The 144179-nt window shown below is 37.8% G+C and overlaps 5 protein-coding genes and 1 non-coding gene across 6 annotated transcripts; 4 read left to right on the top strand and 2 right to left on the bottom strand.

The window, feature by feature from the left end:
* Positions 1 to 32080: 32080 nt before the first annotated feature.
* Positions 32081 to 32162, top strand: Trnas-gcu (transfer RNA serine (anticodon GCU)). Its single transcript has one exon. It is a non-coding gene; the product is annotated as a tRNA-Ser (tRNA).
* An 851-nt stretch (positions 32163 to 33013) lies between these two features.
* Positions 33014 to 41325, top strand: LOC134647225 (uncharacterized). The gene is made up of 13 exons (XM_063501463.1): positions 33014 to 33106; positions 34632 to 34864; positions 35444 to 35621; positions 36493 to 36647; positions 36737 to 37035; positions 37176 to 37432; positions 37660 to 37858; positions 38266 to 38541; positions 38615 to 38809; positions 39151 to 39303; positions 39533 to 39761; positions 40359 to 40549; positions 40957 to 41325. The coding sequence occupies exons 2-13, from the start codon at positions 34638 to 34640 to the stop codon at positions 41097 to 41099; spliced, it is 2502 nt and encodes an 833-aa protein (XP_063357533.1). The 5' UTR covers positions 33014 to 33106; positions 34632 to 34637; the 3' UTR covers positions 41100 to 41325.
* An 857-nt stretch (positions 41326 to 42182) lies between these two features.
* On the top strand, positions 42183 to 50963 carry LOC134647521 (uncharacterized). Its single transcript, XM_063501872.1, has 12 exons — positions 42183 to 42580; positions 42982 to 43150; positions 43566 to 43717; positions 44304 to 44533; positions 45012 to 45262; positions 45711 to 45915; positions 46001 to 46255; positions 46396 to 46590; positions 46794 to 46943; positions 47155 to 47374; positions 50098 to 50276; positions 50824 to 50963. Exons 1-12 carry the CDS (start codon positions 42345 to 42347, stop codon positions 50961 to 50963), a joined length of 2382 nt encoding a protein of 793 aa, XP_063357942.1. The 5' UTR covers positions 42183 to 42344.
* A 2004-nt stretch (positions 50964 to 52967) lies between these two features.
* Positions 52968 to 59929, bottom strand: LOC134647234 (facilitated trehalose transporter Tret1-2 homolog). Its single transcript, XM_063501500.1, has 3 exons — positions 59625 to 59929; positions 55324 to 55443; positions 52968 to 54510 (listed from the first exon to the last, which is right to left on the bottom strand). Exons 1-3 carry the CDS (start codon positions 59706 to 59708, stop codon positions 53242 to 53244), a joined length of 1473 nt encoding a protein of 490 aa, XP_063357570.1. The 5' UTR covers positions 59709 to 59929; the 3' UTR covers positions 52968 to 53241.
* A 2506-nt stretch (positions 59930 to 62435) lies between these two features.
* Positions 62436 to 136231, top strand: LOC134647248 (RING-box protein 2). Its single transcript, XM_063501520.1, has 2 exons — positions 62436 to 62669; positions 135964 to 136231. Exons 1-2 carry the CDS (start codon positions 62507 to 62509, stop codon positions 136143 to 136145), a joined length of 345 nt encoding a protein of 114 aa, XP_063357590.1. The 5' UTR covers positions 62436 to 62506; the 3' UTR covers positions 136146 to 136231.
* LOC134647232 (facilitated trehalose transporter Tret1-like) lies at positions 67841 to 83287 on the bottom strand. The gene is made up of 4 exons (XM_063501495.1): positions 82749 to 83287; positions 70866 to 71330; positions 69962 to 70075; positions 67841 to 69487 (listed from the first exon to the last, which is right to left on the bottom strand). The coding sequence occupies exons 1-4, from the start codon at positions 82821 to 82823 to the stop codon at positions 68228 to 68230; spliced, it is 1914 nt and encodes a 637-aa protein (XP_063357565.1). The 5' UTR covers positions 82824 to 83287; the 3' UTR covers positions 67841 to 68227.
* Positions 136232 to 144179: the final 7948 nt, after the last annotated feature.

Genomic DNA, 144179 nt, shown 5'->3' with positions numbered 1-144179 from the left:
CGGCAGGTTAGCCAATACCATCGCTCTGCGCACAATATCATTAATCGCATGATGTCGAGGAAACCTGCCAGCACACCGCGCACAACTCAATCCATGGTGCCCGTTTGTCTCCACCATCACCCCACAGACGCACACATGAGGCTCGCACACAGTACACCCGAGCCTTAAAGCAGCACCAATCCTTAGGGAATCGTTATCTAACAACGTCCCCAAGTGCGAAGACGGCAAGGCGTGCAGCCAGGCCCCAGACTCAGGTGCAACCACCGCTTTTAACCGAGCCAGCTCTACCCCCGCCGCGCCTCCCAGCAACCGCTCGTACATCTGACGGCATAAAACGTCATCCCAAGACCTCTGAGCCCCAAGGTCGTCCGGCCGCGCGTCGTCAGAACAGCGAACAGACCACTCATCCAAAGCAGCACCCAGAAAAGGCATGTGAACATCACCCTCACTGATGGATAAAATGCGCGCCACCAGACCCCGCGACGCGTGCGAGGAAGCAAGAAATGCTACAAGCCCCACGTCCTGCATGCGACGTACTCCCAAACCACCATGTCGAATGGGAAGAGCAGCCTGACACCACTGAGATCCCTCAAACCTGACATTAAGGATGGACTCTAAACCGCCTTGGAGTACCTGATCGAACTGCAACACAACCTGCATATGCATCCACGTCGGCGCCGTTCTCAAAGTGTATGTCACGCGTGGAATCGACAAACAGTTACGCAACAACACCAGAGACACATGCGCCGTCAAATGCTGCAAGTGTTTCACAGATTCCGAAAGCGCCACGGTCTTCTCCTGGACCACCTGACTAACCCCTTCCGGAAAAATTGGCGCCCCAAGAAGCAACAGCGATGACCTCTCCACCACCCTCAAGCCGGGCAAAGCCGCTTCAAAATCTGCTATTGACCCCCCCCTATCCGGGCCGCAAAGAAACAATTCGCACTTCTCAGCATTTATTTGTAAACCAACGGCCGACAAAGCCTCCACAAGCTTCCTCACATCATCCAACACAACATCCGGCGCTCCACCTAACGTTCCATCATCCAAATACCAGACGTTTAAAGGAGAGGCTAATGATCTTATAACACCCTGTACGGCCAGGCAAAAAAGAAGAGGCCCCAACGGGTCCCCCTGCTGAGCACCCACCCGCGACGCAATCGGATTAGTGCCATAGAAGAGATTACTCGGTGAGGAATAACATTGATGAAGGAAGGGATATAACGAAGGTACACGATCCTTAACCTCTCTCAAAATTACATCCCTCTCAACAGTATTGAAAGCGTTTCTAATATCCACTTTCAGAAGCACAGTAGAAACATTTTCCTGAGCCATAGCAAAAGATCGCACCGCATGAATGGCCGCCTCACACCCCAAAGGCGTACCAAAGCCAACCTGAAACGGCTGAAGATATTTCGCCATTTCTTCCTTGACTGCACGACAAGCAAGCTTTGAAACAAGGCGTCGCAACGTGTTCCCAACAGCAATAGGCCTAATCCCACCATCCCTCTTCGCTAGAGCACACAACGATGCCCCATACAGATATGGACAAGCTTGGGGATTAACCATACCACGCAAAAGGAAGTTGCAGAGCCTTGTAAGAGATTCTAATAGCTTCCTCCCATTGTCACCTGCTGACAAAGAAGTTAGCTCTTTTAAATGCTGAGGGCGCAAACCATCCAGCCCAGAAGCAGACCCATTATAAAAGGACCCCAAAGCGCCCACAACCTCCTCCTGCGTCACCGTCAGGAATGGACTAGACAGATCAGGGTCAGGGGGGAAATCCAACTGCCTCGAAGGTGATGGGTGCTTTCCGATCAAAGCCTCCAACGTGTCCGCATTAGCCGGCGCGAGGGTGGAATCAGAGAACAGAAGACGGACTGCCCCTCTCAAGTCCCCATCATGCACTTTCGCCTCAATAGTACGGTAAACCGAACTTGTCTTAAGACCAATTTCAGGTGGAAAGTACAGACAACAACTGTCAATATTCTCCTTAACCTTCGAAGTTAAAGACCCGTGATTAGCGCCCTCCGGAACCCTCAAAGCCGTGAAAGAAAAGGTGAGCAGCGCAAACCAATCTTTCAACTCATTATTGCTCAAACAATCTTGAATTATCCCACACAACTTTCCTGCCGCCAGATTCCTCGCCCCCTTCGGAACGTGCCGCAACACCCTAACATTCTTCTTCAGCTCGGCCAACTTTGCAATCTCAACATCGTTCCCCACTCCTAGCCCAAGCTCCTCACCAGCCCCAGGTGCCTGCACACCAATCACACCCTATGCACACGACTAATATGTACATTTAGGCCCCTAGGTACAACGTATTGTTTTGCAGCGCCAGAACAATATGGACACGCCTGAAGATTGGGGTTGCTCATGTTTGCTCAGTAACACACATTGGAAAAAAACCCGCATAAAGTAAAGAAATGTAAAATAAAAAAACACAAAATGCAAAATTAGACGAAACGTCATGGAAAATAAAATAAAATAAAACCAAATGTCAGTAAAATCTGTACAAATTATTAAGTCAATTTATACTGAAAAGTAAAAGATACTATGTAAGTATGTTTTTAATGGAATATATATTTTAATAGGTATCTGTGCTAAGTGTACCAACATGTTAAATGAGCTTGGATACATAAATGTCTTAATGAAGCTCGCAATGTAAGAATGATAACCAATTGCACTAATATATGAGTTATGTACCTATTTAACTTTATTAAGGCAATTTATTTAGTGCCGACCACAAGACGTCTCTGATTGTCGTACTCGTAGTAGGTTTTGTATTGTTTGAGTATTCAATCTCGAAATAATTAAATACAACAGAAAACAATCCAATAAAATATGGATTAAAATCTATAAACTCTCTGCCACTGGCTTGAAAAAAAAAGAGCTTATTTGCGTACACCATATCGGTAATCCTATTGATAGTAGTGTAGTACCGGTAATGTACTAGTTGACTCAGTGCCCGCCACCCATAACTGGGCTCAGCGGAAAATCTGTGGAATACACGTTTGAGTGATTTAGGTATCTGCTATTTAAGGTACGTCTGTTTAAATACACGTTCTTTAATTTTTTGGGTAAGTAGATCTTTAGAGGAGGGTAGCAAAAGCTCTATAACTATATTCACTTTAATGTTTTATTTCAGCGTAGAGAAATAAAGGCGCTCGGCGACCACCTGCCGGCTTTCACGGGCTTTATACCTCTTCTATTTAGCTTCACGTTACATTTTTAAAAGCTTTACTCTAGTATTTTTTGTATATATTTATTTTAATGGAATTTAAAATCGGCGTGACAGGTTCGTGCTTCAGTGGCTTTGTATCACGACATTTCATCTCACGTCATTATTCGGTTTCCCGTTTGCATTCCATGAAGTTAAATAATAGTCACTTTTATTTGTTATTTGCACCTCATTCACTAAAATATATTAGGTATATAGTTTATGTTTTATGTATTTCTGTTTATGTAGTTGTTGTATTTGGGTGTTTTGATGCTACTGTAAGACACGTAATAAGAACGCAAACAAATAAAGGTAACTGTTAAAATAGTTTTTTTCTTTGTCTCAGTCATTAAACGTGGATAGGTACTTATTTAGAAAAGATACTGAATCAAACCCCGACCTTTGCTCTGGATTAAACCAAAACGAATTCAAAGAAAGTTATGATCCAATCAAAAAGTTTGCTAAAACCAACGGCGGTTCTGCAAATTTCTTTTTGCATTGAGTAGCGAGATCGGCCACCGGAGATCAAATATAACGATAGATCACGTGTGGAATTGAATTTTCCGTGTCAGCTATTCCTCACTAGATAGAGATAATATATGTAACTGTATTATTGTGCCTTGTACAATACAATACATTGAATAGTTCAGTTGACTGGAGTGTAGGAGGCGCGACACATTGTTGTTAAAATCGAATTAAGTGTTTGAATAGCGAGAGACATATAATCAATATAATGATGATACACGTCTAAAAATGATTTTACATGTCATTCACTATGTGTTGTACACAGGGTACCTACTTGCTCTGTTTACGAAAACCTGGTAAGGATACTGTATATACCTACTTTATATAAGTTAGACTATGCCAATATGACTTCAATATGAAAAAGCCAGTTAATAATAGTGCTACATAGATATTTTTTCCTGTTTCTGAAGGAATTGAGAGCATGTTTTTTTTAACAAACAGTTTTTTTTTCAATATCTGATTCTTGGTTACATATTATGTGTGCAAAGCGTGTCTATTGTGGTTTAATGGGTAGTTTTTGTATTGCTCTGGACATATTGATTCTGTAGGTGACATTAGGGGGTCAACTGCAGCTGCATTACTGTTGCGGCGTTAATGCGGCGCGGCGGCGTTGTTGCCGCGCCGCAGTAACGTCGCAACAGTAGGTAATGCAACTGTAGTTGACATCCGAATTTCACCTTATACGGCGTCATTTTATAAATTAAATTAAAAAGTTTCTCGCTCGACTATTATACGTTGAAACACATGAAAAGTATATTATCACCGTGTACAAAAACTACACTGGTATCTTCTTCCTCGCGTTATCCCGGCATTTTGCCACGGCTCATGGGAGCCTGGGGTCCGCTTGGCAACTAATCCCAAGAATTGACGTAGGCTCTAGTTTTTAAGAAAGCGACTGCCATCTGACCTTCCGACCCAGAGGGGAAACTAGGCCTTATTGGGATTAGTCCGGTTTCCTCGCGATGTTTTTCTTCACCTAAAAGCGAATGGTAAATATCAAATGATATTTCGTACATAAGTTCCGAAAAACTCATTGGTACGAGCTGGGGTTTGAACCCGCGACCTCCGGATTACAAGTCGCATGCTCTTACCGCTAGGGTTATCCATGTAAATGGGCCTTTACAACCTAATTGTATTAAGTTGCTGGAAAACCCACATTAGTGCATTACCCTTCAAGTAAAGTCGGCATAATATATGCAGTTTATGGCCGGTAACGCACAGGTGAAGCCTCTCACGATATCCAGGCATCGGAGGTTCATTAGGAGTTCCCTCCATGTTAAATATTAATACGTGGCGTGTAAGCTACTAGTCATGTGCCTGTAGTGGGAATATGCCGTGAATCTTTTGAAAATATTGGATAGTTTCATATCCATATATGTATACATATATGGTAAAATATTTTTGTTACACGGTTGTTTATAAAAAACAAGGTTTATATTCCTTATAAATAACTACACCGTATAATAATAGTAAGTTTAGTTTACTTATATGCATATGCTGCTCTCAGGACTGTTTCCAGGTGTAGATATTTCTTGGGATACTCCTGGAAATATTTCCTATATATTGGAATATATTGGGAATCCATACTATAAGTATAAAAATTCTTATCAGCTGTAGTATTTGTGTTTATGGCTGTGTATAGAAGGTATTTATTTCTGCTATTTAAAACTAAACTCTTATGTTTCTTGATATATTCATAGTCCAAAGTCCAATGATGGTAAGAATTAGTCTCTATTATGTTTCAGGTATATCTTCGACCTTTAAAGACGTAGATATTAAAAAATATATGTAATATTTTAAGCTCCAGTCAACTATTTTATTTAAAAAACACACAATGATACACAAATATGAAAATCTGTCTGGGGAATGTTTCTGCGGCACAAGGCGATACGTCACTACTCGCCATCCCCATCGTTACCTTTAGGCCTCGACCACATCAAATATTTACATGAATATGAACCCTATCCTTGGCCCATAAGTTCTAAAATACTTAGGTGTTGCGATGTATTATTCACGCAATTATTGGAAATGTTATTAAATACATATTTATTTACATATAGGATAAGAATTGACATAAGCTAGTGTGTGCAGATGTAGACATGTTAACTTAAAGGACATATATACCTACACGATACTCGTACCAATAAATTAAAGAATACAGAGTGAGCCCGTAATTACGAGTATTATTATTTTATAAAACATGCTAACACTAATTAGATGTGTAGGGTAGGTAGGAGATTTACTCAAACGCCAATGTCAACGATACGTTTATTGACTTATATATAGGTGCATACATTTATCGGGTACATACAAACTGGTTACTTCCTAACTAAATTAAATCGAATAGCAGACGGCAAGGTTGAGCACGCCTACTATCGATGCAAAGAGCCAAGGGACAGTCGGGACCTATCGCCAAGGCACTAGCTAAACTTAGGGAGGACAGGGAGAAGACTGCAAGTGGCTATCGAACTCCCGACCCATAGAAACTAGCCAAAGGACAGAGGTGTACCTATCGCTAAGGCAGTCGCTAGCTGAATGTTCTGATGCTTTTTTTTTTTTTTTTTTTGATCAAGACTTTTTAAGCCGAGCCGCGCAGGGCTCTTATGCTTAATATCGGACATAGTGCGTACGCCCTTAAGGCGCAGCAATTTACAACAACTTAAAAACTAATAGTGACCTATGGCTCGAGTTCCCCGCCATGAGCCCCGTCAGGGGCTCATGGTGAAGAACTCGAACGGGTCACTCTCTTCCCACGCAGGGGAAGATAATTGAGGGGAGACGGCAGCAGCCGCTCCAGAGGTGGCTATTGATGTTTTTGATGTAGGCGGCAGGCGAGAGCGCCGCACTATTTGCGGGCGGTATAATATTCTAGGTTTTGGGTGTATGCCACCCGGCACTATAGACGATAATGATGATGAGGGTGAGTCTGAGGGACTAAGAAGTGGTGGTGGGGATATGGCGGCTGTGGTGTCGAGAGGTAGAGGGAGCGCGGACTGCGCTTTTTATTCGGTCCGCTCGGTGATCGTCGTGCGCGCTCGGTGCTCCTCGGTGGCTGGCCGGTGTGACGCAGTACTGTGCGAGCGAGAAAGTATTCGAGCCCGCGCGCCGTGAGAATTTGTATTGTTACATTCTCCCCCTCTGGTACGTAACGTCCTGTGAGAGTACCAGGATCAGTATTGTTACAGATGTAAAAAAAATTTAAAAGGTAAAATGCAAAAAATAATAATATTGTTAGCATCTAACAACCACGCTTTGGGCACATTATTCACATATATAATAAAAAAACACTATTTTCAATTTTATAAAACCTCCAACCCGTGGCGAAAATGAAATTCGATGAATTGAGCACTTTTTATTAATATCCAGTGAATAATCTGACGCGGAACACTGACTCAGGCCTGTTTGGTGCTGCACCCTTTGTTCGCTTGTATCCGCTTTGTCTTCAGCGGGTGTCAAACCCCAGCAAGTGCGAGTCATGGGCTCCAAGGTTAACCAGTTTAAGGGTCGGTTGCACCGAACTGTTTGTCATCGTTAAAGGTTTTATTGTATGGAATGTTTCATAGCAAACCGCCGCGGCGCGCCGGGCGACGTTGATCACTCTGTCATTGGCACCAAGTACGTTCTACGATTTCACACATTTGAGTTGCTGTTTTAGATTATTACTACATAGTATAAAACAAAGTCGCTTCCCGCTGTCTGTCTGTCTGTCTGTATGTATGCATAGATCTTTAAAACTACGCAACGGATTTTGATGCGGTTTTTTAATAGATATAGTGATTCAAGAGGAAGGTTAATTTGTTAACCCGTGCGAAGCCGGGGCGGGTCGCTAGTAGTCTATAATATGACTTCTAAGACAGATTACATTAAAAAAATCGAATTGGGTCAAATATTAGTCATATTTAATCTAGTCCCTCAAATTAGATTAGGGCGTCTTTATTGTAGGACTCCATTAGAAACAAACAAACATCATCAGTCTTGAGCCCTTTCGAATCTCACTCCAAAAGTCTTGAAAAAGGCTTCGACACATGTCCTAGAAGTTCGGCTTAGGAATATTGCCATTTAAACGCAGTCTTGCAAAACTGGCTGGCTGGAAAAAAGTTTTTCTAATTAAGACTGATAGGAATCTTCTCTCAGACATCTGGAGGCAGGTCAGTTAATACTGGATGGCAGAAATACTCCACCTACCCGTGTTCGCGCCACCAAGGAGAGCGCGCGGCCAGCTCGACCAAGAGGACTAAATTAAATTACTATTACACTAGGGCACTAAATTAGTTTTCAGACCTTTGTCGGTCTGTGTATTTTCAGGGCATTGTACCTACCTACCTCTGAGAGCAACAAAGTAAGTCCTAACATTCAAATTCTGACGTCCGATATTACATTTTATATCTTGTATCGTATCGTATATTAGGTATAATATATCGTTATCTGAATATCCAAAACGCAAGCCTTCTTGAGTTTACTTAAGGCTTAGTCAATTTGTGTAAGAATGTCCTATAATATTAAGAATGAGTTGAGTATAACAACCGTCTAATTTTTAAAACGATCCTCCATTTGCCCTCACGCTGTCGCATCGATCGGTCGACTGTGATTCGGTAAGTATTAAAGGAACTACTGATGATGATATGATATATGTTAGATCTTATTTTAAATGAGTTGGTTTTTCTTAATTTAGATTTTTTTTTCTATGTAAAAGTCTTAAAAAAATATCTAAAATTATTTATAAGGTTTCATGAATAAAACAGTTACATGTATCTACATCTAACCAAATTTTATAATCTAATCGAAACTCAGTAAAATCTTATAATAATCTAGACTAAATATTTATAAAATTTAACGCTGTAATGGGGCCTAAAATAGTATAAATTATTCTGTAATTTAAAACGCCATCTGTTTAATGAATAAAAGTTAGTCCGATTGCAAAATGGCGCTTCCTCTGATGAGATTTATTTTCAATTAGAGCCGCCGGGTCGATCACAGCGCCTCTAATGACATGATTTACATCCTGCCTTATTTACCCTCGCGCCGCGTATCCCTAATGGTTGGCGAGTCGAGACGTCGGCTGAACTACTGTTACATGAGCCTGAGATCTTTAAGGTTACGTTATTTATATATTTTTATGTATTTATAAGGTTCCTCATCACTCACTCACTCATTATTCCGGGGCCTACTAACCATTCCGAAGATCACTGGCATTTGAAGTTTGAAATGAAGAGTGTCTGTAATCGTAATAATTTAACGTTCGTTAAAATAAGTCGTGGACTTAATACCTAAAGGCATTCTCACCAGTCAACCATCAGCCCTAATAGAAATAGTAACTACATAGATAGTAACTACATACATAGTAGGAGCAGGCATTAAACGAAGCAAAGACAGAATATAATGAAAACCTTACTATGCTGAGTTACGTTTATCTTATCAGCACTGTGATTAGATTTGGTTCAGACCTTAAACTATAGTCTATCCTGATCTTCGACTTGCTCGTTACTGTCAGCCGTTAGAATACCCCCCTGCCACTGGTAAACGCAGCGGAAATTGCCGTAAATAAAATATACGTATCAGTATAGTTTGGCAGGTTACGCACCGGTGCCATTTAATTACTATCGGAGGCGTTACAGGCTCGGCCTGCGTTTGGCACAGGCACGTTTGTTTGGTAACTCAGGTTCACGCCGATTCTGTTTTAAAAATTTGATAATGGTATAATCTTATTTTGATACAACCTTAACAGTGAGCAGTGAGCGCTTAACGCTGTTTGATGCTGATGTAATGCAATCAGGAATCGTCTGATTAGGCATCTCGCTTGCACTTATTGGTGTACGTGAGATGCCTGTTTGACACTACTCAACATCGTATCAAAATAAGATGAAAACCATATCAAATTGTAAAAATATAATTGGCCTCCGTTTGTGTCCTATCGGTGTCCGCTTTGTGCAATCGTTTTGCTTACTGGTCACTGTATCCCTGTGCGCGTATTGTGTTTTGTAATCTGGTGTACTTAGAAGCTTGGCTGTCGTTTAAAACAAGGTGTTCGGTTTGGCATTAGTGAGATTTCCTTAGCTCAGCTTAGGGCTGGTTGAACAGAGTTATCAGGCTGGTAGCTGATCGGGCCGCCAACGGTAAATAAAACACTGAAAACCTTCCCTGTACAGTTTACTATATACACAGACACGGAAAAACACAATTTTTTTTTAAAAGCTATATTTACATATAAAAAATGTACATTAGTTGCTAATTGACAAGTTGAGAACACTAAACGAGAAAAAATCTATACGTATAAACAAAAGACGTGCGCTGGCAGCGGCATCCATATACCGGCCAGACTGCCAGCACGCTCGCAGCACAAAGGTTGATAGTTCCGTCACCTACAAGGCTATTGATTGATTATGGCTTGAGGTCTTGCGACGGATGGTTTTGTAAATAATGTAATTGTTTCAATTCAAAAACTATAGGGACATTCCGCGAGAATATCACTCACGATATGCTTTTGCATTCTATGGCAGCTACGTAAATCAAGTGCGTAAAACTCGAGAGTATACTGCCAATTTGTTAGATATGTCATGAAATATTATTGCTTTCTCGGCATTCGATGTCCGCCATACTTGCTTGTTTGAACTTTCTCGGGTAGCATAAAATAAAACCAATAAGTTTTGATAAATAGCGATAAAGGCTTGCGAATTGCGTGGCCTGCCGTTCATCGTACCTTATAATCTGTCTTAGTTAATAGATCATTTGGGTTTTTTTCTGTAAGTACAGAATAAGTTATAAGTTCAATGAAGAATCGACGTTATTTAAGTACATCAAGAGTATTTAGGCCGGTCGTTTCTTTGCACATGTGACAAGTTACCACCATCGATTATTTTGCGTCGACCATCTAACTTGGTTATAAACATTATCGAAGCGTTCGTCTTTGAAAGTGAAATTGATGAAATATGTATTAGTTTATTCTGTGTGAAGGATCAACAACATGTTCCGTCAATTTACGGGGTGCAGATATGAGGGCAATATTTCTGCGCTATCTGGCCCTGTGTAACGGACGCATACCGAGTGTAGGCTGGCGTTTGTCACAAGAAATCATCACTAAGGTTTTAATTTAAATACTCGTAATTAACATTAACAGCCAGGGCTACGAGTATAACCGCGAAAATCGAAGTTCGCAAATTACGGGCATCTTTCTCTATCACTCTAATTACGCCTTCATTGGAGTATAAAAGAGAGAGATTCCCTGCGAATTTCGGTTTTCACGGTATGACCCCGGATTATTATTGTTACAAGACGAGATTGACGTTCGTTTTAACACCACAAAAACAACTAGGTAGGGAATTATAAACCTCGATTACAAAATCTCGCTTACCTCCCTCGTTGCAGAATGTACTACTATATTCTTTGACTTATTTTTACAGTATTTATACCTACAAGTTTAAATGAAAACGCCTTTCATATATCTATAAAAAGCTCATATATCTATAGATATGTATTATTATTAATTCATCTGTCTCAATAGTGGTTGTTCTTGGCGCAGTCGGTAGGATATGATATGACTGGTATGATGATAGAGGCAGACCAAGCTAACTTGGCAGCGATATTGATAGCACAGACTGTGCAAGTGTTATTTTAAACGTCATAATTTAATAAAAGCTTGACGTTTAAAATAAAACTTGCACAGTATGTGCTATCAAAATCGCTGCCAACTTAATGGCTCCTCTACACGATGGGCCAGCGCCGGCCACTCCAAGGGACGCAGCCATACGGCAGAATGAGATAGCAATATCACTTGCTCCCTCTAACGCATAAATGCGTCCCTTGGAGTGGCCGGCGCTGGCCCATCGTGTAGAGGAGCCATAACTTGATCTGACTGTATCTGTCTGTGACTGTGTCTTGATCTGATTGTACTTGTTGGTACTGTATCTTTACTTTACCTATTGTACTGAAAAATATATCAAGTTGATTTAACATTGATTACATTTTGACGTTGAGATTCATAAAAAATACGAGTATCCTTCTTTGATATTGTTCGAGCCGATATGAAGTATATTTAGTTTATTGTACAAATTTCCTAAAATATGTCGCTGTTCCTTACGAAAACTGAGTAACACTAGTTTATCATAGATCCTATAAAAGAAACTGTAAATATGTGAATAAAATGTTTTGGTAACGTAGCAACTTGTTTCAACAGATATCACACATATTCTGGTTGATAGTAAGCGAACGTTTGCCTATACTCTGTAGGTGATGCGAATAATAGCCCTGCCGGAGGGCTGAGATTGCATTATTACGGAGATTTTATTATGAGTAAACATTCCTAGGAGGAGAGCACTCTTCTATCTATTTTATGCTCGTTTTAGTGCAGTCTGTTGTTCTGATAGTTCAGAAAATCAAGTACTTAGTACCACTTAACTTAATAGAATCTTTTATTGCCAGTTATTCGCTAGGTGCACGACTGGTGCTGCCCTCATTTTGGCGGACTTTCTACGTTAAATCTTATGGAGTAAAATTAGTTCAAGCGGCTGCCGCTAGTACTAATGGCGGACATTCCATAAGATTACCTGTGTTTGTGACGATCAGCGCCACTTCCCCCTCCACCGACTTCGCACCTTGCCAATATAAGTCTACTAATAAAGGCTACCTTTCAAATGTGTAAGTAATTAGCCATGACGCCTATATACCTACATATGTCCCTAAACACGTGATGGTAAAATAAAATCAGATTCTCTGATCAAGTAAATAACAACTGGGTATAATGCTAACCAAGGATCAATACCGTTCAGTTGGTTGCCGAATTTTGACGGCTTGTTGTGGTGGATAAGGTGAAGTCAAAGTAGAAGATTATACCTTGTCATTTGAGTGACCAAGTAGTTGCAATCACTGGAGTTTTCATTTCAACTACGTAACTGAACAAAGTCAGAGCAGAAATTACAAAATTACAAAAACTTTTAAGAACATCACCTTAAGTAATAAAATAACTGCCTCAACTGATTATTTTGTAAAAAAGTCTGGTCAAACATATTTATTAAACAATGATGACAAAGTTTCTGGAACACAAGATATTTTCTCATTTCGTATGTATGCAGTTAAAATGAATGGAATGAATAAAACATGCATATTGCATTTTAATACTGTTTTCTCACTATTTTTTGCATTTCAATGTGTCTGCAGCGATTTGGTGATTTGGTACATATATTCATCATAGTGACAAGACCTAAATATTTGACATTGCATAATCTGATAATCCTGATTTCGTTTCAAAAGAATGTTAACTCCAAAAAAACTGTAGCATCTAGGGCTACTCACTAAAAAATCTCACGGAATTTATCGACATTATGCAGATCCAGGTATGGACCTACTCCAGATATTGCCGGCAGCACTTGAATTTTTCATGAGTTTTCAAAGGCCGGAGGCTACCTCTAGTCGCGCCATAGATTGTCAAGCCTGAGGCTGCGGTAAAGAGCGGAGAAAAAATTGTACTTACAACTATGATTCTCTCGTATCATGCCTTCAATTTGTTTTTAAAGATTGAACCTTACTATTATTACGATAAAGTTCTCATTTTAACTAAAAGTTTTTACGACACTCGGATTTGTAAAAGATTTCCACCGAATTGTCTCTGTTTTATGACTATTTTCACCGTTCTCACCCCTCGGGGGGTGCGTAGACGTTCTCGTACTAGGAAATGTTTACGCGCCTGCGAATGTTAACCGTTATATTTATATCTGTGTACAATATACGAGGTCGATGAACGGGGAATGCCGGCTTTCACGTAATATTAATATTGTGATATTCCAATGTGTTCACGTCAGTCGTCAAAAGTGTTATATTAATGAAATTATGTTTGGTTGGCTAAGCAGGATACTGTAATATTGTTTAGTGATTATAAAACGTGACTTTTTTGATGACGCGCATTTATGAAGTGCCTAATTAACAGACCGGCTGGCGCAACCTCTACTATGCCCTAAAGTGCATTCTGAGCTGTGCTCTAAACGGGCCGAACCGAAGGATATGTTGTGTTATGTACAAAATGTACTCTGACGTTGTATGTAGGTACAACATTTTTCTGCCTAATTATGTACCTGATCTTGGTATCGTTGACGTAATATAACTGCACTGATCTATTGAATGTAATTGCTAACGTTGTCTTATGACAATTAAATTGTACCTACAAGTAGGTAGTGGTACTATAAGTTGATAATGTAAGTTGACCTTGACCTAACATCAAGTGCTCAAGGGAACACAAAACATATATTTTCCTAAATCCACGATATTATCTGGGTCGGTTAGCCCCTGATATTATTCCGGGTACTGAAGTTTTATCCGATTATTGAGGTTGAAGATTACTAGGAATTTATAGAAGAGGTTTGTAAAGTTATACTGAATAATAAAGTTTATTTTAAACCGAATGAAAAAAACCCTTTTTTCCCTGCATAATTTTCCATTGCAGCTGTTTAACTAAAATCAACTTTAACGTCCGTAGATAATATTGTTACTTTTGGACACATAGCAGGCATTTATTCGTAATAACAAAACTATGAGTCGTGAGAGTTAAGAAACAGGGTTAAATCAACATACGTTCTACGGTGATGAAGCTAGGTGATTTGGCGACACGTAACGTAACGTTGGCGAAAAGCAATGCTTGTGAGACACTAATTTGGTTGGTGGTGTGCAAATGTGGCGCGGTCGCTCAGGCGCGGATCCAGCCCTCAAAAAAGGTTGTGGTCACAGGAACCCAAAAATCTTCAAGTACGAGTCAGAGTAAGGTGTCGAACTCGCTCATGAACAATCATGACTCTTGAACGACCATCCCGATCTCAATAGACCTTGATGACGTCACAAGTCTTTTAGGGGGGGTACCTAATGATTCTCCGAACAATTTTTCGCAGAATATCGATTCACAGACTATGTTTCACCGAACATCTAACTTTTAGACGACATTTTCTAGTTTTGGTTCACATACCGTTCAATTCGCTTTTGTGTTAATTAGCAGAACAATTAATTATTGTAAGAATTTCATTTGGCAGAGTAATCTTCTCGTTTAAGGAACTTTTAGTCGTGATTTTTAGACTTCCGTAGCCAAATGGCAAAAAACGGAACCCCATATAGATTCGTCATGTCTGTCTGTCTGTCTGTCCGTCCGTTTGTCACAGCCACTTTTCTCCGAAACTATAAGAACTATACTGTTGAAACTTGGTAAGTAGATGTATTCTGTGAATCGCATTAAGATGGTTCACACAAAAATAGAAAAAAAAAACAATAAATTTTTGGGGTTCCCCATACTTAGAACTGAAACTCAATTTTTTTTTTCTTCAAACCCATACGTTTGGGGTATCTATGGATAGGTCTTCAAAAATGATATTGAGGTTTCTAATATCATTTTTTTCTAAACTGAATAGTTTGCGCGAGAGACACTTCCAAAGTGGTAAAATGTGTCCCCCCCCCCCCCTGTAACTTCTAAAATAAGAGAATGATAAAACTAAACAAAATATATGATGTACATTACTATGCAAACTTCCACCGAAAATTGGTTTGAACGAGATCTAGTAAGTAGTTTTTTTTAATACGTCATAAATCGCCTAAATACGGAACCCTTCATGGGCGAGTCCGACTCGCACTTGACCGCTTTTTTTTTACCGTTTCTTGCGTAATGGTACAGCCCTTCGTGCGCGAGTGCGACTCGCACTTGGCCGGTTTTTTTAAAGATTTCGTTAAGTAGATAGTCTAGTCGACGAGTTCAGGGTGGTGGAAAGTAGAGATACTGCTGCTAGAGATACGTGTGATGCCTCATTGAATTCAGAATAATGTCTAGAAATTTCTAACAGTAGTACATGCATTGACATGTTTAAAATACACCATACCTACACCATTATTTTTTTCCATATTTTTAAATGAATATTTAATACCTTTATAACATTTTACCTTTTCACGCCAATTAGTTTATGAGATATGTACTGGCCAAAAACGAAATACCATACCTATGTATTTTTTAATGTTAATAATTATAACTTTAGCAATTTTTGATGTGCGCTTCGAATAAACACGTATTTTTGGGTGCAGTATGTCAATTTTTCATCATTTTGAGCACAAGCTACAAAGACTATAGACTACTAAAAGTACCCACTAAAGTTACAGGTAAGTAAATTAGTGATTTAGCAATTGCGTTACTTACAACATTATATGATCTGTGCTTACAACATTGATTCATTGATGCATAGATAACACTTTTTATACATAGATACTTAAATATAAAAATAAATGCAACGCTAACTACGCGGAAAAACAACTCGTAAATACACCTGTAAATTAAAAGCTGGCATTATTAATTTAGGAAATTGTACTAATATTTGTGAATGTTTAAGATTTTTAAGACCCCATAAGCTAAAAATAATTGCCCCTGTTAGTAAATAATCTTTATGCTTGCAAATAATTAGAGAATTCCTAATTCACAGGTACCAGACTACCAGTTGATCACACTACCTTCTGTGTTTCAACACTTTCAACCAATGGTTACTCGGGTAATCGTGACAGTTAGGTACCAAACGATCAGTCTAGTAAAGTTAATTCGCATATCAATAGGTTAATTCGCAATGAAATTCTGCGAAAGGTTCCTCTGCCAAAGCGTCTGTGAAAAATCGGCTAGTCAGGGAATCGATAGGACATACTATTTAGGGTTGTGGATGCCCACAACCCTAAATAGTATGTCCTATCGATTGCGCCCACCGTGCCCACAACGGTGGATCCGCGCCTGCGGTCGCTCCTCGGAGCAGCTGGGGGCATTCGCAAAGCTTAAAATATTACAAGTAAGACGAGCAATCTTCTCAACATAATCATAAGTGTAACTTTATCGAAGTTAATAGCAATCTTTAAAGGGACCCACTGAGCCCCACTGATTAACAGTCTGCCGGACGATGTCGGCCTGTCAGTTAGAACAAAAAGTTGACAGTTCCGAGTTCCGAACAATGATTTATAACTCAAGATAGGTCATAGGCGTTCCAAAATTGAAGCCCTTAACTTGTGACAAATTGGACAAGTTGCCTTTAGTCGCAGCTGGACAAGCGAGAAATGTGCACGTGCTAACGAGCTCCCGCACACCGAAAGAGAAAGAGATGACCTTATGTTTAACAACGAGTGTGACAAAGATGGATGGAATGAGAAAATTAATCAAAAATGACAGATTTCTTCGTAGGCACAGAAATAAAATATGGAAGTATTTTTTGTGCTCCTCAAGTATGAGTATAACCTATCTATGGTTATATAATATCATTGGTTCCGAACAACTGACAGGCCGATATCGTCCGGCGGACTGGTAATCAGTGGGCCCCTAAGTCAAATGATTTTGGAGGCCGTGGATGCATTCGAAAAGTCTACTTACTCAATATTTTTTTGGGTTGACCGTGTGTTATTTCAATTGCTTAAGAGTCACAAGGACCTAGCCGCCGCTATACAATCGAAGTTACGATCTCATTTTAAAACATGATACTAAAATAACATAAAAATTAACATGAACATTCAAGTAAGTAACACAAATAGTAATAAAAGGAAATTAGAGCGATTAGAAATTTTATATAGAGGTAACAATGTTTTACAACGAAACCTAGTACCATCTGTTACGTAAATGTTCATGCCAAGTTCTATGCAATTTAAAAAAGCTTCTCATTTATATAATCTTTGGTTCGGGGAAGCCTTCACGAGCACGTGCTCGGTAAGCGATTGCAATAAGAAATCCAGGTCGCCAGTCGCCAGTCGCCGGTCGCCGGTCGCCGGTCGCCGGGTCGTCGCTCCGGACTCGGAGCAATGTCGAACGAGGTGATCGAATTCTAGCAGGTCGCTTACCTTTCATCTTAATTCTGTCTGGATCATTTGCCTGAGCATTTGAAACATTGTCAGAGAAGTTTACAGTATAAGTATTAGATAATATTAAGATATGGCGACATGACTAACCATTTCTTTTTCAACTAGCGGGGCAGGGTGGGTTTGCAGAGGTAAACCTTAACTAATTATACCCCTTTAAACCTTCCTCAAGAATCACTCTATTGATAGGTGAAAACCATGTGAAAATCTGTTCAGTAGTTTATGAGTATATCGCGTAGGTACATACAGTATATTTATATCAGGAAGTTTTGCAGCTAACTTTACTGGGGATGATGAAGATACTATCGGCTTCTTTGTAAGATGAAAATTTTATATGGGATGATGAGTTTCGTGAAATAAGTATTATAATATGTTTATACTTTTAAGGTGACATTCGGAAGGGAACTGCCGCTACATTACTGTTGCGGCATTTTTGGTTTGGCGCTGACGTAGACGCTGTAGGTATATACCTAAGAGTAAATTTCCTTGATAAAATGAGTGACGTCCATTGCCGCATTACTGCCGTGATTAGAACCTTCAATCCGCCACCCATCCGCCACCCAAATTAATTATTTAGCCGTTAAGGGATTGGTTACACGAACATTACACCTTTGTAGTTACAAGCGGTTACGTCTACGCTTTTCAAGAAGGTCGACTGGCCGTATATTTGCTACCAACGTGGTAAAAAAGGCAAGGATGCCAAAAAAGCATCTTTATTTTGTGCACTTCCAGAGGGTGAATAGTTGAGGAGCGTAGCAGCCATTCTACTCACCGTGTAGGTATTCTGTATCGCTTAATTATGTACCTATTCTGATTTATCTTATTGCGGGCATTCAAATGGGGTTGTTAGCTTACAAAATGTATGCTAACAAGCAAGCAAGCTTAACTTAGTTTACTAATGCTTACAAACGTCCGCAATCAGACAAGAAGGATGTGCATCGTGTAATAGAATGTGTTAGTTAGATAAATGCGCCAGTCACTTGTTTTTTTTTTTTACATTTTACAATTATCTTTTACATTATTGTGAAGGGGCCTTCCGGAAAAGTTTTGTCCTCTTGGGTAAGAATGTGACGCTATTTTTTTACATTTACGATAAAGCTAAGAAACCGATATTAGTCATGATAACTTTTGATAACTTAGCTTTATTTTTGATTCTATAAAGATAGCTGTATTTTATGTAATATAGTTGCAAAAGTAGCTGCCGTACACGTATCGTTCCTGACAAAGTACCTTTTTGTGGAATAAACATAAAAGTCTCACCTGAAATTATTTATTTTAGAGTTTCTATTTATTCAAATACTTTGTGATTACTGCAGCGAAGAGTGAAGAAAATATGTATACGTAGGTATGTTATTTAAGTAGGTACCTACATATTATTTTCTTCAGTATTCAGTCAGTACCTAGTTGAAACAAATCTTTAACCCAATACCTACAGTAAGTACTTGATAATTTTGACAAGAAGTCATAGTACCCTACCCAAGCAAGAAATATCGATTAAACTGCAGTGTTTGCATATGTTTCATGTATGAAAGAGTTCGAACTAGCCTTGACCGTGTTTGAAAGGCCGAAGCATTTCGTGTGAATGGTTGGCAGCGCCCCAGCGCCTTCTGCCATGTCATTCCGAATGTTCGACAAGCGTGGGACAATTGATCGCTCGAATAAACCAGGAGGCACAAGCTTTACTTAAGTTGTAGTATGTTGCTCTCTTGCTTTAAAGTTGTATACTTACTCGTACCTTTTTACATAAACGTATAAAAAAACGTACCTAAACATAAACGAGTATTTTATTTTTCCATTTTTTCCTTTAATGTAAAACGTATAAATAAATTCTTGATATTGATAATTCTGCTTAGATTTACACGACGATTAAATTATAAATGAACGTCGCACACTGTATACCTAAACAATATAAACATTTTATTTTCATAAAAAAATGGCGGATATGGTTAACGGTGGTGCTTCTATATTTTGTTGCTTGCCAAGTAGGTTTGGAGTTAGTTTATATTTCTAGATAAAACTCCCGCTCTAGCTCAAGCTCTATGTCATATCTGGAGTGACAAAAATGAATTTCTTGGATCATAAAGCGCGGTCCCACTCCACCTATTGTAACAGATTTTGAGGTCATATGTTTCACTGGTCCATCCAAGATTGAGCCTCGCCCGTGCTCGTCCAACTGATGAGAACACACGGCCTGTTTTAAACTGAAGAGAATAAAACATTTCAAAGAACTGGAGTAAAGAGTGTTTGGCTAAGCTTGGCTTATATTGGACCGTGTAAGAGAAAAGTCGCCCTACTGCTTATTAACCTTTTAGACGCCGTGTCAAACACAAAAGCTGTCACGCTGACGCTACGTCGCCGAAATTGAACTTTATGCATATGAACGTAGGTCTATGTTGCTATGTGGTCTGTGTCCGATTAATCGGTCTTTGGCGTTGAACCTATGCCTACGGTGCGGATATATCGGTCATTGGCGTCCAAAAGGTTAATGCATTGACTATGAAAGGGAAGTAGGTATGCCACGCCACACAAATGGACAATACTTCAATAAGTAAAAGGCTTCTCGTTCGTTGCGATTTCCATAACTATCTTGGGTGGACTACAAATACGGTACATTTTCTACTTTAACATGCTTTAACTAAGTATTTCGGTTAGTTTGAATTAGGTACTTAAATCCTTGCTAAATTCTTGAGATTGGTAAAATAGTATATATGTATATGTAACAACGCTATGAGGATGTGTGTATGTGTATATGACAAGCTAAAATACCTATGCATAGAATGTGCCATAAGAGGAGTCATATTAATAACAATTTAAAAAGAAAAAAAATACAGTTATACAACTCTCTCACCTTATCGTAAGTAGTTTTTTCACCAATTCGTTAGTCAAACTCTGTCGGTGCTGATATGAATAAGTGTATAGTTATCACGTTTTTATACTTTGTTTAAGTTACAATTTTAGGTATTTTAAAAAAAAACCTCGGTTTTCTTTCGTTAAAAGAACGAAGTAGGTACGTTGGAATTAATATTACCAAGATGGCTGCGTGCCTCACGCGACATTAACTATGCGTGAGTTTCACACAATTCTAACACTGAAACTTTGTATTACAAATAGGCTTTTTTCGTGACAGTAGGCACAGTGCGATAAAAAATCATACTTAGTAATGTTAATAATAGCCATGTACCAAAAAATTTAAAGTATTGTAGTAAGTATTAGTAAGTTTGGTTATTTTATTTGATTTCCTGACTCTCGTTTTTAACTTCTAAAAACTATGTTACGTAAATAGCAATGTTAGATTTTTCACTGTTGTTTAATTAGTTGCCTGCTTAGGAAATGAATTACATTAAAGGAACACATCCTTGAGTAATTAGCCTCGAGCTGGACTAACATTTTACCCAAACCGGTATTTAAATTAGCTCTGAACACGGTCTTCGTCGACATTAAGGAAGATTAATAAGAAACCGGGAAACCAAAACGGCCGCATTACCGGGACGTGGGAATAAATTGCAGCTAATGCACGAAAGATAAAGGAGCTAATGTTTTTCCTTGGATTTAAAGACATTTCATTTCTGAATCCTTCAGTTTAGCTAGAGGTTCTTAAATTTACCTAAACCGTAAAGAATATTTTTTGTTGTTGTCGTTTTGCCTCTACGAGGCATTTCCGCTACATGCCAGGAAACCCGTGTTATTGGCTACGACCAGCGACGTAGCGCTACGACTTTGATTTAAAGACATTTCATTTCTGAATCCTTCAGTTTAGCTAGAGGTTCTTAAATTTAGCTAAACCGTAAAGAATATTTTTTGTTGTTGTCGTTTTGCCTCTACGAGGCATTTCTGCTACATGCCGGGAAACCCGTGTTATTGGCTACGACCAGCGACGTAGCGCTACGACTATTGCTCACGTGGTGTGTTACGTTAAGGATTTTCTTAATTATTGTGTTTATTACTTAAGTACCTACTTAAAATACTACCCAATATTTTTAAAATATTGAATCTCAACAACAACAGCAACAACAACATAAAAATATTCTTGGACTTATTTCGAAAACATGGAAGTATTTTAGAGAGTTCTAGTGCGACTGACTTCACTATATTGCAGATTACAGTTGGTTCATTGATGTAGTTGTGTGTGTCTATCACGGCACCATTGAACTGTTTCCGGCGGCAAATCGCCGCACGGAAATGTGCGGCGGACGCTAACACCGCGCCACCGCGCCACCACGCCCGCCCGCGGCAACCATATACCTACCTGCCATATCTGTCGTTACATCAATGGACTTTTGGGCATATTCCAATCCAAACGGCATAACTAACACCGTAACTAAATATCTTTTGATACACACTTCTATGGCTGATCTCTCCTTCTCATGTCTACTTCTCGAGATCTTTCAAATAAGTCTAAACTCAAAAAATACTTTTCCGTTTTTCCATCAGAGGGTTCTTTTGGCTACTTACCTTCCAACTAAATTACTACATCATCAGGTCAGCATATCATCATTAGGTGCATTGTCATCGGAAATACGAAATTATGCTTCGCAAGAAAATTATTCTCCTCTACGTAAGCAATAATATATACTTCAAGTCTCAAATAACTTTATATTGATACACACATACATACCTAAGGCGATATATTATTTATCAAAATGGCTTAATATTAGGAACTTATAATATAATATCATGGGAACGATATGCAGGAAAACTGGCGAGGAAAGTGCATTGACCTGTTATAATTTCATTAGACAACTACTTGTAAGGCACAAGCTTAACGCTCGAAGCCGATATGTGCTATTTTCATTATAAATATAGCACAAAACATACGTTTTATATTCAATAATTTGTTGTAAGTTTAGTATTTCGTACGCCTTTGGATTTGAATCCGCTACACTTACAAACAATATAATATTACTTACAATAATTAATTAAACAATTAGATTAATTGTGTTTATGTACTGTTACATGTACACAGAATTATAAAGACACGTTTACATTTTTAACCCCACTGTGTGTGATAAGGTAAAATGTACATACATATACACATAAGTACACGAGAAAAAGTAGTCTTATTAATGTGATTATATAAACCTACGTGCAAAGTTAAATTAATGTATCACAATAAACAGTCGAAGTAATGTCATTTTAGTGATCTTGTGTGCAAAGGTTCTACGAGTGCAACACTTCTACCAGTTTCGTAGACGTACCTTAATTAATTGCAGTTCCGTCTGAACTCAATTACTGCTCACGGGCGGCCGCTAGTGTTGAGTAACTGTAACTACTCGTAGTATACGAGCCACCGTCTTTGCCACATTTTTGCTACTACTTTACAATTTTATTGAGCTGATTGAGTTGCGGTGCGCTGATACGTAAACCACAAAATCAATATTTAGCGGTCAATACTAGCGACTAAACTATTTTATACGTGTTTAATTAGATCATTTAAAGTTTTTATTAGCATGCTACGTGCAACTTAACGAAACAATATTATTTCATTACAGCTTCCAAATAAAACCTTTGCCAATAAAAGAACCATTAGACTTTACAATCGAGGTTGCATCATCTACATTTAGCGAATTCATAAACTTGATAGGATTATTAGTAATAATGTTGTTCAATAACCAACGAAATATTTAATCATGTATGCAAATTGTGAAATGTGTGACAAGAAATACTATCACAAGAAAAAAAGCGTACCTATTAGGCTGGACTGGCAACGAATGGCGTTGGCCTCTGGTCTGAGTTTTATAAAACTGACCAACCTCAATAACCACCGAGGCCACTGCCCTTATTAAGGCTTTAAATCAATTACTCAAACTCAGTAAACAAACCCATCACTAGCGGCGGGAAGTCGCGGATTTATTTCCGCATGAACTGCCGAGATCCACCACTCCTCCGCCAATTACTCACTTTGTGCCCGTCTTGCTGCGTTCTTTCACTTTGCCGTTGCTTAGTGTTAACTTGAGATAAAAGTGGAGGAACTTCTTTGTAAACTTGATGTCTGACGGTTGGTAAAAGCGGCAGTGCTGCTTGGAATATTTTACTAATTAATGTTAAGTTTAACAATATTGTTTATAAATGTACTTTTGTAACTATTCAATTACAACGCTAACATCTATTATTATTAAGTAGGTAGATAATATATATCATAATTTATTAGAATTCGATTTTTAAAGACAGTGAGATTTTTATGTTCCTTATTTGATCAAAAGATGGTGAAGAAACAGGTTAAAGTTTAATTCGTTAATGTAGTTATCGTCTAAGGGCGTTTAAAAGGACGTTGAATTTTTTGTACCTAATTGGTACAAACATGTTTTTGAGTGAGGGTCTTGAAACTTGGTAGAAAAACAATGTGCCAGACTAATGTTACGTGTTGTCAAATGATTAAAGTGGGATCACACTAAGTTTTCATGCCAACTACTACATCAATTACTTATAGAACTTATGGATTATGAATGCCAAGTTAGCAGTGTGCAAAATTAGCGCGCTCAGAGTCTAACCGAACTGCTATTATTTGCTGCACAATGTTCATAAAACAACCAATATATCATGTTATATATTGTATTATTAGACAAACAAACTATTTACTTCTCCGTCCACTGAACAGACGATACAGCCCGCAGGCCCATTGAACTGCACTAACTATATGTACACGCTTTATAACGCGTTAAGCACCAACATTAGGAGCAAGTTTCTTCTCACTTAACCCATCTATTCGCAATATCCTGAACCTTTAGAAGTTCGCTACAACGAGAGGTGTTTAATCCTCTGTAAGATGTAATTTATATCTACTTAGTATCTTGGGAAAGACAGCTACCGATGCTTTTGCCATTATACAAAAGCAAGTTTTAATGGAAGCATACAGATATTTAAGATCTAAACCGTGCTTCCCGCTGTGCTTTGTAGATTAAAAGCTAAAATATTGTAGCTTTTACAGGTTCCACCGTACAATATTGTAGCTGGAACGTTCACCGGGGCATTCGCATTGTGTGCCACGGGAACATCGCACAAAGCTTTTCAACGATATTTTGATACCACCATTTGCAAAATGTCAGCGGCCAGATGCCTGGCTCCTACTGTAATATTCCGCCTGGATTGTACAAATAAATTACCTTTTGTTCTGTTTCAAAGTACACCTGGTAAACGAATGCGACGCAAAAATAAAATGCTAGACTCTATTTATGCCTTAATTAATTTGGTGACCGTGGAATGTTTTTATACTGTTTTTAAAGTTGTGCAAGTTTGAATCGAATTATAAAGTGGCATGAAAAATATATTTCGCAAAATCTCCGTTAAAGAGGTGAGGAGGAAAATTCATCTCGTGAAAGAGGATAATCCGGCGAGCAGACTTCGCCGCGAGCCCGTTGCGGGTTACCCGCGTTTGATCAACTCGCTGCAAAATGAAATATTTTCTTCCATGATCAAAATAAAATTATCAGCTGTACAAATGTTTATTTTCCCGTAGGTATGTTTTAAGGTACAATCTGCCTTACATGACACATAAAAAAAAACAATAAATAAAAATAACTTAAAATTACGATTAAACTAAATACAAACTAAAAACTATTCTAAAATAAAACTAAACTAAAACTAACCTAAATCTAAAAAAGGCCCCTGCGGCAAGGTCCCCAAGATGCTGGCTGCGTTACCCCGCTGAACTGCCAGACTGAAGCGTTGAGCGAGGTAACTGCCAGCTCTTGGATCCCCAGTTGCGTCCCTGAGTCTCTTTGAAAGGTCTCCAAAGAGACTCAGAGCGCCAGGACCCCACGGACCCAGGGTCTCGACGCCGAAAGGAATAAACCTGTATTCGGCACCGAGACCGCGATATTTCCCCACCTTTGCATTTTCGGCCGCCTCTGCAGCAGCTGCCGCCCTCACAGAGGTTCCGTGGAGATGTGACGGGGCCAGCGTGTCTACGCAGGTTGCATCCCACACTAGCACCCGTCCCATACTCCACGTAATCAAAGACATCCCGTCAGGTCTCTTGCATGTTTGTTATGTTTTTGTTCAATAAAAAAAATATTATCTGCCTTATGACCAATATGCTCATATCGGGTGTTTTCCTGTCTAATAAATTTATCTGAGTGTATATTAGTTACGTACAAAGGAGAAAGGTGCAACAACGTAAACATATTTTTGAAGTTGACTGTACATACTTTGTTCAGTGTAATTACTAGACGTATGGCTAAGTTTTTAGGTATTCCAATTTTATAATAGGCTACATGACTAATTTTCATTTATGGTATCAATCGATCGGGTTTGTTTTTAGGATCAAATTTCTATATGGGACCTATTGCATTAAAGCAACACATAAGTCAGAAATTATAGTCAAAGTCCGACATTTGCACTTCACTCGCGAAACGCCCCTCACAAAAGGATAAGTGAACGTGACGTCAAGGTCACTATGTAGTATGGACAAAATAAGAAAATTGCGTTTTTTTCCGTGAAATATTGCGTTTATGTATATGTATAGTTGCTTTACAATATTTTTTTGGATAAAATGTCAGGAATCGAATGATACCCCTACTTTTATCGTATTTGGAAGTTTAAAAAAAAACTAAAATTTTGAAACATCAGGTCCTGTATTTTTGTAACATTTCCGTAGGTATTTTATTTTAATATCCATATTATTGTGATAAATTGCTCATTTGCTATCTATTTTACTAGATTTTGTTCTAAAATTCAACATGTGTCCCATCCCCATTGAATAGATACTTATAATTTTATAATTATTATTCATATATAAAAAGGTAATAAATCCTAGGTATCACGTACTTATCAAATCGATTGAAATAGGAGAGCTCAAATCCTGTAAAATCACCGACTTGAACTGAAGACCGGCCAATACCGTCTTTACCTGCAAATCCGGGCATTCGCAAGTTAAGTCCAGGCATTTATATGACTTCCTTTAAACACGGATATTCCTTTAAACACGGCGCGGTTTTAATACCTACTCTAGCTTGCCTAGTAAGAGTAAGAGTAAGTAGGTACTCGTAATACACCTATTTCGAGTGTAGTTTTGCACGTATTAAATACGTGTACGTGTACGGCCCGGTATACGGTAAGTAGCTCTAGTTTTCCCGAGACTTAAATTTCCAGAACTACTTCTTTACCTAAGTATTTGATTATTTGTTTTTAAAACAAATACAAAAATAACAGCTTGCTATAAAAAAATGGAGTTTATTTTTTGCATATGTACTTACCTAGATTTATTTATATACATACATCGGCGTGATTATATTATGTAAGTATTATGAATTTAGTAGTAGATAAGGATATAATTTTATGCATGACGAAAGGATTGTTTAATGGAAGTCAATCGAACGGAGTAAAAAGAAATATCATAATAAGATTGCCTACCACTATTAATATAATGGAACCACTGGTGCTTACGAGGTTTATGTGGGTACATAATTAATGAACATATCATTATTTATGATATGTTCATCGATATATCCCTATCGATAACCGCTTGAAACGAAAAGTGCATCCTGTGTAGTCCCCAAGTAGTGTACATCCTAATGTACATTGGGCGGCACGAGGATACGTAATGCAACGACCGTCAAGCGATTGTAATGACACAGTAGTTATGCCCTTTGAGCCCTATTCCACACGGCAGTGCGGACGGAGTGCTGTAGACGTCGCACAAATCAATGTAATGCCCTGAGCCGAACCGATCTAAATGAGAGCTCCGTCTAGACGGCATTGATGCTGAGCCGGACTTCGGGTTCCTAGGTCTATTTAATTAATCCTATTCAAGAGGAGGTAGAAAAAGCAAAGCCTTGCCTATAAGAAGTTTAGTGAAGGAGCTATGTTTATGAATAATCTATGTAAAACCCCTAATACCCTAATAAATTATAGCCTAGCTAGTTTATAATTAGACCATCCCCAAACGATACGGAAAAAAAATGTATTTCTTCTTTTCTAAACATGCTAGTGCTTAGACTACGATGACTATAATATGCATAAACTTTTTTGACCATATTTAACCGTTATACATATAGGTAGTTAAAAGGTTCAGTATCGTAATAGGACTGACAAATTAGCACCTACATTTGTATGACTTAGTCGTACCGTAACTTTTTTTTACCGACTTTTTTATTGTTAACTCAGATAATTTATATTTATGGTAAACATTTATTTAAAAGTAGGTACCGTACCATTGAACTTTCCAAATAATGTCATAAATTTTATTGGCTATAAAATTTAGCAAGTGTAAGTACATAGTTTTTAAGATAGGTATCTGGCTAGTTGCCACTGTTCAAAAACAGAACTTCAAAAGTATCATAGTTATGAGTGATCAGTAAATAAAATAATGTTTCTACCAATACTAATATCTAGTTTGTAATAGTAATCGATCAACAACTTATTTGAGTTATTTGAAAGTATCTACAAACGTGCCAGGGAGTTCTATTGCTCCCAAACTTTTAATAATCTCGTTAGTACGTAATAATATATTGCATTCGTTGCTAATGTTATTTTGCCAAGTTAGGTAAAGTCGAAGACGCAAGTTAATGTACGAGTACATAATACATAATTGAGACATAATTTGTATGTGATAGAAAAAAACCGTCTTCAAATGTATTAAGTAAATTATTTATTATCCCTTTTTATATTTACTAGCAACTGATAGATATATTGTGCGGATCGATAAGAAAGAAAGAAAGCTGTTCATTAGTTACTTGCATGGGGATGTGATTCACCAACATTATAACTATTTGGCTTGGCACCGACTTCAAACATATCAGTTGCTAGCGCATATAAAAGGAATAATTTTATAAGGATTTAAGCTAGTTTTTAATTTCTTTTAGTAATACACTGTATATATCTTGTTTGTAAATAAATTAGTAATTCGATCTTAAAAAGGAATAATATTTTATTTTCCGTTCTGGTCTTCATCAGCAGTTACACTTCAGCAAATGGCTCTTTCTTGAATGCAAATGCTTGATTTGGTGATGAAGATACAAATGATACAAGATACAAAAATGGCTGTACCTACACATATATACATCTACATATACATATATATAATATATATATAGGTACATATAAATAAATAAAATAAAATTCATTTATTTCGGACCATAAAATCCATAGTCACAGCTAAATTACATTAAAATAAAATTAAAATTTAAAACAAATTATACAAATAAAATATTACAATAAAATCATACAAATAAAATATTATAATAAAAACCTAATATATATTACAATTTACTAAATTTATTATTGAGGCTAACGTGCATGGAGGACCAGTGCTTCAGAAGGCCGCTGTCCCACCTGTTAGCCACGACGTCCAGGAGGCTGTGGCGGCTGCCGCGTACCCTACCAAGCATCGCGGCGCAACGCTTGCGGAGCGTGGCGTGGAAACCGTCCACGCTCGCATCCGCAAACATCCCGGACGCGCTGCAGTATCGCGGCAGCCGCAACAGCACCCTGAACGCATCGTTGTACTGGACCCGCAGAGCATTTAGCGATCGCTGGGTATATCTGGTCCATAGGCTGCAGGTATACAGCGATGTACAGTACGCTCTAAACAGAGTTATTTTTACTTGGGCTGTACATCGATGAAACCTGCGCGCTATCATATTGGCTCTCATCGCTAATGCTCTGCGTTCCCTTTCGATGTCGGCGTCGTCGCGCAGATCTTCGCGGTTACCAAATGCCCTAGGTATTTGAAGGTCGTCACCCTCTTCAGTATCTGACCGTTCAGGTGAATGGGAGGTACATACGTTGGGCATTTGTTTCCCGCTTTAAACACCATGTATTCACTTTTGAGTGCGTTATATTTTAAATTGTGATGGCGAGCGTACGATTCACAAATATCCAAAAGTATTCTCAATCCGCCAACCGATGGGCTCAGCAACACCATATCATCTGCATATATAGACATATATATACTTACCTATACAATAAGGAACTTCATCTTCTGTTTCTTTTATTATTCGTCAGTGGGTATGTAAAGGTTAAGAACTATTAAGTTACATTTCGTGGATCACTCTAATAGAGCACGGATTTCGATTTCTTTACTATAGTATACCTATACAGGTAGGTGGAGAAATTTCACGACCTTGGTGACAATATCTGGGTATTTCCAAGAGTAAAGTCGGAGTGTCTCCTAATGGCCGTTCAGAGTCAGAGCCCGTGTCCTTGTTATGTAAATTCCTAAACACAGTCTCTGCTCTGAGCACCTCCTTGTTGCGCCACCTGTCACCTTTTGATTAAATTTCTGAATGAAACTTTGAGACTGCTTGAACACATTTAGATTAAGATTATTAAAATTATATCGGTTTATTTTTATTTGAGAGGAAAGAACTAGGTTTGAAGATAAAACAAACCAACATCATTGCGTTTGGGTTTGTTAGAAACGGTAAAATAAATCTTCTCTATGAGCTACTTAATAAGTAGATAACTTTATCGTTGATCGGAATGTAAAAGTCTGCGACAAACGCTTAGTATCAAGTGATTTTTTTGTAATATCGTCTTACACTACAAATACCTACAGGGAAAAATCTGAAAACTCTAAATTTGTAATAAGTACTAAATTTTAAAAATGTTACATTTTTAAGGGACCCTCGGTGGGCGAGTCCGACTCGCACCTGGCCGGTTTTTTATAGTAGGTTCATATGTATAACTGATCTATTTCCTGTCGGAAAGCATAAAGGGGAACTTACTGATGAAGACTATCAAATATTGATGTCAAATATTTTTTTTGTACAAAACTGTTACTTTATGTTTAGAATAGGTAGATTAATAATCAGGCACTTATTGAGACGTTATAAGTACGTGCGTGCGTACCTACTTTTAGCGGTCTTAGCGACGTCTATCGTCTCTTAGCGAAATGTGAGGTTATAATGTTAAATAACAATACATCCTTTAATCGGTCCCAAACGCACCGAAAATCGTTACAAATTAGCGTAACAACCATCTAAGAACAAAGTCATGGGGTATTGAATTGTTTGCGTTGTAATTTGGGGCCATTTATGAATGGAGCCGAGACGGATCGACGAACGCGTCGCTAGGCAACGCGTCCCTCGGTCGGGGACGACGTATCTAACTCCAAAAGGTCATAAGTCCAGTACGGTTTGTACGCAAGCACTCCTTTTTTCTTCTGAGTGGTGGGTGACGCCTGATGCCCGGAACTCCCGGAGGTCGAACGTTAAACATGGTTTTGTCTTGAACATGGGTACCTATGGAATGGATACAAAAAAACCAGCCAAGTGCGAGTCTGACTCGGGTTCCAAGGGTTCCGTACATTACACAATTTTTAACGAATTAAGTCCGACTCACGCTTGACTGCACAGTTCTAATAGGTTTTCCTATTATCTATAGGTAAATAACTATTTTGTGTATTTTTTTTCATAATTTTAAACCCAGTAGTTTCGGAGATAAGGGGGGGGGGGGTGGTATATTTTTTGCCTATTTTCTTGAATGACTTCTATATTGTTTATCCTAAAATTAAAATATATATATATATTTGAGATTTTCATAACGAGCTCTTTCATTTGATATGTAACATGATATAGTTTGAAAATCTTTTTTTTTTTAGTTTTCTCATTTAATCCTCCAAAAGTTGCCTCCATGTTTAAAATTTATTTGTTTTTGTTACATGTCCGTCTTTGGGTCACAAACTTACATATTTGTAGGTACCACATTTCAACTTAATTGAGCTCAGTAGTTTCGGACCAGTTTCGGACACAGACACCCAGACGACAGTGACAGACGGACAGCCAGACGCACGACTTGCACGAGTGATCCTATAAGGGTTCCGTTTTTTCCTTTTGAGGTACGGAACCCTAAAAAAGGTATCTTCGGCCGATAGTTTTATAAAGTTTATTCAACGTACTTTATACTATGTAAAATTACCTACTTGCATAAGAAATAGTCTCATAGGACTAATAGGACAGTAATAAAAAAAACACATTAGCTCTCACTCAACACACAATTTGAAAATATGTACATATATTACACAAAACCAACTAACTTCTGTACTTATTAAAAAAAACTAGTGCCTGAAACATATTTAATTTTGATATCAGCGCCACCTATGGGCGAAGTTAATGTTCATCATACATTTGCATACGTAAGGCGCACGTGTACTCAAATCGCCTCAAAGGAAATTACCTAGATGGCGTTATGCGGCGTTTAAGTTTATATAGGAACGTAAAACGTTTACAATAAATTACTTTTATATGATAAATACATGTTTTGTATAAAACAGTAATAATATTATGATATACATAATATAAAACAAAACATCAAAAAAATTCTCCTCACGTACCTTTACAATAGTAACGTTGTAATTTCATAACTTCTCGCTAGATGTCACTAGAAGTTTAATACTCTATTACATGTTTGTCTGAATTTATGGTAAAATAACGTTCTATGTGGTACTATTTTCTAAATTTCTTATGTTTATATCATTATTTAGTGTCCTATTAGCTAATATAAATAATAATATGTTAATAAACAAATAAATGGTAGTGATCCCAAAATTTGCCCGCTTGAACATATGACGAGGTGGCCGAGTGGTTAAGGCGTTGGACTGCTAATCCAATGTGCTCTGCACGCGTGGGTTCGAATCCCATCCTCGTCGGTATTTTTTTGTAATTTCATGTCTTGGGTTTATTGATTTAGAATTTAGATATCCGGCATATTTTCCCTCGTGCGACGTGCGGCAAGATGCCTCGAAATGGTCGCTCTAAATAATGTTTGCTCTTACAATTAGTAGTTATGCCAGGATCGCACGTACCGAGTAGAGTGGTGAGACAGTAAAACGAAGTATGAAATTGTTACTCGGCCGAGTAAAAATTCCATACTTTGTTTTACTGTCTCGCCACTCTACTCGGTACGTGCGATCCTGGCATTAGTTGTTTACTTACTTACAAGGAATTGATTAGCTGTGACATAGGTAAAAAAATCGGTCAAAAGCATGTTGGGCCATGCTCAGTGTAGGGTTCCAGCACTTTGTACGTGTTTTACTAAGAAGAGAAAACCCAGAGCGATTATTTTCGAAAATATTTACTATATCAAAAAATGATTTAAGTATAACCATTTTAAAATAGACTTGAGAAATTTTAATTTTTTTGCTGTGAACATTAAAATTAAAGATGATTCTAGCTTCAGTAGCGTTGACTAATGATTGCTCAGTTCTTCAGTCAGGAATAACTCTATTATATTTTTAGACAGATTCCACGATATTCCATGTAAAGAATCTTCTTCCCTAACGGATTAAGCTAAACTTCATACTTCCACAACAATGTGCGACAAATTTATCTAGACCTGATTTCCATTATCTTATCTTACACTTGATACCCTTTATTTTTACAGTCGACCTAGCACACGGCGCTGGTCGCACCTTGCACTGATAAAGTCATTCTGCCATCGCTTTTGACGTTGGTCACATATTGTATATATTGTTTGTTCATTGATTTTTACTTTTTAATCGTTTTGCACATGGTGATGTGACGTGATCTCGAAAAGTTATATCATTATTTAGTGTGGAGTGATAAATCGAGCTTTGGTTTACTAGAACAACAGGTATCACCTCAACATATACAGCTTACAGTAACAGCTTAAAAATAATTATGCGTTTGTAGTATGTACAATTGTATACATTATATAGGTAGAATAGTATGAGGTACAACCCGTAGAAGTAGTAGGTAAGTCAGGTACCTTAATGAATAACATCAAGTAGCTACCTGCTTTGCAGAATATCGTAACATGACTCATGGGTTTATTATTTTAGTAGGCCATGTAGACGAACCAATACCAATCACTTTGTTTAAAAAACTTTAATTCAATCAATGGATTCAAAGGTAAATAGGACGCGATTAGTATAACGGTTCTAGCCTACAATTGTTATCATAACTGGAGCGAGCAAATATCATAACTTGGGCAATCGTTTGTAATCTCTATTCGAAGCTTGTACGCCTTTTTGTTTCGATATTATTATGTACTTTTGCCAAAATTGTGTACTGCTTTAGTATAACGAGTAAATAAATAAGTATGTCAAAGTATAAAACAATAGGAATACTCTGACAGATAAAACGGAGCCTCAACCACCGAAGGTAGAAATCTAATATGTTCCTGAAAACTATAGGTAGGATTTTACAACACTTATTCATTATTAAAATGATACCCCAGAAGAGATTTTAATAGAAAAATTTACGCTTAAGGCAGGACTTGAACCCGAAACGTCTGCAAACCAGCACCACAATCCACCCCATAAGCATGTATAGGTACATAAGGGAAGGATTGGAAAGATTTGCGAGGTTCTGGTAGGCTTTCGTAGATCAATTGGTTAAGAGCAATGCACGGATTGCAGATGTAGCGGTTTCAAGTCCTGAAGGAGTAAATTTTTCAATTTTTCCTTTAATATTATAATTTGTAGTATCGCTCGCAGATGTATCTGCTTGTTAAAAAAATGGGTTTGCCCCAGAAGATAGTTAATTATTAGTTCAACTATTTATTGCGAAATTAAAAATATTTAAGTCAATCTTATTACTCATAGCATAAAATAAACTCGAATGTCAAAATATAACACTAGGTAACGTTAAAACAATTCAAATGTATAATTAAGTTATACGATGTAACATCCGCGACCGCTCCCTGTTACTGATAACACCTGTAATCGCAGATGCCGAATAGAGTTCGTCATCGATTTTCTTTATCGAAAACCTCATGGGCTCATGACTACTTTTCATTTCCGCGAATTCGGAACAAAAGACAAACATTGTACTCGTAAATGAATTTGCGGATATTAAAACGGATTTTGAACAAAGCAATTCCACTTCGTTTTTGACAGTTTCAGCTCTGCAATTGCTGCAGTTACACGACCGACAAGTTGCGAAATTTGGTGACTATAATATAGCGCGATTCATAAAATTGGTAAAATGCTATGTCAAAAATTGTCCTAAAAACAAGTCGAAATTGCCTTCAATTCAGTTAACTATAAGTATTCAAGAAATAAATGTCAACCCACATTTTTACTAAGGCCTCATTTCATGTTCCTCTTTAGTCGAAACTTTGTAAGTACTTAATAAACATATTTCGATATCCACAGATCAAAATGTGGTGGCTTTTGCTGGCGGCCGTCATCGGCAGCGCCCACGGGCAGCTCACGGCGCAGACCAGCGTGGCTCCAGAACTGCGGGAGTGCTACACCGACCCCACCCTCAACCGGAACAACCTGCCCCCTGCCACGATCAGCGTGCTCGTTGATATCATACAGAAGATAGAAGATCACCCTAACGTCAACATGGACCTCAGGCAGATTGCGACTACATTACTACATACGTGAGTTCTTCATTCCATTTTTCACTTCATCCATCCACCCGATGCAAAAGCGAAAATATCTAGAAGCATCAAAAGTAACTACGAGTACTACTACTTTACTAGCCTTAAAAAAGATAATTATACATGTTTATAAGCTAAACCATTAAAGTTTGGCATATACTTTTTAACGATAACTACGAGTATAGAGACATACTCTTATACATTAGGGCATAACCTCTCCTAATAGTCTTACAAATATTATAGGTGTATAACATGTGTTTGGCGTGTTATTATAGGTACCTATCTGTCAAATCACGGTATTGACAGTATTATGTATGTATGTAACTAGGTATTGGAAGGGTCCTTCAGGAAGGTATATCCAAGAGCAGCAATGAAACACCGAGCTAGCTCAATCGCGTGTATTTCTAAACTGACATACCAAATACCAAAATGTTTAACCACCCTCTAATCGGCGCATGTAAACTTAAGTCTACCCCATATTACATATATAACAGACATAAGGTATGATGTCGATAAAATTGTCTTTAATTGCAATCAACCTTTAGGAAAAATGACTTAACACTTTTATTAAATTTGCAGGTACAGGCAAGACGGTATAGAATATCACCAGCCGGAATCTAACTTGCTCAGTTCCACCAACATATTGCCGTGGGCGGCTACATTCCATTCCTTTTATCGTCATAAGTTACTTTTGACGAAGTTGATTCCTAACAATCTCCAAGTATTTGAAAATACTACCCTCTCGTCACCACTAAAGGTAATTGATACGATGTGTATTGTACATAATCATACATAATATAGGTAATATATGTATTTTTATGTCATAACATACACTGTATGAATTTTTATACATACTTATCCTCCTAAGGCCCAAGGTCCTACCAATAGTACTTCTTCAGTTCGATGAAATCTAAACCATATTCAATAGGGAGTATTACTGCAATGTTTTGCCGCCAGAGTGCAGCACTAGTGACTTAAGTATACCATAGAGTAACTTATACATACTGTACCTTAAACTGATTTTTGACCAGTTTTCACAGACAATCAAATATGACATTGATACATCAAGGCGGTTTGTTTACAAAGGGCCACCCAACCGGGAAACGCGAAATGGAAACTCAGCTATCTGCCTCTTTATGCCTGCGAACACGCAAGAGTGATAGAGAGGTTAGTTAGATAATAAAATCTCGACTCTCTCGTTTGCGGTAGACCCTTAGATTGTGACTTATTGTGGGAGTGGCGCCCCCTACGCAGACTTTCGCGTAATATTCCCTATTGCATTCCCAGTTGCATTTGTTTCGTTTAATTTTCACACAAACAAATATCAACTCTATTCCCTGCATTGTAGGTTCAAATTTCAGTGGCATATGTTGGGTTTTTCATTTGTATTACTGGGCCTTGGAGGTTATGACTTGCTTTCTATTCGTAACATTTCACTACATTCGTTTCTACATTCTGCGTATTCTACATTCGTTTATAACTATTTGTACTTAACATGACCTGTTGACCTGGAGGTCAAGGTGAAGGGATGGATCCCTCTACATTAACTTTTCCACTAAGTACCTATGTATTTAATTAATTAATTCTCACGATTCGATTGTAAAATGCATAACTAAACTTATTTTCAGTGCGCAATTCATGCCATGATCTCCACAACTGTGGATGCAAGACTTCATGGAAATGGAAATTGCAATGAGTTCTCTCAGTACCGTGCCCTCAGGACAGCACGACAGGTTTCCGAAGATTTCGACGCAGACGTCGAAATTATAGACCCTGTCTTACTGTACGTGTACCTAGATATCAACTATTGATGAGTAAATCTGCATTGTGTTTCATAATCTAATTAGGTATGCAACTTTTTTGTTTTTCTAGAAATACTAAGAACAAGATCGGCCAAATGAGACAATACAATCCGAAGAACGATGTTGAGTACAACAATTTTAGCGGCAGCAAATCTGAACGTCAACTACTTGGAGAAAGCTTGTGTCCCATACTGGTTGGTGTAGTTAAGACTACCTGGGGAGAAGTTTCTGCTGGAAACCTAATTGCTGGAATTGCTGCTGGTTCGGAGTCACAACGTGTTGCGACTCAGGAGTTATCAAAGGGTTCAGTGCTTAACTACCCGAATGCCCAACAAACTGTTTCATCTATATATGCGGCAACATTATCAGGTATGTACCTAAATGAGCACAGCACAACCAAGACTGCCGCTTATACAGACACAGTTAACCGTCTGTTAAGTCAGTTAAGCGGTAGAAAAAGCATTCTTGTTTCGACCATGGATTAACAAGCGTTAAATGTATGTTAACAGGGGACTTAGCTGAAGCAGTTTTGATCCAAGGAACCGAGAGAGGAAGTGCCTCAATTTCCATTGGAGCAACGGGTTACTGGAACAGTACGCAGGCGCCTAAATACTACATGCTGCGCTCTCGTCAAAACATCGAAATGACGGACCCTGAAATCCGTGGCGACGTAGACGGTTTTATTTTGGGCCTTAATTTAAATACGCCCCTCGGAACATACAGTTCCTTGAAACTGTCACAATTAATCGACATGTACTACTCAAATGTAAGTAAAATATGTTTCAAATATCCACCTAGCATTAGGTCCTGTATAACTTAACTTTACCCATGATTACGTAATGTTTATGGTGGCGTAAGAGGCATACATATGTAGTTTTGCAAGGGTTAAAAAAAACTATCGTGCTATCTCTTTATAATGCCAACCGATTCCACTTATCAAACCTTATGTTTTTTCATCTAAAACCTATATATAGAAATCTTATCTGTTTACAGAACGGAGTCTTCAATCGTGGCTTTAGAGCATGCAACCGTCGATCACTAATGCAGGAGTACATCACAGCAGCAAACTTAGTACCGGAAGCATACACCTTCGCAGCGGCGTTAGATACACAAATACCTTTGAGAGGAACTATCACCGGAGGATTCGACGACTTGGTCAACAGCGCCGTTACCAACTTCCAGAGTTATGCCTGTTAGTCTCGGAAGTTAATAATTACATTTCATATAATTTACCGTGTAATTCGATTGTTTATTCGTAACGATCGCCTAGAACATAATATTTAACTTTTTCTGCTGTTTAAATTTCTGCTGTTTTTTAATACACGTTACTCTTAAACCGTTCTAAAAGTGTGGTACCTACGTTAATAACCACCAGGGGTTCGCCAGCGATCGTAAAGGGTTCCGCGAAAAGTACCAATAACTAGATTTTCTTAAATACAAATTTGTTGCTTTGTTGTCAGATGGTTTGTGAGATTGAGAAAACCTGTCTTAAGCTATTTTACACGGTTCCTTAAAAGTCCCTTTGACTCCACTCTTCTTTTATACGGGTAGTTTTTTAAGTGCGATGAAGAGAGTAGTAATGTTTTCTTAATTTTACAGCTTCTACCATGAATGACCTGAACTGTGCCAGCACCGATACCGTTGCATCAGGCCATAATTATCGTGTAAAGACAAACCTTTACCTGGTACTGGACGCCGCTTGGCAGTATGAGGTCATCTACCCGGCAGTGTCTTACCTCTTGGACTCCATAGAAGTCGGCAAATTTGGCTCCAGTGTGACACTACTGAATGCCTTTGACGGTCAAGTTGTGATCAACACGACTTGGTCTTTGGCAGACTTCCATTCTGAATACACTCTTGCCAAACACCAATCAAGTATGTATTAACTAATTATTTTGTAACATAGGTAATTGTTAGACCCAATTTTAATTTTGCCACCTTTCCATAGTGTTCACGGGGGTAAACTTGGAGAATACATTCACAAATATCCGTACGTTTATGCAAGAGAAAATGGAAAATGAAACTTTGCACAATTACGTTGGCGGTAACTCGTCGGTGCTTCTGTTCTTGTTGAACACCGGGAACCTGCAGAACAATGACTTAGTTTGGGAACAAGCACGTATTTTGAACGAAACTGTGCCTGGTAAGATTTTTAGAATACCAAACTATGTAAAGTAACTAGTAAATATAATAGTGTAATGTATAATACTCTGGCCCTGAAAAGAGGTAGGTACAAGTCTCACGCAGCTCAGGTGTACCTAAAAGAGCACAACTGTTGCATATAGAATTTACTATTTTTCACATGTACTACCTGAGATTTTCACTAGAGCCCACTTATCGCTTTTATGTTGTTTTCGTACGGCTAGATTTTCTTCTTCCGCTTATGTTACACATGTCCAGATAAGAATAGATCTTGACTATACCTTTAATAATTATTGCAGCAATCCTTATGATCTTTTATGTTCATGTAATTTTAATTTTCAGACTTGAGGATTCTATTTGCAACTTCGACGAATCAATTCGATAACCTGTGGAACTTAGTCCGCGATATGCACCAGGATATCCATACAATTTCCCTGACAACCACTGTTAACCACATTGAAGCTTTTGCTCCTACGCTAAATCGTATTCAACAAGGTAAACGTTTTTGCTTAAAATACTAGCAGGTTTTAACCTTCTTTTAAATATAAATATAAAACTGTTCAGTTATAAAAAATATACAATAGCTATTTGAACACCGTTCCTTCAATAGTTCCCATGATAACTGTATTGGATTTCATTAATATAAAAGATTAATTTTGTTTTAGCATACATTAAGTAGAGAGTAATGATTATGGTTACCTATTACCTACCTATAATGTTTCAGTCGGAAGAAGAATAATCAATCCCCTCTGCGGAGCGAGATTCCCCAACGGCGTGAACTCGGGAAGCAGAAGTTTCGACGATTACGTGGAGCCTGGCTACATCAACTACTACTCCATCCATCCCAACTACTTCTACACCGACGACGAGAACAGGAGGCTTCGTATCGCGCGGACAGGAGCCGGCGTGGGTGCCCTTATTATTTGCCACTCGCGGACTGTTACTCAACCAAGGCAAGTGATTAATTTTTTTTTCTAAACTGTTTAGACGACAACGGTTTCACTCACTTGAATTTTTAGTCGCTATTGGCGACATGTTTCGGCCCCTCGCGAAATTCAAGCGAGTGAAACCGTTGTCGTCTAAATAGTTTAAAATATGTCTCACATTAATAACATCGACAATTTTTTTCTATTGAATTTCGGCACTGGCTGCATATTTTTTTGTAAAAAGGTTGTTGTGTTTTGTACCTTTATTGATAAACAAAAAACGTTCTAATTATATTATATCATTAACTTCTTAACTTTAAACATAACAATAATTCGCAATATATTGCGTCTTAGATTAAACTTTAAAGTGTTCTAAATATCAAAACACAAGTTGTTTTAAATAATACCTAATACTCGTATTATGTTAACCCACATCATTTTTTCAATACGTAGGTACTTACCAAAGATGTCAACTTAAATCGTCAATTGTATCGTAAATGTTGTTCAGTTTGAGGACTAATACAGGCTGTATGTACAGTTTAATTTATTGCTCTTGTTACAGGGCCCACCCGGTATATCATTATACCTATGTGTAATCCATAATATCTATACGTATTATTTCAGACAAAATGGCACAGAATTAGGTCTAGATGAGAACGCAATCACGTGCCAAACCATTGCCAACACCGGCAACGTGGAGATCAGCATGCGCAACCTTTGCGACGACTACTACACCGTCAACTCCTGCCCGTTCCTCTACGTCTCCGTGCAGTCCACCACCACCAGCGTGTCTGCCTTCACTGCCACTTGCACAGGTAACTTGACGCAATTTCATTTGGTGCATTCAAATGTTCCATTACAGTTGTAAAACGCATTTTTTCAGCCCCCGACTCAAATAGATGTTTGACGCCAATGTCTGTCTGGCTGTGTGTGCCTGTCAGTGGCAACGCAGTTCTCCAATCTCCAACTGATGGACCGATATCGATGCGGTTTTTGCTAAAAGCGAGTTTCCATGCGGTGGTTCTTAGCTATGTGTGATAGAAATCGATCCAGCAGTTTGAAGAGTATCAGCTCTTATCCAAAATAATGTAAGGCATTTTTGGCATAACATTAATTTTCTGGCACGTAGCGTAGAGGGTTTTTTTAATAGGTATTTACGATCCCCTCTCTCAATCCCGGTAAAAATAATTTAGCTATTGTTTAAATGTTTTTCATTCCACAGAAGCAGCGTGTAGATTCCCGTACAACGTGAGGTATTCCGTGCAGATCGAAAGCTTCGGCTGCTACAGCAGCTCGACCAGCATCGCCGCAAGCCTCTTAATGGTCATCTCTGCCCTTGTCATCAATTTGTTCAGATCGTCTTAGATTGAACTTACATTTGTATGCGTTTTAGTTCTATTTAATACATTTTGAACTATCTAGATGGTACTAGATTAAGTGAATTTAAATTATATTAGTCATCTTATTACTAAGCTGCCATATTTGATTGCTTTAAGCAACAAGGAATTGCAATTTTCGAACTAGTCGTTTGACTACTAACTCCCATCCCACCTAAGAGTTGTATTTATAACAATACTTACTGATAATGTACATTATGACAATGCCTTTAGCTTTATTTTTAACTGCCTTATATAATACGTACGAATTGTAATAAATAATATAATAAGTTGTTTGTTAGAAAAATAATTTATTATAAGTATATACTTAATAATTAGGATTGTTTATTTCAACAGGGTAGCAAATCGTGTCAATAAAATACATACCTACATAATATGTCAAATACTAAATAACTGATGTAAAATATTACATATGTCATTTAAATCTATGTTTTATACAAAAATAAACTATTTTTAGTAAATTTACTGTTTTTTTTTTACTTAAATTTCATAGAAGGAGGAAGTTATGCTATTTCTTGTGGTAAATATTCAAATCGCCTCAATAATTCTGCAAGTATCTAAACATAATCTGTTGATATACCCTTTTGTTTAATTAATATAATTATATGGGGGGATAACGAGCAGATGAATCACCTGGTGGTAAGCGATTACCGCCGCTCATGGACACCCGCAATATCAGAGGGGTTGTAAGACTTGTAAGCTCTTTCCTAGAAGGTCGTAGGTAAGTAGCGGTCCGGAAATTTAGCTATGCGAGGCAGGAAGTTTCTGGAGAAACGCACAGTTGAGGACTACCAACTATTTACAGTTTGATAAATCGTTTATTTTGAGTAGGTACTCGGTGATAATCTTTTTGCTTACCCTTATTATCTGTGCAATTAAGTAGAGTTAAGTAGATTCTGTGCCTGAAGTGGCCAAATCGCTACGAGTGCATCTGTTCTTCGATATAATACGTTAAATACACACGGGCACACGCTTTACGTGAATTCATTACAATGTAACGTATGATCCAAATATTACGTTGCTAAGGTGGACCTAATAGGGAGTTAAGCGGCTATCTGAATTATCAACCTACTCACCTAGATAAGATTGTTTCACTGGAAAACATACAGTGATAACAATGTCCCTTAGTCACACATGGACAATAGCTACCTACGAAATGAAATAACTACTTCGTAGCTTAATTTTAGTGTTTTAGTATATAAAATTAGACAAAATGAATAAAACAGTGTTAATACTTTTGTTTGGTTGTGTGGTGAAATCACTCGCTCAGACTTCAGGCAAAACGCTATCGCCGTTTTTGAGGGATTGTTATAGTGAACCTAATTTATTGGATAGAAATAACTTACCGCCAATGACATTACCAGTGTTGCTAGACATAATAAGGAAAATTGAAGACCATCCGAATGCTGTTGCCGATATACGGCAAATATCCACTGCCATTGTGCATATGTTAGTGTTTGTACTTGAAACTATGTTGTATTTAGTCTATTACATACAAGAAATAAATTAAGTACCTCTACCTACATAGAATATGCTTCGTTTGAATTTGGCATGTAATTATTTCCGTCGTTCGCCGTAAATATACTTACCTACATTTGATTGACAAGAAGAGTGGCTCAATGTAGCTCAATTTTTTGTGAATAAAGTGATCAAAGTATTATATATACTTTATGATGCATTGAATAAGCCCTTTGAGTTAACAATATGCAACTCAGTTTCACTTTAGACGCTTTCTGTTTACTCTCGTAATACTTCATCGTTGATAAGTACTCTTAAAAGTATTTTGAGAGTTATGAAAATAGAGTTCACATTGTTTTTTTATTAACTAATATATTTATTCATACTTTCAGGTTTAGACAAGATGGAATAGTATATGATCCAACAGCGATAGTGCAGCAGTTCGTAGTACCGTATAGTGCTACTGGATTTCCAATATATAAAAACATGCTGTTGTTAAATAAACTTTTGCCTGGGAACCACTTTAATTTGCCTACAGACTGTCTAACTCCCGAAGAAAAGGTAACATTAATAAATAGGTATTTTTTTACAAAATGGAAAGATGTTAATGTATGTTTGTATGTAGGTATATAGGTACTTTATTGCACATAGAAATAAAAACACGAGAAATAGTAAGTTAAATACAACAGCGGATAATCAAGGCTTGCCAGGCTTGGCCAATTAATTTCAATTGTAATTTTTAATCAGTATATTTATGATAACGTTTACAGTCTTCTTTAATTCAACATGTAATGCTGAAATTAAGTACTACCATTTTAATTAATGCAAATCAATTTATTGCTCTGCGCGATTTTTCTGTGGTAAAATTAGTTTCACGCTTTAATCAAATCTATCGAATTTTGTGCTTATCATTTACGTATTTATTTTATAATTCAAATTAGAAAGGTGTCTTATAAATTTTTTACTGTATTTTCAGTGTGCACTTCATTTCATGGTATCATCAAGCATATTACTGAACGCCAGAGGCGACGAAGAATGGACGTGCAACAGCATATCGCTGCCCGGCAACCGCAGCGGGCGCTTGGCGGCCTACCGAGAAGCTGACGATATCGAGATCATTGATGTGAAGTGAGTGAGTATACAGGATATATGACACACGCTAGACCGGGCCGGGGCCGGGATGCAGCTTCCGGCGCTTCGTTTTCTATGGAAAGCACCACTAGGTAAGTAGGCACCACCGGACTGATCTAGCGTGAGTCATCCTTAACTCTATCGGATCACTGAACTCAAAACACTAGTGATCTAGGTACCTAGTTACCTGCATGGATTTAGCGAGGCTGTTTTGAGGATAGTTACAGACTTATAAAAAACGGAATTTCTGGAATAGGCCTGTAAGCAGTGCTATAAAATCTAATGAATCGTACCTACCGAATTGAGGTACTTTTAGATTCAAATATCTAAGATATTTCTTAGAATGTATTTGACTTCAGAGGAATGACGCTATAAACAGGGAACGTAACTAGTCTGATCCTAACAAATATATTTTTTCATAGTGACAAATTTAATACTTATGCATTTATATGCATACAACACAATCTCTTCTTAGTTATCAAGTACCTAATACTAAACTGTTCTGTGGATAACATTTCTAATAGGCTTATACATAAACGGTTTCACAATAATTGCTTATCAATACTTTTAAAAACCTTTTCAGCGGCATAAAGGACCACATCGGTCGTCAAATTTTAGGAACAACCAATTGCCCCATAGAGACAGGCGTAGTGTCTACCCCGTGGGGTGATGTAGCCATGGGCCCGGTGATAGCGGGGATTTCCGCAGGGCTGGAGGAACAAAACGTGCTGGTGTCCGACCTGGTCACCCTGAAGTCTGGGTTCACTGACACCTCCATTGTCGTTAACAATAGATATGCGGCTACAGTTGCAGGTAAGTTTTGAAGTAATAAATATAAGAATAGAGATTAAGTAACTTAGTATTATCTACCATCAAGTGGCATGGCATATACTCGTACGAAAGGAGAAAGTGCCATGGCCTGCATTGCCAGAGACACAATAATGATATACCTATGGGAATCATACAATACATAGAATTTGATTAAGTTAAGGATGACTCACGTTAGAACGGCCCGGGTCCAGGCCGAGGCATCCGACACTTCGTTTTCTATAGAAAGCATTACGTGATCACCGGTCACAGCTGTCATAGAAAACGAAGTGTCAGTTGCCTCCGCCCGGACCCGAGCCGTTCTAGCGTGATTCCTGAGTCATCCGTTAAAATCATTAAACTACTTTTTTTATTGCTGGTAATTGCAATAATGAAGGCGGAATTTTCTTATGGTATTCATGCTTCAAACGTTTGAGTTTAATTAATTTGGGAAATTTAAATATTTTTTATTCATTTTCTAAAGGAGATATTGCTGAAACTGCAATCAGACAAGGAATGACCCGGAATTCCATAACAGTGGGAGGTACTGGCGGCTGGAACAGTACTTACGCCAACCGGCACTACTTCCACACCCGCACGACAGACCTGGAACTCACTGACGCTGAGATCCGAGGCGGCTTGGATGGACTCGTCCTCAGCGAACTGGGACTGTCTAATGTGAACGCGTTTCCGGAGTTGAGGCTGTCCCAGCTGATAGACATGTATTATACTTCGGTAATGTATATACCTATTGACTGAGCTACTTCTCCTTACATTCTACATTACTTCCATACCCGCACGACAGACCTGGAACTCACTGACGCTGAGATCCGAGGCGGTTTGGATGGACTCGTCCTCAGCGAACTGGGACTGTCTAATGTGAACGCGTTTCCGGAGTTGAGGCTGTCCCGGCTGATAGACATGTATTATACTTCGGTAATGTATATACCTATTGACTGAGCTAGTTCTCCTTACATTCTCTAGTCCATAAGTACCTAGGTACTTAACGTACTTTACACTTATACCAACTAAACACTCGACCGAATGATGCTTTCTCCCATCACTCTAGTTAGTTAAATATCGCAATGTTATCAAGGTTTAGACAATTTAGAAAATACTAAACCAACCTAGTCTACCTACCTATAGAGTACATGAGTAATCGGTAAAATTCGTATATTTTTAGAATGGACTTATGCACGAGCCCCGGTTCCGGGCATGCAATCGCATAGTGCTCATACCAGACATCGCTCCTTCCCCGACCTTGATTGAGCGGAGCCTAGGGCCAGCAATAGCCCTATACCACGCGTCCTCACTCTCAGGGACCACCAACATAAGGGGCATAGAGCAGTTCGTCAACAATACTGTGATTGCTTTCCATTCGTACATACGTAAGCATGCTCTCAAATTTTCTTTGAGCCATAGTTTTAATTTAAAGGCATATTTATATTTATAATCTATTTACTTATTTTCCAGCTCTCAACATGAACAGTGATCCTCTCTGCCCAGTGTCTGTCAGCCAAATAATAAGACCAAAAGTGAACTTAATTTTAATAACATCAGAAATAAACCGCAATTTGATATCTTATATAGTTGACAACATTGAAGTTGGCAAACACGGATCTAGTATTACTCTTCTTCGCCCAGAAACTGGTGAAGTGATTATTGATAAAACGTTTTCGACCGCAAAATTCTACACTGATTTTGCTCTCAGATACAAAGCGCAAATAGGTAAGTAAAAATTATATATATACCTATATTTTTTATATGCCCAGTTCACTTGAAATATTTAATTATATCAGGGAATTGAAATATTTAAATTTGACGACAGCATCCACAATTTACCGATATGTTATGCTAAATAATTCCAGGTACCCTCGATGTAGTAAAATCGTTAAACTCGATACGAGAATTGATGACAATACAAGCAGCGACAGAAATGTCTCTGCAATACTCTGGAGGAAATGCTACAGTAGCTCTCTTTCTCTCCGATACCATACCACTCACGGGTAACGACTGGAATCAAGCCATGAACCATGTTATTTGGCTAAGGCGTTTTGCTCCAGGTAATCATAATCTGAAAACGCCAATTTATTAATAGGTATATAAACCCATTCAATGAGATAGATATTGACAACGCATACTATACCCACTATGGTGCTCCTTAGGTTTTGTGTTTGAGACAGCCGAGTTAAAAGTAAGATTTGACATACAGATATTATAAATAGCTAAATGACAATTATTTGCTCACCTTTTTACCTACTTGCAGACTTGCGATTGGTCTTCGCATCATCGTCATCAGGAAGTGAGACCGTTGCTCCATTACTTCGTTCAAGAAGTGATTTTATACCGGTGACATTGTCCTCAGCCAGAGAATCACCAGAAATTTTATCTAGTTTGCTTGAAAATATTAGAATGAGTAAGTATGTATTTTTTTGGAGGAGCTTTTGATGCTACTTTATGTTTTTCTTAAATTACCTCAGTATTCTATTTTGTTACCTATTTAGTTATAGACCGACTTTAACAATTTTTTATTTAAAATCTTGAAACCCAATGACATTTATAAATCAAAATCAGTTGTCGGTTAAATACGCAGCAGAGTGTCTCTAACAAAAAATTTTAACACTTAGGTCAAAGGAGAATTGTGAACCCTCTATGCAGTACTGATTGGAATGACCGTAACTCTGGAACTATCGGTTTTGAAGACTACGTGGACGCCAACGGAATTAATTTGTACAGAATAATACCAAATTATTTCTTTGTAAACAACCCTCTGAGCTTGTTGAGAATTCAAACCCAAGATTCAACTAGCCTGTCGGTATGTTACTCTAGAACGGACTCTTTTCCAAGGTACGTGTGTAGAAGACACAAGATACTAATATATACCTTAAAATGTGCCATTTCTGGAATTGTTTTCTCTAATTTCTCCGTTTGTGTGGCCAGAACATTCAAGACTTCACGAATAAGAACATTCCAAGGAACAGCACACGAAAATTTCCGGGCATTTCTCAGGAGGGCCATTTTTACGTGTCCGGGGCAAAAAGTTATTGAATTTACTGTTTAATAAATCTGAATTAATTCAGGCATGATCTTCAGCATATATTCTGTCTGGAACACTATCAAACTAATTATTTGTTATTTATATAATACATGAAAAAAATATCCAAATGCGAAAAATGATGTTCGGTGGGCGTGTCCCGCGCCCAGATTTTTTGAAACAAAAAATTATTACTCAAGATGGGGAATTATATCGAAGTTATTATCGGTATTCACGCATAAGGTATTAGTTAACTGATCATATTCTATAAATCAAAATAATGTGTTAGCTCAACACATTGAATAAAACCAAATTTACGATGTGTCCCGGGCTACTGACTGATTTCGGTGTAATTTACAAACCATGTCGGTACACTTACAAAGTTGTAGACCAGGAACTCAGTGGCTCAAACAAAGTATGCTTTAGTTGTGTCTTAACCGTTGAATAAAGTAGAGGTGCAGTCACAGTATACTAAGGTAGTTTTTTAAATGTTTCTCTGTCATTCGGTGGGTTTGGTTCTATGTTTTTTTGAGATCGGTGGTGCAATTTTCTCCCACAGTTTTAGTGTCTTTATCGTTACGCAAGTGATTAAGAAATCCTCGAAAGTACGTAAACCCATCATTATTACATCTCCTCTGTATCATTCATACTATTTCTGTAATTGCTAAAAAGCGATTAATTTTGACATCACTGGTGTTGATTTCCTTGGTTTCAGTGGATTTTTTGACCACCGATATCAAGAAAGTGATCACCGAATTCAAATCCTGCTTTGTAAACTAGTTTGTTGTACTTTATTTTCCAACTTATCACACCTAAAAAGTACAAGATATGTTTTATAAACGTAAAACTATGTACTTAAATTAAATCATAGTATAGGTAAACAAAATCACTAGTTTACAATGAGTAGTTTTTTTTTTCACAAGACGTATGTTGAAAATCGTAGACCCAATGTCTCTTTCTCTCTATCCGCTGTTGTCTTAATTTCTCTTCAAACCAATGGAGTATATTATGTGAATTTGTCCTCTGTATCACTTGTGGCCCTCCTACACCACGATACCTTGAACTTGAGCCAATTTAAATAAATGTAGTTAATTAGATCCCACTTCGTTTAAAATAACTTGTGTAGTTACATACTATGCAAGGTGCACCCACAAAACAAGGGATTAAAAATAAAGTCGCCTTCGAATGTCGAGATCGCTTCAAAGGCACTGAACGTAGGTAGGTACTGATCAATATTTCTAAAGCATAGCCATGAACACAAATTCAACATAGCCAATGTTTTAACAATCCTCAATGTCTGATGTATTTATGTCTAAATATCGGAGTTACAATTTAGCTCAAGTGTTTGACGGTGCAGGAGATCATAATGAATAGGTGATTAGATCTTTAAGCATTAGTCAACAACTTTAAATAGTTTTAAATTGAGGGAATACACGCTTTAAAACTCTGTCATTCAAAAATACTACATATTTTTAAGTCTAGCAAAATACTTGTTTTCCGTATTGTTTACATTGTTTTATAAGTGCATTAAACATTTTTGAGCATTGAACACCACTCAAAAGTATCTTGTTTATCGGGTGTAGGTAACATAAGTTTCTTTTTGATGAGTGTGCCGTTGGATTGTGTGAAACAAACATTTTCTTTTTCATGGCACTTAAGTATGTGCGAATTTGTGGTCGACATGTCTAAAACTCGTTTCGGGACCATACGTACTTCGCCCTATTGTATGAGGATAGTCAATTAGTGTGGGATATCTTCTAGAGATGTTGTTTCATAAGCTGCAACTTGGTTATTTTAAAATCTCGAGTAAACAAAGGTACTATCTATTAAATTTATGTAAGCTATGCGATATCATTAGCCTCGCTACATTTTTTTTATACCACATAGGTGGCAAACAAGCATACGGGCCGCCTGATGGTAAGCAGTCACCGTAGCCTATGGACGCCTGCAACTCCAGAGGTGTTACATGCGCGTTGCCGACCTTTTTTTAAAAACCTGTACACTCCTTTTTTGAAGAACCCCATACATCACTTATCGTCAAATAATAATGAAAAATATGAATAGATTATAATATAATTTAGATATAATATTGAAGTGTGATTTCTGTGTAAGCGTTCTTGAATTCGGTGAGGCAAATTGATTTCAGTGCCTGCACATGATTTCGGTGTTTTTTAAATCTCAAATATCAAAAAAACTATAAGGTTCTAATGGAGGCCTCCACTACCAATATTTTTTATATTAAGGCTAGATTTTAGGAAATGAAGTCGTGTATCAAATAAGTAAAAAATAAAATTCGGCACCGAAGTCAGGCACCGAACGTCATCTCTGAGAATCGCCCTTCCAAATTAATTTTTGGTCAATTTCAATCTTTCGTCAGTCTTGAGCAATGGTAATGTTTTAAATCAGTTTGTGGAATTTAATCGCGCGAATTTAGTATTTTATGTCACCACACGTGGAGCATTATAAGTTACATCTTACTATAAAAGTATCTACTGAGATAACGATTGTATTTATTATAATTCTTTTTTTTATATAGGCGTAACCAGACCACTGGTTCCGTGCCTGGGGACGTGACATGTCAATCGGCTACTAGTGCCAGCGCAGTGGAAATAATCCTGGCAGAAGCATGCTATCAAGCCACCTCAGTGGAAAGTTGTCCACCGTTCTATTTAACAGTTGCGTCTGCGACAGTACCTCTGACACCTCAGTGTAAAGGTAAATGAATGCGTACATTCTGTACCACATGAACTCCTGTTCAGACCCTAAGATATCTGCCAGTCGGTCACCATCGCTAGAGCGCATAGCCAAATGAAGCATTACACTAAGTGTTGTGGCAGTTGAAAGCTATTTAAGAGTTGCTTTTGCAGGAGTTGGTACATCTTATGGCTCCTCTACAAGTCTACACGATGGGCCAGCGCCGGTCACACCAAGGGACGCATTTATGCGTTAGAGGGAGCAAGTGATATTGCTATCTCATTCTACCGCATGCTGCGTCCCTTGGAGTGGCCGGCGCTGGCCCATCGTGTAGAGGAGCCATTACACCGCTTTTTCTATCTATATGTACTTAATAGTATATCTTCATCTGTAATCCAACAGTATTTGGCACTTTTCCCGTTTCTTCCGGTTGTCTGATCCCTTTATCCCTTGGTTGGTGGTTTGGTCTATTGCATTATTTACCCCCAACCCAAGCTTGGCCTGTGAGTTTCTTTTGCTAATACTTAATATAATTCTGAAAGAGTACCTATATTTTCATTTGTTTTAGGTTCAGGATGTCGCTACCCAAATGACATCAAGTATTTGGTTGCTGCCCATGAACTTGGATGCTACAGTAATGCTTTTGTAAATAAAATTAGTTTAGGTATATTTGTTTTAATCTACGCGCTAGTACATACAATAATATAAAATATAAACTAAAATTTTGACTTTTTATTATCCCACAGTAGGTAGGTAGGCACAGGTCCCTACATGAAAGGTCTACCAGGGGCCCGTTTCTCAAAAGCTTGTAAACTTGTAATACAAGTGGAAGTCCCTTTCTAACAAAAGCTGTCAAAAAGTGATATCCGTTTGTACAAGTTACAAACTTTTGAGAAATGGGCCCCAGCAGCGATACTAGAAAACCAAAAAACAATACAAAACTCAAACTGGTACCTAACGATTATTAAAACTTCTAAAGCATTCGAGTGTGTCGATTAAAATTCTAACACCGTCTATAAATAACTTCTGACACAGAAAGTTACGAGAATATTCTTATTGCTGAATTCACCTACCTACTCTAGAATAAGTAGATGAACTAGGCAGGATAAAATAAAAACAAATATACCTATTTCAAGAATGGGTTTTAATTTATGTTTAACAAAATATCAGATCTTACCAGATCTGTTATCACTTTTAACAGTTTTATTCTTATACATATAATTACAAATATGATAATGATGTTAATGATGATATTATTAATTCAGGTTACTATACCTGTACTGCAAATTATAGTTAAATTAAATATGTTTTCACCACACGAGCTCGTAAAGGCTAACTTGATTTCATTGTTCATATCATAATTAACGAGAAACGGCGCGATTCGGAAAATGAATAAGAGATTCACTAGATATGAAATAGTAAAGATATCTGACGTTCCACGGCAAAAGGTGCCATTGCCCCGGTCGAATATTGGAGCGGCGTAAATAATAGCGTAAGCCCCAGCCGCCATAAGGTACCTTTTGCCGTGGAACATCACATATCTTTATTATTTCATATCTAGTAAATCACTAATTAATTTCCCGAAACGCGCCGAGAGTTGCATTTTATCCACAATAGTGGCAAAGTAATTTGATGCAATTTTTGAGTTGGCTGGTAGAATTGACTTTTAAATGATGATTTTGAATGATAAATATTTATTGACGTTCATTAGGATTTGATTTTGTTTAATGATTTTCAGTTAGCATTTTCCTCGCGTTGGTGTGGTGAAAAATAATGTGTTTCACTCGGTGGCAAAATTTCTTTAACTCGTGTCTGGAAACCCTCATGAGTTCATTTTTCGAACCACTAGCTACACTCTAGGTTTAATTTTGGAATATTTCGCTTGATCGGGTATCAATATTATCACGAGCGGTTAAACAACAACTTTGCCCCCTTGTAAAACAAATAACTATTATAAGCTTACCGGTAATACTGGCCAAACCACGGCTTACAGAAACTTAAGTCAAATACTAAAAAGTGACATTACAATGTAATCGCATTTCAAATGATACTAATCATAAGTACATATCTACATAATGTTATGAACATGACATTCGCAAACCATCACATATCATCGCTCACCATTTAAGACTACTAATTGCGATCAATCATACATTGACAGGCTCAATCAATCTCTACAATATACCACAGTTTGCACTCTGTATTAAACAGCAAATAACAATATACGTGTAATAAATAACTAATAACTTCTTCGGACAAGAGAAAACTTTTTGTTTGGGCTTTGCCATCGATATCAAGAAACAATAACCAAAATAGGAAATCCGCAAGAAGGCCAAAGTTGAAGTGCCTACTGATATCGAAACAGAGGAACATCTCAACTCAACAGCCAAGATGACATCCGGATGTCACGACGACTGCAGCAGCATTTTACTGTTACAACGTTACTGCCACAGTGTTGACGCGGCGATTGAGATTTTGTTTTAATGGCGGGGGTGGGGACGTGAAAAATGTTCTCATGCTAAATTAGGTCGCGTCATGAAAAACATTTAAAAATACTGATTTTGGCTGCAGAAGAACAAAATACGCGTAAATTGTTACGCCGCGTAAACTGTTGAGATTCAATGCCATTGCAAGTTTTTGCTAAACTGTTTGTGTGTTTATAAAATATAAAGTATAGTAACACCACCAGTAGCTTTCCTATTTGCTAAATTATTCTAACAAAACAGGACTAGGTAAATATTTCACAAAATATATTTATTAAGTGACTACCAATAATAAGATTAAGTACCTATTTATCTTAGTTATACATCTAATAATAAAATTCGATTAAGCAGAATACTTCAAAAAATGTTATTGCTGCACATAAGTAGCATCTCTCATTAACTCTTTTCTTTAGAAACTAATTAACATTACCGATCTTGTCATTTGATATTACATATATTAATTTACTTTTATAAGTCATTGCCTACTTCATTATTGTTAACTACTAACAACCACTCGGCAAAGGTTTAATATTAGCTATCGAACTAAGTCTGCGTGTTCTACCTGTGGGTCTACCTGTGAGCTTATTCTCAATCTGCTCAAGGCTCTTCCCTCGGGTTTCAGGCACACACACTACCACAAAGAATAAGCCCACGAAACAGATACAACCAAATAGCCAGAATGCACCATTAGGACCAATTGCATCTATTAGATTATGGAATGATTTGGTCACACCGAATGTACATAACCAATTAAATGCCGTACAGATTGACGCAGCTGGACCTCTAATTTTTGCTGGCAAAATCTCCCCCATCATTAGCCAAGGTATTGGACCGAATCCCATTGAAAAACCTAACAAGTACACCATAAGAGAAGTCAGGGGCAACCATCCTAAAGTCGCGACATCCAGGCCCATATTATCTCGAACATGAAAGAAAGTGCCAAGGATGGCCAAAGTAAGTATCATAGTTACGGATGATATATATAAAAGTATTTTTCTCCCACAACGGTCAATTAAGCCAGTCGCTATAAATACGGACACAAAGTTAACAATTCCCACTATAATTGTTGATAAATTTTCATCAACTGAACTCCCGGACATTTTGAATATTTTTACAGTGTAAAATATTACTGCGTTAATACCGGACAATTGCTGGAATGCCATTAATCCTAAGGAAATACAAATGGACCTCATGGATTTTTTGCTGAATAGCTCTCGAATAGTGGACTCAGAATCTTGCGTCTCGGCTTCAGTTAGTTGTATGTCTCGGATTTCGTTGTCGATTACAGCATTTTTCCCTCGAAGCCACTGCAAAGCTTTTTTAGCGTCTTCCAAACGATTATTATTTACATACCAGCGCGGAGTCTCCGGGATCAATAGCATGAGAATGAAGAACGGGACAGGGAGGGCTGCTCCTAAATACGCTAGTTGCGACCAATTTAAATACTTTCCAGCAGTGTAGCATAAAAGTATACCGATATTTCCTATGGCGGTAGGGAATAGTCCTAATACGCCGCGGACTTCGGGCTGGATAGTTTCTCCCAAATACACGGGAAAAGCTAATGATCCGATGCCTACACATAGACCGCATATGGCACGTCCTGATAGAACTAATTGCACACTTGTAGCCGTTGCAATAAGGATCCAGGCTACGAAGAAGGGCGGAGCGGTGAAGAGTATGGTTTTGCGGCGCCCGATGTAATCTACGAGAGGTCCGCCAAACACCCCGCCCGCTAAGGCCGCTAGTGGCATCAAACCTCCGACCCAGCTTGCCTGTTAACAATAAAAGGTACATTTGGTTTAAAACCAAAGTGGTGCAAAACAAGCATTACCGTAAAATGGGGTGAGTAGGGTGAAAACTGAAATTCAAACCTCGATAACATTTTATTTTTACATATGAAAACTGAATGGTGTATATAATAAGTGTTCCGGACGTTTGTATTTTAGTTTTTATTTTATTTTGGGTAGTTCCATTTCATAACTTTGACGATAAAGAGGAAAACCCACCTCACCCCGTAGTGCCTCGTATTTGCGGTGAGAGGGGTTTTCATACAAAGGTGATTTTGGAAGATTGTTGGATCTTTTTTTTTATTATGCGTATTACTATAGCTCCATTTTAAATTGGAATACATTATTTTTGTAGCAGTAGCCTTAAAATCCCTTCTCACCCCCCTCTCAAACCTTCTCTCCCCATTCATAACCCACCTCTCCCCGCGAAACCTACTCACCCCGTTTTACGGTACCAAATTTACTTATACCAAATACAATAAGTATTTCTGAAAAAAAAAAGACAACAATTTGTTATTATCACTAAAAAATATTGCTGTAGGAAAGTAGTCAACCAACAGATAAAAATAAACCTAAAGTAAAGTAAACAATAAATAATCGAATATTCTTTTAAATGAAACGTGTTCTTGAGTTGAGATGATGTTCGAGTCAGAGACGTCGGAGAGCTGTTTGAGTGATCGGATAATATAAGTAAATACCTAATAAAAGCTCTCATGCCGTAACGCAACAGAAGGTCTACTTCTACCCTAATACTACATAGATACTACGGCAGTTAATTGCTTCGTAAAGCATAAGTACCTCTTCTTCCGAAACGTTTAATGCTGTGTCATTCTGCATGGTGACGAGAGCTGGTGAAGTGTAAGCTGATGAAAACCCAACAACCATTGATCCCAGTGACACGGCTATGGCTGCTAGTACCTGTAAAAATAATATTTAGGTACCTATTTAAAAAAATGGAATTAAGAAATTAATTACCAAGCCATTAATACAGACCAATTAGGCAATTATACGTGAAATCCGAAATTATATACCATAATTTTAATAATAGCCTAATTGTACATGTATTCTCGTCTAAAAGTGTCAAAGGTCAACAAGAAAAGTAACGCCGCTAGTGCACTGACCTAACAAACATGAACGTGGCCCGAGCAACTACGAGACGTGTGGCCTGTCTGCCTACTATGTTATTAATTTAGGCTCTAATAAACTCTGATTGTACCCACTTGCCAGTACAGTCCACAAGAGCGTGTTTTGTTGTGTTGTTTTTTGAAGTGAAAACTTCTTTAGCGGCGCTGGGCACTTTTTGAGGTGGGGAAAAAATGATAAACTCGAGACAGCGTAAGGCGATCACGTGACCGTAAGCCCCGTAAGGTGGCCACTCATAATTTAAATGACATTTAAAAATTTAAATCAATAAAGAAAAACTCAATGTTATTTGACATTTATGTTGCGGACTCCTTTTCAAGACTCCTATTCAAATAATTTGACGTTGTCATGGCAGTATGTAAATAATCAATGTCAATGAAAAAGTGTGATCTTATTTGAGAATGATAATAATATATAATAAATAAATAGAATACCTCCGCTAAACGTATGTAGGTATCGTGTTACCGGGCGTCGGTAACATAGTGAGATGAGTTTTCACTTCTATCGGCACTCCCGGAGTGCAACCGTTGTTGCTTGTTTTTCATGGACAACCAAAACCTAACTTGCGTATAATTATGTATTGCTGATTGCTGCATATATCATAATTATTTCTGGTTGATTTGTAGTACCAGACGCTACCAGTCGTCAGTAGAAGTTTAGCAGAATCAGCTAGTACCTAATCAGTCATTTATTAAACTGTTTAGACAACAACGGTTTCACTCACTTGAATTTTTAGTCGCTATTGGCGACATGTTTCGGGCCCTTCGGGGGTCCTTCCTCAGGCTTGCAACTCGTGCACCCGTTGTCGTCTAAACAGTTTAAAATTTAAAATAATATGTCTCACGAGAGTTTAATATCGATCAGTCATTTATTGTTTTCATAGATAAATAAGTTGATACATTAGAATTAAGAATATTGATCAGATGCTCTGCTATTCGAACACTGCAAAAGCACCCTTTACATTTTTTTGTATGGGAAGTTTCAGAGTTTACTTACTGCTGAGACTTAAACTTTATTGTTTAGACTTACTTAAATAAAAAGGGTCTAAGTGAAGATCAATTAGAACATAAGGTTTTACTCGCTTAGCTACTTCAGACCAATACAGATACTTCATACTTGAAGTCGCGCTAGATGTAGGTAGGTTGTATGTATGGCGCGCGACAAGCCGACAACGCAACTCATGCTAGCAGGTCTGCTGCTGATTGTACTTAACTTAAGAGCCAACAGGAGTGGTCATTTCTCCATACAAACGTACTCGACTGTTTCCTCCGTGGGTTTTGAAGCTAGAGCAATGATTTTTTCAACACAGATTAATACCTATTGTCAATATCTGTGTCGGACCGTTTTGCTTTTTTTGATATTTTTGTTTTCTAAGGCGCTAGAGCCCTTCAAAAATGGCCAAAATGGCCTAATTAACTATGCCGCAATGAGAGGCGTGGTATTCAAAACTGATATCAATTAACCAAAAAAGCAAAACGGTCCGACACAGATAATTTCATAATCATTTAGATTTCCAAATTTGGTTACGATTGGTTAAGTTTTGGAGGAGGAAACAGTCGAGTACGAAACCTCGTTTTTGAGATTTTTACGCAGGATTTTTCGCCTTGTCCTTATCGCACTAGTTTTAGGAGCCGCTTCCGTTAGCGAGACGGGTATATTTATCTAAAATATTTAAATCTCAGCTCCTATTTAGTCTTAAGTACCTACTAATAGTCTTTGAATTATGGTTTTACACTGCTGTACAACGTTAGTTTATTGAGTAATAGTCAGGTTTATTATTGAATCTCCAATAGAGATAGGTATATCTGTACAATCAGGGCCGGATTAAGCATGTCGGGCCCCTAGGCAGTGCAATGCTCGGGGCCCCCTTACAGTCATACATACATAATGTTCAGTTGTTCAGTACAAGGATGTAAGTTTGCGATTTTAATTTCAACCTTCAGGTGTCAGTTGAGCCGATCCGAACATGCCGAGCGATGTCTTTTTCGCTCTTATTGCGTGGACATAAAGCTTTTTTCTATCAGTTTTTGCCGATTCCTTTTTGCGTCAAGTGTGGAGAGAGCCCTTTTTTCTCAATAGGTAGTTAAATATTTTGCCAGGCTGAACAGCGATTATCCGACGATAAGACCATATTACGCCGAGCCACATGATTAAAATTAACCTAATAATATAGACTTTCCATGTTTAAATGACACTTCATTCACCAGTCAACTTAGCATATAGGTATAGAGTCAACCTGAAAAGCAGCAAAAAACGCGAGCGCAGCGAGCGCGAAATTTTTTGTGAAATAATTGTGAAATCGTGTTAAAAAGGCCGGGCCGGGCCTAAAAATCCGAAGTTTCGCAGTGAGGCGTGCTTTCATGCGAGGTCAAAGCCGTGTTTCAGGATAAGCTCTGCTAGAGCACCGACGCTAACCAATGTCCATTGTATTAAAAAGCGAGGCCGCAGGCCGAGATTGGCGCAGCGAGGAAGAAAAAATTGGAAGAAATTTGAATTTGAATCTGAAGAGGAAATTTGGAAGTAAAACCAAAAATTGAGGTAAAAACTGAGGCTGAAGGTCGAGCTCAGCAATCTCCACATTACTGACTTTCCATTGATGAGGTTTTAGGCTCTCGAAGAGCCTGAAATTCGAGCTCGACATTACATACTTTAAAAGCTATAAAATAACATAATTTAAATTCATAATCATCTAATGTTTCTGTGTCTGAGAAACTAATATTGGACATTAGGTATGAGTAAGTACCATAAAATTTTTTTTAAGAATTTTGGCTATTTGGAACAAATATTTTTTTTATGAGCGCGGGACCGCCGGGGCCCCCTAGCCGAGGCGGGGCCCATAGGCAGTTGCCTACTCTGCCTTAGGGTTAATCCGGTCCTGTCTACAATACGCGATCTAAAACTATTTGTCACAGTCTAATAAAATTGTTCTCCATACAGGGCCTTATAATTGGTATTTTAGTTAAACTAATAGAGAATGGTAGATATAGGTACAGGTACCTACCTACTTTTGACGCATCCGTTACTTTTGATGCTGACTGTACTCAAGTAAATACAAAACCGTGAACAGGTTTTTGTTATGATTTTATTTGAAAACTATAAACGAAAAGGAAATTAAAGAAAATAAGTAATTATGTTCGCTGTAATATTTATAGGTAGGTATAAATCAAATGCCAAGGGCAACTCGAATCGCCGTGTTAAATGCTACATTCGCCATACTTTGCTACATGTAATACAACGCATTAATATTCAGTCATTCCTACAGGTTTTTTAACTAGTAGAAACTACTGTTAAGTAAACAACCTTTTAAAAAGTTTATTGATATCATAGGAACAGTCAAGGTTTTAAATATTGACAAGAACAAAGTGCCAATAAATAATCCAATTATCAACACATTAAGGTAGTGTGACTAGTTGTATTTTTGAAACTGTCGATATTGAAGGCCTTGACTGTGTGTGGATTCTTGTTAGCCCTAACTGCAATAAGAGTGCGGAAACTTTTTATTCCGATATTGGTCCCGTTAGGGATGGGAAGGGATAACACTAGGTACTCAAGAGATATACATACAGGAGTAGACCAGGTAAATAAATAAGTGCTGAGGTGACGAAAGATAGAGAAGAATGGAAGAGAAAAACATGTTGTGCCGACCCCACATAACGTGGGATAAGAGCATTAAGAAGAAGACTGTATGTCTGTCCTACTTTTGTTTTTTTTTATTCCTACATTAACATAATGTAAATACCTATAGTAGACATTCGTAGTCGTAGTTAAATCTGTGCACCTGTGTGGCTTAAATTTCGGAACAAGGTAAAATTACATTGGCAGCGTTTTTTGCCGATACAAAAATTCTCGTCTTGAAATCCGGAGCTCTCAACGTTCGGGAATGGAACTGGATTTTCAGTGTCATTACGTCCAAACCAATATATTCAGAGACAATTATGTACGCACTCCGTACTTACCTGTGAAAATGTATACTTTGGTTCATCATAATCACTTCGAACTGCTATGCTGTAATGGGTGTCCGCTCTCATTAATATCTTCATTTTCGTTTAATTATTATCTCACACTGACAAAAACACTTCACTGGTCAAAGTCAAACCGTTTAATTTCCACGCACAATTAATATGTATACGTCGCAAGCGTAGGCGACCGAAGAAATGACATCTTAGTACACACGACGCGATTTATATAGGCACAAATTGATTGACAAAACTGATTGGAGCTCGAGGTTGTATGACATACAAAACAATGTTTCGTATTTCAGCCTGGACACGGGAAAAAAAACAAATGAATTGTTATTTTGATTAATGATTGCCAGAAACATAAGTACCTACCTACTTATTTACAAAATTTAAACAGACTTAATACCTACTAGGACTTGCTAAAGACCTGCAGATATTAATGGCTCGGCGGCCGCTAGAAGAGAAATCAGCATCTGTTGAGGATGCCTCGTGGAAAACTACGGGACGCTGACGAAAGGTGAAATACAACATAAATAGGACACGTAGATATTAAAATAATTTACCAAAATATGTAGTAGTAAAAGTAAATACCTTAACTACATAAAAAGCAGAAGTTAAGAAAGAACTTCCTTGAAAGCGCTGAGATAGAGTTTGTTTAAGTAACAGAGTAGGTTCAGAGAATTTAATACTTCTATTTAGATGAGGCTCATTTTATGTTTCTGAGGAATATTAGTTGTTTAAACTGCACGTTTGACACTGGCAATCGATGTTTTGGATACCAACTTCCGTCCATTTCAGGTTTACACAATGAAAACTAAGGAAATCCTTATCAGACATGTCGTTGCCCTACTTACAGTTTCTTATAAGTAATTAAAATTGTTTAATGTTAACATTGTAGGTCCATATACATAATTAAATTTTCACTATAGTAACGTCTGTAAGCAAATTACTCGATCTAAGCACGAAAATATTAACAATTAATGCCTTGTAGTAAAACAGTTCAATAGATCCTCACAAGTCAAAAATATATCAGTCTCCATGAAAGTACTTAGTACCTACCTATGATAGGGACTACCTACTTACTACCTGTAAGCACATAGGTTGTTGTGTGTTCAACAACCTATGTGTATACATTATTAATGGAACTACTTGGCACCATTAATGCGACGTTTCATTAATATATCAAGATTTGATCTCGATCGTCAATTCTTGATGCACGTGTTGTTTGCAAATGTTTGTGTCCCACTCGGTAAACATACCACATGTGCTTTTGCACAACCATTAGGGGCACGTGTTCAGGCCCAGCCCCCGTTCCTTCCCTGACGTCACGGCTCCATAGATACCTACAGAGACAACTAAATAGTAGACCGTTCAACATTATACACAATAGTGTGTAATGTTCTAATGTTGAACGTAACTGCGTCACTGCGTGCTTCAATCGCAAATCAAAATGGAATCGAATCGATCAATATTAGCAAGTTTTGCGAGTTGTAAAATAATATAACTATTAACAAATATGTAAAATGATTTTTAAATACCTAGGTATTGTTATACACGGTGTTTTAGGATTCCGTACACAAAGAGTAAAAACGGGACCCTATTACTAAGACTCCACTGTCTCTGTCTGCCTCATTCCTTGTCGTAACCTCATGGCTGAGGGACGTGACGATTGAGGCACTCTTCACCAGTGCTCTCCAAGCCGCTCTGTCCTGCGCCCAGTGCATGCTAGCCTGCAGTGTGGCGTTTGTCACTGACGTTATTTTGTCCGCCCAACGTGTGGCCATACGTCCATTCCTACGCTTCCTTTGCCATGCGGCCAGAAATTAGGAGCTTTCCCAAGCTATCTGGCCCTGTCCTGCTCAGACTGCCACCAGGCTGTATCTCATGAACGGCGATAGAAGAAATTTTCACAGCTGATGTATTTCTATTGCCGCTATAACAATAGAAGGACCTTCACAAGCTCGCGCCGCGCCTTCCTTACTATGCTTAGCGACCCTTCTGGCCTCGCTTGCTTTGCTTCTTGCTTCTAATTCTATACCTAAAATGCTTTTATTATACTTAATTTCATTATACTTTTGTGCCTATGTTGATGATAGGAGGCATCAGGCATGTCCAAGTTAAGTAACAGGCAAGTAACTTTGTAAATTAGCAGTAGGGTAAACCTTGTACAGCGCCATCTATATCAGTTGTCACATTATTAGCACAATTACTTTAAAGTCCTTAACTATCAATAACTCCGTGCAGGAAGCTAAAAGACAAAAATAGTACCTAAATAAATAACGCCACCCACAACGATTTTTATAACTAGGTAAGTACCTATACAATACGTAGACATGCGGTGTTTTAGGGAGGTTAATACTTTGGATTCTTTGTATTGTATTATTTCTTTAATGAACAAAAGGTATACATTTGATTAGAATCTTATACCTTTAAATTACCTGCGTAGAACTTTTATTTCATAGACCAATTTATTTATAAGACACGAGCGCCATCTCGACCGTTTTTAAGACATTAAAACAAACTTTGATATCAGAGCCATCTATAAACACATATTGGCACTACGAAGATTTGTGTTTACAAAGTTTGCTATTTAATCTATTTGAGTGAAAATTGTATTGATCAAGTTTAATATATAAATAATAATTGTAGCTAAACAAATGCAATATAAAATTATCTTAATAATATAAGTACCAGCAAATATATTTTTTTGTTTTGCATGAAAATCATTATAAAGAATAGTGGTCTGTAAACCATAACGCTTTGTAAATAGTTAACTTCGTACACGCATTGTATGTCAGCTGTCGAAAACAACAATACATACATTTCAAAGGTTTCTGTAAAGTTTTGTGAGCTGTACTTTGTTTTTGCATATTCTAAGAATGTCGAATATGTCTGGAGAAGATTGTGACGGTCTAGACCGAGGCGATAACGATGGTCAGAAGTCGGATAAAATGTTCACGTTGAAGAAATGGAACGCGGTGGCTATGTGGAGCTGGGACGTCGAATGTGATACCTGCGCGATTTGCCGCGTCCAAGTTATGGGTTAGTAATGTATTATTGTTTCTCTAAACTAGCTAACATATAGGACGTGGCACCAATAATGAGACGTAAACAAATCCTGTAAAATAAGTATAAAAACATGAGTTTTTAACAGTGTTGCCAGATCGTACCTTTTAGTACGGTTTTACGTACTATTTTTGGACCTTGCGTACCTTTTTTGTACGCAGCGTACATCGTACTAAAACCGTACCTTTTGATGTACGATCGTTTATCAACTTTTTTTTTCGTTATATTGGTTCAGGATGGTTTGTTCAGGGCAAAATATCTATAGCTGGTCAACCAAATCTTGTCAGTAAAAAAAGGCGCGAAATTCAAATTTTCTATGGGACGATATCCCTTCGCGCCTACATTTTGATATAGGTATATGAATATACATGAAGGTACATTTCACACGACTGCACACCAGTACTCTCCAATTGTCCGTTCCCGGACACTCCTTAATAATCTTTTATCTTTTGCACCTGACTGCGACTTGTTTACCGACCAAAGTCGTAAACTTTTTAAAGATATTTTACGTTTTTGCGAATTAAACATGCAATAGGTAGCTTATTAATCGCTTTATTATTACTTACTTAATTTTAATACTTAATTTTACAGTGCATTGGTGTTAGCTGTAATGCTGTAAAATTTGTTTTCAATAAATATCAATATCAATATCAATATCAATTTTTCAAATTTGCCGCCTTTTTCTACTGACAAGATCTGGTTGACCAAGTATAATCTGACAACAATAGCCACCATAAAAAAGGACCATGTACTATACGTACTATAGAAAATACACGTTTCTTTAGTTGCAGTCGGCAGTTGTGTCTTTCTTACCTGTGCTTTGCTAATACATAGTATCGTTTATTGCAAACCATGGTACAATAGAATAGATGTTACAATGGAAAAAGATGACGTGGCACCCTGATAGGTTATTGGCAATTATCCATAAAACTACATTAAATAATTTATGTGTAAGATTATTAATATTGCTTTGTGATTGCTTCTAATGCAGTTGCTCAAAGAATAATAAAAACGCTTAAAGAAGTTAAAAAATGATAAAGAATTTGTTCTCGGGCTGTCGGCTGCTAAGTCATGTCATGTCCATAAATCCTACTATTTCGTTTTATTTAAACGAGCAATTCTTGTTTATTTATATATATATATATATATATATATATATTTCGGGGATCTCGAAAACGGCTCTAACGATTTCGATGAAATTTGCTATACGGGGGTTTTTGGGGGCGAAAAATCGATCTAGCTAGGTCTTATCTCTGGGAAAACGCGCATTTTCGAGTTTTTGTATGTTTTCCGAGCGAAGCTCGGTCACCCAGATATTTTCGTTTTATTTGGCATTATTATCCAGCGGGACTTAATCGCGTATCTAAGTTTTAAGATTTACCTCCGACGTTTCGAGGACGGCGTTGTCCCCGTGGTCTCGGAGAAGACTAAAATAAATATAATGTGTAAAAATCGTGAAAGTTTAAATCAGTATTATTATCCAGATTACAAAACTCAGGTAGTCAAAATTCAGCCAGCCATTTATAGCCGATCAAACAACTTAGTCAGTATAAAATGGCGCGAAATTTAAGTTTTCTATTGGACCATAACCCTTCGCACCAGTTTTTTTTAGACTTGCCGCTTTTTTCAACTGACGGAAATGTACCTTCATGTATATTCATATACCTATATCAATGCAAACAAAATTTGTTAACTGTGACGGGTACACTACACTTATAGTGGGTCAAAACAATTTGTCAGTCAGTAACAATCAGGAAAATTATACTCATCCACCCACCATACCCCCCACCCACATATAAATATTGTTTCTGTAAGAAAATTTTACTATAGCTGGTCAACCAAATCTTGTCAGTAAAAAAGGCGCGAAATTTAAATTTTCTATGAGACGATATCCCTTCGCGCCTACATTTTTCAAATTTGCCGCCTTTTTCTACTGTCAAGATCTGGTTGACCAAGTATAATAAAAAAACCGTACTTTTTTTATCAAAATCGTACTTTTTTTGACGTACGACCGTACATAAGCTGGAAGCGCTCTGGCAACACTGGTTTTTAAACACTAGCAACATTTTACCATTAAGTAACTCTAGTCATAGAGCTGCTTCAGTTTAACATTTCATTAATTTCCGTGTGTTTTAAAAGATATGACCCCATCCATACTGTCCATCACTAGAGAAAAGTTATAATTAGCGTGCAGTATTTTTCATTAAACATATAAAAGCACATAGCTTTATCTAATTTTCACTTAAATGTTTCATGATTGTTGTTGTCCTATGGCACCCCAGAGGTGCAAAGGGCCTTCACAAGCTCGTGCCACGCCTTCCTATCTTCAGCGACTCTTCTATAATATGCATTTTTAGAAAGTATCAATGATCTAAGCCTTTATGATTGACATGGAACAGTTTTCCGCATACCAATGTCATTCAAATTTTAAAACAGACTTTCAAATACCTCGAACAGGGGTCACCAAATGGCGGACCGCTTACCTATATTATTTTTTCACTTATTTAAGAAACTCAATTAGAAAGGGACCGCGATGGTCATATGGACCCCTGAAGAAGCTAATTGGTGACCCCTGATCTTGAATATTGTCACTATCCGCAATATCCGCATCACCATTCACATACTATCCTTACATCTTGGATTTAGGTTTTTATTTATTAAATAAATTTACAGATAACAGGAATGTTCAGAAACAAAACTGCTTTATTGTAGGACACTCTTTGCAATGGTAAAGAATTCAACTGCTTATATCAGGCACCGAAAGCTAAAATACTAATATCTGTATCCAGTGCCGTCCCGAGCCCTTGATCAGGGCAGAGCGAAATCGGGTTTTGGCGCCCTTCGTTGAATTTTCAAGCGTATTTCCCCCCGCCCCCCCTTGCGAAACTTTTTTTTTATTTGCCATTTTGGCGCCCCCCTTGCCATCCGGCGCCTAGAGCGGCCGCTCCACTCGCTCTACCCTAGATCCGGCCCTGTCTGTATCTCTCTTAGAAGAACCAAGTGAAAGATGGATTGGACACTGAACCAGAGTGGCTTTAAACAAAATATTAAATGGATTTAAACAAAATATTAAAACAATTTGGCTTCTATTGAACTATTTATTACTTACTTATAAATTTACCATTCAGGTACTAACCCACTTAATTGATTTACTTGATCTTTCATATTAAGTACATAGTAAAAAGACGTTATGGAGATATACAAGGTGGAAAAAATCAATGGGCCCTGGTAAAGTGCCTTAAAACCTTAAGTTAGCTCATTTTACTTAAAGCAAACATTATTTTATTTTTAAAAAGAAACATAACTACATTTAAAGATTTAACTGTATGGACTATCAACTAGCAGAATAAAATAGGCAGTGTTTATGTTTTGGAATTTTTAGTCAGTTTGATTCCCGGGCGAGACATGGGAAAAGCGGAACAAGGGTAAACTATAGGCCTTATTGGGATCAGTCCGGTTTCCTCACGATGTTTTCCTTCACCGAAATAAATAAAATAATAAAATAAAATAAAATAGCCATTTATTTCGACCTAGGATTTACAATTTTTGTGTCAAAGGTTCCAGGTTATGTCAAATTCAGATTTAAAATATTTAAAAATTATAGCATTAAATTTCATTTGATATATTATATTACAGTTGACATCGGTTGACTTGCCTCCCGGCATAGGCCTCCCCTAAGATCTTCCATTTTTCTCTGTTGGTTGCTCTTCTTGTCCATGTCCATGTTGGTCCAGTGATAGCTCTTATGTCATCTTCCCATCTGCGGTAGCACCTGGCCGAAAAGCGACTGGTAAATAAATATCGAAATATGATACCTCGTTCTGAAAAACTCATTGATAGGAGCCGGGGTCATAGAGAAATATAATAAGACAAGAGTGCTCACTCCATACATCAGTTAGACTATTAATTTCAGTGTCTACATCTAGCATCGAGTAGCGGAACTATCAGTACTGCTACTTGACAATAGATGTAGCACCAACCGGAAAGTCTTATCTCAACAGCATAAGACTTTCCGGTCGGTGCTACATCTATTGTCAAGTAGCAATACTGATAGTTCCACTACTCGATGCTAGATGCTAATAGTCTTTTTGGTACTAAAACTGATGTATGGAGTGAGCAATCTATGTATTTTTTTCTCTATGCCGGGGGTTAGAACCCGCGACCTCCAGATTCGGATTGGAAGTCGCACGCTCTTACCGCTAGGCCCCCAGCACTTCTTTATGACCCTTCTTTTTTCTGGCCAATCATTACAACTATTGAGCACTGATAACTCTTTAAGTTTCCTTTTTGTTCAAGATTAAAAAAAGGAATAAATGGAGTTTTCAATTTTGTTACAATTACAAGCCTTGTGCTGAAAATTAGTTACTGATTGCAGATGGGCTGCCTAGATGTTTTGTGGTAGCTAATTTGTCAAACGTTAACTTTTTACTACCAGAGTTCCTATAAGTATTATTCACATAGCTTGGGTACGGTGACAGCTGTCATCTTAATACATATTTAGCGTTTCAGCTGTCACCGTACCCAAGTTGTTTGAAAAATACTAGTATAATATTGTACCTATGGGGTTGTACAGCAACATCTAATTTACCTGCCAAATTCGAGGCACAATTTTTTTTACACTTTATACAGACAACTTTTACAGTGTACCTACCAACGTGTCGTCGTCATGACTTGGTAGACATGACGGCCTACAACGTCATGATGGCGAGTCGTGTGAACTCAATATATAAAAAGATTATTCTCGAATAATAATTAATTATGTATTCAATAGGTTTATATTTAATCTACTCTGGTAATTGTTAAGTGCCCATAATATCAGTTATCACCTGTTTTACTGTTGTACCTTATATTTATTCCATGTACAATTGGTGAAATAGAGTAGAGGTTGAAATGAAACAATTTATTAAACTCTTAAAATGCATTTTATTAAATAAAAAAATAACGATATAAATAAAACAATGTCTCCATAATATACGAAGGCATTTGAGTATAATAATCTAAAAGAGTGTCGAATTCCAAATATTTCAAATATATTTAGAGTCTGTCTTTTACGCTAACTTTGGACAGACTTGAACAGAACAACGTGAGGTAGTGTCATTAGAATCCTCAAAGTTTCATAGAAATTTGACATTAATTATGACAATACCACACTTTGTCATTGCAAATGCCATGCAGAGTTAGCTTGGCCCGACTCTAATTAATATAAAGATTCACTTACAAATAAACATTTGGTATCTAAAAAAATACGTTTTGTCATGATCAATATATGGTCTTAAAGTTCACAGATCATAATACAATCCTTAGCCTAAAGGAACTATTATGGACAATTTATACATCAATTCTATTATACTTAAATTAAGTAAATGAGATTTAAATGGCTACAATCCAGATCAGTCTCTTCAATAAATACACCGAACGTAGCTAGGTGCATCCTATTGCAACTCTCGTGGACTTACCACACAGCCTTCGTGCCTCACGCACTACGGAAAGTTGGAAAGTATATTCACATATCAATCACATTAAGTAATCTCTTGTTAACAATCATTCTTAATGTGTCGGGTGACATTAGCGCTACGTATTTTTATCCGCGAACCACCTGTCAATTTCTTCTCAATCTCCTCTAAACTCTTGCCTTGTGTTTCGGGGACGAAGAATATTACAAAGAATAAGCCAGCCATACAAATGACGGCGAACAACCACACCGTGCCAGACATGTTGATGGCTGCGTCAATACTTTTAAATGACGTGGTGACAATAAATGTGCAAGTCCAGTTGAATGATGTGGCAGTGGAAGCAGCCATTCCGCGGACCTTTGATGGCAAGATCTCGCCTAACATAAGCCATGGAATGGGTCCGAAGCCTACTGAAAATCCGAGCACGTATATGACGAGACTCGTGAGAGGCAGCCATCCAATCGAGGACACATCGTTTCCGGACTCCAACACGTAAAAATAACCTCCGAGGGCCACCAAAGTGATAATCATGGACACTGATGATATATACAGTAGTATCTTCCTGCCTAGTCTATCAATAATAGCTGTTGCTATGAAAGTGGATATGAAATTTACAATGCCAATTATAATCGACGCCAAGTTCTTGTCTATGGTACTGCCAGATTTCTTGAAGATATCTGAGGCATAGAACACCACGGCGTTTATTCCACTGAATTGTTGGAAGAGCATCAATCCTAACGAGATGCAAACTGCAGGCAAATATTTCTTGGTGAATAGCAAGCTCAAGCCGCTGCCGCCGGCTCGGTCTGATTCCACTTGCGTCCGGGTCAGGTCTCTCATTTCCTTGTCAATGTTAATATTCTTTCCTCTTAACCACTGAAGGGCTTTGTGAGCATCCTCTGGTCGTCCTTTGGTGACGTACCAGCGAGGAGTTTCCGGTATCAAAAGCATTAGTAAAAAGAATGGTACTGGAAGCGCAGCTCCGAGGAATGCCAGCATGTCCCAAGTCAGGTACGCTCCAGCGAGGTACGCGAGGAGAATTCCTGTGTTTCCGAAGGCAGTCGGGAGTAATCCGAGGGCACCTCTCACTTCCGGTTGGATGGTTTCTCCTAGGTAGACGGGGAAGGCAAGGGAGGAGACTCCAACGCACACGCCACATAGTACCCGGCCGGCGAACACCATAGGCACGTTAATTGCGTTCGCGATGAGCATCCAGCCAAGGAAGAATGGGATGGCAGTTCCCATTATGGTTAATCTTCTGCCTAGCATTTCGATCATAGGACCTCCGGCGATGCCGCCAACCAGAGCAGCTAAGGGCATGAGACCGCCTATCCAGCTTTTCTGTAAAATAATAATAATGTTGTTATTATACCTGATCGATAACCTATTATTGATAGACGTGAATGTAAGGCCAATTTGTAAATATGTATTTAATATCTAGTTTCATACAGCACAACCGCTAGGTTTTTGTTTATTTAAATGATTGTTGAGTATTCTAATATTTTATATGTCTAAAATTCAATATTAATATTTTTTATTACCTATAAATAATAAATAAATAAATATTATAGGAAATTCTTACACTGATTGACTAAGTCCCACAGTAAGCTCAAGAAGGCTTGTGTTGTGGGTACTCAGACAACGATATATACAAATACATAGAAAACACCCAAGACTCAGGAACAAATATCTGTGTTAATCACACGAATAACGAATAAATGCCCTTACCAGGATTCGAACCCAGGACCGCGGCTTAACAGGCAGGGTCACTACCTACTAGGCCAGACCTAGGTATGTCAATTATCTCATACTAACCTGTGTCTCGTCAATTGTCAATGTCTTATTCATGGAGTCAAAAGCGGGTGAAGTGTAGCCTGATGAAAAACCGACAATCAGAGAGCCCATTGACACCGCAAACGCAGCAACCAGCTGTAACAAACAGAAACACTAATTTAGCCACATTAAGTTCACGTATTCGCACAAAACTTCGTTTAACTCGCACCTGGTATGGATTTACTTGAGACATTTAAAACACTTTCTTTGTGGTGTCTATTAATTTTGATAAACTTATTTCAACTGTCGATAAAGATGTATAAAACTAGAAAAGTACCGCTATACGTTTTTGCTCTGCCATTTCGCTTTACTTTCTGAAGTTCAAGGAGCGAGTCGGACTTCTTATGCTCGCACTTGAGTACACGGGAACCTACGCAGGTCGCTTTTATGTTTGTTTGTATACAAACTTACTCGGTTTTACGGGTATGTAGCTAAAATGTGTTGTTTTCAAGCAAATGGTAAGTTATTGTCGATTAGCCATAAAGCGTTTTATCTCCTGACATATAAGATGCCATTAGAAGTCACCTTAATCAACAACCAACAATGTATATTTACCGACCATTTATGCCTAGAAACGTCGCATATGTCAGCATTTTAAAATATTACTTACTTCCTACCTTATAAGAATTGTTTGAAAAATTACATGTTATTTTAACACAAAAACTTACAACTTGCTTGAACTGCCAAACTGTATTTAAGCAGCTAAACATATTTTGCAGCAAAAACTACTTCACGTTTTGATTTTCGAACAATCCACATAACTTTTCGATATTGACTGAAAAACCTTATCAAGAAACTTTATGGCTCAAATTTTATTGCCAAAAAGGAAAGATCTACAACATTCCTAAATACGCTTATCAGTGGTACAAAACTACGCTTTACGTACCTGTGTCCACAGATATATGCGCTGAGTGGTCGGCGCATACGGAGCCGTGTCTCCGTTGATGCTGAATTCAGGTTTCGCCTTATTACTGTCAAGGCTCAGCTGTTTCACAAACGGCACCGAATTGCGGAGGTTCTCATCCTTCCTTCCTTCACTCTTTATTTCCATCTCCATCTTGTATTTGAACTCGTTGCCGAGGCTGATCTGGCGCAGCTGCTGGAAGTGCCTGCGGGTCTTGTTGAAGGAGTCCAGTTCGTCTTCGCTGCTGCTTTCTGTAGTAACCTGCTCAGGGATGGCCGCGTAGTTAGGTGCGAGTGTCCCTTGTGATCCACACGAAGTGGCTAGGGAGGTGCATGTGGTCGAGGCGGAGAGGGTCGCTCTAGAAGGAACCCTGGCGTATTTGGGTCCCCGTTGCTTGTACAGTCGCTCCTCGTCACTTTGCCCGCGACGGGCCTGCTCGCTTCCACCCTATAATAAAACATATTAGTTCATAAAATTAGCCTTGCGGATGACAATATCATACTGGCTGATAAGTTGATAACAAAGAGTTTTAAGTTGCCAATATCTGCTGTTCGATACGTACACTAACTTAACTGGTCAAGCGGTTAGCGCGAGATTCTAGACTGAAGTTGTTGTCCACAAACGTACCCCATTTATTAACATCCGCTATCTAATTTGCGTAAGTCCAAGACGATAAGAACACATTGTGAACTTAGGGTGTCGGGGGTCAAATCGGGAAAACACGATGCTCATTGAACTTGTCATATGGCCACGGCATGATCGGGTAGTGATAAAGGTAACCCGTCTTGACCCCTAGAGTCCTGTTTAAAACAGCCCCGCACACAGAATCAACACATACTGAAGCCTTGTGAGGAAGGCGGTAGCTGTAATGACACTAATGACCACCCACACAGCGCTCATTATTTGATGTTATTGACGTTATCGAATAATCTTCTTACTGTGGCTGTTACAGCCACGTAACGATGTTTATGTTATTCCTACCTGTAAAACATCGCTATTGTAGTCGTCATCAATTCGATGTACATCTTTATTAATTGAATACTCGATTTTATCACCTATTTAATCGGTAATTACCTCTAGTTCATAGAAAAATGTATTGTAATTTTTAAGCCACTCCAAATTAATTTTGTTCAATTTCATTTCGTTACATTTATAGCTCGAACATGTCATAATGACAGACCGTGGGTAACGCCACTAAAACTCTGAGAAAAGTTTGTTTTATAATCTACAATAGCTGTCACTAGTTCCCAAAGTATTTGATTATTTAATTTTATCTTAATTACTTGACGGAAAGCAAACTGAAAGTAAAGGGTAAACTTTAATTAATTTACTAAATATTTATTATTGGTTTTGATACTGACACAGTGACACTATGACGTTCGTCATTGACCCATCAATATGGGTCAAGATGAGATGAATATCACGTGGCAGACTCATATGTTTTAATTAAATAGGTATTCAAATAAACAGTTTACTTTTGTCAGCTCTGGCTGTTTTACAAAGTATATAAATTTATTTATTTATTTATTCATAAACTCGCTACAAACCCCAATTAGCTGTTAATCATTTGTCTAGCTTAATCTGTCATTTAAATTATGTGTTTGTATATAAAAAAGGGAAAAGACATAAATCAATTATTAAGGCTTGTAAAAGTTGTAAAGTTTTTGAGAATAATGAATGAGCTACGAAAAAATACTTGTTTTTCACATACAACCGGCATTTTCTCGAAATTCTTATATTTCCTATTTATAACCATAACGTAAATATACTCATGGACATGGCAAACTTTTTTTTGCGTTCCTCTAAACTTGTACATGAGTGTAGTAGCTAGGTATTATTTATTTCTTTTGTTTCTACATCTTGGGGTTCCAGAAAAACGCTCGAACATGTCCGAACTGTCGATATCTTAATTACATTTACATACACGTATTTATCATGTTTAAATAGGGTATGTAAATGTTTTATTACTTGTTCGGATAACTGTGTAAGTATTTAGATAAGTTAAGTTGAAGTCAGTTACATAATAAAATAATAAGAGACCTTTCCTTTAGACAAAATAAAAAAGTATTTTTAAAACTTTGCTCCAGATACGTCTTTTATAAGTTAATATCTGGGAGACCGAGCTTTGCTCGGAAAACATATAAAAACTCAAAAATGCGCGTTTTCCCAGAGATAAAACCTACTTAAATCGATTTTTCACCCCCGTAAACCCCCATATAGCAAATTTCATCGAAATCGTTAGAGCCGTTCCAGAGATCCCCGAAATATATATGTCGCAGTAAGATAGATAAAGCCGTTATATAGTTATAACCCTAGGGATATAATTATATGTCGTAACTTAGTTATACGAAAGCGATTCATTACTATCTTACTAGGAATATAACTATAATACGTCTTTAGTTTAGTGATATAGTTATATTACTGGATTCAGTTTAGTGAAATAATTGTAGGTAGGAGTGCGGCGGTGCGGCGGAGGTATAGTTATATCCCTAGGGATATAGTTATATGCCGTATAATACGTATTATAATCATATTCCTAGTAAGATAGTAATATCTTACTAGGAATATGATTATAATACGGTATTTGACTAAACTCTATGTAGGTATGTGATTAAATGGTTCTAAATCTGCCAGGGAATCAAAGAAAACAGTAAGTATATTCGTCTTTATTTTTATTACAAAATCAACTTTGTTGGTTGCAATTAGTTGAACATAATCCAGTAATATAGTTCTGTATTACTAAACTAGAAACGTATTATAGTTATATTCCTAGTAAGATATTACTATCTTACTAGGAATATGATTATAATACGTACTATACGGCATATAACTATATCCCTAGGGATATAACTAGACCTCCGCCGCACCGCCGCACTCCTACCTACAATTACTATCTTACTAGGAATATGATTATAATACGTACTATACGGCATATAACTATATCCCTAGGGATATACTATACCTCCGCCGCACCGCTGCACTCCTACCTACAATTATTTCACTAAACTGAATCCAGTAATATAACTATATCACTAAACTAAAGACGTATTATAGTTATATTCCTAGTAAGATAGTAATGAATCGCTTTCGTATAACTATGTTACGACATATAATTATATCCCTAGGGTTATAACTATATCACGGCTTTATCTATCTTACTGCGACATATACATATAAATAAATAAATAAATATACAAGAATTACTCGTTTAAAGGCATTAGATAGATAGATTAGATAGATGGATATGTAGAATTTAAAAGTCAGTTAAAAAACGAATCGATCAAAATCCGAATAGTATTGATACTACCGAGGAACGGAAACCGCAAAAACAACAACTAGACATATACTGTAAAAATAACCCTTCCCAAAGGCTCAACAACTAGACATATACTGTAAAAATAACCCTTCCCAAAGGCTTTTCAACTTCTCTTGTCCAGGTGTCTATTTTACAAATACCTCAAAAGTGTTATTTGACTTTAGCGAATACTCTACAAAGCTCAACAATGGTAACATGGCAACGTGGGTACATTTCTGGGCCCACCCCATCATGTTACATATGTAGTAACCTTCACTAAGTATCTTACTTCAAAGAGTAAAAATAAGGGGCCAGACGTCAAGAAACGAACTAATGTTCAGACATACACGTATTCATTTATTTGGGTTATTCCCACTAGTTACCACCAAGTTGTTACCAGTACCAGTGGTAACTACGCAATTTTATTCCCACCTTTTACCACTGGTAACTACTGGGAAAAATTATTCCCTATACTATTCGTACTGTTTGTATTAGTATTTAGCTCTAACAAAGTTTAACCACCAAACCGAGTTGGTGGTAACTACTGGGAATTATTTTTCCCAGTAGTTACCAGTGGTAAAAGGTGGGAAAAAAATTCCCAGTAATTACCACTGGTAACAACTTGGTGGTAACTAGTGGGATTAACCCATTTATTTGACCTGGACCAAAGTGTCTTAATTTCCGTGAAAGTCGTATCTAGTAAGGAATTACATGTTTTGGTACTTAAAAGATACAACGCCATTGAGGTCAGAAGCAAAACTCATTTATTTCCAAACTACCTTCAGCTGTCATTACAATTCAATCCTGCAAGTACCCATCTAAATACATAACATACCTTTCCACCATAATCAACAAGTCTAAATCAACACATTATTCATTACAAAATCGTTATACAATTAATAATCATTGGGAATTCCTATGATGTCGGGCCATAACTCTGGTGGTGGAATTACAATAGGAGGATCTTCTTCAGCTGAAGACTGAGACCCAAATTCAAGCGGTTGTTGGTCACAAGTAGGAGCTCCCATCGGCTGTCTCAGTGCTCGAGCTATGATTTGATCAGCGTGGCGACGGTGCAGGTCTCCATCTTCCGTTCTTACCACATAAGTACTGGGTCCCTCTATTGTCTCAACCTCGCCCTTTGCCCACTTAGTTCCTGGTGTGTACATTCGCACGAGCACAGGTTGATGCAGACGGAAGGCGCGCGCGCACGGCCGCTGCGCTGCCTGTTCGAGCTGTTGTTCGGCTCGGCTCGGCGTGCTCTCTGGGTGTAAACTTGATATGGCTGTTCTGTATTTACGTCCGTTAAGCATTTCCGCCGGTGTTTTATTGGTAGAGCTGTTAGGGACGGTGCGCAAAGCGTATAAGGCTTTCGCCAGTTTTTCACTCCAAGGCATGTTTGTAGCTGCCATTTTCTTCAATTTGTTTTTAAATGTCTGCACAGCCCTTTCAATCTGGCCATTCGAAGCTGGGTGGTAGGGCGGAGTGAATATGTGTCTGATATGGTTCCTCCTCAAAAACAAATTGAAGTCTTCGGCCGTAAATGTCCTGCCGTTGTCGGACACCAAAACGTCCGGCAATCCTTGTGAGGCAAAAATGCGTCTCAAAATTGTAATTATGGAATCTGCGCTCATAGATGGAACAATTTCTGCCTCTATCCACTTGCTGTAAGAATCGATTAATAGCAAGAAAGTTTTTCCCTGGAAGGGACCAGCAAAATCAATATGGACTCGACTCCAAGGTTTGTCAGGCATGACCCATATTTGCGGATCTTTAGGTGGGTTGTTCCTCACAGACTGGCAATCCTCGCACTCAGCCACCACCTTTTCGATTTCCTTGTCCATGCCGGCCCACCAAAGGTACCCTCTAGCGTATGCTTTTGTCTGTACAATCCCAGCATGTGGAGCATGTAGCAATTTAAGTACCCTTTGGTGAAGCGAAGTAGGTATGATGACTCTGTTACACCACAATAAACAATCTTTATTGTGTGAAAGAGCATCTCTGCGGATCCAATATGGTTGCATTTCAGGATCTGTATTGGAGCGCGGCCACCCATGGAGTACGTTAAACAACACCTTCTGTAGCATCTGGTCTTTCTTGGTTTCTTCAGCAATAGCTTTTACGTCCAGGTTCCATCCCAGTGGTTGCTCTTCTAGCAAAAGTACCTCGCCTAGACAGTCTATGTTTGGGTTCACCGAAGACGTCTCTGGTTCTGTCCACCTGCTTAAAGCGTCCGCATTTCCAATCAATTTGCCTGGTCGATATTTGATAGAATAACTGTATCCGTTAAGTTTTAGCGACCACCGTAACATTCTAGGGGATATTTGGTCAGGAATTGGTTTCTCCGGGTTGAACAGACCAACTAAGGGTTTATGGTCGGTGATGATGCAAAATTTCCGTCCGGCCAGAAATTGATGATACTTAGTTAGCCCGAACATTATCGCGAGCGCTTCTTTGTCAATTTGCCCGTAGCGTCTCTCGTGTGGTTGTAACGTCCGCGACGCCATCATCACCGGACGTTCTGATCCATCTTCCATGATGTGAACCAACACGGCTCCCAAACCATAATCTGACGAGTCACAGACCAGTAATAAATCTTTATTAAGGTCATATCCGACTAACGTACAATCCGACGACAAAAGATTCTTAGCTTTATTAAACGCAGCTTGTTCCTTATCACCCCAAGCCCACGGTGATTTCGCTTCCAGCAACCGGTACAATGGTTCAAGTAATGTAGCTTTGTCAGGTAAGAATTTTTCGTAGTACGTGTATAGTCCTAAAAATGCTCTCAATGTCTCTTTGTTTGTGGGCGCTGGTTTACCCTGAATCTCTTCTACTTTCTCCGGAGTCGGATGCAGCCCTTCGGCGTCCAGCATATGGCCCAAAAAGGTAATACTCCGTGAAGCAAAGACGCATTTATTAACGTTCAGACGAAAACCCAGATCTTGAAGATTTTTCAATACTACGTCCAACCTCTGGTTATGCTCTTCCATATTTCTCCCTGTGATGGCTACATCGTCCAGAAGACACGCGACTCCTTCCATGTCAGCTAGGGTGGTAGACATGAGCCTCTGGAAGATGCCAGGCGCAGCGCTCACCCCGTAAGCCAAACGATTCACCTTCATTAGTCCGATGGGAGTATTTAGTGTTAGCAGCGTCGCGGTATCATCGTCAACCTTGAGCTGGGTATACGCCTGCTTCAAGTCCAGTTTGCTAAATATACTTCCCCCGCTAAGCTTCACGAATGCCTCTGTCGATGTAGGGAGCGGGTATGTGTCAACATCTATTGATGCGTTAACCGTAGAACGATAGTCTCCACAGATACGCAAAGATCCGTTATCTTTCTTAACAATTCTTAAGGGAGTAGCCCATTTTGAATATTTGATTGGTGTTAATACGCCATCCTTAATCATTTGACGCAGCTCATCCTCCACTTGTTGTTTTAGTGGGAATGGTACAGGACGCGCTTTCATGAATCGTGGGGCGGCCCCGGGTCGCACATGCAGTGACACTGGTGGTCCCGTGTACTGTCCTAAACCCTCCATAAACAAATCTGGATATTTATTCTTCCATTCAGCTACTTCCTCTTCTGACCAGCCCACGCCATCCACTTGCAGTCCCAACTTCTTAAACCAGTTCCTACCGAGCAAGCTCGGTCCGCGGCCGGCGACCACCAACAGTTCACACTGAGCTTCTTTGTCGCCTAAAACCACTCGTACGTATACCAACCCTAAGACGCTTAAAGGGGCACGGCTCCACGTAACTAGTTTCACATTTGTGGTATTTAATGGGGGTGGGTTGAACCACAACTTTCTAAATGTCTCCTCAGATATTATAGATCTTGAAGCTCCGGAATCTATTTCCATTAATAATTTGGCACCATTAATATCCACATTTGCTGTAATCGGTTCACAGTAATCTTCGGCGCAGACGTAGATCCCATTCATCGAGTCTTCCTGGTCTGAGTTGGAGTCGCATGAACACTTGTCTTCGGTCACATGGACCTTACCTTGTTTCTTATTGCAGGCCGAAGCAATATGTCCATGTCGCTTGCAATAATAACACTGAGCCTTACTGAAAGGGCACCGCTCGTTCGGTTTATGAACCCGGGCACAATGTTTGCAATTCACGGATTGTATTTTATCAATTTCCATCTGGTCACTTTCATTTTGTGGAGTTTGCTTAGATGTACTAGCACGCGCTTCAGGGTACAAGTCTGGGAACGTCGCCTGGTAGTTAAGACAATACTGAACGGCCCCCGTATACGTGAGGTCCTTGGTCTTCAACAATTCGCGGCGCAGGCGCTCGTCGCGCACCCCAAGTACTAGTCTATCTCTCAACTGTCGCTTAAGATCGGCAAAGTTACATTTAGCACCGAGCAAACTTATCGCGCCGATAAACTCTTGCACGCTCTCTTGTTGTTGTTGTACGCGTTTATGAAACTTCCCCGCTTGTAAAATTTCATTTACTTCCGGCTCAAAAAACTGGTCCAAAACACGGATAATGTCCTCAAATGAAGCATTAGTTGGCCTCTGCGGGACCAGAAGTGATGCAATCAGTGAATAAGTGTCCTTGCCACACTGGGACAGGAACAGCGAGCGCGCCCGATCCAGGTCCTGCGCCACGCCCGCCACGTCCAATGCACATAGTAATTGTTCCTTATAATCACACCACTTGTCCGTTTTTGGGTTAAATTGTCCAAGAAGCACCACATTAGTAAGATTACTGTTCATTTTGCGCACAAATTACATTAATTTACCGTAGTCGCCAATAAAAGATACAACGCCATTGAGGTCAGAAGCAAAACTCATTTATTTCCAAACTACCTTCAGCTGTCATTACAATTCAATCCTGCAAGTACCCATCTAAATACATAACAGTACTTAAATAGATCGATAGAACCCTGAACTTGTCGCTTTGTCAAGGTCACATCGAACTCTTTAGGGCGGGTTTATGAACATGCATTATGTACGCTTCGATCGTTTTCATACTTTCCATACCGGACGCTATGGGTTCATTCAATCATTTGACGGAGGCCAGCGAGATCGCCAGGGAAAACCAGTATATTGGCTCTACCTGATACCGCATCGGCCTTGGGACCGGTAGGTCACGTTACACTAGTACTCCCATGAACTAGACTCGATAATCTTTAGCCTTTACAGTTACACAGTCAATATTATTAGCCAAGCCTATGTTAACTTAAGGCCAATATTTAGATGGGCTATGTGAAATAATAGCATTAATACTACCAGCTTTTACTTTGTTTTCTAGTACGTTTGTACCTGCATGCATACGAGCTCTTAAAAGTGATGCAATGCATTGTTTTTATTGCCAAAACTATTTGCTTTTTGTTTTATGCAAAATTGATATTTTTAGTTTACGTGTTCAAGGTTACTGAGACAAAACTATACAAATTCAATAAGTACATAATAGTACAAACGTACAAAGGTATGTTAGGGTTTATAATTCCACATTAGTAAAGGCCTTCTGTGTAATTAAGTAATTATTACTTTTTAGGTTTCCTAGTTTGATTACGCATTCTACAGAACCCTTAACATTTTTAGTTCAAGGCTTAGTGAGGTCACCTTAGTATTGCTCCTAAAGAACAGATAGATATTAATGATATTATTATAATCACAAACCTGGGACTAAACATGGCAATAAAATGCATATAAAGCCCAAAGCATAGGTAATTTGTTATTACTCATTAGGTTTCATATTCTTATCTTTTGTTTATGTCATAGTGTTATAATTATAACATTTATAACCTAACCAATTTTTTTTTAACTGGCGTCTATAAGATTATAAGAGCTGAGGATCTTCAAACGGCTGAACAGATTTTCATGAAACATGGCTAAGAACACTCGGGGTAAAATTATCAATGACACAAAAAAAACTAAACGAAAATCGGTTCATCCGTTTGGGAGCTACGATACCACAGCCATCTGTGTATCTACACAGACAGACACGTTAAACTTATTACACCCGTCTCTTTTTGCGTCGGGGGTTAAAAAGATACCATGTAATACAAATTTTCCCCGATTGTGAAATAATTTATTTTTAAACAAAATAAAATTGAGCATCATTTTATGTTAAACAGTAAATAAAGTCCATCTAAGCTAACTTTGCACCGACTTGAATAGGACAAAGTGCGGGAGTGTCAAACGTCATATTTTCATAGAAATTTGACATTGATGATGTCATTAAAAATGCCATGCAGAGTTAGCCTGGTCCGACTCTACGTAGGTACCTAATTTTATAGGTCTTGAAAAATGTGCAAGCATTAGTACTTGCTCAAGATACATGTACCCGTGTGCAAATTTAAAATCACAGTTTTGATTAAAAGACATTAGAGATATAAAAATATTGAATCAGATCTGAAAAAGTTATGAAAAATTATCAGCAAACATATACATCCGTAGGTATACACAACCTTCGTCTCTATTGGATATCGGTTAAAAAAATAATATGAGTCTCTTTTCTCTAATGACACAGCAAAACAATAATTATCCAAAATTGGTTTTAAAAGCTTCTTCAATCTCCCCATTCTCGGGAAATTACCCTACCCACGCATATGACAGTATGACATAATAAGTTTGAAATATATACTTACACAATCAATAATTTAGCCATTTACCGAAATTATCTCATAATTATATACAAATGATTAATTAGAAGGGCATCAACTACCCTACTTCCGGGAAATTACCCTATTTAACTTACTGGTCACACTTCTATTACGCAGTTTTAATGTAGTTTTGTAAACAATATTGATATACTGATTTTACATAGAATAACGTGATAATTTATTAACTTACAAATGTAAAGTTATTCTGTCTGTTTTTTTCTTTTGATCATTATTGCAGCATTTAACAACGAATGCCGGCATTTTCGAGTTTTCTCTTTTGCCAAATTCACTTCACTGACGTGTCCGAACCGACTGCCGGCAGATTGGTCTGGTGTATGTCTGGTGGGTCTGAGACAGCTGTCAATGTGTGTGTGTGTCGCGCGTCAATACAAGAAAATTGGCATATGATGGAATCCCAGTTGTTGTGTATTAGCGAAACGATGTCCGGTGTATTGTAAGTCAGAGTTTATATGTTTATGTTTTTATTTATTTCAATATCAAAACATGTAAACAGTGCTGCCATCTATGACAGAATGCAGGAACTACGCAGACATTTTGACGAATACAACTACCTCTACCTCAACTGCAGAGATATTGCAAACAAACTCCATAGGTGTCGCTACTTATGATTACCAAACATTACAGGCATGAAAAATTCTTCAGTTAGATTTAGTTATTTCGGTATTATATTCATTTTATTTATTCAATGACAGTTTTTTTATTGTTGAAGCTGATAAGTTTATAATTCTAAAAAACTTAAACATCGCAAAAAAGGAAACACTGCTGTGAGACATGATAAAAGTTGATCAAAAACATACTGCTACTGCCTTTTTTTTATCTTGATTATGAAACCTGTTATTTAAATAATTGTAATCGTTTAGTCGTGAAATAAATTATAATAAAATCAAAGGGATGTGAGTAGTTTATGGAAATAGTGACAATGGAAGTCAGAAATCAAAAGACTGCATTATTGCATCTTTCCACAAAATTATTTCTGTTATTTTTTTTTGCCTTGTGTAACTGCGGCAAGTTTATGGAGATATCTACTAATAAAACCCCTACGAACTAATTAAAATCTTTAGGTTAGGAATCTTATTAATTTTCTTTTTATTCATCTTTATCCGATATTGTAAAATTTTACGATAGCTAGCCGTTCGAAGCATCTTTTTGCATTTGCATGTCTTTGCCTTCATATTCTTTAAATAAATAGTGATGATAGTTGGAGGTAGAGCTGGTAGAGGCAATGGAAAGTAAAGCTGAGCGAAGCTATAGCCGCGGGCGAGGCGCCGACGCCGACCTTGCAAGGCTGTCTGCACTGCTTGGTTCAGTTAGCTTGCCGCTAGTCGCGCGTGAGTTAAATTTGTCATGCTAACTTTATACTTAGATTACTTAGTAGTATTTATTTAAAAACAACTGCCTGCTAATCCGTCTGTTATCATCAGAACTCCGAAATTCAAATTGCATGTCGCTGGCGAATTGTAAAATTTTTTTATTCCAAAATCGTCATAGAAAGTTGAATTAGCGCCACAATCTGGTACCAAAAAAATTATGAAGCGTTAGGCCCTAAAAATTTTATTTACGGTAAATTTAAAAATTGTATGTATGTGTATTGGGTAATGGTGTGCGTTGCTTAGCAACCATCAAGCCATCGATTGTCTAATAGCCGAGAGAACTCTCTGGACCGGCTTTGCGGCGATTCCCATAGAAGCTTCGCGAAGCGCGCTAATGTAAACTCAGGGTACTAACATTCCACGTAACATTCCTTCCTTTTCGAACCGCGATTGAAATCAAACGTTTACATTTGACAACGGGTATGTTAATTACTTATTAAGCATGCACAAATACCTAGTCCATACAAGAATTTGTGTCAGCGGAAAATAACTGTACGTAGAGCTGACTTTGTTTTTTAATTGTTTTATTTAAATATAACTGAGAAACTTACCATTTCGGTGGACAGCTGTTTGAGGTAGCCCATGATCTTCCCCATGGGGTTCGGATTATTCTTATTAAAACTCATCTTGATTTCTTCCTGTCTTCTTCACGTTCAAAGCACTTGGAACAGTCTGATTGAAAGTTCTTAAAGGCACTGAACACGGTATCAAGGGACGTCGAAATGATAATGTCTATAAAAATATACACTTTGAATTTTCCTATATCTTATCTTCTTCAGTTCTTTCTTCAGATCCAGGATCGCGAAAATCACCGGTAAACCACACACATCATGTAGTGTGGAGAAACTTGGTCCCTATTACAGTTTACTAGACGAAATTTAAAGCTGTTTCAACACAGTTTTATCACAGACGTCGTATTGTTTATTTATATAAGTCCACGGAAATGTCACGTTTTCATTGAAAAGTTTAGATCCGGCGCCACGTTCCTGCAAGGGTGCACAACATTCAACTTTAAAGTTCAACAAGCGAAAATGTTGGTAGCGCGTACCTTTTCGTACAGAGCTCAAGTTATCTATTGAAACTTGCAGATGGCAGCGCAGTGTTTTATAGAAGGTTGGTCGCCGGTCGCCGCCCCCTCCCGCGCCCGCGCCCGGCGCCTCCGCATGTAAGCCACACGTGTCTATGTATGGGTTTCGTGGCCGCGTGTGTGTGCACACACACCATAATTTTATCAACAGTTTGCAGCTGAATGTTATGGTTCAAATGTTAGCATAGATAGACTGTTCAAATTTTTATTGTAGACAAACTGTTTATGCTGCGTCTACTTAGATATAATATTGGAATAAGTAATTAAATGAATACCTATTATGAAACTTTAACATTTGCGAAGTTGCGGGGAACTAATTTGTGATAAACTTTATGGCGGCCAGCCGGAATTTGATAAGATACGCCATGCATACGAATTCTAAAATTAGAATACCTACCTAGTTAGGTAGGTACCTACATGATTCGGTACTCATTTTATCCCACTGTCGGCCCATCGATCAACATGATTCACGAATTTCAAAACATCTGAAAATGTCCTAGTAGTGGAAATTTACCAATGGAAATTAAATAGGGCCATGAATTCACGACGATGTTATTACAGACTAAAAATAATGAATCATAATTTTAAGTGCTTGCGTTAATAAGCTTACCTATTTATTTACAGCATGCTAACTATGGCAGATGGCGGCTCTGTTTTGTGAAGTTGGGATGAGACGATGTAAGTTAGGTCTTAATGAGTATGTTTATTACTTATATTGTTCGATATGCATATTTATTGGTCTTTTTATCCATTGTGTTAATATCAGAAAAGCCGCACGCTTATTTGACACCATGGTAGGTACGTAACCTTTCATTATGATGTGTGGTCTGACACGCACACACGCACTAGGCCGGGTTTTTTTTTAAATATTCAACCTAGGTCAGTAATAGGTACTCTAATACTTTAAAATATACTACGTTGACATCATGATATCGTTGTCCAGTTATTATCCATTATTATAGATTAGAACGACAATGTAAGGAATAATAGTAGGTACCTAACAATAAAAATCGTTTTTCCTGTAAGTAATTTATCCTTAATTGGTTATGTTATGTAGTACATTTAGTACATATTGGGAATAATACAATACATCAATTAAAAAAAATCCCAACTGATTAAAAAATAGTTTGAGTAATTATTGAAATTGTATTATTTGTGCCACTTCTAATTATTACATTGTCAAATAAAACATTCGATCACCTTTCAAAGTATATACCGAGATACTTATTCATAAAAAGGGTGTGTCATAACACACATAACCTACGTAAGAAAGGGTGTGGTTGTCCGAGTATAGTTTCCTGATAGTGGCCGAGGAGGTGGGTCGCCTGCGTCACGGCGGCGCCGGCGCAAGCAAAATGCCTTGAGCTCATCCACGCTTTACTGATTTGATTGAAACGCGCCATCAAGGCATTTTAGACCAATTGTGTCTAACAAGAACACTTATATGAAATTGGCCACCCTCAATTGTTGAAAATTTGGCGCAACAACTGTTTTGTTTGAAGTATGATTCAAATAACGATTTGGTAATAGATATTAAATGCTGCAAAATTATTTCTGAAAAAAGCTAATTTAGTGTTTAATTTTAATAGCTATTCTTTTGTAGCTTAAAGCGTTTAGGTAAATTGTAGAACACAAATTCGTATCACCTGATCTACCAGGGGTAAAATGTAAAACTTTCAAAGTTGTTGAAAGTTCAGTTCCTGCATTTTAAAGCTTAAAAATCGGCACTGGCACCGTAAATATCGAGCCGACAGCGGAATGCGCGGATCGACTGAAAGGAAATATGTACCATGTAAAATAAATTCACAAATGTACAGCATTTCAAATTTAAAACTAACCCAATTCCCATTGACGTCAAAACCAGCATCGTTTACTAAATTAATACTTTACATGCCAAAACAAACCGGATTGCACTACACAATACGCGATCGCATCACAATAAACTAAGTTATTAGACGCTGCTCATGCATTTTGTCCATTGTGTTGTGATGGCCTCGTTTTTTATGAGGTGCCCAAACTATCGGGTAGAAGTTTCTAGACTGCACCCACGGTATTAAAGCGCGTGCACCAAATCACGTGCGCTATGGTAAAAATAAGCATTGAGTCATTAATTATATACACTACGGCCGTGTGTTAAGAGTGAAATTACATCAAGAATTTTTTTCACTTTAATGCGTTGTGGTTTTATGAGGGAGACTGGGCGCGTGATTCCCGAAAGCTCGCTCGGGCCGCGCCTCCGCTCCGTCACGTATACAGAGCTTAGCGTCACGCAGTGCGTCATGGATGCCTTGTTGCGCGTGATTACATCAGTCTCCAGAATTGCGAGTGCCACACCTATGTGTGCTCGGTAATGATATGTGTACATATTATAAAAGCTAAATTAAAGTCGTGTGTTTAAAATATAGGTATTTAGTCTGTATTACTCCTAAAGCTAAAGCAAATCTAACTACATATCTCTTTACACTTTAAAATTCTTTGACCAGCAACTAAAATACGGACCCTTCCTGATAGTTCGCCAGTCGGGTAGAAACATGCAAACCCTCAACACACAATGCTTACTTAAACAGCCCTCAACAGACTGATACAAAATGTAGAGTCAGTCAATATCATTAGGCACCTACCATACATACCATTAGGTACAGTGCTGACTGGCAGTGGTGGCTGGCGTTAGTACAGTATGTTATTTTTGCACGTTGTAATATGCTATTTTTATCTTCTTTGGAACCAACCAGATAAAACCACGATAGAACAGTGGTTCAAATAATACGTCAAACCGCTACAAACTCTGGTTGACGTGCGTTTGCTTTGCTCATGTGTGCGTAGTGCATATTACGTGTACACATTTGTAGAGGAGCCAAAATGACATAGTGGAAAATTACTACACGTTTGACTAGTCGGGTCATACGTACTGCAATAGTCAGCCCGTACTCGAAAATATTCTTCTTAGTTATGCGTCTGCGCCTATATAGGTTCATGGCGGCCAATCATGTCACCTTTATATTTTTGTAAATTAATGTTCTTATAGTCGAGTGTGCTCAGAGCATAAAAAGGTCAACTACGGCGTTGCATGAACAAAAGATTTCCTTTGGCAGGATACCCAAGGATGGATTTAAGAAGTGGAGCCACCCAGATTTTTGATGCTGGTGGGGGTTGGGGGGGTTTTAAGCGTCTGCGACGTCGGAGGTTAATAATACTTTAAGTTTAGGTTCTAAGTCAAGTTTAGTATCATTTTCAACTAAATCAAAGATGTAGACAGATTTCATCCAAATCGGTTCAGCGTAATACATTCCCCATACAACCCTACACCTTACCTTTCATTTTTAAGGGATTTTTTTTGGGATAAAAACTATCCTATGTTCTTCCTCGGGACTCAAACTGTCTCTATACCAAATTTTATCTAAATCGGTTCAGTGGTTATTGAATCCCCATACAAATTTCCACGTCCCTTTTCACACCCTTAAGGGATTATTTTTGAGATTAAGTAAAAGTATCCTATGTTCTTCCCTGGGATTCAAACCATCTCTATACCAAATTTCAACTAAATTGATTCAGCGGTTTAAGCGTGAAGAGGAATTGAAAAAAAGTTTTTTTTATATTTTGTGTGTCTTTTACGTTTTACTACGGAATGGTATAAGTATAATATGATATCATAAATAAATAAATGAATTCGGCATCCCCGATTTATACGAAAACTATACCAAACTTGGCCTAGTAGCTTAAATAATATAGATAACAAGATAAATTTGAACCCCCTAAAATTTTACATCAGAAATCTCGGTGGCTCGACTTCTTAAATCCATCCTTGGGTCCTAAGGACCAATCCTGCCAAAGGAAATCTCTTGTTCACGCAACGCCGTCGTTTAGGTCCTGCACTCTCGACTATTATGGAGGAGAGAGGAGCCTAAAGCGGGTACCCCGCCTAAAGCTTTATTGTGAAGGCCAGTTTTATTGTGAAATTAAGTGCGAATGTCAAAGTATGCTTATTTTTTTATGCAATCTTCTCGAATTATGAATACATGTAAGAAAACTAATGAAAAAACAGTCTTGTCTTATCTGAGAAGTTAATTGTTAATTTCCAGCATATTAAGAGTTAATTTGCTAAGAACTGATGAAATCCAAAATTATTATTCGTATGATAACTATCAGTTACAAAACTAAAGTCTCAAAATTAGTTTTATGATTTATGATTAGGGGTTGTGCACAAATCAGGCTCCTTATACCCCCCCTAACCCAACGTGTTCTGTCGTGATTTTTTTGTGAAATACATAGTTTTTATGGCCATGGCTGGGGTCAGGGTAGGTAAATATGTGTTGTTAGACTTTGATGATTGTACACCTGTATGTAAAACCCTTTTTATGTGCAAATAAATGATTATGATTATGATTGAGCAATATTGATATGGGATTACCTTATCACTTGTTATCACAATGATATAATCTGCAATATTGACGACTGATTTATTTATGGCAATGCATTAATCATATTAATTGTCCTTATCAAAATTTTAAATGCTAATTGCGTTTTGAAACTAACTACATAAGAGGCAAGAAATGTATTTAAATTTTTTAGCTAACAGACTTAGCGCCACTTGCACCATTAACCCGAGGTTAAGCGGTTAAGTTAAACCATTAACCCAGTGTCAAATTGTACTGGTAACCATGGTAACTCCAGATTTAACCGGTTAACCCCGGGTTAGTGCATAGTGCAAGTGGCCCTAACTATTCGAAAATATGTGTTTACAAACAAACCATGTACTGACGTAAACAATGTACTATTTTCGGGTAGGTATTTTTAAGGAACTAATATTTGAAATAAGACATTTACCTAATATAATTTAGAGCCTGATAAAATAAATTAAGAAGAGAATTTGAAAACCGGGACATGAAATGCTTGGCGGCGTGCAGTATTCAGCCATCAAAATTACTCCACAAATTATTATTCCCTTTCGTACGATCCCTTTCGTTTCGTACGTTTCGTACGTAGGTAGTTATCCATGTACATATTTTATTTGTCCACGACTTCGTTCGCATAGAGCTCGTTAATCGCGCTCGCAAACAAATTTTATATACCTAGAGCAGCTGTTACGATAAACGTTTGTGGAATTTTTTTGGAAGTAAAAGCACATTAATTTATTTAGAATGAAACATAAATACGGTAAAAACATATTTCTTCAATTATTTATTAAATAAAATTAAGCCCGTCTAAAGCGACTTGAAGGACCTTGTCATACGAGTACTTAGGGGTCTTTATTCGACGAGCCAGGTATAACACCCGCGAATTTTTTCTAAATACTTAAGGGATGATTTCGGGGTTAAAAAGTATGACCTGCGTTTTCTTACACACTATATGTCTGCATAATCCATACACACCAGTCCATTTAGTAATAATTGCGTGAAACCATATTATGACAGTAGGATTTATCATAGTAGGTACAGTAGTCATACTTAAATTTAAATACATATTGTTAATATTTGCAATGTGTGCGACGTGTATCAGGTGTTTTATGCACAAATGTGTTGCAAGTAGTGATGTGCCGCCGAGAAATTACGCACTTACCGTAATTCTCATTAGTGAAAATTACCGTAAATTACCGAGAATTTACGGTAACTTACCCATGAAGTATATTAAATTAGGATTGAATTTTGCTTACAAGTTTTGTGGTTTTAAAATATTTAAATGTTTTTTACATTATTATTATTCTGTGATATTATTATTTTTATGTTGGTTGATTGGTATAATAATTTCTAGTCTTATTTCTCCTTATATTAGTCCCAGCTCTATCTGGGCTTCTGTGTACGGCGGCGGAGCCAAACCGCTTTTTTCTGGGTTACCAATGTTACCATAGGGTTTAGGTTCTAGGCTTTCATCTCCCTCTTGATATTGAACTACCATGTGCCGGGAGGTCTTCGTCTTCCCAGGAATGTTGTGAGGATATTGTATTGTATTGTAGGACGGGCAGATTTCCGTAACTCGATGACGGGCGCCTTTTTTTTCATGACGGGGGGTGGAGGCTACTCCAGCCAACCCGACCCCTCAAGAGAAAGGGTCACCCTTCCTCGTGCTGGATCCTGAAAAGCGACTTCGTGAATCTTTCATTGATACCAGGCATGGCCTTTCGGCCTCCAGCCTGGTTTAGCCAGTGTGCTGTTTCTTTGTACGTTCTAGCAGCAGTGAGCGTACCTTGCTAAAGTAGATCGGGAGAATCGTTTCCGGGCCAATCGCCTCCGCACCTGATGCGTTTTGATGTAATTATATGGCTCAGGGCGATTAAGAGTGCTCTACTGTCGGATAGCATGTGGATGATCCTATTACCCTCCTTTAGGGTTTGCACGATGGATCCGAAATGTATGGGAATATCCGCGGATCCGGATCCAGATCCGGATAATTTCATACATTTCGGATCCGGATTGCAAACCCTACCCTCCTTGCAGTGATCGCAGCCGCCGCATTGATGATGCCCATGCACTCAGCTTGGAATATGAGTTATGGGCTCCTAGCGGAGTGGTAATGGACACGTTCAGGTCTTCTGAGAAGGTTCCAGAGTCCGACTTACTGTCTGTTTGGGGATGTCCGCTGAGGGGGATGGCCTCTTGCTGTATGTGTAGGCGATGGAAGGTTTAAGTGATGGAAGATCTTGCTGTAAGCGATGGAAGGTTTAGCATGCCCTGAAGGGCATGAATGGCTGCAGACTGTGTGGACTTCGTGTTTTGTAGGGATGTTTAAGAGATTTAACTGGCAAACTATCAAACGTTTCATGTGGCCGGACCGGACCATCCTAAGCCTTCTTTTAGTGTGTCATAAATAAAGGACCACTCTGAAAGATCCTCTCACGTGCTCATTGCGCTATCGAGACAAGTAACAGGACATAGAAAAGTCGAGCACTATAAATGCAGGATCTTGAGGGCCATCAGGAACTATTTTAATCCGTTAGTACCCACACAGTACAAAAATGCACTTTCCACGTGTTTTATTTTTACTGCGGTAACTGGGTACATTGCAAACCCAGCTGATAAGCGTTTAAGTGAGGTAAATGCAACTATGGGGTTATTGCGTCTCTCCGTTCTTTCTCGAATACGATTGGTCGAAACGCCCTCTACTATGCAACGTTTCATGCCTGAGCTACTTGGAAATGAAACGTTGCATAGTAGAGGGCGTTTCGACCAATCGTATTCGAGAAAGAACGGAGAGACGCAATAATCCCATAGTTGCATTTACCTCACTTGACCTTACCTGTTTACAATATAACAGCCTACTTAACTTAAAATAAACACGCGACGTAATAAAATTGTATCTTAAAACACACTTGTTGTAATGGAAGTCATTACAAATCAAACTTTACCTTACACATCAATGCTTGCTTACATATGACATTGAAATATAATATCTGGGAGACCGAGCAGCTTTGCTCGGAAAACATATAAAAGGTCAAAAATCAGCGTTTTCCCAGAAATAAGACCTATATCTATAGATTGGTTTTTCGCCCTTGAAAACCCCCGTATAGCAAATTTCATCGAAATCGTTAGAACCGTTTCCGAGATCCCCGAAATATATATAAATAAATATATAAGAATTGCTCATTAAGCAACCACTGTACTATACTTTTCTCAATAAATTATTTGTATTTGTATTTGTATTTAAAGGTATAAGATATGTTTTTTTTAGATTACACAACATTTTGAATTAGATATTTAAAATCACTGTCATAACTATGAGATGAATTTTATACATTTAAGCTAAAATAATAAAGAATTCACTTTATTTTTCGTTAGGCAAGTTTGATTCAACCTACTTTCATTAAAAACACTTAAATCGCACATCAAATGAAACTTATTAAACATTAGTAAAATAATGTAATATTATTGTGTATTTAATCTCTAACATCTAATTACATACGTCATTGAATTCATTGATAAAAGTTAAAATTTCTCTTAGAAAAATTACCCGAGAACATTCGCGGGGAAGATTGCCCGTAATTTACGGCGGTAATTTACGGTAATTTTGGTAATAAACTAGTTCCTCTTGCCAGATTATTTTGAAAATTTTTATACAGATTGTATTACCTAAATAAGAATCAATACTGTAAAAAAAAGTTTAAAAAAATTTAAACTTGGACCACTTTCTCGATAATTACCCGTACGGAGAACGTTACCGCGAAAGTTACCCGACGATTCTCTCTGTTCTCGTAATTTACGGTAACGGCACATCACTAGTTGCAAGTTATCACCCGGCCGTGTATGGAAAATTTTGAATCAGTCATATATCACAATTTACAGCTGATAAGATAAGACACTCCCGTAAGGATAGACGCGTGATACATTATGGCTGCATTTTGTTATCTTTTATCGCTCCATCTCGGAAATATACTAAAATTACGTTAAACCGTTGCGCATTGAATTTTCGACACCGAACACCTAGCTAGAGTGTCTTGGTTTGACGCTTCTTCCTCTACAGTCGGTCCCTCATTTCTGAGGATCATAGTTAATTGACTTTCGACCTCTCTATGAATAATCGGTGGTCCTTGTAAATCTCTATTTATATTAGGAGGGATTTGGGTTCTGTTGTCTTGAAATAGAGTTGTTATATTATAGGTTTCCCGTTCCTTTTTCTGTTCATCTATTTCTATCAGGAGCTCATGTGTATTGGTAAACAACTTAGCTGTAGTAAATATTCTTCCTATATTTGTGAATTCTTTTACCTTTTTATGTTAATTGAAAGTGTCATGCTTAAGGTCTAATTCTTCAATTTCTGAGCATATAGATTCTAACCACTGACAAGTGGTTAGTGGTGAGAGACATCTCACAGTCCGGATAATGGTTCTGATTCCATTGTTGCCTTTATAATGACTTCTCTCTTCCATTTTTGTTAGTATATTTGGTTATCCATGGCTAAAAAGTTACCCTTTTTCAGATCTAATACTAAGTTATGTTTTTTCCTAAGGCCTAAGATTGAAAGCCGTGATATCACAATGATCATTTTTGATGGTGTCATATCAAGATCACCTAGCCTAGAGCGATCTCTTGTGCATCCTTCTTTTTCTCCACTAGCAAACTAACACGGCTGTAAAAGCCGGTTTACTGTTTTTATTTTAGTGCAACAGCGGTATACATTAATGTCAGCTCACTACGGTTATGCTGTTATGATACAGTTCGTAAACTCTTTTTAGAATGTTATACGGCTCAATGTTTAAGCTAATGCATCCTATGAGTTACAGAAAGTCATAAAATATATATGTTGACTTACACGTATAAGTACTATACCAGAAGGTTACACATACAAAACACGGTACAAGCCTTAAATCCTGTATACACGTCATCCTGCGTCTACGTGTAAACATACGTCACGTCTCAAAGTCGACTAACGACGTTGACATTAAAGATTGATGTATAGGTACCTTTTTCGTCTCTTTACAACAAGAATTGGTTCAAAACCTATCTTTGACGTCAACTATAAAATATTCAAAACTTTCGCGTTTTGAACACATATTAACTCACATTTATAGACGGGTCTAACGCGAAATTTGTTCACATACCTTTATTTAGCCGCGACCATGACTAGTGAAACCTGTGTCGAAACGTCGGTAAATAAAGGTATGTGAATAAATTTCGCGTTAGACCCGTCTATAAATGTGAGTTAATAAGTATGTGTCAACTATAAAGCCAACAATTCTTAAAACATCTTAATGAACCTGTATTGAAATAGTATTTTTTCTACTCCCGTACTTTTATTTGTCATTTAAAGGGTCGTGCACACATCTTTAAAACCCTATCTTATAGTTGTCAAGACAAGTCTTTAGTCTATTCCCTAAAAAAGCATTTGTGCATACACGCAGTATCTTTTTGGCACTTTTACGATACTACGTGTAATGACCACTTAAAAAATATTGTATGAAATACATTGTCGCCAACCTTATAGTCATAACACACTGCCGCACCGCAACGCGACCTTGGTTCGTCGCATCCATAAGTGAGAGCGAGAAAGAAATATCTTTTTCTCGCTCTCGCTTATGGGTGCGAATGTCATCTCTGAAAAATAAGTGAACCATAGACATATGTTTTTTTTTAATTTCATTCATTCTTTTCCCGCCCGTACCCTCCATTCTTTGCCACTTCTTGAATATTGTGAATCTTGAATATGAATACTTATTGTGCCCGTCCAATAAAAATTTAACTTTTAACTTTTAACAAGTTAAAATTGATGTAGACAAAAACTTTGTGTCTACGCCTGAAGAAATATCAGTGATAGCACAAGAATCACTGAAAACATGTAGGTACCGTAGGTAGAAGTCCACTAGATGAAATGAAAAATATTTGTTTAATTTACAATTTTATTTCAAAGTAAGTGCTTCTTCTTCTTTCTCCGTGCCTCTTCCCATTTCATTTGGGGTCGGCCCTCTGAATATGCTTCCGCCATTTGGCTCTGTCATAGTAGGTTGCTGGTATTTTTAGCGACTGTTTCTCCAGGTTTCTCCACCAGGTGGCTTTTGGGCGTCCTGATAGTTGTTTGCCTATGTCAATTTCAAGAGCAATTTTTACCGGGTGATCTTTTTCTCGACGCATTACATGTCCGTACCATCGGAGTTGGCTTTCGTGGAGTTTGTCTGAGATTGGCGTGACTTTAAAACTGCCTCTAACATGTACATTTCTAATTCTATCTAGCCTGGTGACTCCGCCAGCCCATCAGAGCATTTTCATCTCAGCGGCATGCATATTGGCCTCGTGCGCACAAGTCGTAGTCCAACACTCTGCGCCGTAAAGTAATACAGGTCTGACACAGGTTTTGTACACTTTTCCCTTGGTTCTAATGGGCATTCTACGGTCGCAGAGGACACCTGACAATGATCGCCATTTCATCCAACCGGCATTTACTCTGTGCAGCACATCGGCGTCGCATTTGGCAGTTTCGTGCAGAATGGAACCAAGATATTTAAATTTTGTCACTTCCGCCAAGGGACTATCGCCGATATGGAGTGAGGGAAACACAGGTTCGTCCAAACATAAATTTCATGAACTCCGATTTCGCCCTACTAATCCTTAGGCCATTGCTCTCCAGTGCGTGGCACCATTTATTTAAGGTCTGTTGTAACTTTTCCGGTGATTCAGCTACTAAAACGATATCATCGGCATACAGGAGACACCAAGGAACCGCGTCCTGGATATTCTTTGTTAGGTAATCCATTACGGTGATAAAAATAAGAGGGCTGAGAGCTGAGCCTTGCTGGACGCCTACTTTTACGGGGACGGATTTGCTGGTTCCTGCGGGGCTGCGGACTGAGGTATTAACATCTGTATACATGTCCTGTACGAGCTTTATGTATGGCTCCGGAATGTTCTGACTTCTTAGGGCTTGCCAGTTAGTGCTAAACGACGTGGTACTCTGTCGAAAGCCTTTTCTAGGTCAAGAAATGCCATATAGAGATTTTTCTTAAGGGCTCTGTATTTTTCGGTTAATATCCTGAGCGTTTGTATAGCATCCGGAGTACCCTTTCCCTTAGTGAAACCAAACTGATTGGGTGTGATTGTAATGAGGCTTCTAAGCTTTTGGTCCAGAATCTTTTCCCAAATTTTTAAGGTGTGGGATGTTAGGGTTATCCCTCTGTAGTTGGAGCAGTCCTGGACATCGCCTTTGTTTTTATAAACAGGCACAATAAAACTATGTTTCCAGGAGTCAGGAATTTTGTTGGATAAGATGATATCGTTAAAAAGGCTTGTCAGCCAGACTACTCCAATGTCTCCCAACGCTTTCCAAAGATCCGCAGGTACACCGTCTGGACCGGGGGTCTTCTTATTTTTCATTGATGAAATAGCTTTAGTTGGGGGCAGAGGTATAAAGTCTTTACTAGGGAATTCCTCATTTAAAAGGTTATTAAAGTAGGCACGCCATCTGCTGCTTATCTCTTCATTTGACATTAAGAGGTTGTTTTGGTTATCCTTTATATATTTATTGCTTTTAAAATCCTTGGAGGAGCCTAGACGTCGTTTGGCGATTTTGTATATTTCATAGTCCTGGCTTGCTTTCTCGAGACTGTCGTATAAGGCCTGATTTGCAGACGCTTTTGCTTGAGCAACTGCACGTTTAGCTGCTAGTTTTGCTTCATTGTAGAGCAGTTTATCGTCTTCTGATCTCGTGAATTGCCATTTCTTGAAAACGAGCCTTTTATTTTTTATTATTTCTTTGACGCTATCATCCCACCAGCCTGTGTCGGGTTTATCTTTGTAGCCACCTTTCGCTACACCAAGCTCTGATGAAGCTTTTGTATTGCATATATTTTCAAATCGATCCCATCTATCGTTAACTGTTTTGTGTGTGTCCTTGATGTCTTTTTGAAGGTAATCCGAAAGGTATTTGATTAGACTAGCAGCTTTAGGTGTGTGGAGTTTGCACCACTTGATTCTAGGAGTACGGTCTAGCTGTATGCGATGTGGTTTCTGTAGTTTATAGCAAGCTATTAAAAGTCTATGCTGACTGGTAAGCGCCTCACCGGGGATAACTTTACAGTCCTTAAAATATTTAAGGTTTTCCCTATTAGCCAATATGTAATCTATTTGTGTGGTATGGTTGCCAGATTTATAAGTTATAAGGTGCTCTGCTTTTTTGGTAAAGTAGGTGTTTATGATGGCCATGTTCTGGGAGCTAGCGAATTTCAAAATAGATAGACCACGTCGGTTTATTGAGCCAACTCCACAACCACCGTGATGGTCTGGGTAGTCGGTGTTGGTGGCCCCTACATGTCCGTTTAAATCGGCTCCTAGTATGGTCTGCTCATTCTGGGGTATATTTTGCATTAAACTATCAAGATCGTCCCAAAATATTTCATGTTCTTCTTCCGAGCATCCATTTTGAGGGGCGTAAGCTGACACTATGTTCAACGGTGGCTGTGCATCCATCGCTAATTTTATGGCCATGATACGGTCTGTGCGTCGGTCTACTTTGATCACCCTGGGCTTAAAAAAATTGTCGACTGCGATGGCTACTCCGTTTTTCCGGTTTGAGCTTCCATTGTAGAAGAGTTTATATTCATTTCCGATATCTACTGCCTTGGCTCCTTTCCATCTTGTCTCTTGCAGACAGCAGACATTTATATTTCTCCTCTTCAATGTTTCCGCTAGTTCGGCAGATCTTCCTGTGAGTGTTCCGATATTCCACGTAGCCATTCGCAGGGTATTGCATGCTGAGGGCGACTGATGGTTGCCTTTGTCAGTGCCGTCGCTTTGGGGGAACGCCCTAGCATTTTTCTTCTTCGTCGCCTTGGTTTTCGCATTTCGTGCATCTTGGTTTGGGACGTCGCTTACGGGGGACGCCCTAGTATTTAGATCGCTCATATTATTTGTACTTTTCATATTCAGAGGATGGGTTTTGGCTAAAGGTTTTACAGCCGGCTGCCGCCTGACGCCAAGACAGTCTATCCTTTCCAGGATGTGAGCGCCACCGTTGACCTCAACTATTAGGTTCATCCGCTGCCATCTCTTCTGCAACCTGCTGCCTCAGCTGCAGCACCATGTTGACCTTCACCACGATTATTTCGTGGCAGCTCAGCCATGGGGGTTTGCTAACGGAGTTTACCTTCTCCGGCCTTGTGGTCCGCGGGAGGTATTTAATTTCCCTCCTACCCCCTGAGTTAGAGAATCCAACTCAGTGAGCATCCCCCTATCCGCCACCTGGGGACGCGTTCTCTAGGGAATGAGGCTACCCCGAGAAAGTAAGTGCTTGGTCGTAGAAAAAGTATTCTATGCAACCGTTGTTTAAGAGAGGTCAAAAAAGGCGAGTGGCGTGAGTAACAATTTGAGGCGAAGCCGAAAATTGTTAATAAAGACGCCACGAGTATTTTTTGACTCAGTTAAACAACGTTGCATATAATACTTTTTCTACGACCAAGCACTTACTTTGAAATAAAATTGTAAATTTAACAAATATTTTTAATTCAAGAAGTAGCAAAAATGGAGGGTACGGGCGGGAAAAGAATGAATGAAATAAAATAAAAAACATGTCTATGGTTCACTTATTTGTCAGAGATGACATTTAAAATAAGGTTGGCAACACTGTATTTCATTCAATATTTATAAAGTGGTCATTACACGAAGTATCGTAAAATCGCCAAAAAGATACTGCGTGTATGCACAAATTCTTTTTTGGGGCATAGACTAAAGACTTGTCTTGATAACTATAAGGTAGGGTTTTAAAGGTGTGTGCACGACCCTTTAAATGACAAATAAAAGTACGGGAGTAGAAAAAGTATTATTACAATTCGTTTTAAGCATTTTACCTAACCTTTTTTTTTCTGTAATATTTAGATGGCTGCTGACCAATAGGTAAACTATTATAAACTACATTCACCTTGGTTACTTAGCTTTCAGGTCATTGTGCACTTGTGTGTTGCAGTATCCAGGGCAATCAATACTTATTTACTTTACTAATGTAGGCGGATAGCCTGTTTTATGTTTCTAATTGCGTATTGTAAACAAAAATTTAAATTAATTGGCTTATTGGGGTCGGGTTCGTTTCGTCGTTCGAAAACCGTCGTCGTCGTCACTATATTTAACATTGATCGATTCTTTAGTCGTTGTGACAAGTCGGTTTCTTGGTAAATAGCCGCCAGTCCTAGCGCTTTTATTTAATCAATTGTAAATTCAAAGTACCTTTTAAATTCAAGGCAACATTAACAACTAGTTCTTTACTGTAATTCGTTGTAACCATTCAGGGCTAAGCTCCCAAAGTCCCAATCCAATAATAATGTAACTCATCTAGGCATATGCGGGTTCCTAGCAGTGCAACAGACAATGTTACCCACATTAAGTTCCAAGAGATTACTTAGAAATCAATTAGTATGCGAGCTTCTAACCATTTTGCACCACGCATTCTAATTGGCTTCCCAGCAATTGTTAATTGGCCATTAAACTGTGGCAAGACAGAGAACCACTCGCAATTGTCACATTACAGGAATGATTAAGTCCTATTGCATGTATTACATTAAAAAAAACTGTTGTATGCTTAGGTCCTAAAAAAAATAGCTGTACGTCTGTATTTTAAAATGCTGATCATACTTATATTTAATGACATATTTGTTATTAGCTTATGAGCGACCTCTAATTGCGATTAGATTGCCAACTTGATTAAAGGTTTTATTGGGATCAATGAGTCTTCTAAGTTGATTGGCGTAACTATTTATAATTATCTGTACTGATCGCTTATGATTAGACTGTAAACAAACTAATCTACCTTAATTTCTTCTTAATAACGCACTTCTGAATGAATAGCGTTTTTTGTTAAGGGGCCCACTGATTACCAGTCCGCCGGACGATATCGGCCTGTCAGTTGTTTGGAACTGTCAACTTTTTGTTCTAACTGACAGGCCGATGTCGTCCGGCGGACTGTTAATCAGTGGGCCCCTTTACACACTATTAGATGGCCCGTTTTGTCGTTGCGCTACTACTAAAATATAACGAATCTTCGCCTTAAAATAATGTATTCTATCCGTTTTTAGGGTTCCGTAGCCAAATGGCAAAAAACGGAACCCTTATAGATTCGTCATGTCTGTCTGTCTGTCCGTCTGTCCGTCTGTCCGTCTGTCCGTCCGTATGTCACAGCCACTTTTCTCCGAAACTATAAGAACTATACTGTTGAAACTTGGTAAGTAGATGTATTCTGTGAACCGCATTAAGATTTTCACACAAAAATAGAAAAAAAAACAATAAATTTTTGGGGTTCCCCATACTTCGACCTGAAACTCAAAAATTTTTTTTTCATCAAACCCATACGTGTGGGGTATCTATGGATAGGTCTTCAAAAATGATATTGAGGTTTCTAATATCATTTTTTTCTAAACTGAATAGTTTGCGCGAGAGACACTTCCAAAGTGGTAAAATGTGTGTCCCCCCCCCCCCTGTAACTTCTAAAATAAGAGAATGATAAAACTAAAAAAAATATATGATGTACATTACCATGTAAACTTCCACCGAAAATTGGTTTGAACGAGATCTAGTAAGTAGTTTTTTTTTTATACGTCATAAATCGCCTAAATACGGAACCCTTCAGAGCGCTCCCACAAGGAAAGTCGAAATAATGCAAAATTGATGATATTCCTCGATGACATTCAGTACTTTACGCTCATTATTAGAAATAATGAGTGCTTGTTCCAGTAAAAGCGTCTTCTTATCTTTAGGAATTACTTTGTAAATATTAGAAAAAGGACTTATTAAATTAGTAATGAATTTTTTTCTGATGGTCGTTTCCGAAAAACCACGTCTAGTACTGAATTGTGAGCTCGTATTTGTAAATGTTGAGAAGTTTACTCTGGTAAAGCTGGCTATTTTGTATTACAAATACCCTGTACTTTAGGAATTACTTTTGACATTTTTCCTAAATACCTTTGAGAAAGAGAAAATCGAAGAAAAACAAACTCAATTTTCTCTCTGAAACAAGTGTCAATTCCTACGAAATTCTACTTAATATCGAAGTCATTTTCATACTCAAGCAATCTGCAGCGTTTGCTTATACTGTTGGTATACATTAGTGTTTATGAAATTCTACTATAATTTTTTGGCAATTTTTTGAAAACGTGTCTAATATTACCGATGACGCGCGGTCGTGAGCTCAGTGCCGCGGCAGAGCTTGTAGAGGTAGGACGTGTGTCGGTCGGCTCCGCACGTTTACAACGGCGTCGACGAGGTTTTTTATCGTTGTGTGCGGCAGGCGCCGTGTAAAATGCTATACTGTGTGCGTGACGCTGCGTGTAAACGGCGACTGAGAAACTTTGATCCTACTACTGTGTATTTGGTTTTATATAGTATAGTAAATGCAACCGGACCGCATTAAAAATATTTGTAATGACCTGATATTTTATAGGTACTAAATGAAAAAAATGGCTGAATACAAATGTTTTTGATGACATCTCAGAATATACATATATAGGTCCACATCCACAGTATAGGAGTATAGGTCTGATGATGGAGCTGGAAGGTGGTCACCGGTACCAGTCAACCACGCAACTAAACCACTTCATGTTTGGGCTCGTTTGATTCCTCTCAACGAGATCTTTGAAACAAGATAGAACTCAGGGTCTGATGATGGAGCTGGAAGGTGGTCAACGGTACCAGTCAACCACGCAACTAAACCACTTCGTGTTTGGGCTCGTTTGATTCCTTTCAACGAGATCTTTGACACAAGATGGAACTCAGGGTCTGATGATGGAGCTGGAAGGTGGTCAACGGTACCAGTCAACCACGCAACTAAACCACTACGTGTTTGGGCTCGTTTGATTCCTCTCAACGAGATCTTTGACACAAGATAGAACTCAGGGTCTGATGATGGAGCTGGAAGGTGGTCAACGGTACCAGTCAACCACGCAACTAAACCACTTCGTGTTTGGGCTCGTTTGATTCCTTTCAACGAGATCTTTGACACAAGATAGAACTCAGGGTCTGATGATGGAGCTGGAAGGTGGTCAACGGTACCAGTCAACCACGCAACTAATAGTGTCCGACCGAAGGTTCGGTTTCGGTTTCGGTTTCGGCCAGTTTCGGCCAAAAAATCATGTTTCGGCTGTAGTTTCGGTTTCGGCCAAAAAACGGCCGAACCTTTCGGCCGGGCCGAAACTTACGAAATGGTACTTCGGACAAAGACCAAAAGTTGGGGAATAAGTAGGACAACAATATTAATACCTACATATACTGATTCATGTATATTAGGCACAGAAATTAATTGGTTTATTATAAAACACAATTCCACTAATGAGGGCGCCACTGGACGGTTGACGCAGTCTTAAGAGGCTGTCAATACCTATAAGTGAATGAGATAGCACTGTCGCATGGGCCATGGGCAAGAGAATAATAAGAAAACTAGCCTCACTTTTTACCTCAATTTACCATTGGTTTGTGTTCCACATGTCCTCTACTTCAGCTTAGCCTTTGGCCTCGCTGCGCCATGCTCGGCCTGCGGTCTCGCTTTTTAATACAATGGACATTGGTTGGAGTCTGTGCTCAACTACTTATCCTGAAGCCTAGCACGGCTTTGACTTCGCATGAAAGTTCGCCTCAATGGGGCACTTCGGACTTTTAGGCCCAGGTCAAGATCGGTACCCGGCCTTGCGATGCGATATTGTTAACAAAAAATTTCGCGCTCGCTGCGCTCGCGTTTTTGGTTGACCCTGTATCTACAGTCATGTTAGCTTGACTGGTGAATGAATAGAGTTAGACCAAGAAAATTCTGCAATGATTTTGATAGCATACGCAACTAGTGCAAGTGTTATTTATACGTCATAATTTCATAGAAGTTTTGACCTTTAAAATAACACTTGCACTGCGTGTGTTATCAACTTATCAAAATCGTTGCAGAATTATCTTGGTCTAACTCTAGTAATTTTCATAAAAAACTGCTTAAGTAACATCAATTTCAAGGACATTGGGTGTTGACAGCCCCATAATATGTGTGTAAAAGCGGTTTTATGACATTTTTTCAACGATTTTAACAAGTCTACAAAAGTTTCGGTTTCGGTTTCGGTTTCGGCCGAAACTAGAGCCAAAGCCGAACATTCGGTTTCGGTTTCGGTTTCGGCAAAAAAACATGTTTCGGTCGGACACTAGCAACTAAACCACTTCGTGTTTGGGCTCGTTTGATTCCTTTCAACGAGATCTTTGACACAAGATAGAACTCAGGGTCTGATGATGGAGCTGGAAGGTGGTCACCGGTACCAGTCAACCACGCAACTAAACCACTTCGTGTTTGGGCTCGTTTGATACCTCTCAACGAGATCTTTGACACAAGATAGAACTCAGGGTCTGATGATGGAGCTGGAAGGTGGTCAACGGTACCAGTCAACCACGCAACTAAACCACTTCGTGTTTGGGCTCGTTTGATTACTCTCAACGAGATCTTTGACACAAGATAGAACTCAGGGTCTGATGATGGAGCTGGAAGGTGGTCAACGGTACCAGTCAACCACGCAACTAAACCACTTCGTGTTTGGGCTCGTTTGATTACTCTCAACGAGATCTTTGACACAAGATAGAAGTCAGGGTCTGATGATGGAGCTGGAAGGTGGTCAACGGTACCAGTCAACCACGCAACTAAACCACTTCGTGTTTGGGCTCGTTTGATTACTCTCAACGAGATCTTTGACACAAGATAGAACTCAAGGTCTGATGATGGAGCTGGAAGGTGGTCAACGGTACCAGTCAACCATCCATTAATAATCGATTTCGTTGAAAACAAAATTGCCTAAAATGTGACGTCACACCAGGGGGGTGGGGTTTGCAAAATGTGACCAAGTGTAACAAGGACGGGAGGGGTAAAAAAACCTAGAAATTCGTGTGACGTAATTAATGGATGATCCCTTAGTTGCATGGTTGACTAGTACCGGTGACCACCTTCCAGCTCCATCAGCAGACCCCGAGTCATATCTTGTGCCAAAGATCTTGTTGAAATGAATAAAACGAGCCCAAACACGAAGTGGTTTAGTTGCATGGTTTACTGGTACCGGTGACCACCTTCCAGCTCCATCATCAGACCCTGAGTATCACCTAGTGTCCAAGATCTTGTTCAACGAATAAAACGAGCTCAAACACGAAGTGGTTTAGTTGCTTGGTTGACTGGTACCGGTGCCCACCTTCCAGCTCCATCATCAGACCCTGAGTCATATCTTGTGTCAAAGATCTTGTTGAAATGAATCAAACGAGCCCAAACACGAAGTGGTTTAGTTGCATGGTTGACTGGTACCGGTGACTACCTTCCAGCTCCATCATCAGACCCTGAGTATCACCTAGTGCCAAAGATCTTGTTGAGACGAATCAAACGAGCCTAATCATGTTACTACATGGTTGATTGGTATCCGTGACCACCTTCATCATCATCATCAGGCTTCATCATCAGATGCTTAGTACCAGCTCGTTTCTAAACCCTCGTTGATACAAATTAAAGGTTTTATTATATAGCTAAAATAGTTTCACTATACAACCTATACCATCTGCAATTACGAAAAATGAAAATAAGCGAGTACCTAAGTAAGTACTTACGTATAATTTCTTTTTAGTAATAATGACCTACATAAGTATGTATATTTGCACTGGATTTAGTATTTTCGTACCACATAACATTTTTAGGACTTTGATATTAAAGTACAGTTAGTGTTGTTATGGTTGATTTCAATATGCTTCACGATCGGATCAAGAATGTTTAATCCATCATTGTAGTGCGACCGAGGGAAAATGCGGTGGAACGGATCGGCGTACTGAGCTCGCGGGGCCTGCCGCAGCGCGTAAAATACCTAAACTCGCTCATCCCCGAAATGTAATAGCACTCTTCATGGGCGAGTCCGACTCGCACTTGGCCGCTTTTTTCATAACGGCATGTTTTGACGTATTGCAATTAGATCCTACCTAATGTAACCAAATGTGCGCATAAAAGGGTGTCTCCTGTAAAAGGAGCAATATATTAAACTGTCACCTGTACTCCTCAAACTGACCAACATTTGTTCAGCAACTTTTAGAAATAACTTATGTTTTGATTTTTATTACACTTTAAAGTTGTTTTGTAAATTTTGGTATGTTTAAAGACTTTAAAGCGTGACAAGCAATGTCAAACACTCTGATGTCAGCGTAAATTGAAGGCAATATTTATTTTGTATGAAAAAGAGGAAGTCTAAAGGATTCATAATTTTTAAAAGTTGTTTAGCAAAAGTTTTATAGTTTGAGGAGTATAATATATGTTTTAATTATTTGCTCGTGTTATAGGCAACACCCTGTATAAGGTTCCCAAATACGTAATTGAAGCTGCTGGGTTATAAACAGTCAGCTGCAGAGATAATTGACTACAGGGGGTCAAATATCTCTACATCAGACTGTACGTCGGCTCATTGTAACGGAAGAAGACAGCATAGAACATGACTCTGTACGCTAAACTAAACCAAACAATCACAGTCATGCTCATAATCATATCACATGAATACGATCTGTGTTATATTTACTTACACATGCCACATATATCGTGACAGGATTTACTTACGCATGCTATATGATATGACATATGGCATGACAGGAATAAACTTAGACCTATTTTCGACAACATGTTTATTTGGTGACGGCAACTGGGACCAAATCCTACACATGTATATTTTTCAACATGTGCCGTACGCAAATTTTAAAAACAATCATGTGGAATTACTTAGGAATCGTTCCGAAATATGTAGATTTACCTAAGGTAAATGCAACAGGGTACTTTCCTGCTAGTCAAGTCAGGGCTATAACTGCAAAAATCGAATTTCGCAAATTGCGGGCATCTTTCTCTGTTACTCCAATTACGCTCCATTGGAGTAAAAGAGAAAGATCCCCGCAATTGGCGAATTTCGGTTTTCGCGGTAGCCCCTCAGTTTTTTTTTCCAACTGTCAAACCGATTAACCACTATGGAATGTTTATGAAAACAGCACAACAGTCAACAGCACAAGTGACGTCACGATCAAGTCGCTTACTTTTATAATTCTATCCGATAAAAAAGCGGCCAAGTGCGAGTCGGACTCGCCCATGAAGGGTTCCGTATTTAGGCGATTTATGACGTATAAAAAAAACTACTTACTAGATCTCGTTCAAACCAATTTTCGGTGGAAGTTTACATGGTAATGTACATCATATATTTTTTTAGTTTTATCATTCTCTTATTTTAGAAGTTACAGGGGGGAGAACACATTTTACCACTTTGGAAGTGTCTCTCGCGCAAACTATTCAGTTTAGAAAAAAATTATATTAGAAACCTCAATATCATTTATGAAGACCTATTTTTGAGTTTCAGTTCGAAGTATGGGGAACCCCAAAAAATTATTGTTTTTTTTTTCTATTTTTGTGTGAAAATCTTAATGCATCTACTTACCAAGTTTCAACAGTATAGTTCTTATAGTTTCGGAGAAAAGTGGCTGTGACATACGGACGGACAGATAGACGGACAGACGGACAGTTCCGTTTTTTGCCATTTGGCTACGGAACCCTAAAAATAACTGTTGTCTACGACTCTGCGTTCTTCTAATAATTTTCTGGTGCTTTATTTCGTGCATGACAACCAAAGCCACCAAATCCTTATTTGGTTGTTGCAACATTTTGACAGATTATCGTCGTGAGTACGAACTTTTCACAAAAGTTAGCTTAATTTTGCCATGCCATATGCGTTCATTTAAATTCATTCTTCTGCATTCAAATTGCAAGTTTCAGTCCATCGCAAGGCCGACGAATGCCAACGACCGTCCTCCAATACAACTGACCGTTATCACCAAGAGTGGCCTCGCCTCAATCGACCAGTTGTAGTTTGAACTATGCGATTCTTTAAAACAATATGTAACCAGAGATCATACTTATTCTGGTCCTAAGGTAATGCGCTTAGTGACGGTATAACCGCCACTGGCGCTTCGTTACGTAATGGTAATGAAGGTCAAGGCAGCCCTTCCACAAACATGTACATTCAAATAACATGATCCTCACTATACTGCATATTCCAGTCTGCAGTAGTGAGGATCTCTGCACTGTTTGTTAATAAATAAATAAAAAGTTATGCTTCTCTTAATTTTTGCAAATGGTAAAACTTGTCGTAGGTATTCATAAGCGTCCCTATTATTTACTTTACCATAACCATTCTACTAAAAAATATTGAGGTGAGGATATATTTGAGAACGGAACACGGACATCGACGTTTTTCATCGACGGAACCACACAGCTCACATTTCTCCTTAACATTAGATATATCATGCACAAAACAAACGTGTCTGAAATGCCAAAGGAAGTTAATAGTGTCGTTCTGATGCGTAAAGCATCACATTGATCACGATCCGTAGTCAGATGATTAATTAGAAATAGCATTATGTTTTCATGATCATGACTCAATTTAAACACAGAACACAGCTCATGTACCCACGCAGGTGATTAGTGATTACTGATTACCGTTCTAACGGCGTGTCTATAAAAGCCAAAATATATGTATCGCTGTGCCTCTGTGAAAAGGAAAAACATGAAATTAGGAGGAAATAGACACTCTTAATATTTCAATCCCCCATTTCATACTTCTATTTCTTTCATGTTAGTTTAGTTGTACCTAAGCAGATTTAATTCAGAATGACTTACAATACGCCTGTTATACCTATTTATATTTCCAAATGAGGTCGCGACGTGGCGCGATCACTACTCCTGGGAAAGCAGTGAAGAGTAGTGAAGGAAGACCCGCTAGGATCTAAAATCATATTTGGGTTTCTTTGATAAATTTTCGATTGATGAATGACTCTATATCTATAACGATTTGAAGTTACTTCTGCTGCTATTTGTATTCTAATTACTCGTGATAGTCATCATTCTATTTATAAGTATAGTATAAAATACTAATAACCATGGTTTTACGACGGTATAATTGCTAGCATTTAGCTGTCACCATGAACAAATATGTAGAACCAACACTGCGTATTGATTGGTCGCATTATTAACAATACCACGAGCTCCCTCAAGGCCGCGGCTGGAAATGATTATTTAATTTTATATCCCTAGCGTCCTGCGGTCTACGTATTATACAGGGTGCCCAGTAATTAGTGGATAACCTTCTAACCACCGACAGAGCACCTTAGGCTGGTCCAGAAAATGCACTTATAGGTCTAGTAAAAGTTTCGTGGTTTTCGAGATAATCGAACTATTCTGTCTTTTTTAATGGCTAGCTCCATACTTCACTTTAATCACAATCTAGGCCATATCTTTGTCTGTAAAGATGTAATTAGCGTGTGTGATACCATTTTAGAATCAGTATTAGATAAACTATTTTTAAGAAAGTTGGCCATTCTGTTCTCCATACATTTTTTTTTCACCACAAACGATCAAACTTATTGAAATTTTTTAAGAAAAAATTGATTGGAATTTTTTGTATGGCTACCATAAAGCGACAACCATAGGTGGTAACGAAAGGTCCGATCGCTGTGTATCGCTCCAACCTATGGTTATCGCTGCCACGACATTGAGCGACTTGCGACGGTGGCAACGATAACCATAGGTTGGAGCGAGACACAGCGATCGGAGCTTTCGTTCCCACCTATGGTTGTCGCTTTATGGTGGCCACACAAAAAATTCCAATCAATTTTTTCTTAAAAAAATTCAATAAGTTTGATCGTTTGTGGTGAAAAAAAAATTTATGGAGAACAGAATGGCCAACTTTCTTAAAAATAGTTTATCTAATACTGATTCTAAAATGGTATCACACACGCTAATTACATCTTTACAGACAAAGATATGGCCTAGATTGTGATTAAAGTGAAGTATGGAGCTAGCCATTAAAAAAGACAGAAAAGTTCGATTATCTCGAAAACCACGAAACTTTTACTAGACCTATAAGTGCATTTTCTGGACCAGCCTAAGGTGCTCTGTCGGTGGTTAGAAGGTTATCCACTAATTACCGGGCACCCTGTATAATACCTTCATTACAGTTCTTGGTATCTTTATGTAACTAACCTTTTATCTTCGAAGGTAAAAAAACTGTATTTATGTTTCAAACATTCCTTAATTTAATTTGTAAGTACCAATTTTTTATATATTCTAATATCTCGTAAAAACAAGCGGTTGTATTGTAACTAATCCCTTGCCGTTGACTTTTGCAGACACATGCCATTAAACTAAAACCGTTTATTTACGAGTGGACTCCTAAACACTAATGTAAATCCAATATAAGACAAGGTTTTACAACGCAGACAAGACTTTTATTGGTCGTATACTTCCCATATACGTCAGAACGTATAAGGGGCTCGAAAAACATTTGCTTTTTACCACTTAACTAGTAAATCCAGCAATAGACTTAGGTACTTAACGTGTTTAAGCTTGCTCAGATTTAATCAATACTACTTTGACTCTGTCATTAAACTTTCTTAATCGCCTAAGCGACTTGGAGTTGTCTAGTTTGCTCAGACGTGTCAGGCACACCTTCGCACTAGCACACGCAGATAGATTAGGTCCGCCGTTGGCGCCAGGCACCTTCTCAGTGTTTATAGTGCTTACCGAGCGCATATCACTTCAGGGGAACCAATGAACTTGTGCATCAAAATTATTTTATATTATTATTTGAAGCCTGTCGTGACCGGGCAAAGTCTTCCCCCAAATTCCTCAACTGCTGTGTTTGGCTAATCCAAGAAGAAGTTCTTCCCTCTATCGTTTTGTTTATGTCATTCGGCGCGAGCTCACTTATTCTGATTTATCTGAACGAATTCTGAAGCCATTTCTAGGTAAGCGATTATATTCACAGCCCATGTCCCATAACCGATCCGGCTAGGAGCGATCGTACTGCATTCTGCGTATTTATTTATAGCGTGCGACCCGCCTATCGGAACGCCAAGAAAAACCTCGCTTCTATACTTGATCTTGGATGGTTGCGCACTGAGTAACCCGCTATAAAAGGTTCTCGGACATAATCGATGCAACGATGCTGTTCCGTAACATGTCCATACCAAAATAAACTCCAGTGTATTCTGGTCTTAGGTCTTTCTATAAGTAGAAGTATATTTAAGGCAACGAACTGGGATAACTAAGTATAGAAGTCTGAGTAGAGCTTTAAAATTACCCCACGTGAACGTGCCGAGAGCGACTCAACTGTGTACCTACTGCGCCCAGCTTAACAATGGGGCATTTCATATGAAGCGGACGGGAAAAAAAAAGTGAGGTTCCCGAATTTGTTTATATTTGGTTTAGTTCTTCTTCTAGTAGGTATAAAACCGGACGCCAAATATTTTTTATATATGACGTTTATTTTAAAAATTATGAGCTTTTCAAAAATTACCGTAATTGAAATTCCGATTTTTTTAAACTCGAATATCGAATAATTTAAATATATAACTTATTATTAAACCAAGCGTTTTGTATAGAATTTTTAATGATCTTTTCAGCGAAGAAATCAATTTTGAAAAATAAATAAAAAATAATGGTTAAAACCGGAAGTAAACTTTTCGAAACCATTTTTCGAAAACTTTGACCAGTTTTTTTTTATTTTTTTTTATCTCAAAATATAGCCCTAAGTATGTACAAAATACACTAGAAGTTGCAGAATGGGATCTCCATTAGTTATGACAATAGGTCAATAAATGTACATACATGTCGCCCTGAGTGCGACGTACCGTACTGGTATACATACATATAGCAGCTGTTTAGCTTATAATTCTTATTGTAAAATAATAAAAATTATGAAATAAACTGGTTAGAATTGTTGACTTTCTTATTTCATTATGTTATGATTAGAATTTACCAGCAGTCTTACTGAATACATGTTCTTATAAGTAAAACAGCTGCTATATGTATGTATGTCGCAGGGAAATGATCAAAACAGAGATTTGAACAAATCTCTAAGGGATATGATCAAATCACGCAGGATGTTAAAATGGCGAATCCATATCATCATTTCCCTAGAAAAATTCAGTCATTTGACCAAATCACTGACTCTGTTTAGTGAAAAGACAAAATCGGCCAATAAACGCGAAACGCTTTTTCATTTCACTAGATTTGTTTAGGAATTTGACAAAATCCCTAACCACGACAGTAAGTTGACGAAACGAACTTAAAAAGTCAACTAGTTTTATCATTTCGCTAAACAGGTTTAGTGAAATGATAAAGTCTCAACTGGAAGATGGTATATGGTGATTTGATTAAATCTCTGAACGGTTTAGTGAAATGACGAAAGCAAGTACAGAATACAACAGTTTACTCTACAGTTAAGCGATTTGATCAAATCTATGACTAGATTAAGTGAAAATGTTTGAAATTATGATGCCGACAGATGTACCGATTTGGTACGGATAATTTTAAATACCTATTTAAAACAATCCCCGGTACATTACTTCCATCTAATGAACCTCTGTCTACCTTAGGGACGTCCATCAACACGCTTGATTTGATTAGCAACTCTTTAAATTTGTGCAGAGAAGTCTCTTTCATTTTTTCAGCCGATATTTTCAAAAATTTTCACTTAATCTAGTCAGAGCTTTGATCAAATCGCTTAACTGTAGAGTAAACTGTTGTATTCTGTACTTGCTTTCGTCATTTCACTAAACCGCCGTTCAGAGATTTAATCAAATCACCATATACCATCTTCCAGTTGAGACTTTCTCATTTCACTAAACTTGTTTAGCGAAATGATAAAACCAGTTGACTTTTTAAGTTCGTTTCGTCAACTTACTGTCGTGGTTAGCGATTTTGTCAAATTCCTAAACAAATCTAGTGAAATGAAAAAGCGTTTCGCGTTTATTGGCCGATTTTGTCTTTTCACTAAACAGAGTCAGTTATTTCGTCAAATGACTGAATTTTTCTAGGGAAACGATGATATGGATTCGCCATTTTAACATCCTGCGTGATTTGATCATATCCCTTAGAGATTTGTTCAAATCTCTGTTTTGATCATTTCCCTGCGACATGTATACCAGTACGGTACGTCGCACTCAGGGCGACATGTATGTACATTTATTGACCTATTGTCTTAACCAATGGAGATCCCATTCTGCAACTTCTAGTGTATTTTGTACATACTTAGGGCTATATTTTGAGATAAAAATAATTTAAAAAAAACTGGTCAAAGTTTTCGAAAAATAGTTTCGAAAAGTTTACTTCCGGTTTTAACCATTATTTTTTATTTATTTTTCAAAATTGATTTCTTCGCTGAAAAGATCATTAAAAATTCTATACAAAACGCTTGGTTTAATAATAAGTTATATATTTAAATTATTCGATATTCGAGTTTAAAAAAATCGGAATTTCAATTACGGTAATTTTTGAAAAGCTCATAATTTTTAAAATAAACGTCATATATAAAAAATATTTGGCGTCCGGTTTTATACCTACTAGAAGAAGAACTAAACCAAATATAAACAAATTCGGGAACCTCACTTTTTTTTTCCTGTCCGCTTCATATGAAATGCCCCCAATGTCAAGTATTGTAATGCTGCCGTCCAAAATGTTTGACTTGACATATTGAATTTTATTTTAGCCAATCAAAACTTTTAGTGACAATTCAGAACTTTTTTTAATAGGCGGAAATTGTGTATTGGGTAATTTTCAAAGCTGTGGGTGGGGTATATTAATTTATGGTGAAGGAATAACGATCAGAGTCGAGAAGTCGATAAGTGACGTGAACCGTTTTTTTAAGTCAAAAATGTAATAAGAGCTTTATTTAAATATATTCCGTCGTTGGTTTAAGGTACGTACGTGGTCTGTGTGTAGTACCTATTATGTCACGGGTACTTTATGGCGTTACCATACTGATATCAAGTAGACACAATAATTATGTTTGCCAAGAGCATACATACATACATTTTATTTCAACAGTTTGCAGCGACAAAAAATACGCTTCGTATTACCTATAATTTCCACATAATTGACTTGTCGTTAGAAACATAAGTAATTATCTAAGTATTCATCTTGTTTCATTTATTGTGACGTTCGATTTCTACCTATGTACCCGCTTAGTAAAAACGTCACAGCTTGCAACAATTATCCCCGTCTAAGGAATGCCTTGCCTTATTAGCAATTCCTTAGGAAACAGAGTTGAAAATACTTAATCTACGACTGTTTTACGTCATTGATGGTGGTGCGGAAAAGCGATCGGGAGGCGTATTCGGATTTAAAAAAATATTAAACCGATTTGATGTCCATCTTAGGACGTCTTGTGTCTGTATTAGTGCGAGCAAGACCGAGATGGTTTGCATGTTGTTATCATATTTATAAATTCTGAATAAGTGTCCGAGTTGCCGATCGTGGTTGGTTGACCAGTCGCGCGAAACGTGGTCCGATCGTGGCGCCATGTGCAGGAATGCTTATTAATCAAGATTTCCTTGCGCACGCATCGTTCGAGCCTGCAAAGTGCAACTTTTACTCGTACGTGCACTTAATGTTAGGTGATATTTACTTTGCCATCAATAAGATACTTCCGTTTTTATTAGCATTACTAATAAAAGCGTCAAGTTTGTCATGAACATGTATGAAAGTTAAGTAACTAATACTCTACGTAATGCGGATTGTATTGTATATTAGTCATTAGATCATTCACTCATGTCAGTACTAACAGCATCACTCAGAAATGGTCGTCGGTGAACCTTATCTCTTTGCAGTTAAAAGTGCTAACAGCTAACAGTAACGTGTGTACGATGGTGCCTTACTCGTACCTTTACCTACCGTAACATTCTCTATCCTCACGATTATTATTTTGTTATTAATAAGCGGATATTCCAGGTTCGCTTTCAGAAGCTTTATCTGAAAAACAGGTTTTGATTAACGATTAAATATCATGCTTTATATCATGCTGTAGGTATATTTTGTTACAAAATTATAATTTCTACGCTTTTATCGATTTTTGTTTGATGTCGATTTTGATAAAGAATAAAATTTCGTTACATTTTGATAAAGTTTGGGTGGTTTAAAGAGCTCCTGATTCTGGACGGAAAAATACGAAATCTTACGAAAATACGTATGGTATTTTCGTAACTCAGATTTATTTAGGACATACGGTGAAATTGCGCTTATATTGTTCAAAGTTCAAAATATACTTTATTCATGTAGGCCTAGCAACAAGCACTTATGAATCGTAACATATATATTATCTTAAGCTAATTATCAGAGCAATTTATTGATGTTATTATTCCATAATAATCTCAGAATAATATTGGGTAGAAAAAACTCATTTATTGCACATTGGGTTATTATACAAATCAAATTTAACACAAAATTAAGAATTTCACAAAAGGATCGTAAAACACGAAGAAAAAAATTGTATAAAAAATACTAGTCTAGAATGTGTCTAGAATAAAATCTAAATGTCAAATAAATAAAATAAAAAAACATCATCAAGTACATCGGAATATAAATTTCCTCATCATTAATCAAATATACCTAATAAATAAATAATCATTTCGAATAACAATTAATCCCACGTTGTTTTATCATTCATGTAGTCTTGTGTGGTATAATAAGCTTTAGAAATAAGTTTACGCTTTACATAATTCTTAAATTTGTATAGAATAGGGAACTTGTCACAGTGACAATAGTACGAGGTCCCTTAGCGACTTTCATATTTAATGTCACTGTGACAAGGTGACTTAAATTCCTTGACTGGATCTAAATGCCCACTGATGGTCAGTCCGCCCTTGGAGGATACAACTAAACGGAGTAGCCATTAACAGTAGTGATGGGTAGGACATCAATTTAAAATGAGTTTGTATGAGTACCTCATTTTCTAAAATGAGGTGTTACAATGTCTTACTTCAAATGAGGGGAGGTACTAGCATATTTTCAGCGTCGACTATTCCATTAATTCCAACAGCGACATTTTTTTTAAATGTTACATATTTATGTATTCAACACTTCCTTTATAAATCAATAAATAGTTTATTTAATTGGAGTGTAATTCTGGAGGTTAAGAGGATATTTGAGGGGTTCATGTCACAGAGAGGCGGTGAGTGGTACAAACTCAACGCATTTCTCGGTGGACCTTTTGTCGTTGCAATAAGGTTTGTAGTTCGGTAGTTGGGAGTGTGGATCATTACTCGTTTCTTCATTTGAGACATTTGAGTTTTGAGTGTCGGCGAGCAGGCGAGCACCTAGCGCCTCGCGCGATCCAGTGACTTTCTTGCGAGTTGTGAGGAGTGTATGAGTTTTGAGGGTCGCGAGACTCGCGTGTGAATTTGAACGGATAAGAGTTTTTTTTTAATTTGGAGTGTGTGATTGATTTGTGTGGCAAGAGGTGTTTGTGATGCGCGCGAGTAAATGAGTAAAATGAATAGAGGAGTGAAGTAAGACATTTTTGCGGTACGAAGTACTGCGACAAATTAACAAAATGAGTGGTACAAATGAGGTGCCTCACGAGTGAGCGACTCAACACTAATTAACAGGCTTTCCCCTCTGTCGAAAATAGGCGGCCAACGGTCATACACAATGTATGGACTGACGTTTATCTGACATGGCTATTTTTACGTTACGCATACATTTGACGTTCCCCTCCCCCGCAAAAATCGGCAGACTGTTTTGTACAGAAAATTACAGACATGGCGTCTCCGTTTGATTATATCCTCCAAGAGTCCGCCGGATGATATCGCCATGCCAGTTCGAAACTGTCACCTTTTGCGTTTAACTGACAGGCCGATATCGTCCGGCGGATTGATCATCAGTGGGCCCGGGCCCCTTAAATCTTACAAAAAAGTCGACCCATAAGTATAGGTATTCACCCAAAACCATTAATAGTCCAAGAGCCTTACCAAGACGTCATGTGTGTGTGATGTGACTTTATTTTTTGTCCACAAGTATGCGTAATTTATTTATAGACGTGTAATTGACCGAAGCGTAGCGAAGGTCTACGTTTTGACTCGGGCATTTTGCTTTTGTATGTCCGGATGTTCTCCTCTACAGGTCACAATTCTCAACCGATTCTTGTGAAATTTTGTGGTCAGATTCTATGAGTAAATTTTTTTTTGTCGATATCGTTTTTGGAAATTTTCAAAAATGGAGGAGTTGTGATACCTCGCGCTTAAACAAATAGTCGTATCGATATCATAAGAGTATTTTCTTTTTGAGACATATTTAATTTACATAGTAAATGGCAAAAAATGCAGAAAAATTGTATTGCTAGTTTAGGCGGTATTTAGATATTTAGTTTTTACTCGAGAATGAGTAGCCGAATTTCGTTAGCTTAGCTAAGAACTGTCATGGCGCATTTTGTATACAATCGCTTTTTTTGTTTGCACACAGAAAGTCTGGGTTCGATCCCCAGTGAGACATAACTTTTTGTATACTTTTTTTTTTCACTTAAACTTCGTTTTTTTTTTAATAAATTAAAATCTTTGTATTGTTGATTGATCAAACCGCTGTGTGGCGCTGTCATCGTGCACGGTCCCAATAAGCTATGCTCGCGAGGTCTACAGCTCACAGAGCCACTAGTTAAATTGTTTTGTATTTATTAACCATAGGTACTAGGTACCTGAAGGCCCGGTAGGCCTTATTATCTCAGGCGGTTCATAAAGAAGTTACTTAACACTATTAAAAACCCCAATTTTGTAGTGCTGCAGCTAAAACCAGAGTAAAAATAAAATATGTATAAGTCAAATATGTTGTTGCATTTCTTGTGTATATTCTTCATGTGTGGTCGCATAGATATTAAATTAATTCACACGCATAAGTAATGCTACCTTAGGTATATTAATGAAAGGAATCATTTCAGTTGTATCGTGTATGCTTTTTTTTTCTTACGTGATTAATGCAAACAAATATAAGAAAACTTTTTCTTGGGTAAATCAATTACTATTTCAAGAAAATAATCCTGTTGCTGATGGGCACTGTATTTTCTAACTTAAAGCGCATGCACTTCTTACTTATCTCCCAACTTAAACATTTCTCTAGTGCACAAAGTCACGCCTTTATGCACTAGGCTTCGCGTGGCTTTACCATGCGTGCGAAAGAGACAAATACTAGTTTAACGCCTTCGAATCGTAAATAAGCACTCAAGGTTTTGATGGAAAAGTACTGGAAGAAAAGTGTTCAAACCAACTGTTCGCCCGCATGGCAGGGATCGAAAACATTTTTATTTTAAGAAGTTTGATTCACCGTACAGCATAGCCGGTTCAGCTTATGTCATTGTAAACAACACACTTGTTTTAAGATGACTTTGTTTCTTGGTTTTGACATGGTTCGCATTTCATATTTATTCCAAAAACGAATAACAAAAGGGATAGTAATAGAAAATAAACACAGTCTTGTGTGCATCAATCTGTATTCACAAATTGAAATAATTACAGACAGGTTTTTAACCTCTGACGAATCTGAATTAGCAAGCGAACACTGACGTAAAGGCTGTAACACATTCACAGTTTTCATAATATTGACACGACACACACACATTTTCAAAGTGTACGTACTTCGAAGTACGTATGTGTTAAAATGTAAACTGAGGCAGCCACAAAACTTATTTTACACTCACTAACTTGGAAACACGCATGTGTGCGGGACCACACACGCGAACAAGCATTACTTAAACCTCAATTAAATATAACAGTAGTGTAAGTTTCATAGAAACTATTAAACAATTAACAGTTTTAAGTGAAAATTACTAAATGCTTTTTATCATTAAAATTTCACGTTCATATGTAAGTGTTATTGGAGATAGTAATGACTTGTCTGCTAGTTATAACGAATTTAAACCTCATGATAAACATATGTTTAACCTTTAGGATTGACCCACAAAATGCAATAAGTAAGCGTTCATTTTAATGAGATCCTGAAGATTAAAGTGAATGCGTATATCTGGCGACGCGTTGGCGCAGCAGTGTTTGTCCCGTCACTTGCTAAGCATTCGCCTTAAAAGAATCAGTACAAGTTGGACTTGGATCTTCGATTAAGCGTCGTTGTTACGAATTAAAGGTTATAATTACAACTGCACTGGATTACAAAAGGCAGTGTCCAGTAAGCGAAGAAAATGACTTCCCAAGAGTTCTTACGATCGTGTACTAAGCGCGTGCTAAGGGGATTAATCCGGCGAACCAGTAGAAAAGTGCTTCCTGATTACGCAAAGTTGTAATGGTTCTTAGGTTTACGGTAGATTGGACCCTGATACCTCGAGTCGCGAAGATAACGACAATACACAGGGCCGGATTAAGCATGTCGGGGCCCCTAGGCAGTGCAATGCTCGGGGCCCCCTTACAGTTAATTCTGCATACATAAGTTCAGTTGTTCAGTACAGGGAAGTAAGTTTGCGGTTTTAATTTCAACCATCAGGTGTCGGTTGAGCCGATCCGAACATGCCGAACGATGTCTTTTTAGCTCTTGCGTGGACATAAAGGTTTTTTATATTAGTTTTTGCCGATTCCTCCTTGCGTCCAGTGTGGGGAGAGCTCTTTTTTTCTCAATAAGTAGTTAAATATTTTGCGAGGCAGAACAGCGATTGTCCGACCATACGAGCCACGTGATTAAAATTAACCTAATAATAAATATTTTACATGTGTTTAAATGATTATTCATTGTAAATAGGAAAAGCAATAAAAATCGCGAGCGCAGCGAGCGCGAAATTTTTTGTGGAAAAATTGTGAAAGCGTGTTAAAAAAGCCTAAAAATCCGAAGTTACCCAGTGAGGCGAGCTTTCATGCGAGGTCAAAGCCGTGCTTCAGGATAAGCTCAGCTGGATCACAGACGCCAACCAATGTCCATTGTATTAAAAAGCGAGACCGCAGGCCGAGCTTGGCGCAGCGAGGCCAAAGGGTAAGCTGAAGAAGAGATTTGGTAGACGAACCAAAAATTGAGCTAAAAAGTGAGGCTGAAGGTCGAGCTCAGCAATCTCCACATATTTAACAAGACCGAAGCGTACTTATAACCAGCGAGGTGAGCTTTCATGCGAGGCAAAAGGCTAAGCTTCTGAAATCAATGTTTATATTTGTTAAAAAGCGACGCCGAAGGTCGAACTGTATGAAAGCAGCGCTCTGATACGAACCAATCATCAAATGATACTCAACAATAATATATGTGTCATACAAGAGTTACTCGGAGGGCCGAAGTTTCATTAATTAATTTTTATTTTTATTAATGAGGTTTTAGGCCCTCGGGAGCCTGAAATTCGAGCTCGATTTACAGACTTTAAAAGCTATAAAATAACATAATTTACATAATCATTTGATGATTGTGTGTCTGAGAAACTGATATTGGACATTAGGTATAAGTAGGTACCATAAAAAAATATTTATCAATTTTGGCCATATGAAACACATTTTTTTTTGGCGCGCGCGTGGCCGCCGGGGCCCCCTAGCCGAGGCGGGGCCCATAGGCAGTTGCCTACTCTGCCTTAGGGTTAATCCGGCCCTGACAATACATATCCGGCGACACGGCACGCTCGCGCGCTGACCGTTAAAAATGTATTTTTAACCGTAATCCCAAGAAACAATGTTGTCTTACTACATCTTGCTTGATATATCCTTTCTCATCGGATTGAAAGTAAGCGAGCAGGATGTTGTATTCTGAGCGTGTTATCGAGAGAGCGATACGTAAACATCTGAATAATATTCAATATAGGTACTTTTAGTTAGATACAAAATTATTTCGTTATTATTAAACTGAAGATTTGCCAACTTAAATTGTATATCTATGATGCCGAAATGCGTTATCGTAGTCGTAGGGGACTACTCGTTAGGAAAACTCGCTTACTGACTACAAACTGTTAGAAAAACAGTCAAAGTATGACAGATTGTATTACATATTAACCGTAACCAAGGACAGAAATATGAAAATTTTCATTCAATTTATTTTGTGTAAGTACGTACTTTTTTTAGTACGTGATCAGAAGTTATATCGTGAAACTGATTGTTAATAAATAACAGAGTTACTACTCACACAAAGAATGCAGTCAAATTATGTGCGAACTACGTTTTGAGTTTTCAAAAAATTATAAAATCATTCAGAACAAATAATTAAAGGTGACATTAAGGCAAAAAGGTTCAGAAACCCTGTCCTATAATTTTTCATAATAAAACGTGACTTTTACGTGATTTTTCGGACAAGCATCTGCACAAACAGACGTCAAACATCATGATAACTATTTAATTTTTCTGTAATAAAATATTTGATAGCAACAGTTATTTTATCCTAAATTAATTTGTCCTAATTAAGCTTTTGTTCTAATCTAATTGATGCGGTCGGAGCCGACGGCGACGCACAATTGCATTGCAACCTAATTTGACAAAAGTCGCTTTAAACGTAGGTATAGGTTAGCCTCTTCACTTCGTGGTTCCTAATCGGGATTTGTCTAAACATTTGTATTGAATCTCTTTCCTTCATATAGCAAACGAAAACGACGTAGTAACAACATGCAAAGCAAGCCCTACCCAAAAATAAGTTTTAGCAAAAATTTAATTTTTGGTACAAGCTTTTATCGCTGACTGTACTTTTCTTACGACAGACAACTAATACTCATCGAGACAATTCTAAAAACCCCTAACACAATTAGGTTGCGATGTTTCATCACAGAGTTCCTATGGCCACCTCCTGTCTCCATCATCAGATCAGTTCGACAGTACCATATTATTGTATTGTCATCAGAAGTTCATACAGCTGCCAATTTTCATGACGCTACGATCCTTGGAAGATGGTTAAATTAGTTACCTTAGATTCCATTACATAGTTACATACAGGTCGACCTAATAAAAGCTTGTTAAAAAAAGCGGCCAAGTGCGAGTCGGACTCGCCCATGAAGGGTTCCGTATTTAGGCGATTTATGACGTATAAAAAAAAACTACTTACTAGATCTCATTCAAACCAATTTTCGGTGGAAGTTTACATGGTAATGTACATCATATATTTTTTTTAGTTTTATCATTCTCTTATTTTAGAAGTTAAAGGGGGGGGGGACACATTTTACCACTTAGGAAGTGTCTCTCGCGCAAACTATTCAGTTTAGAAAAAAATGATATTAGAAACCTCAATGATATTGAGGTTTCTAATATCATTTCATTTTTGAAGACCTATCCATAGATACCCCACACGTATGGGTTTGATGAAAAAAAATTTTTTGAGTTTCAGTTCGAAGTATGGGGAACCCCAAAAATTTATTGTTTTTTTTTCTATTTTTGTGTGAAAATCTTAATGCGGTTCACAGAATACATCTACTTACCAAGTTTCAACAGTATAGTTCTTATAGTTTCGGAGAAAAGTGGCTGTGACATACGGACGGACAGACAGACGGACAGACGGACAGACAGACAGATATGACGAATCTATAAGGGTTCCGTTTTTTGCCATTTGGCTACGGAACCCTAAAAATGAACTTCGTTAGACAATTTTGCTTTGGCCCGCTGTTATCGATGTTGACAATGTTGACATGTAGGTCAGTTATAAATGTATGGATCTCATCGAACATTGTCTTAGAACCCAATCGAAACAATGCGTGGAACAAATTTGTCTCCTACATCTTGACTCCAGTTCATTGCCAGAAACACGCACGCCGGGCCTATCACGTAGTCCATCACACGGATGCACTCGCCATCGCGTCCACGTTTGTATTTATAAATGTCGCCCCATTTTCTACTGACGTCTCTGTCGGCTACGGATCAATCACCCCGCTGATCTATGACGACTATGACGTCAATGCCTGAAACTACGGTATACATGGATAGTTATTTTATAAAATTTTGGGAACAAATCAGTGGTAAGAAAAAAATCTCAGTAGCTACCACTAGCGGAGTTTTTTTATTTCCAGTAGTTACCACCAAAATATTTTAATTTTAAATACTGTAAATATACCAATAATAAACAATTCAAATTTGTACCCACAGACATATTAAAAAAGTTTGTTCAGATTTAGAGCAGTTTAACGAATCGACTGTTGATGGAAGAGATAATCCACTCTTTCTTTATGTATGTATACAGTAAATAAATGTACATACAGATTACCTATACATTTTTGTCAGTATTAAACATTAATATATTTTGGTGGTAAGTAACAGATTTCAAATCCAGCTTCCGCCACTGGTAATTTTTTCTTCAGTATATAAGTCATATATTTCAGTTTATAGTTATTAGCTTATTTTTACTGGCAACGAAACTGCGACCTTGCCTTACCCTAAAACTCATTAATTTAATGAGACAGTAAGTACTCACAAATCTTTTTTGGAGCTTTTCTCTTACGAGCTGATGTGGTGAAAAATGTTTAGTTTGAGTCGGGAAATCCATAACGCATTGGATTTTATCACACTTAATATAACAGTCATGTGCTAATGCTATGCCACATAAATATTATAATTATTTAACCGAATCGGATGAGTTCATGTTTTGTCAAATTTGTTCACACTACCTAGACATTTACGTCACACTAATTCTTAAAAAAACTATTTTGTGGGTGTTTCTGATTAAACTTATAGGTGGCAAGTGTAAAGTATATTACGGTCTAACTAATTCCTAAGAATCCTAAGTCCAGTAATATTCATCCAAATAATTTTCTTACCCCTCCAGCAGTACGTAAAATCAAAAAAAGCGGCCAAGTGCGAGTCGGACTCGCCCATGAAGGGTGCCGTATTTAGGGGATTTATGACGTATTAAAAAAAACTACTTACTAGATCTTGTTCAAACCAATTTTCGGTGGAAGTTTGCATGGTAATGTACATCATATATTATTTTTAGTTTTATCATTCTCTTATTTTAGAAGTTACAGGGCGGGGGGGGACATACATTTTACCACTTTGGAAGTGTCTCTCGCGCAAACTATTCAGTTTAGAAAAAAATGATATTAGAAACCTCAATATCATTTTTGAAGACCTATCCATAGATGTATGTACACGTATGGGTTTTAAGAAAAAAAAATTTTTGAGTTTCAGTTCTAAATATGGGGAACCCCCAAAAGATTTTTTTTTTCTATTTTTGTGTGAAAATCTTAATGCGATTCACAGAATACATCTACTTACCAAGTTTCAACATTATAGTTCTTATAGTTTCGGAAAAAAGTGGCTGTGACATACGGACGGACAGACGGACAGACAGACAGACATGACGAATCTATAAGGGTTCCGTTTTTTGCCATTTGGCTACGGAACCCTAAAAATGATTTCATTATCCTATCGATATCTGGGGGCACGGTAGTGCCCCCGCCAAGACGAGCAAAGCGAAGCGCAAGGGCACTACCTACCTTTTCTCGAAGCGCTTCGTCGTTTTTTTGAACCCTCATAACTTGGGTTTGAATTATACCAGATAAACAAAATTCTCGGGATATGATGTCAATAGTGGACTTATTAAACATAAAAAATTTCAATTGCATAGCTCTTATACTTAAGATTTTATTCATATCTAAAAAAACCCCAATTTCGTCACTGACTCACTCACTGTTGATCATCAAAACCTCTAGGGTACTTCCTGAAGTCCTAGAAAGCTGAAATTTGGTGTGTAAGATAGTATTAGTACACAAACAACAAAATAATTCAAAAACTTGAAATTTTTTGCCCCTAAGGGGGGGAAAAAGGGGGGTGGAATTTTGTATGGGAAATCAATAACCGCTGAACCGATTTAGTTGAAATTTGGTATGTAGATAGTTTTTGTAATTGAGAATGGCATAGAATAGTTCTCAACCCCAAAATCACCCCGTAAGGGTGAAAAGCGGGTGGAAAAGGGCGTTAGAGGAAAAAGAGGGTTGAAGTTTGTATGGGGAATCAGTAAAAAGCAGATTGTATAAAAGATGCCCCGAGGTACGTATTTCAGGATTTTTAATAGTACCTTAAATCACACGCGCAACCCTATAAATTAGGGGATGGAAGCAACTTACAAAAAGAAGTGAAATCCCACCAAAAACATTTTCATGTAACCGTTTCATGTGGCCGTTTCGTTACTCCAAGAACTATTGTATTATAAAAAATAATGAATAGTGAATACATTATTCACCTTACGTCCATGTGACAGTAGCGAAACGGTCAAGCCACATATTTTGACTAAGGTGTAGAGTTTGTGAAGTTAGGGCTTGTAGAGTTAGAAGCTTGGCTCTACAAGAGATCTGATAACTTTTTGTCAGTGCGAGCCTTATGGTTTCGTCTTGGCAACATTTTACATGAAAATGTTTTTGGTGGGATTATATCTTTTCGACACAAAATAAAAATCGATCCTCAAACTTTTCGTCAAATCGAAAAAGGTTGGGATAAATCCCTATTATGTTGTTGTCTTTTAGTCAACTACGAGTACCTATGGTCCTACAATACAACTGAGACTTAGCACTTCGTTCCTAATTGATTAGTGTTAGTGTTAATTTAAACTAAGTACTAAGGCATAATTAATTTGCTATGAGTACCTATTAAATAACTATATGGATTATATCTCTTTATTTATCTTTTCTCTTAAGTTAGGGTTTTTATAATATGAATATAAAAGTAAAATATAAAAACACTTACAAAACAATAAAAAAAAAAAACATATAAACACATTATAAAAAACCTAACCTAGAATGCCGCCGGCAGCGGGGCAGGGCCCAAGCTACCGGTGGTCAGGGCCGCAGAGAGAGCAACCGGCGGACTATCCGCGCCGTGTCCAAGATCACCGCCTTCTGCATCCGGCCCTTGATCCAACCACCTAGCGAGAGTCTCTCAAGATGTTGGTCGAGACTCTTCGCTATTAGACCGTTCGCTGAAACAACTATCGGGACAATGATCGTCGAATCAACATCCCACATGGCGGTTATCTCGTGAGCCAAGTCTAGGTACTTACTGGACTTGTCCTTCTCGGCTTTCACGAGATTCTCATCATGGGGGATGGTGATGTCAACGAGCACGGCCCGGCGTTGCGCACGATCTATTATCACAATGTCAGGCTTATTGGCTACAATAGTCCTGTCAGTGATAATAGATCGATCCCAATAGAGCGTGGCACGACCATTCTCGAGAACTGGCACAGGTGAATACTTGTAGTACGGTACTTCGCGGTCCACAAGACCGTATAGAAGAGCAAGCTGCTGGTGAATAATCCTGGCTACGAGATTATGTCTGTGCAAGTACTCGCCGTTAGCAAGATGAGATTTCATGGATTATATTATTATAAAAAAAAATATTTCCATAATTTAAGTCAAGGTTTTAAATTCGAAAAACATTCAAATTTGAAAGCGGCGAACTGTAGTTTTACGTCAAATTTGGAATTTTAAATGGGGGTGTAAACTGTTGTAGGTACTAGGTTTACGGTTCATTTATAGAAAAAGGCGTCATTAAATTCACACCTACTTACTCCTACTACTCAGAGAAACACAAGTAATATATCAAACATTTCTTTTATACATATTCTGCATTTCCTGATCTTCGTTATATAGGAAGTGTTCTCACGTTCTCATCGAAATGCGTATTTATTCGTACATATCGCCAATTACTCAGGGTTACATGTAATGTATTGCAATAAATGCAGGAAATATCGGCGTTGTGCGTCTGAGCTTCACGCTACTAGTAGGTACCTAGATTATAGACGTACAGTAAACTGTTGAAGTATCAGAAAACTACAGACATACTATGCAGAGTGGTCAGACATCTCTGCAGCAGACTGTACCATCGATGAAATCCCTACTGTAAACTGAGAACCCTCTCAATTTGGCATTTATTCCGCCGTTTGTACGAGGGGCGTTCAAAATATTCTCGGTATTGATATCTTACGACCTCTTCTAAAATTTCTTTCGTTACTGGCCGCTAAGGTTTATTCATTGACATAAAAAAAAGTATAATTCGAACCGAGATAGTCTTTTCTTTTTTGCAATTGCTGAACAAATATGAACATCATGTGCGAATTGACAATGTTAACTAAATTAGAACATCGATGCGTGATAAAATTCTTGACAAAACAGGGTAAAAATCAAAAAACCATAAAAGAGGAAATGGATTGTGTTTACCGTGAGTCTGCTCCTTCTTTATCTACCATTCAAAAGTGGTCAAGCGAGTTTAAACGCGGAAGGGAGAGTATTGAAGATGACCCTAGACCTGGCCGGCCTGTAATAGCTACTTCACAAGAAAATATTGATAAAGTGGAAAAACTTATATTGGAAGATGGTCGAGTGAAGGTAAAATCTATAGCACAAGTAACCAATCTCTCTATTGGTACCGTACATGATATTATACATGACCATCTTAATATGTCAAAAGTAAGTGCAAGATGGGTTCCGCGAATGCTGACTCGGCTTCAAAAAGACATGCGTGTAGCTTGTTGTTCCGATTTTATTGACCTGTGCGGTGAAAATCCTGATGAGGTGCTGCAAAGAATAGTTACTGGAGATGAAACCTGGGTTCATCATTATGACCCAGAGAGTAAACAAGAGTCCATGCAGTGGCACATTAAGGGTTCAGCTCATCCCAAGAAGTTCAAGGTCATCCCTTCAGCTGGCAAGGTCATGGCCACGATATTTTGGGATTGTGAAGGAGTATTACTAATCGATTATAAAGAAAAAGGTGTAAATATCACAGGACAGTACTACGCTAACATTCTACGTCAATTAAAGGATGTAATTAAAGAAAAGAGGCGAGGAAAGTTAACCAAAGGTATTCTGCTTCTGCATGACAACGCCCCCGTCCATACTGCTCATATTGCCAAGGCAGCTATTGTTGAATGTGGGTTTAAAACTGTTACTCACCCACCGTATAGTCCGGACTTAGCCCCCAGCGACTTCTTTTTGCTCCCCAATCTTAAAAAGGATCTGCGTGGAAATAAATTTTCTGACGATGAAGCATTGAAGGCGGCAGTGGAGGAGCATTTTTACACGAAAGATAAAAAATATTTTTACGAGGGATTAAAAAAAATAATTGACCGATCTTTTAAGTGTATGAACATAGGGGGGGAGTATATTGAAAAATAAAAATATCAAACTTTTCGTACTTGTTTGTTTTCATTCTCATACCGAGAATATTTTGAACACCCCTCGTACATAATTTATATTTTGTGCAATAAAGTTTTAATATACTTACAAATTATGAAGTGTGCTTGATTTTTTTTTGTAAAATATGTATATACATATAAGTAACTTCCTAGTTAATATCAACTCGTACGTTGTACTAGTGATGGGTAGGACATCAATTTAAAATGAGTTTGTATGAGTACCTCATTTTCTAAAATGAGGTGTTACAATGTCTTACTTCAAATGAGGGGAGGTACTAGCATATTTTCAGCGTCGACTATTCCATTAATTCCAACAGCGACATTTTTTTTAAATGTTACATATTTATGTATTCAACACTTCCTTTATAAATCAATAAATAGTTTATTTAATTGGAGTGTAATTCTGGAGGTTAAGAGGATATTTGAGGGGTTCATGTCACAGAGAGGCGGTGAGTGGTACAAACTCAACGCATTTCTCGGTGGACCTTTTGTCGTTGCAATAAGGTTTGTAGTTCGGTAGTTGGGAGTGTGGATCATTACTCGTTTCTTCATTTGAGACATTTGAGTTTTGAGTGTCGGCGAGCAGGCGAGCACCTAGCGCCTCGCGCGATCCAGTGACTTTCTTGCGAGTTGTGAGGAGTGTATGAGTTTTGAGGGTCGCGAGACTCGCGTGTGAATTTGAACGGATAAGAGTTTTTTTTTAATTTGGAGTGTGTGATTGATTTGTGTGGCAAGAGGTGTTTGTGATGCGCGCGAGTAAATGAGTAAAATGAATAGAGGAGTGAAGTAAGACATTTTTGCGGTACGAAGTACTGCGACAAATTAACAAAATGAGTGGTACAAATGAGGTGCCTCACGAGTGAGCGACTCAACACTACGTTGTACGTATATTGTGGACATTGATTATCGCTCTCTATACACAATTGGTAGGCAAATTCAGACTAATACTTACATACAGCGCCCGGCACACAAGCACTATAGAGCAAATATATTAAGACCGGTCGCAGCTTAAATTGTTTGCGGAGATGATGCGATTATTTCCATTAGATTAGCTATCTTCCGTATTACTAGTAGTATTATTCCGTAGCTAGAGTCCGTGTAAACTAACTGTGCACCGACTTGAACAGAACAAAATGAGAAAGAGTCATTCATTGCTCATCGTAAATGTGAATACATAATTATTTTTAATAAATTTGACATTAAGGACATTTTCACACTTTGTCACTGCAAACAACACGTGGAGATAGGTTGACTCTCAGGAAGGACGTAGAATAGTTTTTAACCTAGGAACCATCCCTTAAGGAGGTGTAAATGGTGTGGATATTACTATGAAAGGTTTATGGAAATACTAGCTAGTACGAGGGGTGTTCAAAATATTCTCGGTATGAGAATGAAAACAAACAAGTAAGAAAAGTTTGATATTTTTATTTTTCAATATACTCCCCCCCTATGTTCATACACTTAAAAGATCGATCAATTATTTTTTTTAATCCCTCGTAAAAATATTTTTTATCTTTCGTGTAAAAATGTTCCTCCACTGCCGCCTTCAATGCTTCATCGTCAGAAAATTTATTTCCACGCAGATCCTTTTTAAGATTGGGGAGCAAAAAGAAGTCGCTGGGGGCTAAGTCCGGACTATACGGTGGGTGAGTAACAGTTTTAAACCCACATTCAACAATAGCTGCCTTGGCAATATGAGCAGTATGGACGGGGGCGTTGTCATGCAGAAGCAGAATACCTTTGGTTAACTTTCCTCGCCTCTTTTCTTTAATTACATCCTTTAATTGACGTAAAATGTTAGCGTAGTACTGTCCTGTGATATTTACACCTTTTTCTTTATAATCGATTAGTAATACTCCTTCACAATCCCAAAATATCGTGGCCATGACCTTGCCAGCTGAAGGGATGACCTTGAACTTCTTGGGATGAGCTGAACCCTTAATGTGCCACTGCATGGACTCTTGTTTACTCTCTGGGTCATAATGATGAACCCAGGTTTCATCTCCAGTAACTATTATTTGCAGCACCTCATCAGAATTTTCACCGCACAGGTCAATAAAATCGGAACAACAAGCTACACGCATGTCTTTTTGAAGCCGAGTCAGCATTCGCGGAACCCATCTTGCACTTACTTTTGACATATTAAGATGGTCATGTATAATATCATGTACGGTACCAATAGAGAGATTGGTTACTTGTGCTATAGATTTTATCTTCACTCGACCATCTTCCAATATAAGTTTTTCCACTTTATCAATATTTTCTTGTGAAGTAGCTACTACAGGCCGGCCAGGTCTAGGGTCATCTTCAATACTCTCCCTTCCGCGTTTAAACTCGCTTGACCACTTTTGAATGGTAGATAAAGAAGGAGCAGACTCACGGTAAACACAATCCATTTCCTCTTTTATGGTTTTTTGATTTTTACCCTGTTTTGTCAAGAATTTTATCACGCATCGATGTTCTAATTTAGTTAACATTGTCAATTCGCACATGATGTTCATGTTTGTTCAGCAATTGCAGAAAAACAAAAGACTATCTCGGTTCGAATTATACTTTTTTTTAATGTCAATGAATAAACCTTAGCGGCCAGTAACGAAAGAAATTTTAGAAGAGGTCGTAAGATAGAGTCAGACCGAGAAAAGTCTGCAGCGATTTTGATAGCCCACGCAGTGCAAGTGTCATTTTAAACGTCAAACTTCTATGAATTTATGACGTGTAAATAACACTTGCACTGCGTGGGATATCAAAATCGCTGCAGACTTTTCTTGGTCTAACTCTATCAATACCGAGAATATTTTGAACGCCCCTCGTATATGACATAAATAAGGAGTAGAACCACGAATAAAGTTCCTTTTATTTTTTTAATTACCTACATATAAGATTTAAACCACAACGCGAATAAGGATTCTGAACACCCGCCAGTAAACATCAGTTTACCTACGTTTACGTAGGTACCTAATCCTACATATCACTAAAATCTATCTATAGTTTTAGTTTTTTTTTGCTTCAATCATATATTCTTAGAATTATCTCGTACAAACATTACGGCCCCGCCAATGTCCATACAAGCCTTTGTTTGTCTGAACAGACTGGACAAGGTATAAATTAAATTATCACTGTTGATTCTACCATAATGGCGTCATTGTTATAATAAAAGTTTGTTAGTAGGTAGTTAGGTTCCCATTGAATTGAGTTACATATCCTAAGCTCTATTGATAATGATAATTGTGCCTACCGCACTAGCCTTAGGCCACAGCGTTAAGCAATACCTTGCTTGACGAGACATCGGTAATAAAATACGTAACTCTTTACGTCATTGAACATAAACTAAGGACTTCATTGTCTTAGCTGTCTAGAATCGCAAACAAATGTAGGTTGTTTTTCTGCATCCCGCAATGAGGCCAATATAGCGAATTGAAGATATAAAGTTACGCCGTCCGTGCGTAGGCACTGACGAGGCTTTGATTGGTCTTGATTGGGGGCGGGTTGTGCCCACAAACATTGCAATTTATGTCAGCAACACCCGTGTGACGAACTTACTGATAAAAGCCATACGTCAACGCCTTAAAGTCATTGTTACAAGTACTATTATCGTTTGATTCGGGTGCCAGCTTCAGATGGTTTCCCGATGACCGTAAAAGTAGGTGTGTGAAATTTGTATATTTGCCGGGCAATTCTTCCTACGCGGATGTTAATTAGTCTTGTGAGTTATAAATAGGAAATAGTAGAAAAATAATAATATCACAAGGAAGCGTGTGTGCTGCTAAACCACAGACCAACCCCTATAGACCGACCTTATAGGACGACTCGCGGTCATCGCCCGTATGGTGTATAGGTCAAATATAAGATTGTTCGCGCACCGCTCCGATCAGTTGCGCCCAAGGTTACGACCTGTTAGCAGTATGCACGAGTCTAAGAAAATAAATCGTAAACTATTGAATTCATTGGGAAATCATGGGATATTGCAGCGTAAAATGGTCTGGCAAGTCATCTAAGACTTCTACTTACGAAACAGATGGAATAACATCCCACAGGAAAGTCAAATTCATTATTTCATTGAATAATGTTTCTTGTCCGCGGGGTTCATTTTATACTGGTCAGTAAGCAGAGGCGAAGTATGTCCGTCCCTTTTCGTCAACTTGAAAATGCAATGCGCTATCCCTTTCCCTTTCAACTAGTGATGTGACGACGATGGTTTCGTCAATTGCGGAAACTTCGTGCTTCGTCATACCGTATTGTACCATTTTAGACATAATATATAGGTAATATGTTGTGTAAGTTTTTTTAGAATCTTCTAGGCCAGCGGAGCAGTTAGACCGCATGTCACGAGATGGACCTGATGATGAACTTCAAAGAAGCGCGAGGGAACTCGGTGTTGGTTTGTGATAGACATATGTTGTATGAATTTTTTAGAATCCTCTAGGTGAGCAGTTAGGGTCTCATGTCACGAGACGGACGTGATGATGAACTTCAAGAAGTGCGAGGGAACTCGGTGTTGGTTTGTGATAGACATATGTTGTATGGGTTTTTTAGAACCCTCTAGGTGAGCAGTTAGGTCTCATGTCACGAGATGGACCTAATGATGAACTTCAAAGAAGTGCGAGAGAACTCAAGAGTTGATTTGTAATAGGCATATGTTATTGGTCCATTTGAATATGTTTTCAATACAACCTTCTATGACCTTAATAAAACGGACAAAAGAAAATAATTGTACCTATGAGATTTTGGCGACACTTTTTTCTCGTATCGAAAGAGATTGCGATTCTGAGTGGAAATAATATAAAAATTCTAAACTTTAAAATTCAAGTTCTGAGTACTTTAAACAGAAATGCCCTAATATGTTAAGTAAAAATTTCAGGTACATTGTTAAATTACTCAATCAAATATTAAATTAATCAATATAATTATTAAGTAAGTTTACTCTAAGTATACTAAATTGGCATTAAATTGGTAACAATTTTACCACAATAAATTTCGGTATCACTGGTAGCAGTACCCACTACCTGTAGTGAACATGTCCCATCCCTACGCGTACACGTGTTAGCGCGCCATGTTTGGAACGACCAATCGCAACGCCGTGAGCACCCCTCCCGCACCTCACAGTTTGGTGATTTGCGTCGGGAACAAAATGGCCAATATTAGGTTTCTATAGGCGGTGTTCTGTGTGCTAAACATATTATAAATATAGTTTGCACGACGGTATATTTATTATAAATATTGATAATTGCAATAATAAATCTCACTGACAGGCCAATTCGAGTTTTAGTTATTAGATCTGTTTCCAATATGATGCTGATCTTGTCAGTATCATATTGGAACCAGATCTAATAACTAAAACTCGAATTGGCTTGCGAGTTATATGTCCGTAGTAGACCAGCCTTACGGGTAGCCTGTCATACTAAGTAGCCATTTAAAATTTTAAATAATTATTAAACTCGTTTATTTTGGTATATAAAGTGTTGATTTAAATTTCATCCAGTTTTGTTTATTTTAAATGTGTCGTATCACTATCCAATCCGTATCAATGATTTACGAGTAGGTATCACTTAAATTTATGAATGCTTAAGTACCTACCTAATAGTTTTTAAAACTCCATACAGAATTTTGTTGACGGAGCTCTTACGGGATCACTTCGGTCTTGCAAATCGGTTAAATGCGGTTTATAGTATGTACTTACTAATTACAAAAGACCGGAACTAAGGGAGAAAATCAACGAGTAATAACTGTTCAATAATGTAAGGCATTCTGAGGTACTACAAATAAAACAACCAACATATAAGATAAACAATTAATTTCGTTTTCCATTACTGATGTCACGATTCACGGTGATTGTCGGACAATAATTATGCAAAAATATACCTTTGTGTGAGTTTGCATCGGCTATTGAATCGATTGAAACAGTCATAGCCTTAGGCGTTCGTGTACACGCAGGTACACGAACGCCTAAGCTAAGGCTCGGCTAGACCCGAGGACAGCCGCATTAATATTCATAATTATTTGTAATTCAGATTACTTAAAAGTGAGAGTCATTCCGCAAAACTAGACCCAAACTTAGAAAGTGACGAAAGTTAATTGATCTTAATTTTTTCGGTGACAAACGTCAACAACTTTGTAATAATGTTGTCATACGAACGTCCCCGATTCTGATGTCCTTATCCGTAATGGTGGATTCCATTCCGATTAACTATAGCAATAAATAATTGATTTCGACGACGGAATTCACATTGCATTGCGTACGGAGTTTATGACAAGTTTATTGGCAGACCATAAAACTTGCGATGAAGCATTCGTTTTTCATTAAAGATTTCTTTTTGGAAGTATGAATCATTGGGTTTATTCCTTACAGTAGTATGAACAAATAAGTACAAGGTGTGTTTATAGCTGGTAATTACACAGCAACGGGTGTAAACTGACGCCACGAAAATTCGTGCTGATATCTGTTAATCTGACGCGACTGATTTGCGATCTGACAGACAGAACGACCGATTTTCGCCAACAAGTAATTGCCACAATTACTATGTTGCCTACTTAGGTAGTCCCCGGCAGTAAGAAAGGCAATTGTGCGCCCTGTCAATTTATAACCGCTTAAGGGGCCCACTGATTAACAGTCCGCCGGACGGTATCGGCCTGTCAGCTAGAACAAAAAGTTGACAGCTCCGAACAACTGACAGGCCGATACCGTCCGGTGGACTGTTAATCAGTGGGCCCCTTTAATGTATTTAAATGAAAGGTGGCTGGACTGAATTCATAGGTAGTTGATAGCAGGAATTAAAGTTACAGTAAAATACCATTTGTCATTTTACAATTTACATATAAGTATGCCCTCGACCTCAGTTAAAGTGTAACTATACGTACTACGTACGTTGTAAGCACTTAATTATTACTAGATAATATAACAATTACGTTTCACGGATATAATTTAAATGTATTGTTTGAGCAGCCCTGTATTCCGTAAGTAGGTCTTGTTAAATAAACAAACCTTTGGTTTCGTGCGCACAAGGTGCATTTTAACGCCTTTTTAAAAATTAGCACCTTGGCGAAGATAACATTGTCGTGTGATGAGCATGACTGTAGTTCACCTTCAATAAAAATGTTTACACATTGTTAAAAATATTATAGTAAAGTGTCAAGGAAATTACTATATTATTTATGTTTACATAAGTTTTAAAACTATACGATTTAATTTAATATTCTCCGTCCGTCTCTTTTTTTAAGCTTTATTAGAGAAAAAATGAAAACCATGACAAATAACTTATTTTGCAAAGTATAACAGCAAATACACGATTTTTGAGTAGGTACCTATTGGTATAAAGAAATATGTAACAGGTTTCATACATAGCTCTCCTCACTTCTTAATAATAAGGTGGAAGGGAGACATGTAAAAACACACTATTTTTTATATAAAACACACTATTTATTATATATGTATTTTATGTACCTATTTAATAAATAATATTATTTAATAAACAATAATGTGTCAGCTTGAACTACCTGATTGTTCTTTCCTCCAACTTAATTGCAACAACATTGAAGATAAAATTGTTCTTTTGTATTTAATAGGTATGCCCTCATGTCAATTACATAGAAAAGTGGGTATCAATTAAATTAACATTATAATTGTTCAAAGTCGTTCGGTGTGGGTTCCGAACTTTTTTTTTGCTCGGGTTGTCCGTGTGAATATTGCGTTGATTCCACCTTAATCTGCAGTACTATTAATTAAAATGGTGCAAAAAAACTGTCGTACGTCTGATGGTTTTGTTACATTCCAAATTTTCTATTAAGATTACTAATGAGTTTGAGCTTTAACCTAAACCATAGAGAAAAAAATACATAGATTGCACACTCCATACATCAGTTTTAGTACCAAAAAGACTATTAGCATCTAGCATCGAGTAGCGGAACTATCAGTACTGCTACTTGACAATAGATGTAGCACCGACCGGAAAGTCTTATCTCAACAGCATAAGACTTTCCGGTCGGTGCTACATCTATTGTCAAGTAGCAGTACTGATAGTTCCGCTACTCGTTGCTAGATGTAGACACTGAAATTAATAGTCTAACTGATGTATGGAGTGAGCACTCTTGTCTTACTATATTTCTCTATGCCTAAACTTACATTAATTTGCTTCCTGAATGAAAATGAGGACGACGTTTGTATGATTGATTAATTATGATTATAGAGAATGGGTCGTCAACTATCCTCTTAGCTTAATAAGAGGAAAGTTTACGACCGCGTGCGACCGCTTCTTCATACAAATGTATTGCCTAGGTATTTATTTCTCTGGATATTGACATTATACATAATATTTTTACATAATATGATGTAGCCAGAAAAAAATCCGTTTTAGAAAGAGGAACTACGGAAGTCATTTGCGCTGTTTGAATATGAAAAATTAAAATTAAAATACTTGATTGCACAACTGCCTAAAAAGCGGCCAAGTGCGAGTCGGACTCACCCATGAAGGGTTCCGTATTTAGGCGATTTATGACGTATTAAAAAAAAACTACTTACTAGATCTCGTTCAAACCAATTTTCGGTGGAAGTTTACACGGTAATGTACATCATATATTTTTTTTAGTTTTATCATTCTGTTATTTTAGAAGTTACAGGGGGGGGGGACACACATTTTACCACTTTGGAAGTGTCTCTCGCGCAAACTATTCAGTTTAGAAAAAAATGATATTAGAAACCTCAATATCATTTTTGAAGACCTATCCATAGATACCCCACACGTATAGGTTTGATGAAAAAAAAATTTGAGTTTCAGTTCTAAGTATAGGGAACCCCAAAAATTTATTGTTTTTTTTTCTATTTTTGTGTGAAAATCTTAATGCGGTTCACAGAATACATCTACTTACCAAGTTTCAACAGTATAGTTCTTATAGTTTCGGAGAAAAGTGACTGTGACATACACGGACAGACGGACAGACAGACAGACAGACATGACGAATCTATAAGGGTTCCGTTTTTTGCCATTTGGCTACGGAACCCTAAAAACGACCAGCTTATTTACCTAACCAACAATTTACTTAAGGTATTTTGTGACGCAGTTTCCATAAGTAGGTGTCATGAATAATTGTGTATTTTCACGTAACGAGGCGGATGTAGAAGCTCGTGGAATTCAATCACTTAATCAAGTCATATGACACTTTCTACGTGACTTCGGCAGATATTTTCGAGATTAAGAATCTGTTTCACAATGCTTTAATGTTTAGCACGTCGATTTTTAAGTATATGCAATGTAACTACACATAGATGAAGAAAACCAGCTCAAACAAAACTAAAAGGAACCTTGGTGTCAGGGTTCGAAAGGATAAATATCAATGATAATTATCGCGATAATTATCGTGATTTTTATGCCTGATATTTATCGATTTCATAATAACCTGAAATAAAAAAAACTCCCCAATATTTTTTTTACTATCAAAGAATTCAAAGAAAATAAATATAGCACCAACCATACCTGGGAAAATTTTCGGTATTTATCGGATAATTATCAAAGACTATAATTATCTGGATAATTTCTACCCTGCTTGGATGTGCAGTGTGTAATTTTTTTTTTTAATTGGTATAATTTAGTTGAGTTCTTTTTATCTAACAGCTGTTACTACACTTACTACACCTTACACATAATCATCCTTGGATTTGACATTGTCTGAAGGCCTACCGCGAACCACGTTCGACGTATTGCCTCTCTGTCGCACTTGTAAATTCGTACGTAAGTGTGACAGGGAGGCATCACGTCGAACGTGGTTCGCGGTAGGCCCTCTGATAATAATGTACAAAAACGTATTGTTTTTATCTGTAAATAATCATGTTATGATAGTTTATAGTTTTTGTATAGGTAGCTTCGTAATTCTATTGTTTTTTTTTTTCTTTATAAAAAATTTAATGCGTTGTGTTACTTGTGTTGTAGACTACCTGCTGAACCAACAGCGTGCTCGGGTCAAGTTGGGTCACAGAGGCTTATTGTGATTGTAATAACAAGGTTATCATAATACAGGACTTGTTATTTATATGATATATGTCAATGTCTAAAATGACATTTAGGTATTTACTCAACCAAAAACGTCACTTTTAACACTGACAGATCATATCTATAACCACAGGCATGTCTTTGTCATCGCTGACGCTTAACAGACAGCTGAAGTGTGCGAAAGGGAAGCCATCGCGTATATGAACGTCCCATGAGTGCGAAAGAGTCAGACTACAAATGAGAAAACGTGACCCGTGACCATTTTTGAGTTTGACAACGGCCGCGGACGGCCAAGAGCGTATCACCGTAGGCTTGAGCTCAAACAGTATTTTGTTTAGTAGTAGGCGAAATCAACATCACTGAATTTTCCAGTCTAATGTCTCAACTTTATTTCAGATGCCTGCCTCCGCTGCCAAGGCGAAAGCAAGAAGGACTCATACGGCAAACAGGACTGCGTGGTGGTGTGGGGCGAGTGCAACCACAGCTTCCACTTCTGCTGCATGTCGCTGTGGGTCAAACAGAACAATCGCTGCCCGCTGTGCCAGCAGGAGTGGTCCATTCAGCGGATGGGCAAGTGAAGCTTCTGGCCCCGTCTCCCGTTGGCCACGGGACGTACCCTCCGAGCGCGCACGCTCATCGCTGACACTGACCCCCTTACATTTATTTTATCAAATATATGGCGTCAGAAGGCCTACCGCGAAACACGAAGTTCGAAATTTCGTTATCTGCCTCTCTATCATTCTTCCATATTCGAGCGATTGGGAGACATATAACGTAATTTCGATTTTCGTGTTTCGCGGTAGGCCCTCAGCATCGACCGTGCACGTTCTGACTGTTCTGAGCGTACGTTTTATGGCCGAGGCGTCTAAGTGGCTCAAAAATGGGATTCCAACCGTCTAGTGTTGGGTACAGGTGTATTCATGTATAGTCGCATATGTATATTAATCGTATTTTGTGTTTGTAAATTATGAATACAGAGAATCTCTTTCAACATTTGTTTTAAATAACCCCAATATATTTATTATTGACCGAAGCGTAGCGAAGGTCTACGTTTTGACTCGGGCATTTTGCTTTTGTATGTCCGGATGTTCTCCTCTACAGGTCGTAATTCTTAACCGATTTTCGTGAAATTTTGCGACCGAATTCTATGACTAAATAAAAATTTTTTGTCGATCCGGTTTTTGGAATTTTTTTAAAATGGCGGAGTCGTGATAGCTCCCGCCTAAACAAATAGTCGTATCGGTATCATAATAGTTTTTTCTTTTTGAGATATGTTTATAGATGTTGACGACCGGTCTGGCCTAGGGGGTAGTGACCCTGCCTGCTAAGCCGATGGTCCTGGGTTCGAATCCCGGTAAGGGCATTTATTTGTGTGATGAACACTAATATTTGTTTCGGAGTCATGGATGTTTTCTATGTATATAAGTATGTATTTATCTATATCGTCGCCTAGTACCCATAGTACAAGCTTAGCTTAGTTTGGGGCTAGGTTAATCTGTGTAAGATGTCCCCCAATATTTATTATATTTATTATTCTAGATTAAATGGCCAAAATTCAGAAAATTTGTATCGCTGGTTTTGGCGGTATTTAGATATTTCGTTTTTACTTGAGAATGAGTAGCTAAATTTCGTCAGCTTTAGTAAGAACTATAATGGCGTATTTTGCAAACGTTCGCTTTTTTGTTTGCATCGGCAGGTCCCTGGTTCCATCCCCAGTAATTGTATACTGCTACATAACTTTTTGTATTTTTTTTTATACTTAAATTTCGTATAGTTGTTTTTTATTTTATTTTTTTATTTTGAAAAAATGAAAAATTTCGTATTTTTTATTTATCAAGCGCGGGTTAAGCGTATTCGTTTAATTTTTGTTTGTAGCTTTATGTAGTTTTTAATTTTTTGTTTATATTACATGTACTATACCTATATTTTAATAAATATTTTTTCCATATATTTATTCAGTTTTAAGCTCTGCTCGCGAGGTCTACAGCTCACAGAGCCACTAGTTATATGTCAATGTGAGAGATTTACAGATTTACACATCAAAGTAACTTAAAAAAACATACGATCTAACTAAACTAACTAATGATAAAAGAAAACTTGAAAAATAAAACACAAATTAAGTACCTACACTTAGACTAAATTAGCTATAAAATCGCTCCGCGACCCCCCCGATGCAAAAGTGCCCATCACGCTCGCTGCGTTGCCACGTTGAACCACGTTGTATTAAATTAATATTGTGTGCAATTAAAATGCCAGTCAAGCTACCATTATAACTAGTCCATATGGTACCCATAGATAGTGTTACTTCGTCAAGCGGAGCTGAAAACCCTGTGAATCTGTATCATTTCATTTTGAGTATGTATGGATGTTGACAATCTTTATTTCCTTATCCAAGTGACCTTTTATAAAACCTCGAAAACGGGTGTCATTAGGTCAGTCGTTCAACTTGTATTTTTTCCGTGTCAGAGAAACACAGTAAGATACACGGACCTTGGTTTCAAATAAAATATTACGAGGAAGAAAACAGGATATAATCATCATATTTCCGCGTTTAAACTTGTACATATCGCCTATATGCCGGCCCGGCGCCAAATGCACAACAACCTTGACTGTTTTGTGTTCAATTATAGCCTGCAATTCTTTACTTAACCCTTAAATGCATGATTTTTAGGGTTCCGTAGCCAAATGGCAAAAAACGGAACCCTTATAGATTCGTCATGTCTGTCTGTCTGTCCGTCTGTCCGTCTGTCCGTCTGTCTGTCCGTCCGTATGTCACAGCCACTTTTCTCCGAAACTATAAGAACTATACTGTTGAAACTTGGTAAGTAGATGTATTCTGTGAACCGCATTAAGATTTTCACACAAAAATAGAAAAAAAACATTAAATTTTTGGGGTTCCCCATACTTCGAACTGAAACTCAAAAAAAATTTTTTCATCAAACCCATACGTGTGGGGTATCTATGGATAGGTCTTCAAAAATGATATTGAGGTTTCTAATATCATTTTTTTCTAAACTGAATAGTTTGCGCGAGAGACACTTCCAAAGTGGTAAAATGTGTGTCCCCCCCCCCTGTAACTTCTAAAATAAGAGAATGATAAAACTAAAAAAAATATATGATGTACATTACCATGTAAACTTCCACCGAAAATTGGTTTGAACGAGATCTAGTAAGTAGTTTTTTTTTATACGTCATAAATCGCCTAAATACGGAACCCTTCATGGGCGAGTCCGACTCGCACTTGGCCGCTTTTTTCTTTTTGCCCGAAATTAATATATGTGTTACGTAACTGTTTGCTGATTATGGGAAAAATAGTAAAAAAATTATAACATCGATTTTCACTGAGAAATCAGTGTTAGAAGTTGCATAGGCTAAATCATATTTATGTAAATATATAATTTTCAGTAAGAGATATATGATAAATCCTACTATCAACAGAAAGGTACACTATTTGTGATACACCTATGATAGAGTTTTTAAATATAAAATAATTACAAACCCCAAAAAAAACATCCAAAATCACATACTAAAAATCATCAAATTCTGGATTTTTTCAAATTTTCTGACATTTCGTCTTAAAACGAATGTAATTTTTATAAATTAAAATATTGCGTAAATTTATATAAAAAATCGGAAATGGATTAGTTTTACTATTGAAATAATATATAAATAGACATATATAGGTTTTCTAATTATATATAAAATTTGATGTTTTTTGTGTACGCTGCATCGTACACCATGCATTTAAGGGTTAACTCATCAGTAATAATAAACGGTTAAATTAAACTCATGAATAAAGAACCTTCCAAGTACCCATTACCCATCATGGAAAACCCGTGCCGAGGTAATGCAATTAACTTGTTAATTGGCAAAGACCAAGCATCTAACAACAGTGTTACAACCGTCGTAATTCGGTCGTATACAGGGTGATACTGACGTCAAATCATATCGTATCGTTTTCTTAAGAATTTTCACATTTGTGAAAATTCAAACTGACTAAAGATACCTACTTTAACCATCCAAATACGGAAAAGATGACATGGATCAGGATCACAAAACAATGAAGAGTACTCAATATGTAGAGCATTGGATAGATCTACTTTTTTGTTGTTATTATGTCCTGTCAGCCACGCGATTGTAAATAGTTAGAAGATTAGAAGAAAGAAGAAATGTTATACATACCGCCTTACTACTAATGTGCTAAGTAGATGACCCAAAGGAAAGGTATTATAACTGCCATAAAATTGTAAGATTAGTTATTTTAACTACCATAAAACCAGGGTTAACTAAAAGTGACCCAGGAGACCCTAACGAGTGACAAGGAATAGTTGATTCTAATTGGCAATAAATATTGGTTGGCTGGCGAACAACACCTTCTAACTATAGGTATATGTATATGCGGTCGCGGCTTTCGACTAATACGAGTACATACTATAAGTAGGTATAGGTATCACCCTGATTTCATTAACACAGTACCTTGAACAACACAAGCAACAAAATTAACTTTTATTGCATTCCATAACCACATGTTTTTGCACCGCCTACAACTTATCTGCTTTGGCTAAAGTTTGACTGGTAGAGATAAGAGAATGCCTTATGGCATTAAGTTCGCCTTTTGTACAATACAGTATGTTTTCTTATGTGCAATAAAGATTAAATAAATAAATAAATAACCATAATGTATGAACGGCTTCAATCTCGAATCCTTTGGATGTGTTTTACCATATTGCGTCGTAAACTCATCGATATTATCGACAGCCACAATGTCAGATCAATTACCACCACTTTAGGTCATTGTATTGTCGTGGGGACAAAATGTACCATAATAAGTAACCAGAATTTTATTAGCACTTTGGTTAAAACATCAGGTCACGACTCAAATTTTACGTACTTCTATTTATGTAATTTCTATTGTTTGGTTCGTATAGAATTGATTCGTGTATTTGGATAGGATCATTCGATTTATTTAGCCGTTAGGAGTCTTAGGACTTAGATCAATATTTTGTTAACTCATGTCCTCATATCCTCTACTTTCCGACAAAAGTTACCATGTAAGGTAAACGTCCTAGTATTTGATCTAATTAGTGCAACTAAGATTAAGTGGTTACTAATGCAGAAGTGTCAATCATTCGGACATTTAGTTACGTTATTAAGATCATACATATTTATATACTTCTCTTATTGAACCATGTAGACATTATCACACGTAACGTAATTGTTTAATTACCACAAGTAAAACTAGCAACCACAATTATTTAGGAGTTTTTAAAGCCTAAAATAAGAAATTCCTGTGTAAGCCTACGTTAATAAATGTAAGTATAACTGACTAAACTAGCTAAATAAAAGCCATCCACAAACCACAATAGGTATTCCTAAAGGTTTATGCTCACCCCAGGGAATCATTAAATAGGTATGGTTAGAATGACAGTATTAAAACGGTTACGTAACTCATTCATTCTTACTTAGCCGTAAATACGAAGGTCAACAGGCAACATTCATTTGTTTAATTACCCATGTTACAACCGTGACTTTAAAGTATTGATGACATTTGATACCTTGATGATATGTACATATGTGGTGATTCAATTCAAATAAAAAGATACATGAAGAGAAAGGGAATAAGCTGCCGATCAAAATAAAGTAGGTACTCGTACTTATGCGAAAAAAATATCCTCAAAAAGTTGTCATATGTATGCCTAGGCGAGTGAAACTGAACACGATTTGCATGTTAACGCTAGACTACATTATTGGCAATTAGCGCAGAACATTTGCGAAAATGTACCGAACTACATACCTACATATGTAAGAGTAAAACAACACGCATTCAAATCAGCGACTTTCAAAGAAACTTGAACACCCGACATACATGGTTATGTTTGAGACAAAGTCGTAAAAGAAACTGGAGTAGGCCAGGCGGTAATTATTTTATGCTGATATTATGCACCTAATAGCTCTTCTTACATTGACAAATGGTGGTTATAGAAGATTCTCATTTCGCCTTATGAACGAGAGAGACAAATTTTCGACACGTGTAGTGTATTCTGCCGGCCTAGCCAAGGTGACTATCGCTTCGCCATCGAATCGCTTTATGTCTCTTTATCACTCTCCCATATTAGTGCGGCAGTGACAGTTGCGTGGCAGCCAACATGTCAATCGCTTACGCTCCGTAGCGATCGAAACGCAACTGTCGCTGTCGCACTGTTATGTAAGTATACAGTATAAAATTCTCAGGATAAAATTTCTCTAACAAACATTTTGTCTTAAAAATAAAAACAATCGTTAAATCTAACATTAACTTTATTTTACTATCAATTTGTTACACTTAAATTATTTAACTGATAAATTGTTCGAAATGAGCCCCGTGGTTCCGTCTACACAAAATTAGTCGCCGTTGAAATTCATTTCTTGTAGCCTTCATCAAAGTGTTGTGGTGTATGCTCCTAATAACATTTTCTACCGCAACCCTTAGCTCTTGAACGGTTTCATAGCAAGTTTCATAAATAACATTTTTTACATGACCCCATAAAAAGAAGTCCATGGGCGTCAGGTCTGGACTTCTTTCAGGCCATCTAATCGTCCCGTTTGTACCTATCCAGGTATTGAAATGTTCATTGAGGTAAGCCCTGGCAATTCTGCTGTTGTGGGCAGGTGCACCATCTTGTTGAAAAATGATATTATTTCGTTCCTCTTCTGGTAGAAGGTTTAATTAATTTTGTAGAAGCTCCAATATTTCAATGTATTTTGCTGCATTCAGATGTCCTTCGTAAATGTGCACCAAAACAACCATATTACTTTTGATTCCACACCAAACATTAAACGAAAATCTGACCTGATTGTTCGTTTCACGGACACGGAATGGATTTTGACGACACCAGTAATGATTGTTATGAGAGAGATAACAGAATTGTTACGTGTCTTTTACTTGTTAAAAGTGAACAGTAACCAAATGTTTGTTAGAGAAATTTTATCCTGAGTATTAATACTATCGATTAGTATAATAAAATAGAGAGTGTGTGTTTTTTTTTTTTAATTTTAGTTGGTTCGAGTCCCGGGCGAGGCAAGCGAGTTTTAGAAAATCTTTGAATGCAGTTTTGTTTCTTTTTCAAAATAAAGGAATGTCTCCTTTAAGTAAAATGAGCTAGCTCAAGGATTTAAGGTAGTTTCCCTCCAGGGCCCGAGTTAACTTTCCACACTGTATAATATGTAACCCTTTCGATAAGAAACAATACTTGAGAGGGAAATTATATAGCGTCTCAAAATAATTATCGGTTAATACGAGTGAAAGTCTGACGACTCTATCTTACTTTCAGCTGAATGTTATCGAAAAAATCGCTAGTGAGTTTTTATATAGGTACCTACATATTTTATTTATAACGAATTCCGACTAGATTCTTTAATTTTGATACGATTGGTGAATATTACGAATATTACGCCGGATGTTCCGTCGTTTATGCTCCGAATCTGCGACAGAAATTAGGTTATTAACATTACACTTTCTTAAACATAAGAAAGATTTATGATGGTGGGATTTTTATTAGGCGAATTAGCAGTATATAAAATTGTATATCCTGCTAATGTAACTACCAATCTCCTTGCCTCTAAGTTTACCTAACTACTTATACCTAAGGGGCTTCTTTGCTAATTCAATCTAAATAGCTAATTAGGTAATTGGCGACTGAAAGCAAAACTTCCTGATTACTTATTTTTGAGCCGACCTCGAATAGTTAATTTGTCTGTTTGTATTTTCGACGTTTCTCCGAATCTGCGACAGAAATTAGGTTATTAACATTACACTTTCTTAAACATAAGAAAGATTTTTGATGGTGGGATTTTTATTAGGCGAATTAGCAGTATATAAAATTGTATATCCTGCTAATGTAACTACCAATCTCCTTGCCTAAGTTTACCTAACTACTTATACCTAAGGGGCTTCTTTGCTAATTCAATCCAAATAGCTAATTAGGTAATTGGCGACTGAAAGCAAAACTTCCTGATTACTTATTTTTGAGCCGACCTCGAATAGTTAATTTGTCTGTTTGTATTTTCGACGTCCTGCAAAAACATCAGGTCTGTCTAGCCACTTTTGTGTCGCGCCCGACTGCAAATTAAATATTCGCTTAGTGTTAATGATATTTGAGATGACTATAGTTCCTGGTAGCTAGTTTTTGCTTGTTCAGTTCACCTTGTATCGAGTGGCATTTTGAACGGATAACAACACGTTTCGCCACACCCGGCCAGGCCTCCATATCGCGCCAATCACAGGCTGCCGTCTAGCACGAGCAGTAATCGCTACTTTCGATTAAGTATGTGTTGGATGTCAGCCTTGGTGAATAATGTTGCGTCAGGCTGACTTAGAACGATGAGCATTTGATAATTTTCGTCAGCCGATTGTATGTGGCAAAAACTGCTCGTCATTTTTGTTGCCGTTTTCGAATGAAATTACGAAAATTATTGTTTGAATGTGAAACCTAGTAAACAAGGTATTCTTTCGAACGACAAACAATGCACAAATGGGGTTTCGGGGGGAAAGCGCCCACAGGATTTTTAACGAATGTAGCCGCAGCCCGCAGGTTAGCTGAATTGACGCGTGACCAGAGGGCTGGGTCATAATA

This window comes from Cydia amplana, chromosome 4 (assembly GCF_948474715.1).
Source record: "Cydia amplana chromosome 4, ilCydAmpl1.1, whole genome shotgun sequence".
Classification (NCBI taxonomy): domain Eukaryota; kingdom Metazoa; phylum Arthropoda; class Insecta; order Lepidoptera; family Tortricidae; genus Cydia; species Cydia amplana.
The sequence above is the reverse complement of the archived record's forward strand: the minus strand, read 5'-3'. Positions and strand labels throughout refer to the sequence as shown.

Bases quoted from the DNA above. Each gene is read 5' to 3' on its own strand.
- LOC134647225 (XM_063501463.1), top strand. From the start codon at position 34,638: ATGTGGTGGCTTTTGCTGGCGGCCGTCATCGGCAGCGCCCACGGGCAG. The intron at 37,433-37,659 runs GTAAGTAAAATA...ATCTGTTTACAG, and splicing joins TCGACATGTACTACTCAAAT to AACGGAGTCTTCAATCGTGG. The intron at 39,762-40,358 runs GCAAGTGATTAA...GTATTATTTCAG, and splicing joins CGGACTGTTACTCAACCAAG to ACAAAATGGCACAGAATTAG.
- LOC134647521 (XM_063501872.1), top strand. From the start codon at position 42,345: ATGAATAAAACAGTGTTAATACTTTTGTTTGGTTGTGTGGTGAAATCA. The intron at 42,581-42,981 runs GTTAGTGTTTGT...TCATACTTTCAG, and splicing joins TCCACTGCCATTGTGCATAT to GTTTAGACAAGATGGAATAG. The intron at 50,277-50,823 runs GTAAATGAATGC...CATTTGTTTTAG, and splicing joins TCTGACACCTCAGTGTAAAG to GTTCAGGATGTCGCTACCCA.
- LOC134647234 (XM_063501500.1), bottom strand. From the start codon at position 59,708: ATGAAGATATTAATGAGAGCGGACACCCATTACAGCATAGCAGTTCGA. The intron at 55,444-59,624 runs GTAAGTACGGAG...TTATTTTTACAG, and splicing joins CAAAGTATACATTTTCACAG to GTACTAGCAGCCATAGCCGT. The intron at 54,511-55,323 runs GTACTTATGCTT...TATTGTTAACAG, and splicing joins TAAACGTTTCGGAAGAAGAG to GCAAGCTGGGTCGGAGGTTT.
- LOC134647248 (XM_063501520.1), top strand. From the start codon at position 62,507: ATGTCGAATATGTCTGGAGAAGATTGTGACGGTCTAGACCGAGGCGAT. The intron at 62,670-135,963 runs GTTAGTAATGTA...ACTTTATTTCAG, and splicing joins TTGCCGCGTCCAAGTTATGG to ATGCCTGCCTCCGCTGCCAA.
- LOC134647232 (XM_063501495.1), bottom strand. From the start codon at position 82,823: ATGAGTTTTAATAAGAATAATCCGAACCCCATGGGGAAGATCATGGGC. The intron at 71,331-82,748 runs GTAAGTTTCTCA...GTTTTATTATAG, and splicing joins AACAGCTGTCCACCGAAATG to GGTGGAAGCGAGCAGGCCCG. The intron at 69,488-69,961 runs GTTAGTATGAGA...ATTATTTTACAG, and splicing joins TGACAATTGACGAGACACAG to AAAAGCTGGATAGGCGGTCT.